Source organism: Buteo buteo, chromosome 2 (assembly GCF_964188355.1).
Source record: "Buteo buteo chromosome 2, bButBut1.hap1.1, whole genome shotgun sequence".
Taxonomy (NCBI): Eukaryota; Metazoa; Chordata; class Aves; order Accipitriformes; family Accipitridae; genus Buteo; species Buteo buteo.
In genome coordinates, this window is record NC_134172.1 from 39463576 (window position 1) to 39607406 (window position 143831).

General features: G+C 41.3%; 4 protein-coding genes across 9 annotated transcripts in view; 2 read left to right on the forward strand and 2 right to left on the reverse strand.

The window, feature by feature from the left end:
• The first annotated feature begins 5620 nt into the window (after positions 1 to 5620).
• WIPF3 (WAS/WASL interacting protein family member 3) lies at positions 5621 to 42181 on the forward strand. Of its 5 annotated transcripts, XM_075051611.1 has the most exons (8): positions 5630 to 6295; positions 20678 to 20807; positions 34966 to 35098; positions 35738 to 35866; positions 37381 to 38151; positions 39747 to 39893; positions 40582 to 40683; positions 41613 to 42181. In XM_075051611.1, the coding sequence occupies exons 2-8, from the start codon at positions 20733 to 20735 to the stop codon at positions 41651 to 41653; spliced, it is 1398 nt and encodes a 465-aa protein (XP_074907712.1). In that variant the 5' UTR covers positions 5630 to 6295; positions 20678 to 20732; the 3' UTR covers positions 41654 to 42181. The 5 variants fall into 5 exon arrangements, with proteins under 5 accessions (XP_074907686.1, XP_074907703.1, XP_074907712.1 ...); XM_075051585.1 differs by lacking the exon at positions 41613 to 42181 and having other exon boundaries at positions 5621 to 6295; positions 40582 to 41605; XM_075051602.1 differs by lacking the exon at positions 41613 to 42181 and having other exon boundaries at positions 5621 to 6295; positions 20685 to 20807; positions 40582 to 41605.
• Positions 42182 to 44805: 2624 nt separating this feature from the next.
• On the reverse strand, positions 44806 to 88107 carry SCRN1 (secernin 1). Its single transcript, XM_075051631.1, has 9 exons — positions 87997 to 88107; positions 77313 to 77472; positions 65319 to 65500; positions 58592 to 58794; positions 53657 to 53851; positions 51857 to 52022; positions 49756 to 49936; positions 47689 to 47848; positions 44806 to 47457 (listed from the first exon to the last, which is right to left on the reverse strand). The coding sequence occupies exons 2-8, from the start codon at positions 77469 to 77471 to the stop codon at positions 47690 to 47692; spliced, it is 1245 nt and encodes a 414-aa protein (XP_074907732.1). The 5' UTR covers position 77472; positions 87997 to 88107; the 3' UTR covers positions 44806 to 47457; position 47689.
• Positions 88108 to 97481: 9374 nt separating this feature from the next.
• FKBP14 (FKBP prolyl isomerase 14) lies at positions 97482 to 107397 on the reverse strand. The gene is made up of 4 exons (XM_075051641.1): positions 106980 to 107397; positions 105008 to 105159; positions 102120 to 102247; positions 97482 to 100254 (listed from the first exon to the last, which is right to left on the reverse strand). Exons 1-4 carry the CDS (start codon positions 107174 to 107176, stop codon positions 100096 to 100098), a joined length of 636 nt encoding a protein of 211 aa, XP_074907742.1. The 5' UTR covers positions 107177 to 107397; the 3' UTR covers positions 97482 to 100095.
• A 492-nt stretch (positions 107398 to 107889) lies between these two features.
• PLEKHA8 (pleckstrin homology domain containing A8) overlaps positions 107890 to 143831 on the forward strand; it is a 37958-nt gene continuing 2016 nt past the window's right edge. The window contains exons 1-15 of one of the 2 annotated variants that reach the window (XM_075051655.1): positions 107890 to 108056; positions 119909 to 120025; positions 120691 to 120846; positions 122801 to 122925; positions 124364 to 124522; positions 125460 to 125500; positions 126210 to 126367; positions 126987 to 127019; positions 128961 to 129120; positions 129523 to 129608; positions 130265 to 130323; positions 131657 to 131787; positions 132286 to 132356; positions 134557 to 134618; positions 135520 to 143831. The exon at positions 135520 to 143831 is cut by the window's right edge and continues 2016 nt beyond it. In XM_075051655.1, the coding sequence (XP_074907756.1) occupies positions 108017 to 108056; positions 119909 to 120025; positions 120691 to 120846; positions 122801 to 122925; positions 124364 to 124522; positions 125460 to 125500; positions 126210 to 126367; positions 126987 to 127019; positions 128961 to 129120; positions 129523 to 129608; positions 130265 to 130323; positions 131657 to 131787; positions 132286 to 132356; positions 134557 to 134618; positions 135520 to 135717 (1596 nt within the window). In that variant the 5' untranslated portion in view covers positions 107890 to 108016 and the 3' untranslated portion in view covers positions 135718 to 143831. The remainder of the gene's footprint in view (positions 108057 to 119908; positions 120026 to 120690; positions 120847 to 122800; positions 122926 to 124363; positions 124523 to 125459; positions 125501 to 126209; positions 126368 to 126986; positions 127020 to 128960; positions 129121 to 129522; positions 129609 to 130264; positions 130324 to 131656; positions 131788 to 132285; positions 132357 to 134556; positions 134619 to 135519) is intronic. The other variant, XM_075051664.1, reaches the window with a different exon arrangement.

The following is a 143831-nucleotide window of genomic DNA, read 5'->3' on the forward strand; positions in this document are numbered from 1 at the left end:
TAATCTTTTTCAGTCCTGCCCTATTGTGGCTAGTAATAGTACCTGAATGTCACACCATAACCTGTATCATTTGCTTCATATGTACTGAGAAGAAATTGTCTGCTTAGAAGTAGTCCATGATAATAAATTATTATTGAATTTTATCTCATTGAATGACTGAAAATAATAATGTCATTTTGGACAAAACCAGACAGTGATAGTATCTGTAACTGCTGCTGAGAATATTGACAGTGAATTTGATGACAGTCCTTCAAGTGTAATCTTTCCCCTTTAACAATTTGATTGAAACTCCTATCTGCATATAGCACAGCAGAGGGCATTCCCTTCTTCAGATCCCTACAATGAGTCTAAAGTACTTTAACTGCTCTCATGGGCTAGGAGAGATATCAACTATATTTCAAAGAGAAAATTGCCTTTAAACATCTATTAAAATGTTCATGCCACCCTTTGTAAAGCATTTGTGTGAGTCCATTTGTTCCAACGCGACTTAGGTAAATATTTTTCTTATGCAGCAGGCTGTAAAATATTTCAGATTTTGTTAAAGTGCTGAAAAGCCAAATAGGCATTTACTAACAGTATATTTAAACCTTGGTTTCAAATGAAGCTATACATTTCTTTAGATTAAAAAGGCCAAATTATTATTTCAAAGAAAAACTGAAGGACTTACAATAATATATCCACACGCTAAAGCCGCAAATTTGCTTATGCAAACAAATCATGAGACCTGCTGCCTGCCCATCTCCTTCTATCCAACAATGTAGACTGATCCCTCTATACAAGCTTGATTTTAAGGACTGTAGAGTTGAACAGTATTTCAGGTTTGACTGGTGGTAAACTAGATAGAGGAGTAGTATAAGGGCAGAGTATAAGGGAAGTACAATAATTTGCTGAGAATAGTCAGTTATGTCTGAGTTACCATCAGGAGCAGTAGGGACTACCTTGGCACTTGTACCCAAGATGAAGAGATGTAGACTCGCACCTCTTTTTGACTATGCTATTACCCAAGCTGCATGAGCAATGTTAATAGCTGTGTATGCCATGATGTAGGAGACAGTCATTTGCTGTTTAGTGTCCTGTTCTAGGTAAACTCTGAGCTAGATCTTGTACCTGACATCAATACTTAAAAAAAGAAGTGTTCAAAATATGTTCAAAGCCCAGGATGTAGAAAAACACTCATGCTGCTTCTTTGCCATAACATGATAGCTGAAGCAAAAGGAATTTCGGGCGGGGGTGGGGGGAAATTGCTTGCAAAGATCACAAAGTCCCTTTCTATTTCAAGAAAGTGGTAAAGGAAACCATCCTTTTCAAACACGCTGTTTGTGCCTGCTAATTATTATCTTCAAGTACACTCCCCCTGGTGGGGATGAAAAGGTTATACTCTGAAAGGTGAGATTCAAAAATGCTATTCTGATTCTTGCCGTATTTCGCTTTTCACCCTAATTGCAGACTAGCACCGGGCATGCTTTCAGCTCATTATTCTCTACAGAGGCCTGCTAATGGTATTTCATCTACTGCCTAATTCTACAGCTTTAACATGGAAAAATTCCTTTCAAATTCAATACTGATGGAAAGCAAACAGTAGGCCTGCCTCTCTGCTTTTTGTTTAGCTGTTCAGTAACTGGATAAACATTAACCAGCTGGATAGTGCAATTATAATTTTTTTAAGGTACTGTAAATGCTTGCAACAGCATACTATCTGGCACCCTCACAAATATTAATGAATGCATTCTTGTTCTACTCACGCTATTAAGCGCGATTAAGTACTTTCACAAAGGTCATGCAGAAAATGAATGGCAGAACCAAGCGCTGAAGAAAATCCAAAGCTTTTTTACGAAGAGATACTTTTTAAGACATCCCAGAGCACAAACAGAAATAAGCAGAAGAAATACAATTAGTGGAAGGAATTGACATTAGATACTAATTATTTACTATGAGCCTGAACATACTTAGACATCGTTTCCAATGAACTCAGCAAACAGCTTGCTCAACAAGATCAGGAGTAAGGGTTTAGGATTTGGATTAAAAACACAGGAAAAAAGTAAATGCTAATATTCGCCTCTAGGGAAATCATCTCTACTAATTATTTGTCTACAGCTTTCCTCAGTACTGCAGTCTAAACTGCATTTGTAAACATCACTCCATTGTTCTGTAACAAGCAACTCAGTCACTCTTAGAGATTTCTTACTAAAATGTATTAAAGCAAAATTGAAGTTTGGCGTTATTATTAACTCTCTACAGAAAGGATAGAATTTGTACAGATAACAAGGGAAAGATCAATATTTGGAGACAAATATATGGGAAAATCTCTGTTCATACATGGGAATGTCTCTGTTAATTGTAGAATTAGAGCTAACAGTCATCAAACACAATGGCTGAGACTATTATTGTAACAGAATTTTCAAGTGTTGAAAGCTATTCAGAAGTGTAATCAAATGGCATGCTAAAAGCAAGAAACTTTTTTATTTCTGCTCCTAAGCTTTTAAGTTTCATGCATTTTTATGCAAAACCTATTTTTTTTACATTATGCACAAATGCCTTGATCTATAGGTATTTTTGTTATGTCTTAAAAATGTGTGCATAAATAATGACAAATACAAACCAATTCATATTTTCTGACAGATGCATTTAGCGTTGACCAAAGTTTAAAGTATCTTTTTTTTACTTTAAATATTTTTTGCTTATGTTCAGTCATGACAAGAAAGCTTTACATGTGCTTCTTATTCAAAATACAAAGGTACAAATGCTGTAAGGGACTGAAGATTTTCAGCTTTTTCTTGTATTGTCTGGAGGGGAAAAAAGTACATGTACTTATGATAAGTATAAGTACTTTCTTTGGCAAGTATTTATATGTTGACACATGCTAGTGAAGCATCCCAGATTGTTTTACTCAAAATCAGTTAACAATATACCAAATAGGAGATCTGGTTCTTCCTCTGGGACACTCTTTATCTTTTCTTAAATTGTTTCATTTATTTCAGGTATTTTTCATTTTCTTGTGGAGTCTTGAAGATGACAGTGTCATAAACATGCTCTTAGTGTCAGTGATATATTTGCTAAGAATAATGATCATCTAGTATTAAGTTATAAATGGGAAGAATCTCTCCTACTAAGTAATATGCATTTTTTTCCTTTTGTTTGTAGTAAAACCAGCTGAATCAAAATGAAATTTCTCTCACTACAAAGCATCACTCACCCACCAGATACTATGGCAGGTCACCACAGGCCATTCACATCTCCCCTGTCTTTAACCCTCATGGCTTCTTGGTATAGATGACAGAGATTCTGCTTCCTCCTGTTTTAGGTTAGGTTCATCCTGCCATTCATTTGTACACTTGTTAGACTACCCATTTGTAATCTCTTAAAAACTGTAGGTTCATCATGAATTTGCATTTCCACAGAAGGGCTAGGACCGGAAGTGGAAGGGTGCAAAATCTCTCATTTAGGCTGTCAAGGCTGAAGGTATGAGCTGGGGTTCAGCTGTGCAAGATGCAGTGAGGGAAGGAAACGTAGGAGAAAAGTACCAGGTATAGCAGCTGTACTGGAATAAAAAGATGACAGACTGGGGCTGCTATGTGGCTTAGCACAGCCACTCAGAAAGTACTCCCCAGAGCTGAGAGACATGTTCCCAACCTGTGGCGAAACTCAAAATAAGCCTTGCAGTTGCTTGCAACGTGGTACCAAGGAACCACAGAGAACGTTGCACCAAGTAACCTGAGTCTAGGACAGATGCAGAGGTGCTCCTTTTCTGGAGAAATGGATATATTGTTTGATCCATGTTAAAATGTATTTGTTCAGTAAAAATATATTTCCAGTATACAAAATAATTGTTAATAGTTATGCAGATGGAATGCATGGAAAATAAACTTGTATTTACACCTATGTTTTGCAAAACATACCAGTGCTAGCTACAAATATGTTTGAAGCAAGTTTTCTGTATTAAAACACTTCAGATAATCTTAAATTGGTAGATAATAAAACCCAGGAACAGCACATCCTATATAATAATTTGGGGTCAGTTTTGTCCCTGCTGCATTGCCCTTTCTGTGGTCTTGGACACAGCTGTGAAGAGGAGGAGGATCTCAAGTGGGGAACCAGAAAAAATGCGGGGTTCAGTGCACTAGCCTTCACAAGGCTCATTGCAGTTTGTACGGAAGTCTTCGGGTTCTTCCACTACCACCGTGTGCTCCAGAAGTGCCTTCATTCCGATTCAGCATTGGAAAGGGAGCACTTCTTTCCTTTTCACCTACGTCTCTCAAAGACAAAACAGAAAGAGGAGAATTTATAATTCCTAGGCATGCAGCCCTGTAGGGCTCTTTTAATGAAATCTAACGTGCAACAGGTTTCTGTAACCAGCTACCACTAGCCAAGAGGCAAGTATTACATACTTCAGTGTACTAAATGTATGCAAACTATGTACCGCAGGTAAAGTTGATTGTTTCCGACTTAGACCGGTGCATAAACTTCATACCGGGTCAGTCCAGCTGCGTAGGTGGAAACGGTCACTGTTGCACCGTACAAATTCTGCTGTCATTATGTGGACCTCGTTGGGAAGTGAAAGAAAGTGAAAAAAAAGTCATAGGAACCAGACAAAACCAATTTTTTCCTGCACTCTTGCAGCTTGTTCTTCTGAAGTCCATTTTTGATCTAAATCAAAAGGTGGACAAAGCCCATTTCAGCATTAGCAATCTAAAATAAAATCTCAGCTGAGATTAATTTGCATGAATAATGAAAGCTATTTTCAAGTGGGACGTTATATATATTTTTTAAAGTAAATGCTTACCTTTTTATTTTTCTGGGGCACTACCTACAGCACTCTTGGCTTTGTTTTGTGCTTTGAAGTTCAGACTAGTGACCAGCTGGAAATGGGTTTAGAGCTCCCCAACTGCTCTGGAAGCAATGGGGCAGATACTTAGGATTGAGAACTATTTAGTCTGACAATCAACCAGAACAATATTTTCAGAATAGTAAATCAAACTCATACCCATGAGCAGACAGTACAGAGAGGTCTAGAGCAAGAATTTTCATGCACCTGCCCTGATAAGCTGAGGTGCCACAGCCCATTGGTGACTTTCCACCAGTCTCAGAGGCTGATATTGCCATTGTCCGGATCCAAGTGACACTGATTTCTCTGGACTGCTTTAAAATCAAGCAGGGCAATGAAAAACCCAATTTTACATTTCTACAACGAAACAGGTCTTCCAGAAAAATCCAGAGGAGATGGGCCTGCCTCTCAGCCACCTGAAAGCACCGTCTGAAGGCCGGCAGGCAGACAAGAACCCACACTATGATTTTTAAGTTATTCACCAGCATCCTCATTCCTGAGGCATTCGCTGCATGACAACACCGGGGTGCCTCGTTCCTCCAGCTGGCCAGGAGGCCGCTCGGCAGCAACTCCCTCGCCCTGACAGAAACAAAGAAGGCTCGCTAGAGCGAGGCCGTAACATTTCCATCTGCAAACTGCCTTGAAAAAAATCCGCAAGAAAACAAGGTGGGTTTGGGGTTTTTTTCCCCTAAATACTTCTAGTGCACAACGTGGGGCACAAAAAACGAGGGCACCCGGCCGGCCTCAAGTGCAGGCCCTCACGAGTCAGCTGGGCAGCAGCAGTTCAGCAGGTGGGCAGGGGGACAGGGTAGTGGCACCTCTCCTCCGTGCCGTGGGGCACCCTTCTGGCTTCCACGTGGGCTTTTAAAAATAACCAGCTCTGCCAAGGTGCCTGCCTGTGGGAGGGTGCGCCAGGCTGCAGCTGGACTTCACCCTCATGCAAAAGCTGCCGCGCTCCAAGGGTGGGGATGGCCAACGGGGCCCGCGGGTGAACGCCCGCTCAGGGCCTCCTCCCTGAGGAACGGCCTCCTCCCTGAGGCACAGCCCCGCGTAGGCAGGCGCCCGGCCCGGGGCCGAGGGCCGCGCTGCCGCCCGAGGCCGGTGTGGGGCGGCGGCGGCGGCACCAGCCCCGTCGGGCGGTTGGCGCCAGAACCGGCCAGATCCGGCCGGCGCTCAGCTGGCCCCGCGCTGCCGCTCCAGTTCGTCTCCCGCTCGGGGCGGCGTGTGTTAAACTACTACTTAAAAAAAAAAAAAAGAAAAATTATTCCCCCGCTGAGGACCGGGACGGGCTTTCTTCCCCTCGAGATCTTAAGATCTGCCCCCCCGCTCCTTCCCCCCGCCTCCCAGCCAGCTCCCACCTCCCCTGAGGGGAGGCGGGCGCCCGCCCGCCCGCCGTACCTGGCGCCCTCTGCCCGGGGAGGAGAGCGCCGCGCCGCCCCGGCCCCAACGGCACCGGCACCGGCCGCCGAGCAGGTGGGCGCGCAGGGGCGCAGCGCTGCGGCTGGTGGGGTCGGGGGGTGTCCGGTGCCTCCGACCCGCCGCGCCGCCCCCGTCAGCCGGAGGCGCCGGGGCCGGGGCCCCAGCGAGGCGGCCGCCTCCCCTCGGCGCTGGGTCCGGGGGGCGCGGTGGGCGAGGCGGCCCGAAGGCCGGAGCTCCCGCCGCGCCGCGGGAGCCGAGACAACTCGGCGGAGAAACTTGCTGCCGGGGCCGGGGCCGGGGCCGGGGCGGCCGGGCACCGCCGCGACCCGCTCCCCCGCGCCCCGCGGGGGGCTCCGCTACGCCGCCGGGCCAGGCCGGGCCGGGCCCCCGTTAGCGGCCGGCCAGGGAGGGCATGGGGGTCCCGGGGAGACCTAAGCCTTTGGGATGCGGTGACTCACAGCGGCGGAGGAAGCGTGGCTGCACGTTAGGTACAGGTTTTGCGTGGTGCTGCTCTTCTGTTTTGTCAAGTAAAGGGAAACGGGCTGTTTTCAGGCGGCGGTGGGTAGGAAGAACTTTTTTCCTAGTTCTCGCCCTTGAAATAGGTGTGCTGGCGTAGGTCAGCTGAGAAAACGCCGTTGACTAATTGTAAAAGCTACCATGTATTGAATGCTTATGTACCTGCTGCAGGGGGAATGCCGGAGAAGCGTTGGAAAGAAGCTCCTAAAGGTTTAATAATAATTAGCATGGGTAAAAATGACACTAAAATCTTGTCATTGATGCATCAGCCTGTTTGCACTAATACAGAGCGACAGGGAATGTGTTGGTAGTGGGTAGCGAAAGGAGGGGGGGGGTGTTATTATTCTTAGGATATGCTTGGAGTTTGCAAAGGCATAGCAGGGGTACGTGATGCCACAGCCCGCATCTCTGCCGGGGCAGGGGGGAGTGGAGGAAGGGTGTGTTTGCATTGTTCAAGAAGTTCGGGAGTTCTAGGAATAGGAAGGACATGTGAGGCCAGCATGCCTTTTTTTTCATTTGTTACTGAAAGTGGAATATTACTAAGTGAGATTTCTGAAAGGTAGGAAAATAAATCTGATTTAGGAGAGAAGACACTGAGATACTAAATGAAGATTGATGATTTCAACACAGGATGGTCTTGGGACAGTCTGGATTTATGGGCTAAAATTTGCAAGTGCTTCTGGTGTTTCAGGCAGTGAAATATTGCTGAAATTGTGATAACAGTGATACCTGTTATCCTGCATGCTGCATGAATCGAATTGTTGAACTGCTTCCTGATATGTTCAGTTTCTCCATCTGCACATCCAGCACAAACTCCTGCTTATTTAACAACATGTGTTTGTATAATCATTGTTAAAATCTTGAGTTCACATTCTTTGTACTGAAAGACTAGCCACAGGCAAAATGATCAAGGAAATGAATACAACTTCATTCCGTGATGGCAGTCCGAGCTGGGACGCTCGTTAGGTATGTGTGCGTGAGGATTATTCCCGTTCAGTGCGTGGACCTGTGACCCAAAACAGTGTCCCGGCTGGAATGTGCAGGCGGTGCAGACGCTGCTGCCACCCACGGCTCGTAAGGGACATTGCCCAACGTGAGGTGGAAAGATTGAGTCTGCTTTGCCGTCAGTTACTAGCTTCCATGTACAAGGTAACATACAAGAAGCTCAGTGTGGGACCCTTAAAGAGGATTGCGTAAGTGTGCTTTGTTTCACAGATAGAATGCTTTGGATGTTTTGCTGTAGATGATGATGACAAAATGTGGCTTAGACTCATAACCAGAAAGAAATTCTGTGGGAGTCGATTCTCTTCCTGTAGAAGATCCTGGTCAAGGAATGGGGCTTAACAACCAGCATGCAATCCCTCTTGATGTTACAGTGACACTGTTGTTAAACATTTTTAAGTGTTATCTACAATGTCTTATTAAGATTGAGACTCCAGTAGGCTAAGTGGCATACGAAATTGCACAAAAGTGCAGATGTCTGTACCAGCTTGCAATATAAGTATGAAACTCGATTTAAAAAAAAAAAAAAAAATCAAGAATATACATTCTGTGAAGATGTGTGTGTAAATAGTTTGATCAGCTTTGCATACAGACTTCAGTTGCTTAGGGGCAGATGCAAAGCTTAATTCATTAGCTGCAGTGTTCAAGTCATTGCTGGTTTGGATCTATTCCTGAAAATGACTGAGATGCACTTGAGTTTCTGATTCTGTGATTGTACTGCACTGGAAAGAGCAACATATGACTGTATTTATTAAATAATGTAGTGTAATACCAAGCAACTCCCTCGTTTTTTTCCCTCTCTCCAATGGCACCTCCAAAAGGAAATACAAATAAAGAGCCTGTAACATCACAATTTCTGTAACTGCAGTACATCAGGAAGGGCCATGCTAGGATTGCGTACATAATGACTACTAAATCTGAATTTGCAGAAAGTATTTAGGTAATTTTTGTTTTGAACAGTAAATCAAAACATAGCAGTGTCATGTCTCAGTAATTACACCATAAAGGTCAGCAGTGTTGAATGTCATAACAGAACATAGCATAGATCCTAATAGATGCTCTTTATACTTGAAAAGAATAATTTTCTTCGTTGATGAGGTTAGTATTTTGGGAAATTCATTATCCTCTGAAAAGAAGACCTTGAACTGAAAACAATATCTTAGTCATAACAAATACAAAAATATTTGCACATTTTAAGAGGTAGATGTTAAAAGCTTCAGAGTTGAATAACATGATTTACTATTTTGTATTATATTTAAAATAAATATTAACTGATATTAAATATTAAATAGTTTAATATTAATATTTAAAAATATTCTAGCTTCCAAGAGAAACAGAGCAGCGAAAGGATAGGTGTCAAATTTCTTTGTATGTTTGTTAGTCAGAACTCACCTATAAGAATTACATAATTTTTGAGAAGCATCTGCTTCTGTGGAAGCTTTTCTTCTCTGTGCTCAGTGACTGGGACAAGTTCTCTTCAGTTATCAAAAGTGAGACTGGACTAGCTCAGTTCGGGTCTCCTACCCTTGACTTCTGTAAGTTACTGATCCTGGATGTGTGTGAGCATCTGCTGCATTATTATGTGGGTATTTTGTGCCATTCATTATAAAGTCTAATAAATGAGATCACAAATGAAAAATTGAAGCAGATGATTGCTTTGGGAAAATGATACTGGGCTGTGTTGTGCCAGAATAAAGATTCCTAGCTTCTTCTTCAGAGTATATGTAAAATTAATATCTAAATAAACATAATAATCAACTATAATATCCAGTAAATTCTTTTATCTAAAAGTCCTCAGTACTCACAATGAATTAGTAGTGACTGCTATGCAGCTTTGAGGTATAGGTTTCTGGAATGCCTTTACTGCTTATTCTTACAGATCTTCCTCAATTAGTCTGTGCTCTTACACAAAGTAGTTACTCTCTTTGAAAGACTGAAGCTTTCTGAAAATTGGCTTATAGTAGCAAAACCTTAATGGGACTTCACAGTTGCTTTTTCATCTGTGGTTGTTCTGCATCAGGGTTGTCCAGTGGCTTTGTAGCCAGGATGAACAGTGATGCAAACAGTGCTATATTTGCAAACAGAAAAAATGTTCTTGGGCCTTCCAAATCAGAGAGAAAGAGTGTATTTTTAGACAAAATTGTATTCTTTTGAATATGCCCACCTTAATTTGACTTCTGAGTATTGTAGAGTGGACTCATTCGGTATTACGTGTAAGACAGCTGTAAAGCTGCCTTTGGATTGCTTTGAAAGTATGTGAAACAACTGAAGCATTTTCATAAGGTGTGAAAAGCATATTTTCATGCCTTGGTAATTCAGACAACAGCTGAAATGGATTTCCTTTAGACTACCAGACATCCTCCTCTCTCTCAAATGAGATAATGCATGGGGAGCCTGATTCTTCTTTGCATTGACCCTCTGTCATCTTTCGCCACTGTTAGGCATAGATCCATAACTGTCTGTGTAGAGAATGGTATCATTTTGTAGCCAGCCCAGGTAGAGGAGAGGAAGGTAACAGCTGTACTACAGCTACAGTATAAGTGAAAATACAAAGTGAAAAGCAGTGGAAAACTGGACCAAAGGTCTGTACAAGATAAAGTTCACTAAATGTAAGAACAGAAATTCAGTGTGAATGCACTTGCTCAGTCTTGACACTGCTCTTACAAATGTCTAAGAAAACTACCTCCTGTGTCTGCTCTGGAGCTTCAATGTAATGGATATGCTATATCCTTCATTTACACTGTTGGCAACTGCCATGTCTGCCTTGATAAATTAAAGCGTTGGCTAGAAATTACAGTGCTTCTCTTTGATTCATAAGATAGGGGTAAAATGCTTCCTTCTAGGTGAACAAAGTGAATGAATGGGTTTAGATATAGCAACCCTTTGTGTTGGTCCCTTCCACAAGCTATACGCAGGTCCGTAAATGACTATTGTACCATTTAACTTTTTCTCGTTGCTATATCATGTTTTACTCCCTTCATTAGAAGTAACAAAAAAAGAAAAAGAGGAGAGCAGAATGTGGTACTGGGTCACAAGGGAGGTCTTGGGATCTTTTGTTCCCCCTTTGTATCCTCTTGTTTGAAAGGTATTATGTTATTGATTTCCTAACTGGCATAGTTTTGTGCAGTGAAAAATGTACATGCACCAGTGCTACTGAATGCGTATAAAATAGTCCTGGCAGGTTTGGGGCTTTTGTCCAAGTCAGTTACACTTTTGTTGTATGCTAAAGAAGAAAAGAAATAACACTGTATCTATACAAAATCTATAGATCTGCTGTGTCGAATAGACACATGAAGAAAATCATGAGGCGCAGAAAAGGCAAGCCAGGCTTACATATCAGCAAAACAGAGCATTTTTTTTAGCAACTTATTTTCAGAGGGAATGTTTGCTCCTCTTGGGGATGCGTCAATCACTGCAAAAATATCTGTCAAATTCTGCCTAGGATTTGGACAGAAAGTTGCTTCAGTTGATCAGTGGTGCAAGTGCAAACAGCTTAACACACGTTAGTGATGTTATTTCTATCACCGCAGCTTGTATTTGCTTGAGTATTTTCAGTATTAAACCCAAAGAATTGACCTCACTTCTACTGAAAGCAAAGGAAAATTTAGCATAAAAATTAATAAGAGATGGTTTAGTCCCTAAATTAGTAAATTGACAGAGGGGGTGGAGACTGTCTCTGTGTTGAGCTGTGTGAGTGACAGATGTGGGGCCCAACAGGGCATTTAATGCAGAGTGAAAGCCTTTTTTAGCCTTGAAATGACTAAGTAGCAAGGAAATTATGCAAAAGCCGATTGTACAAAATATTCTTGGATCAAGTGATCATGAGTTTACATGACTTAACAGTAGGATAAATGATGCACTGCCGGGGCGGGGGGTGGTACTTGAGCTCGCTCTGAATGAGCTGTACCAGGAGCAGCAAAGGCCAGTATAGCTGCAGAACGGGTATACTCTGGTTGCTTTGCTGCTTTCCTGTGCCCAGACTGTTTTACCTAGTTGTTTTTCTCCAAAATTTCAGTCTTGTATCCAGTCTGTCAATGTGAGGCTTTGTATGTTGGCACTAATACTTACCAGCTCTAGTCAGGATATATCTCCTGGTACCTCCTAGAATCACATTTCATTTTTTCAGAGCCAAATCAGCCTAGTTCTGCATTTCCTTTGTTTTTCTTAGTACTAGCAACCTGTGCTGAACCTCTAGTATCATCATGGAGAATTACTTACTTTTGCACCATGCGCAGTGTTTCTTTCCCCAGGGCAGACAACTCTACCTTTTAAATGAATTGGCTCCGTTTGTCTTGCCTTGGGTCAGCAGCAGGCAACAGATGAGGTGAATGGTGAAAAGAGCAAAGACAAAGAAGAAAGTGGAGAGTGGGCATGGAGAGAGTGGTAAACCACTTAGCAAAGGAGAGAAATTGTCACAGAGGGAAGTAAAAAAAAAGAGAAGGGCCAGATCCAGACTGCTAAAAGTGAAAGCTGGAGTCCAAAACGAGCATAAAACTTGACACCAGAGTTGGTGGAAATGAGTGAGTCCTCATCATTACCCTGCCTGGTCTGAATGTAGCAGATACTGGCTGTACTGGAAGTATTCTTGGGAGCCGATTCTGGCAGCTGATTCTGATCTGCTTGTTCAAAGAAGGAAAATTGTAGAAAACCACTTTGCTCCTTTGTGTCTATGATAGACACAACTTCAAAGAAATCTTCTGTTGTCAGTTAATCGCTAGAATTACTTTCCTTCTTCAGCAGGCAGCAAAGTCAGTTGACTATTTTTGGATTCCTAGTGTTCATTGCTTATTCTGTCTGTACGGGTATGTATCCATCACATTGTCCTTTCTGAATATAATGACTTTCACAAAGAATTGCAATTCAAGTCCTTTAATAAGTAAAAGTGCTGCATCTTCAATTTAATAAAACTCATTGTTTTTTCTGAGAACTTTGTTTTACTAGCAATTCTGAACTAGGCCTACAAATAAAAACATCTTTTATCAGGGATTTTTTTTGTTACAGTTGCAAATGACTTTGCGATTTGTTGTTCATTGTACAAAGTTAAATTGTTGTCCTGAGTAAATGGATATAAGTTTGGAGCTAGATATTTTGTCTGCTGCCTTTAAAAACAGCTAACAATTTTTTGTACAAGAAAGCATATTTACACTTCTACACACATAGGAAGTTTTATAAATATAGCAGCTGTGACTCTTAAGGGGCAATAAGAACACTTTGCGTTTTAATTTTTTCAGAACAATTAATTAGTTAAAATACTAAAAATGCAATATTATGGTAGTGTAGCAAGGATTCCTAAATAATATAAGGGGTTATATACCTTTTACTTATAAGTATGGAAGCTTCACCCTGGTGTAAATATCATCTAAGATTAAGTTATCAACTGCATCATTGAAATGGAGCAGCAGTTTCAACAGGATTGACAGATAAGAGCATGAAAGTAAGAATGTATAAACATGTTCAGAAATTGTAGTTTAATTTGTCAGGATGTTAGGGTTAGCATTTTTACCATTGGAAATAGATTTTGAAGGGAAATTAAGTAATCACAACTTCACTGAAAACCATGATCAAAGCTTCCCATTCTTTCTTTGAGGTGAGGATTTCCGTAGCAACTTATTCCTGCAGGTGACCAGATCATCACGTTTTACATCCCTTATGAAAGACAATTCTCCTTACAGCATACAGTGACCACAGTCCATGCTGGGGCATGATACTGATACTGTGTTGTAGGGAAGAATGGCTCATGTTGAATTGCCAGATTTATTTTCCTTGCATTGGCAGTATTATACTGTGTTTCTTGAGCTGGTAGATGTCAGCCTGACGTGGCATGCATACAGGTTTCTATAAATTTATATTTTCAAGATGGAAAGCTGCAAAAATAGGATCTCTGATGAAACATCATGTGGTTGAAAGTGAAAATTTTAGAATTATTTGAGACATGGATTTTGAAAGTCCTGTAGTCTTCTGATACCCACATTTGCAAATTCTTTTCACTTGACTGGCATTTGAAAACAGACATTTGTTGAGCTGTGTATAGCGAATATGAAAAAGCAAGATGCTGAACACTGCCTTGTTTGGGTTTTCTATTTTGATGCTAGATGCTTTATTGGAAAGCAAAACTTTCTTCTGTTAGGGGAATCGATTAAACAACTTTAGGAATTTCTTTGGTGGAAAGCTTTCTGTGTACAGGTATACTTTTCAGATATCTATATTATATGAATGATAGTAAATAAATATAGGAATAACTATAAAGAAGTATATTATTAATAATTATGTGAAAACATACAATTTAATTCTCTGCAGAAACCGCAAAACTTGCAAGTGTTAACTTGAAGCATCAGATTGCCTCTACTAAGAGAGCTCAAGTGCTATTCACACTGAAACTCTAAGGCGTATAAAAGTAAACAGTCATCTTCAGAATGTGGCAGTGACCTTGAACTTCCACTGAGCTGTACTTTATTTAGCTTAGGCCAATGATTAACTTTGCTAATGATTGTATATCCAATTCGCCATTGTTTATATATCTGGCAGTGAAATATGCCATGGTTGTCTTTGGGTGGACGATACCGTATATTTCAAGGAAACCCTTTGTATAAATTGTTTCCTTTGCAAAGTTACCACTTTGTGCAAGTCCTAATTGCTTCTAATTTACCTCATTTGTCTTTGGACTCTTTAACTTGAGGTTAACACTACAGTTGGCATAATATATTTCTTCATCTTATGTGTCATTCTTTTCATCTGACTCCTTATTTAAAAGAGAATGACAAATTCTCTTATTCTGCTCCCTTACAGCAATTAGTCTTCTATGGCAGGTCCCCACGGAGCAGAGAAAGCTACACCCAGAAATACTCATGTATAGGGACGCGAAGTCATCTGTGCAGCTTTGTCTCTGAATGGAGGTTTGTCAAGGCATAGCACTTTAATTTCTAGTGTCAGCACTGTAGGGAACCCAGCAGAGATCTGCCCACAGCACACATGGAAGCAAAGTGTCTTCCAGTTCCTGTTATCTGTGCTAGGTCAGCCCTAGCCAGTTCGTTGCAGTGTTATCAGGCTCCTGACAGAATAACAGTCATGCTGTTTTTTCAGGCAGAAAGGGGATGCAGCCCTTAGCTGGATCAAGCCTGGTGGAAATAGTCCAAGCTGAGGAGAACTTACATTCCTTGGCTTAAATGCAGGATACTGTTACGTGCTGTCAGACAATCCCGCAGACTGTGTAGACAAATGCTGCTTAAGAGTGTTTCATTGGGTATTAAATGGAGGGAGAGCCCTCGAGGTTTGTACATTTCAATGGAATTGAAAAAGCCAGATTCTGCCTTTAGTTGCAGTGATGTAAATGTCAACTGAGAGCAGCAATTTCTCTCTTAGGTTGTATACAGTCCAGGTATTGTCTGTTAGGAAATGATGAAAGGTTAGAGTTTTCTTAGTCAGCTGTAGGAATGTACCTGTGAATGTCTTAAAATATATATAGTAAGGTGGTTATGTACGTGAGTGTTTGCCTTTCTTCTGTAAAAGAAGGTTGTAACAGTTTGACACTTCTGCACTGCTCTTAAATCTCTCAAATATGGCAGAGACTATCAATTTTTTTTGTGGACAGTTATTTTTGCAGAGGAGAAAGAAACTGTGAGGATACTCAGAGGCTCTACCTTGATTATTCCTTGTTCTGTTCTCTAAACACAAAATGGCATTCACACTGAAAGCAGTAGAAAGAAATGTAGCATCTGATGCTTAAAAATTACATGGTTTGATTCTGTTATAATTAAAATCTAAACTGGTTCATTCCAAACAGAAGCTTTTTCCAAGTCATTTCCAGTTGTGTGATAGTGACAGCAGAAAAATTGATCTGTATAACACATCTGCCCTTCTCTGTTTTTCTCTTCTCTGCCTCTACATGTGTTGTACTGTCTTTAAAAGATGCGTGGTATGCTTGTACCAGTGATTTCAGCTGTTCTTCAGTGATGTTTGACAGGAGCAAGTGGGGACACAATTAGGCTCATTGTCTACTTCTCAGATCGTGAAAGTTGAGCAGATGCTTATTGATGCTGTTTCTCCTGTGTAATTTTAAAATTCTTTTAGTTTTCTGTTACAATAGAAGGTTTTAAAAGTTATGACTCGGAACACTATAGCTAATGGGGAAATCATACTTGACTGTATAAAAGCTGATTAAAAGTTAAAAACAGAGTTTGTGGTCTACTTCTTTTCTTCACTTTTTAATCAAGAAAATAAGACCAATATTTTAGATAAGCTTTCCTGCACACCTTTGAAATAGTTACCCCAGCCTTCACTTTGAGGCGAAAAATTCTGTGAATTTCTCCAAAGCTGAATTACCTACCTCAGAATGCGCAGTTGCAGTGATTGCAAATCCAGTAATAATGAATCAGTTCTTTTGCAGTCCTTTCTCCAAACTGATTAAAAGGGTTGTATTTTCAGTTCCAACCATGTTGTTTCGTATTGATTATACCACCTAAAGACCTAAGGACAATAGCCATTTAAAAAAAAAAAAAGTGCTACTAGTTAAGTAATATTTTTGTGTATAAATGCATATCATGTGCATTTAAATAATTGTGATTTTTCCCCTCTGTCTTTTCCCCTTCTAGACATTGTTCTAAGTTGAAGGTACAGCTGTTTCATGCCTTTCCATGGTGGGTGAAGGTATTTTAGCATAGCCTTTGCAGACAGACCTGTGGTGGTCCTGCTGAGCATCAGTACAGCAGGAGACATGTCAGCTGCTGTCCAAAAACTGTGTTGTTTCTTAGTGTGGCTCTGTGCTCCCAGCAGGACTTTGTCTTAGTGTGAGCCCAGCACTGTGGCAGTGACAGTTTAGAAGGAGACCTTTGGGAAGTGCTTGGATCAGAGCTTGTGGGCAAGGTGAGACCAAATCTGCATAAAAGCTTAGGCAGAGATATTGAGTTTCCCACAGATGAGTCCAGCACGCGACTGAGAGAGCATTCCATGAAGAAGAAAGATCTGCATGTACTCTGTCTTCTCTGACACTTCAAAATTAAAGTCTGGGTGAAGATTTTATTTGGGCCTTCAGAAATTAGGAGCATGAGTTCTACATTGAGGACTGCACTGTAGTTCTTAAACCCAGCTGCTATTCAAGCAAGCACTGTGAGGAGAAGCAAGGAACAATCTGTGACACCTGAAATTACCAGTTTTAGAATTACCCTTACCAAGAGAACAAAAAAAGACCAATTGTTTTAAGATCAGAGAGCAGTAATAATGTTCACTGACTAATGGGATGACTTGTGAGAAGCAAAACAGCTCAAAAAGTATAACTAGTCCTTGTAAATGTACTTCTGAATTATAATTCTTATATTTCACAAAGCTGATGCTGAGGGGTAGGAGAAACTATTTTGCTTGGTACAAGGTAGTCATATGCAGTGGAGTGCAAATGGGATCAAACTAAGAAAAGGGGAAATTAGGCTGAGTGTCAGGCAGTCTGAACTATGAGAGTTATTTGACTGTGAAAGAGCTTCCCAAGGGAAATAATACAAGCCACATTATTTGGGACACCTAAAATTAGACTTCAGAAAGCACTAAAAAAAATGTACAACCTTGCTTCGGTAGGGAGGTGGACTAGAAAAGGCAGGGTTTGGGATTTTCCTATTTTTGCAATTCTGCAATTGTTGGGCCTGATTCTGTTCTGTGACGTGGAAGTCAAGGGAAGATTTACATTACTTTTTTGCCTGAGAAAACAGGCTAAACACACAGGCTTCTCCCCTCCACCTATTGCCAACTTTTTAAACTATCTCTTTATTTCTGTTCCTTGGGTAATTCAGACAGCTCTTCTAATTATAAAGATGTATATTTAGAGGAGAGGGGAAAGCATGCATGTGCCTTAAGGACCCTTCGTGGCATTTCCCTCATCTGGCTCTTAACAGACACTAGAACTGATCAACATGATACTACTTTTTTGTTTTTAATTCAGAATTTCTTTAGCTTATAATGTGCAAATCCATAATCCCAGCATGTTCTGAAGCTGTCTGAAATTACCAACCATATTTTAACTAGCAACTTAATGGGGGCCGGGTGGGAGGACAGATGAAATACAGCCTTTAACCAAGGAATAGGGGCCTCCAAATAACAGGTTGATACATTGAAAGTGCAGTCTTCTACATAATTTTCTTTAAATACAAACCATGTAAGTGAAATAGGTGCAGTAATACAAAACAGGTTCTCATAGCCAGTCCTACATATTAAAATGTTTAGATCATGCAGTTATGGCTAAATTTTAAGAGCCAATTTTTTTTTATTGTATGTTAGTTTGAAGATGTCTACCTTTATCTACATACAGTCCTTCTTTGCTATCAGTGTCTGCTTGTGTGAATGACAGCCCTCCTTTTTCCAAAGTCTGCTTGAACAAATAGAACCCCGTATGTGGAAAGTGGTTCTTCGCTGCGTAGGTATTAGATGTGACTACCTTCATGCTGTGATGGTATAAAAAAACATGAATTCTTCTGTGTGCACAAAAGCAAACCCGCGTCAGGACATTGAGCCTTTGAATTTGTGATAAGAGACAAAGGCAGGCACTTATGCAGAATTTTCTGAAAGATGGTTCATTTGTAGAGGATTTGAAACAGCGTGGGAGGAAAGTTATAGGGTATCTCCAATATTTCATCCAAGGGCTGTGTGTTATAGCCCCCTGAAATGCATTCTTCTCTTCTGTCACTGGACAAGAGGATTCAGGATAGGGGAGTGGGATACATGGTGAAGTGAACACTTCCTCTGCACTGAATTTTGGGTTGTAGATGGCCACACAGCTTCTGGTCCTGGAACTTAGGCTGCATCACTTGGAGGAATGGGTGCTGGGGCAGGGACTGGTGAGAGAGGCAGCTAGAAAAGTCATCTGATTGCATTTCAGATTGTGACTTCTAAATACCAAGAGCCGATTCCCATTTCCTTTCTCCCACTGCTGTTCGCCTCCAGTGTGCTTTACCTCCTGCTGCCATGCACATGGTCTGCCACAGAAGCGTGGGTTGTATTTTTTTTCTAATTTGACTAAGAGCATATTTCCCAATCTAAATCCTTAATGAAGACAAAAGGCCTGTATTGCAGGGTAGGAAGATACTAACCCAAAACATGTTATTAGCAGGGAAGACTCATTCTCCTTATGTCCGTGTTTTTGAATGACTTAATTGAGGAAAAGAGATATCTTCTGATAATAGCTTTTTGCATAGGGCAACAATGAGGGTGGCATGGAGGAGATGCTGCGATGTTGGCTTTCTTGGCAAGCTTCATTAAGCCATTATTAAAGTGATTGTAACCAATTCTGTTACAGATCCAGAGTGCTTTGATAACACTAGTCCTTTGCATAGCAATCTCTTAATGGAGAAAGCAAGTGTTGCAAAGGCTCTGCATATTTAATTTTCGATTGATCTACCATAAAGTATTTTACAAGATACAGCAGAAGGAAAATACTCAGATATTATCTGGATATTGTTCACATACACTAGGTAGGAAGTGGACAAGGCTGCATGTATGTTTTAACTTCATTGCCTCTCTAACAGAACAGCTAAGTATTCCCCTAAAGATTGTAACTTGCCTCATTTCTGTCTTGTTTTTTCTCCTGAAGTTCTCCAGATTTAGCTGTCTCATGCCTCCTGCTTACACAGGTGATTCTTAAATTACTTGACCAAAAGGTTTCAGACAGCTGGAAAAGCACAGAGTGCCTGCTTTTAAAAAAGAAGGGAAGGACAAGGGGAATAGGGCCTGGGAACTGTGGTCTTTTCAACATAACATCAATTTCTAGGAAAACATCAAAATGAGTAAAATGTTTCTAAATGCTTGGAGGAGACAGGAAAACAAATTATCATCTACAGAGATGTATAAAAAGCAAATGTGTCAAATCAATGTAATTTCCTGCTAAGATAAAGCCTTACAGAAAGGAAAGAAATAGCTGATGTCATATTTTGCGTTATTGTAGGGCTTTTGATGCTGTTTCACATGACATTGCGAAGAATCTCGGAAGACAGTCATGACACAATGGGCATAAAACTAGATGTAAAACCATATTCGGAGCATTTATCCAAGAGTCACTATCAAAATAGAAGTAGCTATCAAGTATGGCTTGCAGAGGGCTCTCTTTGGCACTGCCTAGTACTTTCATTTGCAATTTTACTGATGAAATACAGGGGTTGCTTGTTAACTTTACAGATAACTTCAGACTGAGAAGGAGTGCAGTCATGCTGGGGGCTGGGTTAGAGAGGAAAATCAGTGAGTGATGCACTGTCATTCTGCAAGAGATTAAAAAAACCCCAAACTTTTGTTCAAAGATATGTGTCTCTCTTCGTCAGTGTATTACTAAAGAATTGCGAAAAGTTAACATTTAAAAATGGCAGAAAAAACACATGACTTTAATACTTGAAATGTCTGGTTCTTATATGCTGTTATTTGGTAATAGAAGCTTTAAATTGTAGAATTATTTCTTCACTTACTATGCAATCATATCTTTTTTTTTTTTCTTCTTTCTTTTTAACATCGAAGCAAGTCCCATGAACCTTACAAAGTTCCTTACTCTGTCCTTAGAGCAGCAAACCTCTGGCTTAAAGTCAACAAAGTTTTTGTCCCAGCAGGAGTGTCTACATGTGGTTGACTGTGATTTGTTCTCTGCAGAACTGTGTTTCAGGGCTATGGGCTAGATTAAGGCAAGGCGTAATAGTTAAAGCTGGACAGGCTGGCATCTGTGCGTTTGGTATTCATGGCACTTGTCCAGATCTGTGAGCTTGCTCTTTAGATGAATGTTGTCATCAGATAACTGTAATGAGGCTGTTCGTACTGTAGTTTTGGAAGCGGTGCAGTATAAAAGTCTTCGGTCTGCTGAGAGCTAGAAATTTGGCTGATCTTCAGCTTACAGTGTATAAACACATTCGTCTTCTCCCCCCCCCCCCCCCCAATTCTCTTTCTCCTCCCTTCCTTCCCCTCAAGGACATAGACTTCGTCTATATTTTTCATAACTGCGTGAAGCTAGAAATCTTAACGGATGCCTGTGCCACCACCACCACCACCACCTCCTCCTCCACCACCTTCTGGAGGGCCCCCTCCACCACCGCCTCTGGTAAGATTGACTTTTCATCTCTATTAGCAAAAGCTTAGCTATAGCAGCCAGCTGAGAGCCCCCAGAATTTTGCCGTGGATATTCATAGCAAATATGTGGGGCAGATGCTTGTTTTGGTGGCTTTTGTTCTTCTGTTTATTCGACCAGTGGTCTCCAAAGTGGGGTGCACCAGATGAACCTACTTGGGGTGCGGGAAGAAAATATTGGAACTTCAGTCATTCATGTGTATAACTTATAAATAAATAAATATACATATACTGGGGTGCATGCTTAAAAATTTTTTTACTGCTAGGGGTGCAAGATCAGAAAGTTTGGAGATGATTGCATTAGAGTGCATGTGGTGAGAGTTTAGCATTTGTGAATACTTCTCCAGCCACGGGGAACTCATTTTTGTATTGGTAATGTGCAGGTGGTAAGTGTTAATTTCTTCATTCTCTTTCTTGCAGCTTCTATTAAGACTCACAGTGTTCAGCTGTAGGTGTTGCTCTTTCTAGCACAAGCTGTTTTCCTGGGGATACAGCACAATATGCTTTTATACATGTGCGGGAACAATTACTGCTTGTATCAGATCATTACCGTGTGTGTCATGAAGTAGAACATGTGCCCTGCTGGCATATTTGCAGTAAGAGGAGGATGCTCTGAGTGGAGTTTCAGGGTATTACATTTTCATACCTTCACAATCAATTATTGTACCTATGGTAAAACATGTTTAAGTCATTCCTTGTATTCTGCAATCATTTGTTCATAGCCTGTTTCTGCATTGAAATTCTTAGACCGTTTTTGAAGTAGTGAAACCTGGCATGGTTGTGTTCAAGACATAAAATCTCTCCTGACTTTTTTTCATGTTTTTCTGTCACTGCTTTACTTATTTGCAGTGTACGTTAGTCCCTGTAGCAAAACAGTATGTGGTACTTGAAATCCTTGTTATTTTTTTTTAAGAACTTTATTTCTCCCTTGCATTCTCTGGCATCTCTGCCTGTTTTGTTCCCATGAAGGTCTGTTGATTTTGTTTGATAATGTTCTTATGTTTTCTTCTTCCAGAAAGAGGTTTCCTTGCATATTTCTCTCTGCTACTTTGCAGGCTGAACCATTTCGTAAAGTTCTCCATGAATTGTGGAGATGAAGAGGAAGAAGATAAAGACAGCACATGAAATAAGCAGTGCTTTATTCCTTTTATCATTCTGTTTTAACTTTGGGCACCACAAGCAGTGTTTTCAATTAGCAGCTCTTCTGGGTTGGTACAGAACCTATAGTTAGATACTGAAATAAGTGAGCTGAATTTTGTGAGCAATTTCATGCCCACAACTGCAGTTAAAGTCAACAGAAGCTGCAAGTGTTCTTATCCTAATAAATTTAGCTCAGTAAAGTATCTAGAAATGTTTTTAGACTCCTCTAACATATGCCAATTGTAAATGACTTTGGAAAACTAAGAGGACCCCTAAGGACCAGTATGAACAAGTTTGTTTTTTTTAATTTCTCCTCATTTTCCGATGACTAAAACCACTACTGTGATAGGGTTTTGATATGAGAAGGCTTATACTGTATTTCCATATTTTAGTTAGATCGTTCTATTTCAAATGTGATCTTCTGTGCGTAAGACATACAGAATTTAGGGTCAATTTTATCTTGGTGATATGATACATACTAAATGTATTTCTAACTAATGTCTGATATTAAAGCCTTCCTTTTAATAAGCATTGACTCTAAGAAGAGCACATGAACCAACATAAAGAATTAGTAAAATAATGTGGCAGAACATTGTTTTTTCTGTAGCAGCAAAAGGATTTTTCCTGATCAAAACTGAATGAGAGAGACCTAACTTTGAGAGGACCTGTAGTCTGCTTGGTGAGTTCAGCAGAAGCGCAGTATAAGAGTCAGCTCTCCAGCTGGTGCTAAGTTGCAGAGTAAAATCTTATAATTGAGGAATCCATGAAAACTTGCTACAGACCCTATTTTCTTCTACTAGGAAGCTATTTTCTAGAAATTGGCATCTGTCTTTTACAGCTGCTAAATCTGCAGTTGGAGGATGGAAGAAGAAAAAAATTCTAACAGGCACGTAGCTTTAAGGAAACCCTTCAAAACAAATAAGTTTTATTTGGCCAACACCTGGAAAAGTTCCAAAGTAAACAACACTATGATTTTTATTATACTGATATAATTAAACCAGAATAACATTTACATGTTAGCAATTAAAAGTTAGGTTTTAATTTTGCTATTGATATGCAGGCAAGCCACTAGTTTAACTTGCTTGATTTATGTTAAAAGAGAAATGTCTGTGTGTAGGTTGAGATTTTAGAATCCTGTCATTTTGCATGATGCCATTGAATGGGTACCATAGACTTGTCTTGCTTTTCCAATTATATGGATAATAGCCGTACTTTCCTCTTGCTTTCATTATTAAGAGATTTATAGCAGAAGTAGTCATCACATTATCTTCTTTTTCCTGCACATTTTCTTAGTGAATATTATGAGCCATGGTCCCAAATGATTTTGGGGTCCTTACTTCAATGAAATCCTAAGCACTGTTGGCACTTGATGTTTTTGTACTGTTAACTCCCTCTTAAAGCAGAAGAAAGTTAGGTTCTTTCCTACCTTTTTCAAAGATTTTGAACTTGCAGATATTCTGTAAGTACTCGTACTGAATTCTGCTCACAAAAGTTGTTGCAAGGCAATGCTAAAGTGATTTGGAGATGGTATTTAAGACATGCTAGGAGCCACCTGTGCCCAACAGCTGAAAAGCTACTGGCTGTTAGAGCATACTTAAAAGGAAACAAAGTGGATTTTTCAGGAGGGAATGGTAGGGTATCTGCAGTAGCAGATGTAGGTGGCTGAGTCAAAATGTAAATATAGCTAATTGGATTAATTGAGCATGTCTTGAAATGCCTGCTTTCTGGGGGTCATAGATAAAGATGAGAGGGATGAGTAGGCAGAATAAAACTGTGCCCCAATATATTTTCTGGTACTGGCTTACAGAATTCAGATCTCTTCTCTTTCCCTTTTTCCCTCCACCCTAATAAAGGAAAGGAGGCATTAGGATGTGTGTTCTAAAGCTCTTTCAATTTTATAGACATGTGTGTCATATAAGGTGGTTTTTTCCATAGGTTTTTGTTGTTGTTTTGGGGGGGAGGGTGTTGGGTTTGGGGTTTTTTTAAAGCATTCTGCTCCTGAAAAACTTCTTTTTATTCCCCCTCTATTTCTTTTATGCCTTTTGCCTTTTAGTTTGGCATATGAGGCATTCTGGTTAGTTTTGGTTTGTCGTATTTCCCAGAGCAGATACCACCACTGTGGCTGATGAAAAATTTTCTCTGCTTAATCTCCCAAGAGAGGATCAAGAGAGAATTTTGCTTTGATAAACCACATTCACTTTTTACATGCAGTGGAGGCTGCTCACTGCTGTGCAGCCTTTGTCTGTACATTTGGATTCCTAATGTTATGATCAGTCATAACCTATTAAAATGTTAATATTGAAGGAAGTGTGGATGTGTAGCAGCCCTGCTGGGTTGTGCCTTATTCAGAGGAGATGTTTGTTTAATGAGTCATATATTTGTGGAATTTAAGAAAATAATTCTATTCTTTTTAGAATTGGTATTATTAAAGTCTTAATGTAGAAATTAACCCAAAAAATCACTATGGATCAGATGATTAAGCCAGTAAAGTAGCACCAGGAGTTTATTTGCCTTATTGGCATACTGAAAACTAGGAGAGAAGAAAGGAGTATGCTTACTTTGGTGATAGAAATGTGAAACTTGAAATAATGCTGAATGCCAGACTGCATGTAGATTAATCTTAGGGATTTCCTCACTCTTTTTTAGTTAAAAAAAGAAAGAATTAGAATTTCTGTTGTAGATAAACATACATCAGTGTTTACCAAGTTTGTTATTCTGACCTTATTTTCTACTCTTGTAATAAAAAACTCAGAAAAGCAATTCCTTGTGATATAACACTGTGATAAATGCATAATTTACAGAGGTAGAATTCCAAGGTTAAGAAAAACATCAGCTGATAGTTTTCCTTGGGGGGATGTTTTTTTCCCTCCTTCATGCAGTTGTCAGAGTGCAAACCTTGTTGAGCTGTTCCCTTCAACCTTCCCAAGAAACTCAGAGAGCTACAGTGCTTATCTGAAGTTGTGTGGGAGTTGGTTTTGCTCCTATGACATTTAGCATTACTGTTCTTTGGAAGGAGAAAAAACAACGTATGTCAAACAGCTTGGCTGAAGAGAATGATAATTTATGGTATTTTGATTTGGTCTTACCAAATATAATATGAGAGAACATGCGCATGTAAGTGTTTGTATGCATAAATGTGTGTGCATGCTTGCTAATTATTTATTGTAAAAGTTAAGGTAATTTCTCAAGTTTTCATTCAGACCCCTAAATGTGCAAGTGTAACACTGAAAGAACAGAGTCATCATAGTGCCAATTACAAAATATGTAGGAATGTGTTTATTAAAATTTTATGTCAGCTGTGAGTAAGATGATATTTAGTACTTTGTCATGAAGTCCCTAGGTCAGGAGATACTAAATCATAATATTTATTGCTGATAGGTAAAAAATACTGGAGCGAGAGAGAGTGCAGTCTTGGTAACCTTGTTGATGACTGGCCATTATACAGACTGTGGTAAGGGCTGGGCAAAGCGCAGCTGGAATTTTTGCAAATGCTTTGTTCCAGCCAAAATAAAGGAAATTGATTTATAGTGTTTTAATAATGTATCACATCTCACACCAGTCTGCTTTCATAAAGAAGTGAGAGGAAATTATGTAGAAAAAATGCTGTGTCTTTATGTGGTTTATGTGACTTAATTTTCAGATAGTGGAATATGTGGGATTGCATAGCTATGGTATCTCTTAGTGTTCCTGCTGTAGCCTTCTACTCTTGTAGTCAACAAATACAGAAAGGGTAAGTGAGAGCTGTGAAAGGTGGGGAAGATGTAAAAAATCCATAAATACTAGGTTGGCATTGCTCCGTGTATTTCATCTGGACAGGTACAGGGGCATATACTGCTTATATTTGTATATGCTAATCTTCTTGAATACTTTACTTGAGATCTCTTAGGTCACCACTTTAATATATTTAGGTGGTGAGTTCTGTTTTGCAGGTTTCTTCATAATATTGTGTGTTGTACATGTTGCCTGAATGGAATGGAAAGCATTTAAACATATTTTTCTTATTCTTGCTGTCTGTTTTTCATCTGTACAATTTTCCATATAAAAGTATGGAAATTGCAGCATGTCACAGAGGTACCAGCTGTAAATGATCAAGCCCAGGTACTAGAAGCAGCCTATCTGCAGTGAGCTAATAGGTTAATTTACGATTCTAATCACAAAGTAATATTGCCCTGAAAAATCAGTACCCCATCTGTAGTATACGCAGTGGCTACACATTAAATTCCATCTGTCAATTAATATTACACTTATAGCCTTTTAATTAAAAGAGAACCCAGAATTATAATGACACTTGAGTTGGACTTCTTTCTGTGGCTGGAAGGTGACATTGCAAGAAATATTAGTTTCTCACTGTTCTCCTATCTTGGACTAACCATAATTTTGCATGGATGCTAAAAGGCATTTCAGAACAATCAGTAGCTTCTACACAGGTAAGTGGGTAGGAGAAATGGCCTAGTGTTCTTAGAACAGAGTGAGATGAAATTGTGATACGTGTAGGTCATCATATGTTGAATATTTTGTTATCACTACTCATAGTAGCCCTTGCCATTCTGGGCACCCTGCTATGGTAAACAAAATAAACAGCGGTAGTGTCACCAGCTCCTGCAACAGTATTTTCAGCCTTGTGCTGTTTGACATTTTCATTACAATGCCAAGGCCTCAGGTTTTCTTGTTTATGTAAGAATTTTCACTTCTGTTTTCACTGATGCAGAGGAAATCTTGGGATTTTGAATCCCAAAAATTTAGAAATCAGAAGGTGAAGTTCAAAATTATTTTTTTAATTCATTCTGAGGGTATTTTTGGTATCTGACTTGCGGTCTTTCTGAACTGCTGGGAAGCACTTTTAGAATAGTTTGATTTTATAGTGCCTCCATTTTGGTGGCTTCTGTTAACTGTATATTTTCTTTTAGTGAACGAACAGCCGGGATTTATGTTTAAAATGTGGGTGTCACAAAGTTAAATACCCACGGAAAAGCTAAATGGCTCAGCAGGTATAAATCATCATATTGATTCTGTTGTATTTTTGCATTCAGGTACAGAAACTTAGCAACCCACACTGGAAAACTTTAAGTACACCCTTGTTAACAAGCCCACTGCTCCATTTGTAGCAGGAGCAACTGAACCTTTAAGTATACAAGATTTTACATTGTCTGATGGAGTGGTGCTAACATAAAATGAAGAGGGTTTTATTGGGTGCAGTGGCGTTGATTACTGGTGGTGTTTGAAATAAGCACTGGAATATAGATGTAGAAGAGAGTAACTCCTGCTATGCTATTTTTTTATCTTTTGGTCCCTGCCATTGTGTCTGCTGGTACACTTCAAGCAGGTAGATGCTAGCACAGAGCAGGCACTGGGCTCTGAAACGCCTCGTTATTTGGGACTAATGCCAGGACTAGGCGGTGGCTAAACGCGGGGAAGAGATCTGTAACAACTTTTGCACAGTACTTCCCTTGCTAGAAGTTGGGGAACAAGGCTGGTGTAGACACAGCCTATCTAAGTACACACATTGCTCAATGACCTTTTCAACCCAGCAGGTTCAGATTGCAGATCTTTGTGCAATGCAGACTGAGATCATGGTTAATCATTATTGAGTTGGGCGTAGATGGAGTCATGAAATGCTGGTCCTGTCATTCTCTTGAAACAATGACTTCATTAGCTGCCAGGAAGCTATTTGGCAGGTCCCCTTGTGTGGGTTCCCTCAGAAAAGTTGGCTGGAGTGTGACCCCTCACATGGGAAGCGTTTGAAGCTCAGCTTGCTAGAAGGCTGAGAGATTGCATTGTTTACCCAGGTAGACCAAGTGCCAAGAATTAATTAGTTTCATCCTATGCTACACAGCAGAAATACAAGAAGGGGCTCTGATCTTGCGATTGACTGTGCAGGTGAAGTCTTGCACCGTGGTGAGGTTTCCCATAATTAAAAAGCTTTAAATCAGAGGTTAGGGCTCTGTTGTGAATAGATGAACCAAAACTCACATGTACCAGATCGCACAAGCTTCTTTATAAATGAACAGTTTAAAATAAAAGAAGTCCTATGCTTTGTTGTTGAGACTTGTTGGATTTTTCCTTAAGCTGGAAGGCAGGATTGCTTTGATTATTTTATTTTGCATTTGGCAGTGCGTGAGTGAAACCACACCTGATGCATACTTAAAGTAAATGCAAGAAGGATGACAATGTTTTTCTCTACTGTACTTCTGTTTGTGACTTGCTGGAAACTGGGTTTATTTTATTATTTTAATAATGTCCTGGGTTTTGTTGCAGTTGCATTTCTTGGCATGTTCCCAGGGGAGACTTTAGCTGCTGGTTTGAGAATTCTTTGTAAAAGCAGTGCTCTTGCCTGCTGGGCAAACTGCTTCTGCTTGCAAATATAAAATCGTGAATTCTTGGTGTAATTCTAATCTAGTACTAGTGGACTGATCTTGGGAAAACAAGTTCCTCTGGCATTTCAGATTTCACGTTGGGCTACAAATGCAGAGATGGCTTTTATAATCCTATGCTGTGTCAAGGAAGCCATTCTGGCTAGCTTACACAGAGATTTCTGGTCATCTTCCATATTCTGCCTTGTTCCAAAACAACCTCATTCTTTTAATAAAAAGTTACGACATTGTAGTTTGTTAGAATATTCTGGCATCTTACCGTCAATATTTTTTTTCCTGTCAGTTCTGTTTTTGAAAAGGATGCAGTGTTTTAAGAGTTTAATTCATTTAAATACATTAGTCCTGATGATTACAGGGATCTCCTTGTGGAACACTTGTGGTCAGCAGCTTGTGGTTAAGTGGAAGGAAGTTATGGAGTAAGTTGCTCGCAAGCAGGTCTCCCCCGTTCTTAGTCCACTCTTTTTCATCATCAGTGTTCCCAGAAGGGTATTTTAGCAGGATGTTGCCTCTTAAGGCCCCTTACTCTATGTCTGTGCCCTTCAAAGACTGTTGTGAGCACCAACCCCATGCGTGGCTTTCCTTCAAAGGAGCAGGAGCTTTATGGATGGGTGTGGACCCACTCAACATCTCTTTCTTTGTGCTCTCCTACTTGGAGAGCCTTGCTATGCCATATGGGTGGTGAGAACACTCATCATCCTTCCTCAGATGATTTACCAACCCCAAACAAACCGTGTATTCCTCTCGATATTCTTAGCCATCTCTGACATGATGCATGTACAGCGTAACACAGCTAGCTTCACCTTTATTGTCCTCTTTCCTGAACAATCTGTATTTGTCAACACTAGAATTCCAGTTATTGTTAATACAGAAATCATATTGGGGGGGTTTGTTATATTTCCAGTTGTTCAGGCTCTTCCTTGATGCTTTGCAGGTCCTTCAATTAAAGAATCACTGTTGATGCATGGTTTCTTCGCCCAGATTTGGCACTGTCACATTAATGACTGCATAGCCTATGCAGCTATTGCTGGTTTTGCCCTGTCTGCTGTTCTACATGCTGGTTTTAATTGTCCATTGTCATGTTTGTATAGGTTTTCTTTTGCATTTCTTAGTTTAAGTTTGATCTCTGAATCACGTCAGATTGGATGCCAGAGAAGGCTGGGACTGGCCCAGGAACACTTGTTTTCATGAATGTGTGTCTCTGTGATCAAGTATCCCTTATCCGAGAGCTTTCTGTTCATCCTTCTTTATCTTGCTGCAACATCTTTCCCTTCCTTAAAAGCTAAACCTGTGGTGTTGCATGCTGCACTGGTGAAGATCCCTTGCCTCAGCCCATGTCTGTGCAGGTTTGGCTGAGCATGGCAAAGAAAAATAACGAGAAAGCAAAGGTTTGTTAAGGGGTCTCCTCAAACTCTTCTTTTACTAAAATATACGCTGCATATGCCTTCTGCCAGTATCTGTGCTTGATCTCTGCATTGAATCCTTTTTTTTGTCTAGGGGGAAAAAATTGGGCATAGGAGAGAGGAAGGGTGATTGACACCAGATTCACAGAAATAAATGAAATCATCAGCAAAAGAGAGAGCTCTCTTTTTGCCCATAATAAAATACTGCATGTCAAATTGATATATTGATTTTTAATTTTATTGGTATGTGTCTCACCAAATAGATACTTAGGGATTAGCTAAATGTATTTTGACTTCTTTTTTGGTTTAGGTTTTTTCTCTAGTTCAGATAAATAAATACATTTTCTACACAGCTGTATTTCCAGTATTTCCTACAAAAAGTGACCAGGAAAGGGAATCTACTGTGATGATACGATTCATTACACGTTAGGAGTATAAATACTCAATACTATAAGTTCTCTGAAATAAGAGAATGTAGTGCATTTGGATGGAATCATGCTTTATTTTACCTTACATATGGCACCTACCTATTACAGAGCTGGAGTACTGGATACTCTTTTCCTATCAGCTGATGGGTTTATTCTAAAACAAAGGTCCATGACTGCCTGGCTACTGGATTGTCCAGAAGGCTGGAGGTACATTTTTGCTGCAGCTGTCATGTTTATGAATATCTACGCTACCCTGAAATATTTTGCAAACTCAGTAAAGAGCATATTTAAAAATCAATGCAAATATAACCCATTACTGGGACAGTGTATGCATCCACTGTGACCTGAACTACCTGCCTGGAGTCCAGAGGATTTCCCCTTTTCTGTGTGCAGGTGTGCTCTTTATAATCTGAAAGATATAATTAGTACTACTATAAACTTTTTCAAATGCCTGGTGCCTTCTGCATTTACATCATATTAGTAACTGAGCACGTATCCCTCTTGAATATTTTAAGTATCATTGGAGCCCAGAGGGTAGGTCGATGCTCCCATCTGTCTTGCAAGATGTAAAGTGACTTTCCCAAGGTGGTGCAAGTATTGCAGCAGTAATGTACCCAGAAATGGAGCTCATTGCCATGGATTTCAGTGCATTTTCCTTAAAAAAGTCTCTCGGCTCTTAATTTGTCTGATACAACCCAGTCTAGGGTGTTAAGATTATCCAGGGCCAAACCTTGTGCGGTCCATATATACAGTCTAAACACTGTTCTCCTAAACAAAATGATTCACTTTCACAGAACTCCTGACTGGAAGGAACTGTTACTAACCCCTGGCTACCTCCCCACTGCAAGGTATTGCGTGTGGGCAAGTAGCTCTGTGTGGGGCCCAAGGACTTGTGCTTCACAAAAAGCACTTCTGCCAGAGAGGATCCAGCCTTGATCTGAAAACCAAGAAATTGATAGTCTGCTGCCATCCGCAGCCTTTTGCTGCTGGGAATGGTCAGTCTCGCTGCTTCCATACTTGCTGCTTTCTAATGGGAGCTTGTCTGGCTGTGTCTTATGTTAATTCACCAAACACCTGTCTCTGCTGCCCGAGTCCTCACTGTCATTTCCCTGTTAGGGTTTGTGTGTTGTGCAGGCAGACCACCCCTCAGATAGACTTCAGGGCTGACGGACCAGACTGAGCTGCTAAAATCTGAACTCTTTCCTCCAGCTTTTTGAATACCGCTTTGGCTCTTTCCTGTGTATCTCCATTTTTTCAACATAATTTTAAAGATCTGGAGACCAGAACTGAACTTGTAATTCCATTTTTGCTCACGTTATTTTTTCTGAAAGGACAGAATATATCGGAGGAGTGTGCTATCCCCCCTTGCCACAGCACTGTGCTAGAAGGTCAGGCAAGCTTGCTCATGCAGGCTCACTGCTGGAGTCCACTGCCAGGTTCAGGCTTGTGGCACTCTGGATGCAGGCTTTAATTTTAAAGGTATGGCCAGAACTTCTCATCCAGTCATTTTCAGTTTTACAATTGATGTTTGTATATTGTGCATCTTCTTTTTTTTCTTTTTTTTTTTTCCTCCCCCACCCCAGCGGTGGGGGAGCACGTTTTGGTTTGTTGTTCTTTTCAAATGGCCTCAAGTCACAGTGATTTGGATCTCTCTGTATAACCATGCTGTCCTCATTCATTTCTCTGCCAAAGTTATCACCTGCAAATTTTGAAATGTGTATTTCCCTCACTGATGATTTACACTCTGGAACATCACTCTAAATATTGTGATTTGATGGTATTTTCCTGTTTACAGGTACTTTGGAGACCTGTCAGGTAGCCCCAACATTGATCCTATACCTTACTGAATGGCATAGCTGAGGGTGTAGTTTAGGACGCTGAAGACAAAGGTAGTGGAGTTTGGTGGGATGAAAATGGAGTAGCTCTCTTACGTTCAGGCTATTTACATGTGTGGTTTGTTCCGTTCTGTTTCCAAGTATGTATTGAATGTGCCATTCTTTGTGTCTGAAATAATAGCAGAACAACCTAGTGGTTACTAAGGTAATGAGAATCCACCATTCCCTTACCAATTCATGTAAATAAAGTATGGAATTTAATTTCACTCTGTGTTACCTGAGGCAGCTCTGGCATCTGATAAAACAAATGATCTTCACATTCTTTTCTGCTTCCCTTCTGATTTTCATTGAAAGATTGAGATGTTTCCCTTTTTGTAAATAAATGAGGCTGCCCTGCAGATGGCGGCGTAGAAAGTAGCCTAAGAATTACATCTTTTGTCTTGCAGCTGTTTTTCCTCTGTAAAAAAAATATATTTGTCTTCCTGCTGAAATGCTTCTATTGCATGTGATTGGGATTGAAGATTTGACACCCATAAGAGTTCCTCTTTTTATTTTCTCTTGATATACAGTTTATATGTTTAGTATCTGTTCTTGTGCTATGGATTGCAGGCATAGCATGAGTGTGAATCCCAGGTTAATTTCTTAATCGAAGGGATGTTCCTTCTGATTGTGTATCAAAAAGCAATATGGTGAAAACACAAATTTGCAAATGCAGAACACCAGTAGATGAGCAGGTGAGATACATACCTGGAGAAATGATTCTTGGCAAGAATTGTCACTGGCCTTGGGAGTGCAGGCAGCAAACAAGAAATCCGAAGGAGCTCTGACCGCTGTGCAACCGGGCAACATTACACCCCAGACCATCTTGACTTTGTAATGGAAAAAGAGAATCCGTATCAAGCTACTCAGCAGCTAATCAATCACCCGAGTCCACCAGGCTGGGCATGGAAGATTGTATCTCTTACGTACATGAGGAGGAAGAAGAAACAGCTGGGGCACAGGATGGAGTTCTGCTTGAAGTAAGGGGATACATTGTAAGAGAAAGGCGACTTGTTATGCTGCATTATGGACCTGCAGAATCGTGTTCCTGCTTTTTTATGCTACAAATTGTGAACAAATTAATATCTTAGCCATGTTAAAGTCATATCAAGCCTTGGGTCACTCACAAATGTAAGTTGCCACAAGTGGGGTATTTTAGCCTAATAGCTATTTGGATATCAAGACTTTATATTCCAATAGCCTACCTGCTCAGACAAGTAGTTTGGGGAGATGAAGTGGACAGCTGGCATAATATACGGACACTTGAACCCGGAAACGAAAAGACAGCTGCTGGATCTAATTTTAAACACGGGTCTCGATCAGATCCCTCTAGATCCTGGTTGTCCTGCTACAGCAAAGTCATTAGTGGGAGTAGAGAGGCGTGAAGTTGAAGATACTGGTAAAAAGCTTTTGTGAGAAGGGGAATCACCCTTGTTCCAGTTATGGTATTTCCATTTTTCACAGTAAGTATTGTCAGCTTGTAGAAAATGTAAGTGGAAATAGTTTCTGGCTGGTATATGGTCTAACGCTGCTGCGTACACAGGCAGCTTTCCTGGGTTGTCTTAATGGGCCGTGGAACTCGCTGTCCTGAAAGCACAGGGGCAGGCAGTGCTGTTTCAAATTAGGAAACTGTGTGACACAGTGGGGTTTTTCTAATATTTTAAAATAATACATGGTTACAGTATCAGTCACAAGATTATAATTCCGAGTTTTTACATCAGGTGTGAGGAATGCAGCAGGCATTAGCAGTGATCTGGAGTGCCATCTAGTGGGGCTCTGCCAATCTAGCTTGCCTTTTTTTTTTTTCTTTTTTTTTTTTAGCAAGTACAGAAATAACCACAAGTAATATTATACCGGTATAACTCTTCATTTAGGATTAGTAAGTTAGACATTTTATTAATTCAGCAGCTGGCTAAGTATGTTCAAGTTTCTGATTTGCTTTCAGAATGCTATTACCAAGTTGGAGTTTTTGTTTTAAAGTGTGACAGTATTGTTCTGCTTTATTATGACTATGATGCTAAAATTAAGGGCTATGGAAACATTTCTGGTATTCATTCTCTTTAGGAAGTTAGCTAATCTACGGGAATTTGCCATAGCTGTGGACACATGCAGCACATTGCTCTTCTGACATGAAGATTCCCCTCTGTTAGACCACTCTGTTAACCACATGATAGGTTTAGAAATAACAGCTTTGCTGGCTTATGTCTGCTTCAGGAAAGTGAAACATCCAAACTTTTTAAAGATTCGATTATTTTTTTGTAACAGGAAACTTGATGAAATAAGAATAAATTTTTTTTGTTTTATTACAAAACTTTAAACTACAACCTGACTTTCCATTTACGGACCTTAGTTAGGCTAGAAAAGTTACTAAAATATAATTGTATTGTTCTAAAGACAGTCTACTTAACTGGTGTAAATCTCTGATACAGAGACAACCTAAATTAGTTAATGATCGCATTCAAATATAAGTGCAGTATTCATTTATCCATCTTTTTTCCTAAGGCAAAGTGGATAAAACAGAAAGGTGTTTATTCTAAGGTGGCATATAAAATTTTTGTTGTAAAACATCGTAAATAGCATGGAAAGAGCTAACAAGAGAGGCAGTCAGAGCTGGAGTTGTGGGGCAGAGACCATAAACGGCCAAGCAAGAGGTCACATTTCATTTAAGCATGTCCCCTAATTTCCTTTCAACAGTATTAGCACAGCTAGTATTAGATTCGTGTTATATTTAAACTTTCAGCTTTCCTGCCTCCTATACAACTGAATGCTGTTCTTGTCGATTTGACTCAAAGGCTTTGAAATGACAGCTGCCAAGGATGGTTTATTTCAAATCTTCTAACCCATGTTTGTTTATGATGTGTCCTTTCTAAGCATGCGTTTTTGTCTATACCTCCCATCTAATGCTCTTATTGTCAACAGGCAAGTTCAGAGGTACCAAAACTGCGAAAGGAAGACCAAAAAGCACGAAACGCACTCTTAGCTGATATCCAGCAGGGAACTCGCTTAAGGAAGGTGACTCAAATCAATGACCGCAGTGCACCACAGATTGAAAGTAAGTACGTGCTCCTGAGTAAGGCCGCTGGGTGAGCTTTGCTGAAGCCTCAGTTGTGGAGCTCAGCTGGACAGTTTTCAAATTGAAGGGCAGGTTGGAAGTTCAGCAAAGGTCTGCATCCTCATATGGCCTTAGGATGTGGAGAGGGGACACTTTCTAGATCTGCATCCTGCTCTAAGATCAATAACTATCAACACTTCATAATAAGTTTATAACTGGATATCACCTTAACAGGCATTCCTTGTCCAAAAAAAATCACTTGAAATGCTTGAGAGTTTTTCAATAAATTAATTCTTTAGGTGGGAATTACTGGTTCTGGCAGAAGAAGTGTTCTTTACTAGATAAAAAGAACAAAAATGCCAACAAATTCTAGAAGCATAAATTTAGTGTTTTCTAACATAACATAACTTCTTGTTGGTGTCGTTACTGATGTGAGATTAAAGAGCACCAGAGGGTTTTGTGCTCCAAGATGTGGGTCAGAGAGTAATGGTAGTTTCCTGTATTAACAGTAACTTTCCTTGCTGAGCCTGCTTAAAGAGGGGAAAGTCTGGTCTTGGCTACATTTGTTGGTGCCAAGTCTTAGCAGTCTGAGGGCAAGGAAAATGACTTTCTGATATACCCTGTCCTTCTTTTTAATAGAACCCAAAGGAACTAACAGAGATGGAGTTAATCCAGCCGTTAATAAAGGTGGCTCTCAGCAGCCTCTGGGAGGCTTATTTGCTGGTGGCTTTCCTGTTCTCAGACCAGCAGGCCAGAGGGACATGCCAGGTAAGGGCTTCATTTGTATGAAAGAACAGCTGGGGGAACTGTGATTTGGGATAAAAGTACTTTGGGGCTAGCTTTAGTGATTGATTTTTATGGGTTTTTTTTCTGAACGCTTAGTTCATCATGTGACCATGGAGGGCTCAATTAATAATGTGCTTGAAATCATCTTTCTAGATCTCAGGTGCCCTATTTTTTAAAATGTAAATAATTAGCTATCTCTACAGTAGGTAAGAAAGAGACTGAATAGATTCTACAGAGTTTTAATGGAGACTTTTTACATTAGTTTAATGAAAACATTTAATTGTGCCTTGAATAGAGTATTGAAATCTGAGCTTATCAACCAGCACAAATGGCAAAGAAGTCATATTTCCTTCCCTCCATGACTGTGTATCTCTATAATGTAACAGGCTTGTGTGCTACTTTAAAGATTCATATTTAAGATTTTTGCCCTCTGGATTTTATAAAGTACAGCTTTGATCCAGTGAAGTAGGTTATTGACCTGAAAAATAAGGTTATTGTTGCTTCACAAAGACAGGAGGAAGGCATGTGTGGGAGCCTTGCTGCTGCTTTCACCTCAAGAAGTGCCAGCATCCACGAGGAGTGACTTGCAGAGTCACAGCAGTGATCTCTGGCACTGTCGGGCAGCTTGTGCCTGCTCAGGCAGCACACAGCGAAGTAGGCATTTGCAGGGAAAGACAAAACTTGGCTCTACCTGCAGGGGTTTTTTGTCCTGGAAGGCAAGCCCAAGATGTGCATCACTGCTTGTGACTGGGCTTCCTCACACAGTTTCAGCTGCAGTAGCTACTTTGAGTTGTTCTTAGAATTATGACCGTGCCTATCAGACTGTGATTGTAGAAGGAGATGCCCTTTTTGCTTTGTGAAAAATCCTTGACATTTACTTGGGAAAATAAATTTCGTAAGGCTGAGTCTTTGGGCATTTGCTGTTGAAAGGGAAACATTTGAACCTGTGCCTTCTGGAAAGCCTTTGTGGCACTACTTTTAATAACTTGGCTTTTATCTATGACATAGAGATTTATGTAACGTTTGTGTGAATTTTTTTAATCTTAAGCAAGTACTTAACTTCAAGGATGTCAGTCTACCTGTGTTCTGTGAGGCCTTTTCACTAGGCCTCTCGATTCCTCCAAGCAGACGGCTCATCCGTGTTCAGTGGCTGTACTGGGCAGATGAGGCTGGTACGAAGGACCCTAGGCCACTGCAGAAAAGCACCTTCTCCTTAAGCTGTTTCATTTTGCAGAAACTGAGGAACAGGGAGGGGAGCCAGGGTGTCTCAGCAGGTTGTCGTATAACTAAGCAGAGTCCCTGGTGCCCACTGGAATACATTGCCTCCTAAGCCCTGTTACACCAGGGGCAACCTGTTGGATATGAGATGTTTTGGGAAATTTATCACTCGGAGTAACCACTGGGGAGGGGAGGATGAAGAGCTTGCTCCTTGCACTGTTTTATCCGGTGAGCGTGAACGAAATCCTAATGTATAAGGCGGGATACCTGTTTTTCAGCTGGGAGGCCTGGGCAGCTTCCTGGAGTCCGAGCAGCGGCTCCCAAGACCTCCGCCCCACCGACCAGCAGCGCTGCGAAGGCGAGCAGTAACCCCCCGCACCCCGCCGAAGGCCCAAGGGCGGCGGTCCCCCCCGAGCCTCCCAGCACCTCCCGAGCCGCAGCCGCAGCCGCAGCCGGAGCCGGCCCGGGGCGGCCCGGCCTGCCCGCCCCCCCTCCACCGCCTCCCGCTTCCAGCAAACCTTCCCTCACTTTCCCTCCGCCCCCCGCTCTCCCGCCTCCGGCCGAGCGCCCTCCCAAGGGGGTGTCCCCCAGCGCTGCTCCTCCGCCCCCGCTCCCTCCTCCTCAGGCTGACAAGCCCACCGCCAAGTTCCAAGCAGGCGCTGCGCACCCGCCCCCGCCGCCCCCTCCTCCTCCTCCTCCTCTCCCCCCCTCCCTGCCCCCCGTGCCCCCCTGCGGGTTTCCAGGCAGGACAGCCGACTTCTCTGCCGCCGCTTCCTCTCCGTCGGAGGGCAGGGATTGCCCGCCTCCCGCTCCGCCGCCCCCGCCGCCACACGCGCACTCCCCGGCCGCCAGCAGGCTCTCCTTTCCGCCCTCCCCGGCCTTCAGCGGTGCCGACGTGCCCCCCCCGCTGCCCCCCAAGTCTCCCCACCTGCTGTCGCAGTCCCACAAGCCAAGCAGCATCCAGTCGCTGCCGCTCCCTCCCACCCCCGGCCTCCCGCAGCCCGCCGCGGCGCCGGAGACCAGGAAGAAGAGACCCGGCCGAGGCGCAGGTGAGAGCGGCACCTTCGAGGAAGGGCGGCTTTTCTCCCCCTTTGGCTCGCGGGGGAAATGGCTCTGGAGGCTGGAGAGCGGGCGGGGGGTGAAGAGCACACGGAGCAGGAGGCCGAGGCCCATCGCCTGCGAGGAATACCTGCAGGTTGCACGGCGTGCCACGAGCACGCGAGACGTCAGGCTCTTCTTGGCGCTGGGCGCGCGCACCGCAGAGTTCAATCTGTGATTCTTGGGACCAAGGCGGTGATCAGTGACAGCAACGTTTGAGGACCTCTGGGCTGCTTCTCGCTCTTGTGTTGGCACTGGCGTGTCTGCGGCAGTGCAACGATGGCTCAGGAGAGTGGTCTCCTAGCAGTCTCGGGTCGGGCAGCGGAGCATCCACCACCGTGTCTGCCAGACCTGCAGCTGCTCGAGGGCCAGCCTACCCACGACATCCCTCTACTGCTGCACCCGTGCAGTCTGGAGCACTATTGGCATTGGCTGGGAAGCGTTACAGGAGAGAATAAAACAACGATGGTGTAGCTACAGCCGTAGATGAGCAAAGGCAAATATGGATGCAGCCCTCCGCTTTTCAACAAAGAGGAGCGGCCAGCGCATCCCGTGATCAAGGTGGTAGGGCCAAAGCTTTCTCCGACTACTTGCAAGTGGGGATATTAGCTAGTGTTCTGTCGAGCAGAGGGTAGAAGGAACTTTTATCAGACTTCTCCGATATAATGGAGATAATAAAAAAATGAGCCTAGATCTGTGTGGGTTTGAGAAATGGAGACAGCTACATAATGAGGAACACCTGAAGAGAACGTTCTGTACCCTGTATTTTAGCAGCTACATGTTGAGAGAAAGATTACTGGTTCCCTTTGACAACCATGGGAAGGGCCATGTAAGTACAGCAGATCAGGTGCTTCGTGGTGGTGATTAATGCTGCTCCAGTACTGTCTGATGAGCTGTTATTTTATCGAGATGCCTGTTTCTCATGGTGGTTCAACTTTTGAGGTTTCCATAAAATTAGCCTGCCTTTCCCTTGGTTATCTAGGGGGAGAAGCATTTTTAAGAGGCTGCTAACTTGGAGGCCTTAGGCTCCCTCCCCCTCACACAGTTCCTGTGGTAGGTCTGCCCAGTAGAGGTAAACTTTGACGGCTCTTGCAACTCCTCAGTGAAATGCACAAGCATAGTGGTAATTCCACTGCATAGCTGCTAAAGTGTCAGGAAATTATTTTCTTTTAGAGATATCATCTAGTGTGGTTGGGGTGGGGGGGGTGTTGTGGTTTTTTTTTTTTTTTTCTTAAAGAAACTGCTTGTTCTTGTGAAAAGAGGAAGGATAGTCTTCCCCTCCAGACTGGGACAAAACCATACTTGAGAATGTCAGACTTTTCCTAGAACTAGAAATAGCAAGCCCCAGCCAACTCCATTAGTGGCTTAAATGTAATACTTAATACTATAAATCCACGGTCAGGCTTGACAAACAGCAGCTCTGAAGCTGGGTAAGTTTGCCCCAAATATTGCATTCCTCCTATGCTCCCTCCACTTCTGTGCAAAGCTTACTGTTGGGTTTGTTAAGTCATGGTGTTTATGTGCTGGTCTGCTGCTTCTTTTTAAGGAACCGGTGCTGGGAAGCTAGTCACACCTCCACAGCCACCAGCAAGATCACCAACAACTGAACTTACAAGCAAGTCCGGAGTCTCAGCCTGGGCTACAGCTCATGACCTCTACCCACCACTTAAAAATGGAAATATGCACATCATTGGTAATATCATCTAAATTAGATCTCTTAGCCTTAGTTAATAACTTTAGTACAAAAGTCTGTGTGTGTTTCAGACCTTAAAAACTCATTCGAGACTTTCTCATGGCAATAACAGGGTAGTATAACTAGACCCATTAGAAACATTTTTGTACAACCTTATATAATGAGAGAAAATTAAGACTTTTTCACAAAGGTTTTGAATCATCCAGTAGACAAGTAATTTTGCAGGTAGTGCATGCTTTTCTTAAGATTGTGAAAAGTTGCTGTAGTGTGCTTATATTACTATTCTTAAAACCAGTTCATGGACATTTAGTAGCTTCAATCCCATAGAGCAAAGACTGCTAAGAATTATTTTTGTGGTCTGATGAATTGGCCATTCATTCTTGCTTATAGCTAAATGGCTTGAAAACCACCTAGGAATACCTCTATTACCACAATATCATCAATGCAGAAAACTGGATCGGCAGCCAGAAGCTTAACTTCAGTTAGTAGCAGGCAATGTTTGCAATTAAGCCAGAAAACTTGGATGGCTCACAGAAGTACTCATCAAGATTGTTTATATGGAATAAGCCACTATTAATTCCAGGGGAAAATGAGTCAGCATTTTTAATTGAAATTCCTTGTGGTATTTTTTTTTTTTTTAAGTATGTCACTAACAGTGACTAATGTTTATTTCCCTGAAACTTCCCAGATGACTTTGAATCTAAATTTACTTTCCATTCTGTGGAAGATTTCCCCCCACCTGATGAATTCAAGCCATTTCAGAAAATATATCCCAGCAAGATAGCTAGAGGTAAGTGTGTAAACATGAGAAGATCTGATAATTACCCAACAGGATTAAAACCAGGGAGTGAAAATAAAGAACAGAAACCAGCATTAACATGAAGAACTGGGCTGCTAGCATAGCCACAGAGAGGAATAGGATTTGTTACAGTGGTAACAGGAACCAAAGATATAATGAAAAGCACTTATTAATTATTTTAAAGTCTTAGTAGCTAAGAATAAAATGATGTGGGCTTGACATGTAGTCTGTGTTCTTTAGATTGTTGAATTTGCAGAGCCCTTGATGTTAAAAACAGTGATGTCACATAAACAGACTTAGGCAGCTACTGAGTTGGGTTTTTTTGTTCATAACTTATGAAATCACAAAAGAAACGTGACTTGATCCATGTCTTCCATCATGTGTTTTGATTTAAATCCTATGCATGGTGTTTCACACACCTGAATAACAAGGAGCTTGGTAACTGAACTTCGCTTCCCTGCCCCTCCCCTTAACTTAGACACTTACTATCAAGTCACTGTTGTAAGAGCAGAAGTTCACCTATCCAGCTTTGAAAACTGGTAGTTGAAGGTGCCATAAGATCTCATGCCCATATTTTATAAAATATGCCATTTTTTTATAAAACCCAGTCTTTTCTGTATTATTAGATCAACTATTTATCTCCAACTTTTAATTAAGTTTTTTTTTGTTCCCATGCCAAGGTGCTTTGCATGACTTTTCACAGCTGCCTCAGTCAGTCTGAACCATCTGCTGTATGATCTGATCAAAGACTTTTTTACTGAAGGGCTACAGAGCATAAGCAATATATATATATATACACACATATATCAGTTCAAGGGTAGGAGATAAATGCAGCATCCCTGCTGTAGAACTGCATCCAAAATACATATCCAAAAACTGTATCTATCTCCTCTGATTAAACCTGTCCTATCTATTTACAGATCCCTCTAAAAATCCTCCATTAAGAACACATGTGAGATGAGAAGAGTCTTCTGATGCTTTCTGGATTAATATTAAAAAAGAACAACGTCAAGAAAATGTATAAAACAGAAGGGGTCCCCATTACAGTGATAGAGATTATATTTGAATTGCAAGTGCTTGCAATGTTAACATTTCTATAAACAGGAAAAATGATGTAAATCATACTTTTTGAACTGACCTACATACCACAGGAATGTTAGTACAGGCTTTTAAATTATTGTATATAGATAGATATTTTTTAAGCAACACAGCATAAATTTTAAATTTTCTGTAGTCTTGAAACAATTCTTATTATCATGCTGACAGATGTTACCTCAGAAAACTTTTTTTGCATTACACACCTGTAGTTAATTTTTCCCCTTCCATCATCATTTTTAAGTATTTTGGAAATTCTCATTATTATTCGGACATTTTTCAATGAACTATCAGAAACTAACATGCTACCTTTAGTCTCTTTGTATATTTCTTCACTTCTTCTATTCTGCCTGTCCTCAGATTGCAGCTGAATGTCACTTTCATGAACAGATGGGCCCACAATCCTTTTCTCATCAAGCATGAAGAGGAAAGAGATGATGAGGAGCTGTGGCTGCTATTGAGCCTACCTCCTATTGATTATAGATCCTTATAGGATAGTGTCTGAAGAAGCCCAGCTGGATAGGGTGATCATGGACTTGACAAAGAAGACAGAACTTTTCCAAACTGGGGGAAAAGAAAGTTGTTCTACTGTAAGGAAAAAAAAAAAAAAAAACCAACCAACAAAACAAACAAAAACCAACAGTGTGTGTGAATACACATGCCATGAAGTATGTACGTGAAGGGTACATCTCCTGTCTTTTCCTGCTGGCAAAGTGGATGTTTACCATTTGTGTGACAGAGTGTCTTAACCCAGCAATCAGGAGGCCTTTGGATGAGGGGTCCAACACCTACACTTTAAACAGGCAACTAGAGCTCCTACTGTTCAGCCATAGCAGCAGCAAGGAGTCATTGTCCAAAATACACCACATGGAACAAGCAATCCCCAAAGGGGTTGTTGCCTTGGATAAAGCTGGTTGAAAAAAGTAACAACCTAGCAGCTGACAAGACTTGAGTTTCTGCTTTTAATATGCAGCCTGGGGTAAGATCTTTGGATCACAGATGTTCCAATCTGGTCATAAGATGTCTATTTCCAGCAAGAATTACCCTTACTCTTGTGCATTTCCCTGCACTAATAGGAGTGTTGCCAGCAAGTCGAGGGAGGTGGTCGATCCTTCCCCTCTATTCAGCACTGGTGAGGCCACACCTGGAATACTGTCTCCAGTGCTAGGCTCCGCAGTACAAGAGAGACATGGACATACTGGAGAGTCCTACAAAGGACCACTAAGATGATGAAGGGACTGGAGCATCTCTCCTCTGAGGAGAGGCTGAGAGAACTGGGACTGTTCAGCCTAGAAAAGAGAAGGCTCAGAGGGGATCTCATCAATGTGTATAAATATCTGAAGGGGGTATAAAGATGGAGTCAGGCTCTTTTCAGTGGTACCCAGTGACAGGACCAGTGGCAGTGGGCACCAGCTGAAACACAGGAGCCTCTGTCTGAACATCAGGAAACACTTTTTGACTGTGGGAGTGACTGAGCACTGGCCCAGGTTCCCCAGGGACATTGTGGAGTCTCACTCCTTAGAGAGATTCAAAAGCTGTCTGGACATGGTCCTGGGCAGCTGGCTCTAGGTGGCCCTGGTTGAGCAAGGGGGTTGGACCATATGGCCTCCAGCCATCCCTTTCAACCACAACCACTCTTTGATTCCCCTTCTTCAGCTTTCCTGGGTCCTGCACTTGGGTCACAACACCATGCAATGCTAAAGGCTTAGGGAAGAGTGGCTGGAAAGCTGCCCTGTGGAAAAGGACCTGGGGATGTTGGTCAACAGCCAGCTGAATACCAGCAGGCAGTGTGCCCAGGTGGCCAAGGCCAATAGCATCCTGGCTTGTATCAGAAATAGTGTGGCCAGCAAGACTAGGGAGGTGATCATCCCCCTGTACTGGGCACTGGTGAGGCTGTACCTTGAATACTGTGTTCAGTTTTGGGCCCCTCACTATAAGAAAGACAGGGAGGTGGTGGAGCGTGTCTAAAGAAGGGCAACAAAGCTGGTGAAGGGTCTAGAGAGCAAGTCTTATGAGGGGCGGCTGAAGGAACTGAGGCCATTTAGCCTGGAGAAAAGGAGGCTCAGGGGAGACCATAACTCTCCCAACAACTACCTGAAAGGAGGTTGTAGCGAGGTGGGTGTTGGTCTCTTCTGCCAGATAACAAGTGATAGGACAAGAGGAAACAGCCTCAAGTTGTGCCAGGGAAGGTTTAGATTGGATGTTAGGAAAAAATTCTTCACCAAAAGGGTTGACAAGCATTGGAACAGGCTGCCCAGGGAAGTGGTGGAGTCACCATCCCCCGGGATATTTATAAGATGAGTAATGTGGTGCTTAGGGACATGGTTTAGCAGTGGACTAAGCAGTGTCAGGTTTATGGTTGGATTTGATGATCTTAGAAGTCTTTTCCAACCTAAATGACTCTATGATTCACCAGCTTGAAGAAGGGCACTGCTGTTCCAGGGTGAACCTGGTGCTAACAGCCAGGCTGTTTACAGTTATGGCATTAATTTATATAATTGCCATAAACTCCCCTCAGCTGCAGCTGTAATACCATTATAGATCATAGGTGACTATCTTCCCCCATGGCCCTGCCTTTGAACAAAACTATTTGGAAAAGACAGGTAACTGCATCTTTACATATCTCTGCTTTTCTCTTAGTTCTTGCAACAACTCAGTTACACCGTAACTCCTGCTCCCACACACACGTGCTCATGGTATGGAGCTGGTGTAAGGGTAAGAAGCTCTTCACCTGTAGGACTCTTAAGAAAGCATCATTAGTCTTGTTCTAGCCTATGATGATACCTTGCTGCATTTCATGTGAAAAGAAAAAAAAATAGTGACACTTTGACATTATAGTTACTTGATAAATATGCATGAATATAGTAATAAGCAGGGGTCAGCATATACATTGCTTCTCAAACAACTGGAAAAGTTTAATACTGCTTTGAAGAATTTTTTGTTATAGTACTATTAAAGGTGATGTATTGTTGGTTCTCATTTGTTCTGGAACTTGTGTACTGCTCTGTAATAAATGCCTTCATAAGGATTTTAAAACTACTTAATACTAGACTACCCACCAGAAGATAGCTAAAAGAAAAAATTTTACTCCTGTTTTTATTATGATTAGGTGTATTTTAGAAGCAAACAACGTCTTTCAGGTATTAAATTAGAAAGCCTGGGCATATTTGCAAGTGTTGGTGAAATGTTATTTCCATGTATACTCTATTGTTGTTCAAGATCCATCTGAAACTTCTGACGTTGCTATTACCTGGAGATACAGAGATCACACTGGCTGTCACCCAGTGGCAGTTGGTCCCACTATGTCCTTCCACTGAGCCATAGCTGCATTCAAGACCACTGGAAGTTTTAAGGCCATGGGGGTGCTCTGATTTCTCAGAGTTGTAGGACTAGTGATTGCACTCAAGCATGTTGCTGTAGCACAGTATTATTATTTTTTTTTAAATGCACTACACAGCTGAAGCAAAAGCAACATACTATTAGAAAATTACTACCTGGATCACTGTGCTCAAAACAATTTATTAGTTCTGTCACATAAGCAGTTCCAAATAAGGACATAAATTCCCACAAGATAATTGCAAATGTTGGGTTTGTCTTTCTTAAGAAACAGGCAAGTAAGATATATTATGTTTTTAGCAGGAACACCCTCTTCTTTCATCTTGTCTCCCTCCCAAAGGTTAGAGATCAGAGTTGTGCAAAAGAGCTGTGTGAAGTGGTATATCCTAATTTTTGCCCTCTGGATGGGGCAGTCATTTTATCCCTGTTCTCCCCTTGTTCACAAATATCCAGGTACTCCTATCAGGATGCAAAGTGCTCAGCAAGCGACAGCTTACAGAAGCAGCTTTGAAGTTCAACATGATATGTCTTAAAGTGTACTCTGATTAGGAGCATTTTCATTCAAAGTACCCTTTCATTCCAAAAGTGGATTTCATGGGAAGTCCACTTACTTCAGCTGGGTGCAGTTGGCAAAAGCACACTGCTCTTTCAGCTGTCTGCATCCAGCACAATACCCTCTGAAATGAAGCGTGCTCCTTGCAGTCCCTATTCTGGCTACGTAGATAGAAGCTAAGTTTTAGGGTTTGCTTGCCTGTTTTCTCCTTTCCTTTTCTCCACTTTCAGAATACCTAGGCACAGGAGCTGTTCCTGTAATAGCATGGGAGGAGTGTATTGTGAATGGGAAGTTTATTAGGTAGGCCATAAGAGAAAATATCTTCATGCTTGTTTTCTGTAAGTGAAAGGGCCCAGTGTTTTCTTGTCCAATTGCCACTTGTCATATAAGGCAATATTGAAGTAATGAGTCTGAAGGGAACAATTTTAAAAAAAAAAAAATTCTGAGAATGCAGTGTGCCAATATGGCAATGACTATTTCCCTAATGCACAACTCTTACAGTTTCAAGTTGAGGCGTTGCTGCCTTCTAAGGAGTTTTTAATTCCTCAGTACAAAAATCCATGGTTCTTCACCATCCCCTTCCCTGAACAGTAAAGGATTTTAACTCCATATGCTAACTTCCACTTATTAAAGACATGGACTTCTTTTCTCAACCTCCTGTTAAAAAAAAACCAACCATCTTTGCATGACATAGGAAGCAGTGTTCACTGGTTTAATTCTTAAAGTGTTTGCCCTATCTCATTTCTACATGAAAAAAAATACGTGAAAAGCAGGTCTGTCCATAACACTGTCAAGGAAGGGAAGCATGCTGCAGAACTGCACTCTAATATAAGGAAGCATAAGACAGCCATTTCTAAGCCACTTGGATTGCCACACCCACCAGTAACTCAATGGTACTTAATGGATTCATCAGCCATGTATGGTCACCACAGAGATTACTAGGAACTGTTCAGCAGTACAGAGGCAGAAAGATGGAGGATAGTCAGGTATTGATCTATGTCCAGCATCTCTTCCCTTGAAAAATTCCTGATTTTTAGCTTCTGTATAAATATGACACCTTATTAATTGCATCTTAAGAGCCAATAGGTTATGTATAGATGTCTTAGGCATCCAGGCTGGCTCTGCATTTTAGTACTCAATATTAGAGCAGCAGCCAGGTGCATTACAAACACAAGCTTCCCTAAGTTGGGTGCAGGTGAAGGCAAAACTTAACCTGGGAGACCTAATTCTGATAGTTTGTACAGGAATAACATCAGCTGTTACTGTAACCAGATATGCCCATATGAGGCCAGTACAGCAAGGTCAAGAACCAGGACTTACCTTCCTGCTCCCTCAAAACTGGGATTTCAACTCTACCATCTTTGTGTGAATTAGCAAGAAGAGAAAAATGCAAGTCAGCTTTGCTGCAAGCCTAGTCCTGAGCAATAGAGGAAAAAACCAGATTGCTTTCAATGACAATATGGCAGTTAGCCTGATGAAGTTAATCTTTGCTTTAATTGGTTGCCCAACATACATATTTAAACATTCTGTACTAAGTTAGCCAGCATGCACACAGTAATTGGACCAGTCAGTGACTTTCTCCTTTCACTATATACATACACAAACAGGAACACCACGAGATTGGACAAAGGAAAGCAATTTGTTAACCAGATACAGCTAGCAAGTAACATTTTTTCCTCTAGAAATGTTTTTCCTGCAAATTCACAAGTGTGAAGACTTTCTTTCAAGGCTTGAAGAACTTTGCAGTCTTCCAGTGAAAAGGCTAACAATAGCCACCATAGCTGAAATGAAATAAAATTTGTTTAAAATCCATTCCAAGCAAGGGTGAAATAAATAAAAAAAAAAATTGCCTGCAATGTAGCGTAGGGAAAAGGGACTTTGGAGACAAACCAAGCAGATGCACTGAGGTAGAAAGGTGGCTTTGGACCCAATTGTGAACACCCTTAGCTTAGTGTAAAAGATACCTGGTACCAGAAACTCAGTATTTAAAGAATTATAAAGTGTTTGCTTACTTTATTTGAAGAACTTTAGTTCTGTGTCAACACAGTCATAGAAAAGATCCACTACTTCAGCAGGATCCAGAACCTCTGTACGAGTAAGGATATCTTCCATTGCTTCTAAGCCTTGTTTTTCAAGGTCTAACATAATTCTCATCAGTTTCTGGCCTTTATCCTAAAGGCATGAAACAACCAAACTCAATTAACCAGCAAACAGGCTCGTTAAAGCATTTTACTGTTCTCTTCTTTTATGGAGATCTTTTCAAGTATTTTTAAGTACAAACTATTTCTGTTAATAGTTTTTTTGATGGTCAAAAGCTGAAAGGAACTGTGCTGGACACTTCACACATTAAGAAAAATAACCAAGAAGGAGTTGGCTAAGTTTAAAACAGAGAAGGAAGATGGAGTGAAAGATGGATAGAGGAAAATGGTATAAGGCTTGTACACATGATAAAGAGGTAAAGCAACTTCTTAAGCCTGTAAACCCACAGACAGAACTATATGAGAAGACTAGAAGCACCAAGGATTGTACAGATCATGGTATGTACATGTGTATCCCTCAGATCATTACCTGCAAGATTATGATTAGATCTGAAATAATGTGTAATGTAACAGGGTCAAGACTCCAGATCCCAGGGAAGGCTTTGTGTGCCATTCTGACTTGCTGCTCTTTGTGTTTCTGGGCAGGAAAGTCACTCCTGAAGAAGTGTCATTTTGTTCTATCCAGATGTTATTTAAGTTTACTTTTTTTTTTTTTTTTGAAATGGGGAAGTGCTATTTGTTTTGCTTGCAGTTTTCAAAATTGAATACCAGAAAATAAGGCATTTAGAATAAGTGATGGTTCTGAGCTTTCCAGGATTTATACCAGCCTTTGTGCAGAAAGAGTAGAGCACCTAAGCTATGGTTTAGGCTCTCAAGGTAGGCAGTTTTTATAGGTCTTCCCTAAATCAGCATCTCACATAATGCTATGGGAGCTAGCTGCACATTGAGTCAATGTTACCACAGAGGCCACAGATTTTAAATTGAACCATTCTAAGGGATTAAAAACCACATCTAGCCAAAACTGCATTTAAATGGTGTTTGTATTAGCAGAGGTTACCGTGGTTTCTTTAATGACTAATAGATAAGCCTGAATGCTGTTATGATCTTAGCAAGACTCTGACCTATGCAAATATGCACAGAGGAAAATTGCAGAAAAGCAAGTCCTCTATGGAAGTTCAACATGACTATATAGGTCTTCCACAAATTGCCTGAAATATCAATACCAGCATGACTGGCATGCCCTGGTGATCTCTCGCTCTGTTTTACTTCCTTATAACCAGTTATCCAGTTTACTGCTGTAGCTGTAATTGCAAATACCAAAGAACAGTTATCGAACTACTTGCACTATGACAACAAAAGTTCTATCTCAATCAGTTGGAAAAGCTGTACAGAATAATCCCCCTCCTGCCTTTATTTATTGTGAAATTTATTCCCATAAGAGATTTTCAACACTTTAGGATTTTACACTGGAAGGTTTTGAGCCCTCAGGTACCTGTTGCATGGCACTGGAAAGTGTCCTTTCTTCTCACATGGCATTTTCAGTTAATTCTTACAAATTAACAGAAATGCATTAAATTGAGACATGCAAAACTGTCACATGCAAATTATTGCTTCAGGAAAAAAAACTCAAACTATGTCATTCTTAATCCAGCGTGTAATTTAAATTACAACATACCTGCCATCATTCTGTCATATAATTCTGATACCATGTTGCACTAGCATCCAGTGTTCAGTAATCACTTTAAAAGACCATATACACAATGGGGACTGAACAAGATAATCACCTTGTCAGTTTAACTTTTCACTTTGTAAAAGTAAGGGAACAGAGCAACACACTCAGGATAACAACAACAACAAAAAAACCCAAAAAACACAACCCTACGCAGAATAGTTTGTCCTTCACGGGCATCATTATTCAAGCTAAACTTGCAAGGATTCTAAGAATATTCAGAGAATGTTTTTCAGTGAATGACTTCGAAGTAAATGATGGAGTTAGGAATCTACCTTTAATTCTTTAATTCCAGGTCCCACAGCTCTTACCTGATCATTCTCAAGGAGAGATCGGGCCCATTCATGTGCCTTGTACAATTCATGCCTGCGATCAGGTTTCTCCTGGAATCGAGGTATCTTTTTAGCAGGATCATCATTGCCAAAAGAAGGAGACTGTACTTTTGGTACTAATTTTACATCATCAACAAAAATAAAGGGTTTAAATACGGACCTGAAAGAAATGAGAATTACTGCTTGCAGTAATAAGAGAGATTTTATATATGTTATTTATATGTTCACCAGGCTATTTTAAAACAACAGGTACAGAACAGCATAAGTAATTCATCTACACTAGGCACAGACTAGGTTAGAAAGTTGGTACTGGTCACAAGCAAAATAAGTCTCTGAGCTTTAAAAGAATTGGGTTTGTCTCAATTACTGTAAAACTTTATTACCCCTTTTTATGTATAGGCTTCTTTGGTCTCCTTCATGCCAGTTCTGCCACTTCTTTAGAAAAGTAGCACTGTATTTTCCTCTCCAAGTCTTTTTTAAACAAATCTCAGCATTCAGCCTTGCATCAGTTTTTCTCCTCTGTTCACACTGCCATCTCTCCTTCTCTTCCCAGATTTAATTTCCATTAAAATCACACGCACTTGTGTGGAGCAGGGAAGATTACATACCTTGCTCAGTATCAGAGGATTTGGCATATACCCAGCAGCACTTTAGAATTTTATGTCAAGGCGGGGAAAAAAGACATAGCTACCAATATTGTGACACTTCTCAAACAACTTCAGTGCTGAGTTTGGATCTAAACTTCAGAGACAGACAGAAAACAAAACCATAGCAATCCAGGATCTTAATTCCCAAGAATGTGAGAGAAGGTATTGCAAGTGCATAGAGAAACTGCCTTCCTTCCCTTTAGATACACAACAAAACAGCAACCTGCATTCTGCCGTAAAGAAGCTGCCAGAAGTGCAAGACTTCTGCAAAATATGATTAATAACCACTGCCTGCATACAATCAGCAGGTTCATTGCTACTACCCCTTTCATCACTGTCATGAAGCCTTGCTGACTAAGAGTTTGTGACTCACTAGCTGCACTTAAAATAATGCTTTTTTAATGCATTAGAGTGTAAAATAAAGCAAGAAAGGCCTCTAAACAGGGTATTTTTACAGTTAGACTCTCCACCTTCAAAAAGGATAGAAATCCCACCAAAACAATTTGAAGCCTTGCTCCTTTTTATCTCAATGTATTTGCATCAAGTAAAAAAAAAAAATTTGGTAAGCGAGCTCAAACTTCATACTTAAGCCTGAAAGTTTGAGTTGCATAATGCAAGGTGGGTGGAAAGTCCCTTTGGCATGGAGGACTTCTGTAGCCCTTGGTAGAACCTAATGCTTACTACCACTCTTTTTGTAGGAATGACTGTCAGCTGTTCGAGGGCACCATTTTCTTCTCCCCATAACCTCTTTACCTCAATGCAAGTGGCAGATCTCCTGAATAACTGCAAGTGGTTTAGTTTAATATCTATGAATCCCAGGTGGATTCTGTTTAAAACACAAGATAATTCATTAGTTCTTTGATGATCTGGCCCATGAGTTCCCTTACTGCCTTCAACTAGATAGGACATCATTTAAACCAACTGGAAATTGTCTCTCCAGTAAAAAAAATACTTGCGATACCTGGGAGTTGCAGATGTTTTGCTCTGTTAACATTTTGATGTCAAACAAGGCTACCTATACTACACACCCGCTCTTTGCTATTTAGACACATTATTTGTTTCAGTTTTGCACCCACTTGTTCAAGAGAAGTGACTAAAATGGTCCACAACCTCATCATCTCAACAAGAACTCAGTGGAAAGCAAATACGCTGGAGTAGTAATTCCTGGGTCCTCCCTAAACTGCATTTACTCTAGAAGCTCTGAATTTAGGCAAAGTTCCAGAACCGGCCTTTCAGCCCAGTGATGTCCTTTAGAAGTGCAGCAAGATGCAGTTCAGTAACACAGGACTGTCAGATTGCACACCAACTACTGATTCCATTTCTGGTTAGAACATGCTCTTGAAGCATGTTCCAATTCATGTAGCAGGGTTTGTTTACTATTTTTCAAGCCATCATCTGCTCTGCACCCAGGAAACCCCAATGCTGTGGCTTACCTTGAAGGGTCTGGCGTGCCAGTGAAGTAATGAACACAGGGAAAACTAGGGTCCTGAGGCAGAACAGACACTATGCTAGCTGTAGTAAGGAAAGATTCAGAGTCCACACAGACACCACTATCCTTGTCACGCAGGACATCAATCATAGCTTGTGCAGAAACGTCACCTATATGAAGGCAGAAAAAAATTCCTGAGCATTCAATGGCTTGGACCCCAGGTAAGGTTTTTAGGCTGAGTGGGCTTTGGCCTAATATGACCAGTGACACTCGACATAGGCATGTTACAAATCCCAGTTAATAGTTTCTACTTAAACAATGTAAACCAGAATGAACTTGCCTTGCTAGTAAAAGAGAACAGTAAGAAGCATTAATTAGGCATTACAATTGCTAGGTAGCAAGAAATGTCATTAAGAAGATATTTTTCAGGAAAAAGTCCATCACGTCTTTAATATTGCGTTAGCAATCACTATGAACAGACTACTTACATAAAACACCCATTTTCCTCTAAGAAGCTACCTCCACCCAAGTCCAGGCAGAATGGGAGTGCCCTGATGTCCCACTTCTCACCTATTTCCATTAGCACTCAGTCAAAATTTTGAAACATCATCTCGCATTCACAGGGTGTTACAGCAGCAGACCTAGACACTGAGATTTTTCTCCAAACCACTGTCTGCAAGAATCCCCTGTTCTCATTCTATCTCCTGCTTGTGTCTTATCACAGCTTTCTCCCCACGGCACCTCCGTATTTTCTTGCATTACCCCTTTGGCAGCTAGGGCTTCTTCCCCAGCAACTTCTCAAATCCTGCACTGACTTCACCCTTTTGTGCGCAGGTGCCTCAATACACCAGGACACATGGAATGACCCAGCAGTCTGCAAGATTTGCAGCCATAGCCATCTGGCTGGTGGGGCCCTGAGACTTTTTAGTGCTATAATCTGGGTTTATTGTTTTACCTATGGTCCTTCACAATTATTGTATCTGCCTCTCAAACACAAACCACTCTCCATGTAATTCTATAGCCTTAGCAGGAACTCTGCATTGCAACAAATATTTCACCACTACACTCTTCTTGACATTTGCCAACATGTGAAAATGCTAACAATCTAGTAAATTCTCATCTGTAGTAAAGGGCTTTTTATAAAAAGATAATTTGTACTGTTTTTCACACATGAAAGAGCAGATACACGTCAGCCATGCACTGCTGCAGGCTGGTCATTTCAGAGCTATTTTGGCCAGCTGCAGAGAACTTACATCGTTAATAAATTTTGGTCTGGAAAGAAACCCTTCCTTTGACTGAAAGTAATTGGCACATTGTCCATTCTGGTTGACAATGAAAAAGGGACTTCAGTTTGCAACTGGCTAGCATTGCTTTTCCTTCAACTATGATCTTGATTCCTTCCCCAAAAGCAAACCTTCCAATACGTAGAATCCATTGAGCTCAAACATTCATATGTGAGGCATATTTTATTTAATACTATAATTTTAGTATTAGGTAGGGCCACTATTATCATACCAAAGCACAAATGTAGTGGCACATCATGCACATCAGAACAACAGTGAAGAAAGTTATTTTATAATAGCAGTCCTGTTTTAAAACCTTAAACTTGAGCGGGACATTAAGAGCTTCATCCTAAATTATGGCAAGTTTAGGAGCCGTCATCAGTTCTGGTCTTCCTTTCCACATGGTTCACATGTAGAGGTATTCTCCTTAGTCACATGTAGTTCTGGACAGAATACCTAAAAGAAGGCAGCAGTGACTAAAATTCCCGCTGCACACACAGAAAAGACGGTTTAACACTTACCACCTTGCTTTTCTAGGCTCTCCCTGCCAGAACAGCAGGCTAAATGGTCATCAGAAAGAGAGAACACTTCAGAAAAATTGAAGTCTGAGTCTCCGTTCCACCAGCCTTGACTTCTCACATAATTCCTTAGTTCAGGATGCTCAGCATCAATTTTTGTAGTTAGTGAAAGCTGATTGCAAATGCATTTCACCCCCTCTGTAGAAAGAGCCACATATTAAGAGAGAGCATTAATACAGTTTTTGTGGGAGAAGCTGGAAGGACAATGTAATTTCAATTAGGAAACAAACCATTGGTTAGGATGTACAGTTGGCATGACTGCATAACTACACATACACAGAATTACCAGTCACTGCAGGCTGCAGAGCTCAATTCTCTGTGCCCTACTTAGGTATTTACACTGCCTTGTGATTAATAGTGCTATTTAGTCAGAATACCAGTTTCACAATCCATACCTCGTACATTCTGACCATGAAGTAACAGTGGTCTGCAAATGCCAAACTGCCTAATGTTTTCTCCAATGGTGCATTCCACTGCTACAACAAGGCTTGAGGTCTGACTTGATTTCAAAATATATTTCAGCAAAGCTGCATTTAGTTTAATGACCCTTCTTTGCCCCTCGAAACTGAAAATTTAATTTGAAAATGTTTTTAAATGCTTACCAATTGCTTTAAGCTTCCCAATTGCAAAACAATTTTATTATAAGCAGCAAGATAGGCTTAAATTTCATTTTTAATCTTAAATTTTAAAATGGCATGAAATAAAAAGAAAGTGTAAGTAATCTTCAAAGAATATTAAAGGGTTTTTAAATTTGCTTTTCTCAAAAATACTGCAGTGCTTATATCCACATACCTACAGCATGACTAACAGTGGCTGCTGCAGATACTCCTCAGAGAGAATAAAGCAAATGTGTTGGAAGCCTAGGGAAAAAGCTGATAAAGTAAATCTGTAAACTAAAATAAAACCAGATTCTGGAATTTGGCACAAACTTTTTCTTAAACAGAAACTAAAGCAGTATTTGTGAAAGTTATTAATACTGCCTTCCATAAAAGTAAGCTTGCTTTTGTAATGCCTCCTGCATGCAATTTAAATGAGTAACAACTTATAGTAGGAAGTTCTGTGCATCAGTCTGTAAAAAAGCCACTGTCATTCAGTTCTGACTTATACTAGGCCACTGACAGCTTGTTCTGATTCACACTTTCAAACAGCATACCTTTCAGGGAATTTTCTTGACTTGAGTAATAGGAATATTTGTGTTCATATCAAGCTAGGCAAGCCACTCCTTAAGAGCTCTTTAAATATTACATTTAGTAACTTGCTGTCGTGGTTTAACCTCAGCCAGCAACTAAGCACCACGCAGCTGCTCACTCACTCCTCCCCACCCAGTGGGATGGGGAGAAGAATTAGAAAAAAAGGTAAAACTTGTGGGTTGAGATAAGGACAATTTTATAACTGAAGTAAAATAAAATATAATACTAACAATAATAATAAAAAATATAATAATAATAGTAGTAATGAAAAGGAATATAGCAAACAAAAAAAAAAGAGAAAAAAACCAAACCAAACAAATATAACCAGCAAGACAAGTGATGCACGATGCAATCAATGCAATTGCTCACCACTTGCTGACTGATGCCTGAGCACCGATCCACACCTCCCGGCCAATTCGCCCCAGTTTATACACTGAGCATGACATTCTACAGTATGGAATATCCTTCTGGCTAGCTCAGGTCAGCTGTCCTGGCCCTGCTCTCTCTCAGCTTCTTCTATACCTGCTTGCTGGCAGAGCATGGGAAACTGAAAAATCCTTAACTAAGGAAAGTACACAAGTGCTACTTAGCAACAACTAAACATCAGTGTGTTATCAACATTATTCTCACACTAAATCCAAAATACACTGTACCAGCTACTAAGAAGAAAATTAACTCTATCCCAGCCAAAACCAGGACACTAGCATAAAATAGTATTTCATGGTTTTGATGCCCCTCAAAAAATGAAAATTTATCAAGCAAATAAATTTTTCCACTCAGACTGAAGAACAGTAATAGGAAGGATTTTACACTGTTTATCCTTAAATTACTGTCAAAGAGTCACTTGATAAACATTCACTATAAGCTTTACAGAACTGCAGCAGTAATACTAGAAACGGAACAATTCTGAGGACAGAGTCAGGAAAATAAATGCCTTCACACTGGGGAATGACACATTTTCCCTGTTTTAGCAGCATTTATGCATTCATTTGAAAGCTTAAGAGGCACGCTTATGGTTGCAAAAAAGAACCACCTGAACAAAGTATGAAATACAGAGTTCTTACATAGCCAGCAGCCTTTCCTCCTGGCCACCTCAGCAGGCTGCAGGAGATGGAAACTACTCTATCTGCGGCTCACAGGGACCTCCTGAAGAGAAATGCTCTGGTAAAAATCAGAACAGACCTGCAGTATCATTTCAAAAAGCTGCAAGCAGAAGATGAAGGCAACAGTTTATTTGCTGGGAAGAAGGACATGAAGGTTATGTATTGCTGAGGCAGCTAAAACGGCTAAGTAAAAACCACTGTTCTTCAAGTATCAGCCAGGTAGGTCAACAGAAGGCAGCAGGCTGTCGCTGCATAACCCCAGGAACCTCAGGAACCAGCTGCTTTCCAGAATTTGGATTTTATCAGGACAGCATTATCAGTCTTCCCTCCTCTATGTTTGGTATCTGTTTTGTGCTAGAAGACTTCCTCCATCTTGTAGGTATCCTTAAAATGCAAGCTTTGCTTGGGAAGATGCCATGCCTGCTAAGGTAAGCTGATTCATACTTGATGGCATGAACTCACAACAGGCCATCAGACAACATTACACAGCCTGGTGTTATTTCATTGCTTTGGTATTTTTAACAGAGTTAAACCTCCCTCCTCCCCCTATCTACTATCGCCTACCTTTCAGTGTGTATTGGCTTTGCGTGGCAAGGTTTTGGTAACAGGGGGCATTACAGGGGTGGCTTCTGTAAGAAGCTGTTGGAAGCTTCCCCAGTGTTCGAGAGAGTCCACACCAGCCGGCTCTAAGACGGACCCGCCGCCAGCCAAGGCCGAGCCCATCAGCGACAGTGGTAACGCCTCTGGGATAACATTTTTAAGAAGGGAAAAAAGTTGGGACAGATGGCAAATGGCAGCCAGAGAGAGGAGTGAGAACATGTAAGAGAAACAACCCTGCAGACACCAAGGTCAGTGAAGAAGGAGGGGGAGGAGATGCTCCAGGCGCCAGAGCAGAGATTCCCCTGCAGCCCGTGGGGAAGACCATGGTGAGGCAGGCTGTCCCCCCTCAGCCCATGGAGGTCCACGGTGGAGCAGATCTCCACCCGCAGCCCGGGGAGGACCCCACGCCGGAGCAGGTGGGTGCCCGAAGGAGGCTGTGACCCAGTGGGAACCCCACGCTGGAGCAGGCTCCTGCAGAACCTGCGGATCTGTGGAGAGAGGAGCCCACGGAGCAGGTTTTCTGGCAGGACTTGTGACCCCGTGGGGGACCCACGCTGGAGCAGTGTGCTCCTGAAGGACTGCATGCCGTGGAAAGGACCCACGCTGAAGCAGTTCGTGAAGAACTGCAGCCCGGGGGAAGGACCCACGGTGGAGAAGTTCGTGGAGGACTGTCTCCCATGGGAGAGACACCACGCTGGAGCAGGGGAAGAGTGTGAGGAGTCCTGCCCCTGAGGAGGATGAAGTGGCAGAAAATAATGTGTGATGAATTGACCGTAAACCCCATTCCCCGTCCCCCTGTGCCACTGGGGGGGGCTGGTAGAGAATCCGGGAGTGAAGTTGTGCCCGGGAAGAAGGGAGGGGTGGAGGGAAGGTGTTCTGAGATTTGGCTTTATTTCTCATTACCCTACTCTGGTTGATTTGTAATAAATTAAGTTAATTTTCCCCAAGCTGAGTCTGTTTTGCCCATGACGGTAATTGGTGAGTGATCTCTCCTGTCCTTATCTCAACCCACAAGCTCTTTGTTATATTTTCTCTCCTCTGTCCAGCTGAGGAGGGGGAGTGATAGAACGGCTTTGGTGGGTACCTGGCGTCCAGCCAGGGTCAACCCACCACACAGTGAGGGGCAAATGAAAAGATAATTGAATGGATCTGTCATAGCTCAAAGCGAGGATGATAAAAATCCTCTTAAATTAGCTGAATTTTTAATTTGTTCAAATGTGAGTAAATTTTAAAAAGCTCTACTCTTATGAAAATAAAAATCCCTTCAAAACTAAAAACAACAACTGAGAATAAATTAAATACACGCCTTAGACAATTGTATTATATAAAGGCAGCACCTATTTGCTGGCAAAGTTTTAAATAAGTTCAGCCACTAAGCCAATGAAATCTGGAAGTTAGTTTGGCAGCTCTGGCTTCACACATACAGAAAAAGAAACCACCTACAAGTTTAAAGAGCAGAAAAGTATTGTTCTGCAGTATCAAATAAGAAATGGGGATATGAGGGGATTATATCTATCACAGTAAAGCAACCAGCAAAAGCCCATTCAATTTACCACCTAACACAAGCCCTTTTCTCAAAGCTACCAATGCTTAGCCTTCCCTCTTAATGTTTTAGATTTGTGAGTAACAATTTGGGCATTAATGCCATTAGAAAGACACTTGACACATTCCAAACAGTCGATAAATCTGGAAAAATACAACACTTACCAAAGATAAAAATTTAAGCATGATGATTATTACATAGCTTATGTATACAGGTAACAATGTCCAGCTTCAGAGAAAATGCTAAGTTACATGAGCCAAAGCAAATCAACATTTAAAAAAATAATAGTACAAATATAGAAGGTTAAAATCAATGATTTAATCAAACACTTGCATAAATTAGTCACTTATTTAAACTCAGTGACTTTAAGACCAATTCTTCCAAGGCAATTCTTTACAGCTATTTATAATACAAGAGGTTTAGCTGTGAGTCATAAACTGACCTGTGATTTTTTCTGCTGCCCAGTACTTTCCAGAAGTCTCCAGTATCCAGGCTTCATTTCTGTCCACAATCAAAAATGCACTTTGGAAAGTATGGCATGAACTCCCATCTTCATAATAATTTCCACCTTGTCCATACTCTTCCAACAAAGCAACTATTACATCCAATGCTTCTTTAGCTGTTGCACCTCTTTCTAGGCCAAGTCTGTAAGAAAAGGGTAAAACAGAGATTCAGACAGACATGTAACAGTGAGGCCTCCATAAGTTATTCATCTTAAACATCAGCACTGATCTGGTTTTAAAATATCGAAGTGTCAGGTATGCCTAGCGTAAGAATTCTTGCTTTAATGGGTTACTAGAATTACAGGATGAGATATAAATTATTTAATTTGTTTCAAGTCTTTATTGTCTACACTGGTTCTTTATTCTAAAGCCTATCATAGCTGTTTTTTAGTTTTTTTTAAAAAAGAGTCCAATTACCAACCAACAGCCTCATCTGCACTCTAAACATGCAATGCTGTATTTATCTCCTCCCCTCAGGCAGAATAAATTTGAAGGACAATTTGCAAAAGTCTTTTTAAAGTAACAGCTGTATGCAAGTTTGCTTTTCTGTACAGAAGAGTGGGAAATTGCAAATTAATATTACCAGAGATCAAAAAAGGGAAGGAGTACTCAGTATTACAATCTCTCTACAACCTCTCTTTCTCAATGTTCCAACATTTAATTGGCCATGGAAGCTAGATATATGTTATCCTTTGATGCATACTGCACTTGTGCAGAGTCATGCTTCAGTGTTCCTGTTGAGGCTTCCCCCCAAAAAAGTTTAACAGTTAAACACCAGATATGGCTTTTGTCTGAACTAAGAGTAACCATATGTCTAAAAGAACATGATTTTAAAAGGAAGTTTGAGCAAAGCAAGGGTATTTTAGGGAAAAGTAAACTGAGGCATGAGAATAGGTTTTACAAAGCTATAGGGAATGACCGTATCCTGCCTTTAATAAATGGGATTAAATAATCCCTTGAGATAATTTACAGCCCTAAGTCAACAACAAAAGCAGTAACCAGAAGAGTCCAAATCAGACCTACAAATGATTCCACTGCTTCCAAAATGCAATTACTGGTAATGAAGAAATGCAGTATTTCCCCAAAAAAGTATATCCATGCCTCCAACCTTTGGGAGTTACCTGGATCAGTCCAAAATTTCTCTGTATTGGTTATGTCACCTTAGTATTTTCCTCTGTGTTTATCTTTCTCTAATAGCTCTATGGACAAAGTCATTTTGACTGACAAATAGTTCCAAGAAATTCACCTTTTTAAGTTTAAGTACTATGCTAGCCCCTTCCATTTCCCTGGAAATCACATGACAAGAAAACACTACTCTCCTAAAAAAATCACAGTACACAAATCACGTCCTGATAACTTGAATACAAATTTGTTGATCTAAATATTTTTCAACCTGATCTCTGCACTAGGCCTGCTTTGTTAAATAGTTGGCCACTATTAGCCTTATTTTAGGTTGAGTTATTGAAAGCAGTGTTTCTGTCTCTTTCAGCAGCATCTATTTATCACTTAGTGACAAAGGAGAGCCAACTAGAATTTTAGGTTCTAACTTACAGTGACAATTTCTCCCCCATCACCATCTTATTTTGCATTTATAGTCTTTCCCTCCTGTCTTGTTTTTCTTATTAGCTGAAACTTGTTTTGTATTGTTGTCTCCATTTTTAGTCCCTCTGCATTTATGTTATTCCTTCATTCTTTTCATTACTGGTGCAATTGCTTTTTCAGAGCAATACAGAGATGCCAGTCTTAACACATACCACAGACATAATTTAAAAGCTAGTCCAAAAACATATCTTATTTATTCCCTAAGAACAACTCCAAGAGCTGTCACTGCCACAGGTAAATGAATGGGCTGACAACTACCCTAGTGACCATATAAATCAGTAGATTCAGTGATAATCTGGTTCCCTTCTCCCCAGTTTATGACCGAAAGCATTGGTTTATAATTAGATAAAAACCAGCCAAAGAGACATAACATCACACTAAAACTTTTAATAATGTCTCCCTGAAATTTTCCTTCTGAGATGGTTATAGTCCAGCTTTCTCTGTCAAAAGTACATCAGAGATTCAGGCTGAAGAACCACTTTTTAGATAATTTTTTTGCAAATGGCTCCAATGTTACATTTACTTCCACTTAACAAAGGCCTGGGCTCTGCTTTTGTTTGGGTGCTCCTATCTGTCAGTCACAAGGGACAGCAAAAAAACAAAGAAAACAAAAAACTCACCCTACGCAACAACCACCCAGCTAATCTCCACAAAACTCTTAAGTCTTGCCAGTTATCTTGGCATCAGTGCACTGGGTAACTGCAGCATAACCCTTCCACTAACACACTTCAGAGTGCCGTTCAAGGCAAGCTGGAAGAAAAGTTTTAAGTAATTTCACTCCCAGGTGACAGCTTGAATTATTCACTAAGAAAATTTCAGACTTAGTACAATCCACTGTCTCAGTACCTCCAATATGCTATCACAGCATATTATGACCTTGTTGAAACAACATTATCTTAAGCTTTTCAACTTCACATATCAGTTACAGATGCAGACTTTCCAAATGAAGTATCTAACATACATGTTGATGACATTCTACTTTATTCAGTTTTGATGTCTCTAAGGAAAGAAATTAGTAAACAAATTAACACCATTTTAAAGAGCATTCTTGACTCCCTGCCAAGATTGGCATCTCTGTGTGGCTCTGAAAAAGCAATTGCACCAGTGATGAAAAGAACAAAGAAATAATACAAACACATAGGGATTAAAAATTAAGATGATGCAAAAATAAGGGTGTATTTTACAGGTTTCTTCATATATACCTTTTGTATGATAGTGTTGTCCTGCTCTAACTGTATCAGCATAAGTGAAACTGTACACCATCTCTTCATATGAATGTACTTGCCTACATAAACAGGTGCTTTATAGAGGCGACTGTGCCTCAAAAAACCCCGAAACTGCAGCCACACTAGGAAGAATATCTGAAGAAAATCCTGATAAGCTAACCAATGCAGCAATACTGGTGCAGCTTTCAAAGACCAGGTTTTGAATAAATCCCTAGAACAGAAAAGAAGCATTTCTTAAGAATTTGTGCTGGAACCTGTTTTCTCTCAATCTTTCTGTCTGTTGTGACTAGGTTCATGTTCCCCATTTAGACAAATTGTGAAGGGGACAAGCTGGCATGGAATAGGACCAACTTCTACCCTTCCAGTCAATTGCACAAACTTTAATAATTTCTTAAGAAACATTCATATGTTCTGACATGCTGTGATACACTATCAAGCTACAAATCTGTAGATATCTGTCTGTCCTGGTTTCAGCTGGGATAGAGTTAACTGTCTTCCTTGTAGCTGGTAGAGTGCTATGTTTTGAGTTCACTATGAGAAGAATGTTGATAACACACTGATGTTTTCAGTTGTTGCTAAGTAGTGTTTAGACTAAAGTCAAGGATTTTTCAGCTTCTCATGCCCAGCCAGCGAGAAAGCTGGAGGGGCACAAGAAGGTGGCACAGGACACAGCCAGGGCAGCTGACCCAAACTGGCCAACAGGGTATTCCATACCATGGGACGTCCCATCTAGTTTAGGAACTGGGAAGTGTGTGTGGGGGGGAATCGCTGCTCGGGGACTAGCTGGGTGTTGGTCAGCAGGTGGTGAGCAATTGCACTGCGCATCATTTGTACATTACAATCCTTTTATTACTACTGTTGCCATTTTATTAGCGTTATCATTATTAGTTTCTTCTTTTCTGTTCTATTAAACCGTTCTTATCTCAACCCACGAGTTTTACTTCTTTTCCTGATTTTCTCCCCCATCCCACTGGAGGGGGTGAAGTGAGTGAGCAGCTGCATGGTGCTTAATTGCTGGCTGGGGTTAAACCACAACACTGTCTTAATCCTCCAATACAGCAGTATACTAGGTAACACAGTTTTCAATCATCAAGCCAGCAGCCAACAAGCTGCTTTTAGCTAAACAAGCTAAAAACTTTGTGAAATACATCTTTACTGATGCCCATCATGATCTTTAGTGAAAAAAAAAAAAAAAAAAAAGCAGCTTTGTCTATGATGTTGCAGGATAAATTTTCAATTTCCTATTTCAACAACAAAACATGGTGACTTCATAATTATACCATGCTGCTGAAAGATGCCTCTGGCCTGTTTAATGCCATGTGCTCTCAACACCCACCTACAGCCTTTGCCCATGTTGGCTGGATTTTAAATCCTAACTGAAAAGTGACAATTCCAGATGAGTTCAAAGAGAGAGGAAGTCACCCCTACAGAAAAAGAATAATCACTTTAAGAGAATGTAGAAGCAAACTTCTAGAGGAGCCTTAACATTCAAGCCAAATTGGATTCTACTACCTGGATGGTGTTCCTGGATTGACAAGTCTTATGCCTGCTCTGAAGAACATGTTTCAGAGTATAAACTTCTTAGTTTCTTTTACAAGCCGCTAGTCATACAAGCACACACAGAGTGTCATCCTTCAGCTAAGATCTGACACTGATGCGGAAGTCCAACATATACATAGGTATGAGAAAAATTTGGCCAGCAGAGATGTGCATTTCTTAATTTGGCTTAAAATGCCTCAATTTATTTTTATTCCAATAAATCCTGAGTGATAGAATTAGTCTGTTCTGCAGATGGGTAAAAAGAGGCAGAGCTGGTGCCAGCTGCATCATTGCAGCCTGTATGACTGATTTCGTACCTGATGGCTCTTTATTCTATGAGGTGATCCAAAACAGGTAAGCTTAATGCAACTGGCCAAGTCTTCACAGTAGGAGGAAGAATCACTTTGGCTGGAACAAGAGGCAGATGGTAGTCTGCAACACATCTCTAGTTCTCCTTGCCTGAAACACTCTCCGCATTCAAGCTACAGACAAATTCTTCTACAGATAAGAAAGAAGGAGGAGAGGGAGGCTAATATCTACAGGTGATGATCACTCGTAGTTTATGGCCAGTTTCTCCTTATTTTGATATCTCCTGATTTGCTAGTGTGTAAATCTAGAGCTGCTGGATGACATATATATTTGAATGTTAAACAGTATTTTGAGACTGCCACAACTGTGACAAAAATGAGCAGAACTCTGCATCTAAACCAATGGTTTGTAAAAGTTTCAAAAGTATGGTAGTAGGAGGGAAAAAATAAAGGTGGAGCTTGGAAAGTCACCTAACATATCCCTTTTCTTGACAAAAGTTTGTCCTACATTTTCTTAAAAGAGCCCTAGAGTCTATTCAGTCTCCCTTGATGCAATGAAACTCACTAGTCCTCCTAGGTATAGCTTCCCCACAGATTCCTTCAGTAATACAGTGTTTAGAGAAAACACCAGAAGAGAAACATAACCCCAAATCCCTCATGATTTTTCTCATTGGTCAGAGTCTATAGACCTCTGATCATATTTCCCATTTCCACTGCATTTATCCAACTGGCTTGTATTCCTCTTCATTATGGCAGCTGGAACCAGATACTGTATTTCTGCAGAGACATCGTTAGACAACATTTACAATTACAGTTTCAGGCAGCTATACACCTAACAACAATTTCTTCTAATTCCTGCTTCCCAGCTTGCTTAGGAGAATACCTTCTAAGGTTTTAATGCCATCTTAAAAGCCAAGGTATCTATTTCCTATCCACTCTCCATAAAATTTGTTAACTTATTACAGGAGTAAAGTAGAATGGTTTGACAGGATTTTTCTTGACTAACAGTATTGCACATTTATCAAGTCCTTGATATTTAAGCGGGTTTTTTCCCCTTCAGGAACTGAGGGTAAGCTGGTCTATAACCACAACTCTCTTTAACTCTATTAAGTATAGCCACAACTTTTAACCTTTTCCAGTCATCCAGAACCTGTCCCATCTTTCACAAGTTCTCAACTAAAAAATAAGAATCCCCCTGAAATTGGTTCAGCCTGCTCATTAAGCATCCTAGGGCAAATTCCAGCAGGACCACTGGATCTAACATTGATTCACTTAAATAAGCAGTTATTGTCCTGTTCCATCTTTAACTAAATTGAGTCCATTTGCTCCTTTTCTCTTTGTAATAAGTTTGCACCATTTTCTCTTGTTCTTTCATTTTCAGCTTTCTTCCCCCCCCCAACACTCCTTTAAATTCTCTTCACTACAAGATCAGCATGCAGGCTGAGACTTACAGTGCAGCACAAGCCTTTTAGGCAGACAGCCTTCAATGAACAGACTTACAGGAGTTTGTTTGCCAGCATTTAAATAAGGGCAATGGTTTGCATTGGAATGCATGGGCTGAAATGAGGCATAGTAGTTTGTTTATGCCTACAGTTGGCTATAAGCCCAGGATAAGCTTTTTAGGTCAGAGTAGGATGTTGTAAAGTAGGGGAGAATGCAGGGCACACCAGCAATCTGACGTTACAAATTAGTTAGCAGTTCCTTACCAACAATGTGATCATTTCTCTTATCCTGTCAGAATAACCACTGCTAGAATGTAGGGTAGGTAGACAAGGTAGGTTTAGTGAACCCACATTAGACTGGTACATACCTGGTAGCCAAATCCAGATTCCAAGTGTTAACTCAGCTGTGTCTGCAGCTCTGCCTAGATAGGTCTCCTGCCTATATTGTTTTAAAATCTCCTAATGCCACCACCACAAAGCTGTTACCTGGTATCATCATCTAAACCTTTGTTGTTTGAAAGGCTGGTCACAGCTCAGCAAGCCACCTACCTGACAAGATCCATTCCAAGCAAGGCTTCAGATTCAGAAGCTGGTTCTCTGGTCACGATGGCTTCATTAGCTACACAGACTCCATGCTCATTAGCTCCCATTTCTGCCCCCCAAAGCCAGGAGGGCCTGCTCAGCACAACAGCATGAGTCTTCGGCACCTGCTCAATCTCAATATACGTGCACTGCAGAGAGAGCAGGAAGAGAAAAAGCAAAATAATTGCATGCACTTTATCTAATGCTGTGACTGAAGTAACACAAGACTTCAATGTACAGACAGGACGCACGTTATTTAAAAAAAGTCCATGTTTTGTATATGAGCGGGGAATTTTTTTAAACAACTTTTAACTGTCATGCTTTAACCTTTACAGCCTTACATTGCAAAAGTCTGGGAAAATGCATCTCTCTTGATAGTTGCAGGCTTCAAAGAGTCAAGTAGAACCCAAGTGCTAGAATAAGTGGAAAGCAGCAGTAGACAGACTGTACTGTTACATTAAAGAAACACAGATCATGTTTGTACATAGTAACAACATCGAACCATTCTACCATTTCAGCTAAGCACAATCTCCAGTACTTTATTAAGTAATAGTGTAACAATGGTAACTGGACAAAGTACATTAGAAGGCTTCCCTCTCTCCTGCAGCTGCCTCTCCTGCAGCTGCCCCCAGGACTGAGACTGCTGGTAGAAAGATTTAAAAAAAAAACAACAAAACCACAACAACAACAACAAAAAACAAAAACAAAAAAACCCCCACAAGACTTGAAAAGATTCAGTGGAATGCTTTGATAAACAGTCACAGGAAATAAAACACAGGCATTGTTTTTTGCTTAAAACTGATGTTTCTGCTATTTTAAATGGTCTACTGTAATCAGAGGTCTGTGGATGTATTCTGACAAGTCAAAAATACAAAGGAAGGCTGCAGAGAAGTCATTGAAACTGCAAGGAACAAAGAAACTATATGTTATCTTTCAAATATATTTACTTTTCCCTTGCTCTAGGACTTAAAAACAAGCACTGTTTTCCCAGACAGCATGGCAGAGAGCTTGATCCATCATTAGATCATTGGCTTGTACAAGCCATAGGAACAGGCTTTACATTTTTCTACTGAGGTCACATTAAGTTCTTCAAGGACCAAACTCCACAGACTTTTCTTTTGAGGAAACTGAAACTGTCTGTGGTATTTATGAGACAGTTCTCAGTGTCCAGCATTCCTGTCATAACATCTTCCTTGCAGGAAGTAATCTGCAACATTTTTCTGGAGGAACATTTGGTCAGACATATCAAAGTGAGCAGGATGAGCAGAATGGACTTGTGGACTGAAAGTTGTTTGCCATGAAAATGCATGCTGTGTCTATATTAAAACCTAAAGCCAAAGGAATCAGTCCAAGATTATTAGCAGATTAGATTATTATTTTTTTCTAACCTGTCTTTTCCCCTCTAAGCATTACACAGCATGATCATCTTCAGCCTCCAGTCTTGAGCAATGATTTTTACAGTAATAGTCTAGCATGCAATTAAAACATATAACAGACCATCTTTGATAAGAAATGGCATTTTTAAAGCCCTTCACTCTGACCATGCAAGAAGAACACAAGAAATGAGCTTGCGACCTTCATTAGAAATTTTGTGCAAACAAGTCAAACTCCCATCTTTCTATAAAACAAGGCAAATTATAGGTGAAATGAGAGGATGATTTCTCATGCAAGATACATGATTAAAAAAAAGGGGGAGGTATGGGGAACTTTTTCATTCTAAGGAATTAAAAATAGAGTAGGGACATGCTTCCTCTTTCCTTTCTGCTGTGTGCTTAATTTTTATTTTTGGCTTAGGCAATAAGACCCTGGCAGGGACCTATCTACTGTATTTGTTGAAGAAAATCCCTAATATTTGACTGAGCTGTTTGACCAAATTGCTTATATAGTAATACACTACGATTTTGTAGAGGCAGATTCCTCATCTACTGAAGTGCAACAACATCTGGCACCGGCCAAGAGCTAAGATCCAAGTAACAGAAACACTTTATACAGTTCACCCTTTGTTTCATTTTCTAAACAAACCATGCCAGAGCAGCTATTTCTTATCAAGACTGCCCCTTCTCCATTTGACCTGTCAGCAAGCAAATCTCATTTTTGCCATTCTGTGCAAATTTTTTTCAGAGCTTTAGCTCAGTGCTGTTTGGATAAGCACTTAATGCATGCGTGTGAGTGAACACACAATAACTGCATTTCCTGGATGTGCAAAGGAGGAGCTGCAGCTGCAGGAAAAGGGGTTGGGCCAAGTACCTTCCCACATTACATGTGAAGACATGACCCAAGCAGCTATCAGGAGACAAGTCTGCAGCCAGACTGACATCAACCCCTGCACAGCACAAGTCTTGGCTCCCTACATCTCTTAGGTGGTCAGCTAGCTGGAGCCATCCTGCAGAGCCATCCAGGACATGAACCTTCTCAACTCTGCAGCAGAAAGCAAAAACCTAGAGGCAGTGTGGAGGAGACTTCAGCACTCCATAAACCCCCACTTGCACAGCATTCTCGGGCTGAATAGCCCTATTATACAAGCTTGCTTACACTGACACTTTGATTTTCTAGAAGGAAAAACGATGAAAACACTCTGAAAAGCAATAGGCTAAAAAAATGCTGAACGTCTTTTCTCTGCAAAACATATTCTGGCTATCCTTGCTACCAAATGCTTATTACTTGAAGCCTCATCCCAAAATCAAGCATTTCCAAAGCTGCTATTCATTATAAAGATTTTATTGTCAATGGTAGCAGTCGAGAAAGGGGAAAGAGAAAATTGTTTGCTCCTACTTGAAGGATGCAGAGCATTCTGAAAAAAGTGCTTTTGTGCTTTGTAACTATGTAATCAGAGGCCAGAAAACATTCAGAGGCCTCTCTGCGCACCTCAGAATACAGCTGTCGCCTTCTATATTGCTTCTTTACATTCCCCAACTGAATGGCAAGTGAACATGGACCATATTTTCATGTTGTTATTTTCAGCTTCCATAGAATAACTCATGTACATAGACAATGTTCAAGCTTTATTTATATAAATTGCCTTAGAAGACCTAAATAACAGAAAATCATTCCAATCTGATAGTAGCTGACAGGCCTTGTAAAACTACCATTGACTCAAATTCTGTTCAACAGTCCTTTGCCATGGTTATTGACGATGAAAAAGCCTTGATGAGATTTTACCTTCTCATTAGAATTATTTACTCCAGTAAGCAGAAAAGTAGGCACTCAATAGGACTGATGCATTAAGGGAGGCATTTGGCTCATATTTGTTAATAATAGGTACGAGCTGCTCAAAAAACTAGGGTCCAGTTGTGACAATAGATTATTAATTTTTAATGTAAACCTCCCACTCTTCATAACTCCACCGCCCACCCCCCGCCCTTAAAATAACATCAGAAAACACTGTTCCAGATAAAAGAATACCTTCATGCAGGAAACAGAGGAACTGGGCTATCCACCTGTAGCCAAGACACATCCATTTTAAAGGTAGGTCAACTAAACCCAGTCACTGGATTTGCAGCACACCAAACCACTGCTACCTATTCCACAGAAATCAGAACACATGCTTATAACAGCTCAGACATGGAAGGAAATAGTGGGGGAAAGACAATAGTATCCACCAAAAAACCTCACTGGCCACTAGATCTCTAGAAAAGGGAGCTCAGATGACAAGATTTCAAAAGCAAGCACAAACCACAACCTCCCTGTCCCCTCTTCTACACCCTACCAATCTGGCAAATCCCTCCAGCACAACAGCATAGCAGCCTGTTCTACCGAGAACTGTGCCAAACTAGGCAATGACAAATAAAATAGACATAAGGTACTGCTGTGATTCTGCTTGCTACCAATCCTGTCTTTAAAATTCCTGAAGCATCCAGCCTCAGCATTTCCCAACACTAACATTTTTCTTTGAGTATGAATGCTAAAAACAGAAGAATACTGATACATTTGGTGGCAAAGGCTGTGAGTGAGTGGTGTCAGGCTCCATTGATTTGCTAGAACTCCAGCCCTGAAAGCAGCATAACTGGCATCATGCCCTGTGACAGTAAATTCCTATCAAGAAATATAAAAGTAAAGAACAGAGACTTCACATACAAGAGACGCAGCCAATAACTTTAAAGAGAATTTAGCAGGCTGGAAACTAATGATGTTTCTTTTATTTCACTTATGGTATCAAGAAAAGAATCTTACCAAGGCAGTTCTAATATAGTACAAGGCACAAATGTACCTCCCACCCTAGCTAGGGCATGCAGATATGTTGGAGGTATTCCAAAAACAGACATGACAGTCATAAGCACAAGAGATTTCTTCTTTCATTAATGAAAAGAAACTATTGTGCAGCTGCTACTGTACTCAGGCTGCAGAAGCCTGATTTGTAGCCCCATCAGTCAGGTCATTATGAAATATCAATGAAATCACATTGCCTTCAGCCCTAGATAACAAAGGCAATAGTCAGGGAATGTTTTAGAAAGAAATGATCTTTGAAGAAGGGCCGTAAGACTCTAGATTACACAAAGAGATTCCCCCACACCACCTCCTCATCAGATCCAGGCTCTAACTTGGCATTAACCTTTTCTTAACTACTTCAAGCACTGCTGTACCATAGCATGTATTTGAAAATAGGCAAAATATCTGTACTATTGCAGTAACTCAAGAAGTTGCACCACAGCTGCTTTTAACCCCTTCCAAAAGGGGGACGGCAAAAATGTGATGAGGCAGTCTCACAGACTGCTGCCTCTGTGGCCATCTAGACATCAAGACTGGCAGCCTGGTTGGAACTGCCTAGAGAGGTGATTCCACAGGTGACATGGGCTACCTGGGCCTTCCCATCATGGTGAAGTGGGGGACTGGAAAGCTAGAACATGGTTGTTCAAGAAAGCCCCGCAGACTATCTCCTGTGGACGTGCGTGATAGAATTTGTTTTACAGATAATTCTTTTGCTGCTTATTTACAGGAACAAACACAATAGAGCTCAAAGGAGTGGGAATAACCATCCTCTGAAAAGAGAAATATGCAAGCAGTAGCATGCAATACAGAAGATGTGGCTAGCTGATGCTGTTACCACTGATTGCTTATGCACCAAGCAGCACTAAGTATACAGTGAAAGACACCTGGATGACTTCACAACACCCATTAAGCTCGGCTGTGAGATTTCCTCCTAGCAGCACAACTGCTGTGCTGCAGTGGAGGGGACAGCCATACACCAGGATAAACCTAGCCTGGGTGCATCTCAAGTAGTCAGGCCTAGTTCTTAGCAGTCACATAGTCAAACCAGAATGGTTAACAAAATCTCTCCAGTGCCAGGATGAATCCTCAGGTAGCTAGCTTTCAAAAACATACTTTACTTGTATCCTCATGTGGTAGCCAGATATAAACAACAGCAGCATTTACTAAGTGCACAAATACAGAACAAAACCAATTTCTGCCACAGTAGAGTGCCCCTTACTTCTTCATATTAAGAACAGGTTTTTCCTTTTTATGAAGGCCCTAGTACACTTTACATAAGCTTCTGTATTTATGTATTGTTCCTAGCTGTTTCTATTCATTGCAACCAGTAACTGTAAAATTTGAATCTGTATGCCTCTGATCGCCAGCAATGTCTTTTACCTTGAAGACTAAGGATGATAGATTTTATTCTAGAAAAGAATTAGAGAAGCTAGAAAAAGCCAAACAGTTCCCTTGTCAAAAAGCAGAACTGCACACCCTCTGACCTACTCCAACATACTTTACGAAGCCACCAAGGAGCCTCAGGCATGTAAGCCACAGTATGGAAATGTGCTCAACAAAATGAAATATAAAAATCTTTAAACAAATAAAATACCACAAAGTGCAGCAAGGTACCTAAGGCTGAGAACACTCCTCTGGAGACACTATATGTCAGAGCTGATTTAGCAGTCAAGAATTTACTTCTTGTTTTTTAAGTTACAAATCTAGCAGTCTCCTGGGTGATTAGCAAAAGTAAAACTGAAATAGCGATGAAGCTTATTAATTTAATTTTTTTAAAACAGTAAGAAACAGATTTCAAAGAAGCCATAAAAAGCCCACAGAGATATCCTTGGAACTCTCAGATATCCTAGGACTGATTTCTTTGCTTGGCCACTTTGAAATACCTGCTCACACATCTGTTTTGCCACAAGTAAACAGTTTGGGTCAAGACAGGATGGTTGGCAGTTTTTTGCCCCACACAATTCCAGCACTCTCCCTTCTCTTCCTTTCTGTTCCAATTTAAAAAAAAAAATAAAAAAAATTACAGAGATTAAGAAAAAAAATAGTTCAAGCTAACCAGTTTTGCTTTGATAGCAGAAGGGAGCAAAGAAGCAGCACTCCTACAGTAAAAACAGAGGCTTTGAGAGGGCAGAAACATCCAAAGGATTATGGCTTCTACCTCTGAACTTCTGCCAGCTCGTGCATTGTGTTACAAGGCAAAGTCAAACACATTAGTTTAAAGGCCAGTGGCCTGCAATGGAGCAGAACAGAGAAAAAGCTCACATTAGCCAAGCAATAGACTCTGCTGTAGGCAGCAACCACTTTCTCTGTTTTATCAGTTGCTGTCTGCCTGCATAGGGCCTCTCCTCTATCTCTGTGCGAAGTCTAAAGGTTAGCTTAAACAAGGTGGCTTGAGGTAACCCATCTGACTGCAGGCTGCTTACAGAGCCAATTATCAGGTCTCAGCTGAGAGGCAAGAAAAAGCAAGTTCCTAAACTATCTCTGAATTGTAAGCTTTTAGATTACAACCTTTTTTATCTACATAGAGTAAATGAAAAGCTTCATCATGGGTACAAACACTGCTGTGTTTCATGAAGGTTTCCTGCAAGTCAGCATCTACCCATGGAGGTATCATAGTGGGGGTGCCCAGGTTCAAGTTCACAGCTGCAGTAACATGACTAAGTGTGACACTGTCAATCTAATCTGGAGGTTTCCCAAAGAGCAAATTCTCAGTAGATTCAGCTGCTGCTTGGCTTCTGTTACCAGACTCTGAACATCTTACCCCAAGATGTAATGCAGATAACACAAACAGCTGGCAAAAGAGGGAATCCAAGTATACCAGAACTAAACTATAGCACTGGCATGATGCCTGGTGATTATGTTACAAATACCAGAATTAAGATACCTACAGGAAATACAAAGCCAACTTTAATACAGTCAAAGTCTACTTTCCAAGCTTTATTATATCTATCTTACAACACCAGACAGAGACCCCTCAGTTAGTTTCAGGTGAGTTTTTATGTTTGCAGTGCTCAGATGAATGCACAGCAAAAAAATCTTACTGCTTCTCTGAAAACTCAGAGAAAGGGGAGGTAGGAAGGTAGCCTTAAAAAAAACAAAAAAAACCCCAAAAAACAAACTATTAAAAATACCCCCCAAAACAACTGAGGCATAACTGTGCCATGAAGTTTTAGAAAACACAAAATTCCTCCTACCCCACAGAGGGCTGGCTTTAAACCCAGAAGAGTGTTTAATATCAACGTATTAGAAAAATTTTGCATATTCCACAATTTGATAGACTTTGTTGTAGACTATCCTTTCTATTTTCTCCCTTCCACTCCTCCACAAGAAGTTGCATGACATTAAGATAAAAGAGCTTTTACAGATCCATACCAAAGCAAGCAACCATGACTATTTTCAAATCATGGATAAAAGTCAAATTAGAAGAAAAGGAGGTTGATCTAAAAGAAAAAAAAAAATCCACCTGGAAAATTCAGCTAAGAAAAAGTCATCCACCCAAGACTTCTCCAGGGGAAAGAAAACCACAGCAAGCAGCAGGTTATTAGAGAACAATAAAATTCTGGTCAGTAAAATCTACCTTAAAAATAAGACAGAGGGGCTTGCATCTTAAAACCCTTACAACATGAATTCTCACTAACACATGAAAAATTTTTAAAATCCATGTGTGGGGAAAAATGAACACACTTACTTTTAGTCGAAGAATTAAAAAAAGGACCCTATTTATGCTTAAGGAAGCAATATTTCACCTGCATGCACAAGTTTACTAGACTGACATTACAACAAGGAAGAGTGCTAATCAGCATCTGCCACTGCAAAATTGCAATGCAAGACAAGAACAAACTTTTGAGAAAGTTGTCACACACACACAGAACAGACCTTCATGAAAAGCCCCATTGTTCAGTGTCTTGGGAACCTGCTGACATGGAGGGAAGGAATTATGTTGATGAGTTAGCTGCAGGGTTACTTGTCTGGTAGATTGAGCCACAAAGATCAAGCTTAAAATGACTTGCAGTATTCACTGAATTCCCTTGTTTAAGGCCTTGCCACAAACTAGCTGATAGCTATATAGCATAGACTGCCGGATTCCTTTATGGCAATAATCTAGCTGAACTACTGTGCCATTTTTTGTTACATTGTGCATTATCACATTTGCAAACATGAGCAGCACAGAACATCAATAGGATACAGACTTCCTGAGAGTGTCTTATAAAAAAACCCATGTTGCTAGTGTGTTGAAAACCACCTCTTAACAGAAGTTCAGAATGTGAATGACAGTCATGGAGAAGTAATCAAAATTTGATACACTTTGGATTACATTACCTGCAAAGAATAGAATATAATGAAAAGCAAGTCCACTACCATTGCCCAGTGAAGGTAAAGGATCATATATCTAACATAAGAAATCAATGCAAATGTACAATCTGGAATGGAGAGAAAAGCTGTTCATTTGGGGGGAAAAAATGCTAGGATGGGAGGGAAAATTTAGTCAGAGGCACAAAGGATTACTGCCTTAGAAAAACAGTAGCATGAAATTGGTCAATCACATTTTTCCATTTGCAAAATCTCATACGTTTACTTTTCTCAGATATTTAATTTTCTCAGACCTGTTCAGTTAGTTTTAGAAAATGCAAGGGAAGGAAAGCTACAGCAAAAAACAAACAAACAAACAAAGAAAACCAACCCAAAAAAACACCCAATGATAATTGAACTGTTGGCAGTTTTCATGGGTTTTAAAAAAACAAAGTAATAATTCTGAATATGTCAACAGCTACATCTAGAAGCTCTGACACTCCTCTCCACTCCCCCTAGTAGCTAATTACCTCTGACAGCTCAATAAGTTTGCTTAAAAGTTGGATATAGCTTTGCATGCCTGCTACTTAAAAAATGTGAAGCAGCTGAATTCAAGCCCTTCCTTAAAGCTTTTCTTAACTTTTAGAGGTACCACTAACAGCACGCAAGGAATTAACAGGCTTTGTGCAAACTCTGCTTATAGGTAAGTATGCATTTGTCATAAGCCAAGAATAGTTTAGACACATATAACTCTCCCTATAACTGGAGAAATACATACATTTCAGCTAATTAGCAAAAACTGAACACCTTACTTCTGTTCTATCACAAAGAGTTAGCATGTTTGAAATTGCAATCTTCTCATTCACTAGTGTCCTTAAGTTCATAAACCAGCAAAAATCTAGAATCAAATCTAGCAGCCTAAAACTTGGATTGTAGAGCTTTAATTGATTCAGTCAATCTTTCACAATTCCTACAGCAAAGGGGATTATTATGATACTTTTTTAAAGACCTTTGAAGTGGCCAGTTTTAAAAGAAAATTTAAAAAAGGGATTATTTCTAAAGAGAATTACTCTACAACATTGATATTTGCTAGACTTGTTTGAGTGAATGCACTCTCTTTCTCTCTCTGAAGGTGGAAAAAAAAATCTTGAACTTTAAAGAAAAACTAACAACTAAATCTATGTTTAGGTCTGTCCAAAGGAGAGCAGTTAAAGGACTGTGCAAAGCTACCAAACAGCCTTTAGACCCAATAAAGCATTTAAAATCTGTATCTTGTGTTAACCAGCTTAGTCTACTCAAAATACCCATGAGGTTTTGTTTTTTTTTAAAAAAAAAAGACATTAACAATACTTTGTGCTGAGTGTGACAACAATGCAGAGATAAGTGATTACTTGCACTACTCCCAGAGCAACTGAAGATGTTTTATTCTGTGCTGGGAGGAAACAGGAAGAATTTTGGTAAACGTCTGGAGTCTGTATATTTCTGTACACCACTGTACTTGCAAAATCTCAGGCTAGCTAATGAAGAATTATGCAGTAGCATAGACTAGCAGAGGCCAAAGTAACCATCTAATTAGGGCTTAAGCCCCTAATCTAAAAAAAAAAAAAAAAAAAAAGTATTAGCCCACTCCAGACCCTTGTCTAAAAGTGCATCCTCACCACATTGCAACAAACTTTACCTTCATTAAAAAAAAAAAAAAAAAAAAAATCAACATTTGAAGGGGTACTAGGCAAAGGGATTGTGCTCCCCGCTTCCAAAAGGACTAGAAAAGAGGCTAGTTTATGACTAAATTCTATAAAATGCATTAAACTGGTTAATCGTGGGGTGGGAGAGAGATCATAATAGATTATATATGGCTTAATTATACCCTTCAGCGAATTATGACAATCTCAAAGAGTAAGATATGAGGCAAAGAGACTAAAAGAATCAAGTACTCTAACATTAAATTCTTGCAAAGTATTCTCCTTTAAGGATACAAACACTCCAGAGCAGCTTTTGGAAGTTCTTCTTCCACAATAACAGACTTTTTTTCATTTCCAGTTCTCTGAAGAGAAGCTTTAAAAAGACTGCTCTGAAGTTTTCTCCTTGTCTTATTGTCACACTTGTGTTCTCTATACTAGCACAGGTCTAGAACTGTGCTACCAATACAGCACTGCAATTAACAGCAGTTAGTGCTTTTGGACAGGGGGAGGAGATTTCTTTATATCCAAGATTAAACCATTTAATAATGCATGAGTTGTACTAGATGTTGTCAGCAAACAGAATGAAGAGAACATTAACTGTTAGAAAGAACCGCACCAAATCCTCTGACATTTGGAAGTTGTCCCACTTGAAAGAGAATTAAAACTGGCACTGGCCTTAGGACCTCTTCTGGGGAAGTGATGATTATATCCATAAAGGACCTGTAGGAATGAGAGACGCCAGCCTGGTGCAGAACACCTAGTGTCCTCAGCTTTCTGCACAGCCACAGGGACAGCAGGAAGCTAAACGCAGGGAACCTCACAGCTCCTGTTTTCCCAGTTGCCAGCCAGAGCAAGAACCTGTGGACTCCAAAAGCTCCTGACAGTGCAGATCAGGCTGTGTCCTTTGCTAAAATGGTTATCCACACCAATCTTTGTCTTTCATTTGGCTGCCTCAGTCTCTTCATTCCACCTTCACTTCACAGTTTTCCCCCTTCCTGTTGTCTTGTTCCATTTGTCCCCTTGCTTCACTCTTCCACATCTGCTTATCCTTTCCTTTCTCCTGTCATTAAAAAGTGAGGTTGCAGTAACAGACTATAATTAAAATTACTTCCAGCAGGGTCCCTTTCAACCTGCATCAGTGTCCAGCTTCAGGACTCCACATCCAGCTTGGATTTGGAGAGAAGCCACAACACTGAAAATTGACCGTGATGCAGGTGCCTCAACTGCAGAACAGGTCATCAAAACCAACTGTATGTACAAGAGTTATGTTTGGCTTACAAAGCTTATGCTCTTGTTTTCCTCCTCTCACATTCCCTCACCAGAGTGCAAGTTCTTTGAGGCAGAGATTTCTGGCTACCTGTTTTGCAACATGCCTAGCATAGTCAGGCCCCATTACAGCTGTCAAACAACCACCATGAATCAGAACAATTCAAGTGGCAAGTGACAAACTTTGAAAATTTGCTTCTAGTTCCAGTTAGCCAGGATATTTTTCCCTTAAAAGGAAAAGGCAAGCGATAGGGTACACAGTCCAGGAATCAGAGAAGTGAACAATTCAGCCTGTCTGCTGGAGAAAGTACAGATCATGGATTTTTCCTCAATTGAACAAAAAGTTACATTCTGAGTTTCACTTTCAGGACTTGCAAAAATCTTGTCTCTTCTCTACTCAAGAGAGGCTTGAGTGAAGGGAACAAGGACTCCACAGTCTGACAAGAGAACAAGACAGCAATCATTTCTTCCAATAATAGTAATTTCTCACAGTTTGAATGTAACAGTTCACCCTTACCTCAACTTTGCTTCCTGGCTCATGAGCTGCGGCAGCAAAGTAGACCACCTCCTGTACTTCATCCCTAGGCCGTGCAGAGTTCTTTCCAAACACCACCAGCCCATCTTTAGAACATGGGGGAAAGGCTACAAAACAGTAACTTGGGGGAGCTGCAGCCATCCTGGAAAGGAAAGGAGGAATAAACAAACAAAACTAGTGTTTGCTGAATTCATAATTGCATGCATTAGAGAATTATTCCGTCTACTGCTACTTGTTGTAGCTAAGAGACAATACATTCCCTCTAACTGTCATTTGGCTGTCCAATGATAATGGAAGAACAGGACAGCTCAAAGGAAGCTTATCTTGATTTAGTAAAAAGAATTACAGTAATTTTCAGACATTTTTCACTGAAGCCTTGTGAAGGCATAAAGGAGAGAAAAAAAGGCAAGATAACCGCACCTTAATGACTCTACTTAGTCCCCACAGAAAGAGGATATTCTGCACCGGAGCTGTTTGGGAACATATGACCTAGATGTATTCTGCTGACTCAGACAAGTGCAGAGACACAGAATAATTTTAAATAATTTATTCTCTCTGCTTCCATGCAGTTTAATATTTTAAAAAAGAAAAGATGAAATATGTTTGAGGGATTCCTGAGGGAAGACAATGGTGTAACTGGAAACAGAACAACAATACAGCACAATTATATAAAAAACTGTCTGTCAATTTATCTAGTCAGATCAGAGAGAGACTGAAGCACTAATTGCACTTTATTTTCACTGTGGTTTGTCTGCATTGCTGCTCTTACCTAAAGTTAATTGATTGCAGTTTAATTGTTTATGGAGGCTAACGTGAATATTCTTTAAAATGCTTACAGGATAGTACAGGTATTTTAAGATTTTAAGTGTTTGCAATGACAATATATTAATAAAAAATGTCAACTGCTTCAGGACTATGACACTACTATAGCTGGTCTTGTGCACATTGCCATATCCCACATTTTTTCCACTATTCAGGGAAACTTCTGGCACATATGCCTACAGAAGAAAAAGGTGGGGTGTTTACTGCTAAAATAGCAGTTAAACAGTTTACTGTTAAAATAGCATTCAACACAGATGTCTGAGATTTCTTCATTGATCTTATCATTGCATCAGAAATTCCAGCCCCAAAATGAACAAATATATTTCTCTTCTCCCTCCATGATATCCTGAACAAGTAAAAATATCAGCACACATTTGGACTCCTTAGAAACAACAAATACAATCAAAAGTTTCCTCTTGAAGGCTGCCAATTTATTTGAAAGACAACGCTGGGGGTAACGGTGTGTGCAAATCTGGGTTTGATCATTAACTTTTACATCTTTCAAACCATTCAAATGTGACTTTTTATTTTTCTAAAGCAGTACCATTTGAGCACACACTTCTCACAGTATAGCAGGCTTCCAATATTAAATCAAAGAAAGAATACCTTTCGGATAAAGGCTATAATCCATAAAGTGGTAATTGTGAAGAAAACACTTAAGAGTTTGGCTGTAGACTATGAACAGGTCACACAGGTGCTCAACCTTGCAAAAAAACTTCAAGACAAGATGTGTGTTAAAGGTGTCCTCTACCAACACAATGTGGGGTGATGAATTGTCTAGGGACCTCACACAACCTTTTAATTTAGGTGAGATTATATACAAGAATAATCAGCCAGTTGAGTTGAAAATGCATTAGGAAAAAAACAAACCCCTTTTTACAAGCAGAGTTTTGACCAGTGTGAAAGGACAAGGTACTATAAGCTGGAATGACTTCAACTGATAAAATACATCCAGCAGAGGACACCTACTTGCAGGCTTGCATATGAGCCACTAAGTTTCAGTACATTATTGGTTCTAGAGGAGTGTCTTGCAGGTAGACATGAAGACAAAACCCCACTTTAATTGCCACTCTTATCACTTTCAAGTCATTAAAGCATTTGTGATTAAACTGAAATGCAACTTGTATAGCATTGCCCAAGCTTCACCATTAATGAAACCATTTAGTATTTTGCTATGAATTATTCCAAATATATACATTTATTTCACTGTGTTGGTAATATCAATGTAACTACTTTCCAGCACCCTAAGAGTTCACATATACCTTCAGGTAAATCAGCATTTAGTGCTCTAAATTTGTTTTCTGATGCCTTGCCAGACCAGCCAAAATCTTGAATAACTTGCAGGCTTACTGTGGATCTCAGTATTCAAGAGAAATATTTTCTTTATTCTAAACAAACTAAGTGGATTTATCTGAAATACATAAGGCAGCTGAAAGACATTAGACATCCAACAGCCTAGAAAGAAGGGTTAAAGTGATACACAGTACTAATTTTTATTACATTAAGTTCTTCAACTTAGATACTGAACATATTGCCAGGTAGGTCTACAAAGATGAGAAGGAATGCTTCAGTACTGTGTTACTGAACAAATTGGAAGGTATCCAAGGCAGACTTTTACATACCTACAGACTGAGTAGGCAGGAGAAAGAATTAAAAACCTGTAGGTATCTAATGTTCAACAGACTCCTGAAGTCCTCCTTGGAATAAAGCAGGCTCAATAGTATTTGTGAGGTTTTTGATTTTTTCCCTTAAGTGTACCAACAGTTACTGAACCAAAACCAAATTGCTATTTTGGTAACACTTTTTAAGTATGAAAGTATTAGTAAGCTTCACTTCAACACACAGTGTATTTCATACAGGGGGGAATATAACAGTTAAACACTGCAAGCTGAATGTTACAACCTTATACTGAAAACATGATTGTGGTAAGAGTTGGTACTGGGATCTTAAATTATGTTTCTAGAGAAGGAAGCTAGCTAGCAGTCTACTACAGTTTAAATCTACTCAGTTTGCTAGGTAGCAGTTTTTCCTAGAACCTCATTTGGTTCATTTTAAATGTGACAAGGATGGCAATTTCTCAGATACACCCACAACCTGTGTTTGTTCAGAACACTACTGAACTTCATCTTCCTCCACCATGTAACTGAAGTAGTCTGTTAGCAGCTACCTATCTAAGCCGGACATTTCTAGTTGCCTACTTCATTTTCCTTTTTTCTTAGTTCAACTTCAGGTTGTCCTCATTCTCATTTTCATGCATTTGCCATCTCTTTGCTCTCTCACAAGGTACCATCCTGACTCAATACTAAACAAGCATCTTTCATCTACAGGAGGAACAGAATGCTCCTCCTTTACAGAACCTCTAATAAATCAGACTAACTCACAAAACCACCTACTGTTAATCCCTACTCTTTTTTCACAGATTATTTGCTCCTCCAACAAAAGGCAATCCTGAAAACCTTAGAAAACACTGGGAATTACTGCAAACAAATCTCAAAGAACACCTTGTTGCCCATTCACATAATTCTTTACCACAGAGCATGTTAGCATACAGGCCTGATTCTCTCAACAGAGCATACCTCAGAGCTACATTTCGGTGTAGACAGAGGTAAACCTACGCTTTATATCAACAGGCCCTAGATTTGATTGCAGACCCTTACACTCATGGATGGGCCACTGCAAGTTAAGAGAAACAGGGAGCATACAGTCTATTATAGGCTGTATCCAAACCCATTCTGCATATGAAAGCACTAGAAATAGACAGAGCTGTACATTATGCTATGTCACTACATAATAACTGCTGCAGTCTCAGGTATTTAACAGGCATCACACTTGATTGACCTAGAATTACAGTGGGGATAAAGGTTGGAAAACCACTTCTGAGCAACAGCCACAAGGTAATACACTCCACTTGCTATCTTCTTATTTGACAAAAATATACTACAGCAGGGATGCAATATTGCACGTGATTGTATTTTTTCCCCTGAGTCACCTGGTCACTATGGACTTAGCTTAGTTTGTGTTCACTACGAAGAAGTTTCATTTAACAAGTTCCCTTACTAAGATCTTCTCTCATTGTAATAAATCTCATTTACAGACTGCCAAGCCAAATTAATTCTATGAACAAATCACCATTACTGTCAATGGTAAAACTGATGAGCTCGTAAGTACTCTTGATGCAGAAAGAAAGGAGTAACATCCACTGGGCAATGTTTCACATTGTAATGTTTGGAGCCAGACAACAGGTACAACTATTATCAGGGTTTTATAAACATACCTGAACATCACTATACTCCTGAAATAGGGTGAACGTGGAAGTGCTATTGCCTAGCACCACCTCAAGAAAACTAACCCATAAATCTTCATAGACAAAATACTAATCTTCAGGTTGAAAATAGCAAGAATAGGAACATTTCACTCTAGAGTATTTTCCATTTCACAGTATGAGGATCTTACAAATGCTAACAGGTATTGAGGGGTCAAAAATTCTAAGTGGAACAACTTGCACTATCAGTGTCAAAATTTGTCAACAACTGGACTTCTAGAGTGGCCAACAAGGAATAAAATTGTTATTCTTTAAGTCTGTACATAAAGGTTGTGACATAATCTAATGAAAGCTTCATTTAGATGTCATTTTTCACTTATAAAAAAAGGAACAGACAAATAATGCTGTTATAGCAACGGACAAGGAGGACAGATTGCAGTATCCCATCCTCCCCTCACAAACACGTGACTGTCAGAGACTGAAGCCACGCTCCTAGGAGAATAGGGAAGGGCATAAATTATTCAGTGTATTTTGGAGCCTTCCCCCCAACCCAGGAAAATTGAAATAGCTATGTATCCACAACAAAGCACTCTGAGCTTAGCAAGTCAGAGTCCAAACTGGACAAAGGAAGATTTTCATACTAACTTGCTCAAGACTTTTTGGTTTTGGTTTTTTTGGGGGGTTGGTGGTTTTTTTTTCTCTCCCAGAATAACAAACACTGTGTACTGCTTCACTGAAAGCTGCAATTTGGTACTGAAATAATCTCTTATAAAGTTCAAGAATTTGACTGCTACAATAGAATTACTTCTCAGAAAAATAACTTTATCCTCTCATATCAAATAGATACCAACTCTTTTCAAGCCAAATTATTTTCCTTGTTTGCCAAAATACCCTGAAGGCATTAAGCATGAAGTAATTACTAGTTTTACAAAGTTACAAATTATGTGAAAACTCACTTGCCAACAGTAGCTTTCATAGTTGCATGTCTTATTAAAAAAAAAATACTAAAAATAAAAATTCAATAGTATGAACTATTAAGTTTTGAAGCTCTTCTAATAACTTATTGTTCAAGCGATTCCAAAGCTTATTTCTAAAACAGTAAAACTGCTTTTGCCAACAGCAAGGTCTTTTCTCTGTCTTTTATTTCAATTGGAAAACAAAACAATAGGCTTATAATGAAAGTGCAGCACTCACTAAGAAGCAGTGGGCAATAAAAAGAATTAGTGTGAGAAAACAAGGTCAAAAAATTTAACTTGAAATTTAACTCATGCTTATTGAGATGAGCCAATATTTGGTCTTCACACTTTTTTAAGTGCTGCTAACTTAATGCCCTGCAACTTTATCTCAAGAAAAGCTAAAGATGCCCCTAAAGTCACATATAAAAACCTTTTGGTTTTAATACAACTTAGGTTAGCTGGGGTTTCTGAAATGTTAATTAAGATTTACACCAAATGAAAAAATTCTGAAGTAGCCTGACAAGGCACCATTTAGGACATGTTAAGTGATGCACAGGTACACAGTTCTGCCCTTAATACACTATGCAAAAGTTTTGCTTTCTACACCAATATAGACTCTTGCCTAGAAATTTACTAATACCCAGTCACCGTCATGTAGAGCAATACCAGACCAGTAAAAGATATTACGTGAGAAGTCAGCTACTGCCATTACAGCTCCTCTGCACAAGAAATCAAAACAACACTCAAGTAGATATTAAGAAAAGTTCAGTGAGATCAAGCAGCCAGCACTGACAATAGAAAAGCATTCACCTCATGTTACTATGAGTAGAATTTAACTGTAAAATTTGCCTTGTATTGATATGATTTGACTCACAAGCTGGCAAAAACTTGGCTTGATCAAGCCAAACCTTCACCTAGGAGCATAATTGCTGCATTCATTACTCAGCACAGCTACGCTAGGCAAGTCTTCCAGCACGGATTGAACCACGAACAATACACTTTGCCTTCATTCAGCTTAGTGAGGTTGCATATGTACATCACACAAAGTCATCTTTCAAAGATTTTCTAAGTTTGTCTTCAAGAGTTTTGTTGGCGTAACTGTTGAGCTTTCTGAAGCACAGACATAACCAAAGTGTTGTACAGGGTAAAGTCTAAACTTCTCCTAACCTCCAGTTTTTCAAGCACACCTGTGACTGTCCTAGATAACCCATTGTTAATGCTGGTGATAATCAACATCATGTTTTCTAGACAGTGCGGGTGTCCACAAAAACAAGGATAGGAGGGTTAACACTGGGGTTGCATCTCAGACCTCCACAGCAGTTTTGTCAGAACACCAGTTTTACTGATCGTATAGCCTAATTTTCCACCCTCACTTCTAGTTTCTTCAAATTAATGCTTGTCTGGAACAGGTGCTTTAGATACCAGAAATACAGAGACTGCTTAACTTTCTTCTTGTAAGTTCTGAGTGCATTCTGGTGATGACAGCATTTTCTTTAACATTTATATTGCAAAAGAGGTTTGAGCTGCTTTTAAAGCCCAGAGAGCACATTAAACCTTTTACAAAGGCATACAACTTTTTTCTGTGTATTAAAGGATGACTTTTCCTCACTATATTTTGGGGTTTTATAAAACAAAAACCCAGCTGTGCTAATACTTCTGAACTATTTCAGTAATGTTTAAAGATTTCAATAAATTTGTTTTCATGGCTACCAGAAAGGGTAAGTGACCTAACCTGCAAGAAACATTTACAATGAAAAACTGAAAGGCAGCATCTGAACAAGGGTCCTCAGATTTGCATCAAGGCTGTCTCGTTAGGAAGGGAAGAATATATCGGAGAGGCCACACATTATTTATTCTCAACTGTTCCATATTTTTAACAGCATGGCAGGAGAAAGGTCAATTACAACTGTGAAAACTTTGTTCAGCGTTTAGTTGTTGGTTTTGTACCTCCATTTTAACTTTCAAATTAAGATGTTTCCTGAGCCTGAGACAAGCTTGTATTTCCATTTACAAATCAAGCCTAGTGTCTTACGCACAGAGACATGTGATCTCTGCATCCTGCAGAAAAGCAATGTTTCCAAAAACAGAAATGAAAAGCAAAATTCATTCAGCGCAGGCACAAAACAAAGACAGCAAACTGAAAGGCACAATAATAATATTGTTCTTATCTTAGGAAACACTGAAAGGTTATTTTTTTAATTGACAATTTGGACAGTTTTAATGCATGACTTATCAGGAGAGAGGAAGGTTGCATTTATTAAGAAATTAGAAAGCAGAGACTGTTCCTGAACATAAAGCACAAAACCATGCCAGATCTCTGTGTCCCTCTGGTTTGGACATTTCATTATTTAGACCTTAGTCAAACTGTTTGACTCTTTCCTTACCACCAATGGATGATGATACCAATTTACCACTTGTAGGTGCCATGCTCAACTTTGATTGTCCCTCTAAGCTGTGTCTGAGAAGATATCTAAGAGGAGTTACCAGCAGCTGAAACTAAGCAAGCCATGCTCAACTTTTCTCTCTCTCTCTCTTTTTTTTTTTTTTTACATTAACTACATGCTGAAAATTTCTCAAGAATTTTCTCAGAATGAGGAACATCTCAAACTTCTAGTCAGAGATTTAGGATGGACATCTTCTCCAGTAAGTTTACTTTTATTTTTGAATTACAAGAAGTAGCAATTCCCTACAGAGGCATAAAATCAAGTTGCACTTCAAAGCTTTCCTAAGTAGTATGCCCCCTTCAGTCATTTAACTGAGCAAATGCATAATAGGCCTGGAAGGAACTGAAAATATTTCTCTTGCTGTATGTGGGAAAATTTGGAATATTCTTGGCAACAGCTGCCAGATTGCTTAAAACTGTCTAACAAATTAGACACTGGCCATCAAATGAGCATGGTAAAACTCTTCAGCATTTCAAGTCCTAACAAATGGTAGGATTTCAGCTGTTACAAAAGTTTACAGTCCCTTGACCAACCAGTTCCATTTTAATTGTCTAATGCATGCTCACCCAACCTTTCAAAGTAGGCATCTTTCAAAAGAAGATAGAATCTTATTTTTTGCCTCAAGTAATCTGAATTATGTTAATGAAAACGTAGTTCTATTTAAAAACAAATCAGGGTCAGTCATCCAGAAGACAACAGATTTCAGACTCATTTCCATCACAGGCTATGCATACAGGGAAAATTCATTATTTATACAGACTTTTCACTGAGAGGATGTCAGTGCACTTAATTAAGTCTCCAAGCAGTCACAGAACTCTATTCCTTTTGTAGCTGCTGTTCCAGCCTGCAGTCTAAGGTCATATTTGTAACACTCTCCATTTCATAGAGAATCACCTGTTTTCCTGCTTCTGTCACTAGGGCAGAGACCCTTGTTAGGAGCTGCTGGCATCTAAAGCATCTTTGTACAACACACAACTTCATAATGAGAAGCTGCTAACTGCTGCATAATACTTAGCCATGTAGCTTTCCCTCTTTGTAAAGGGCCAGCATAACCCAGTTCTGCAGTTCAGTTAGGTCTTCATCACTGCACGGGTGAGACTGTCCACCTCCACACACAACTGGCTAATGCATACTGACTGGTGTCATTTCAAATTAGCAACATTGTTATGTTAACAAGGGATAAATTAAAAAGCATAGAAGTATCTTGTTGGAAGTCTCAGTTTAGTTTAAAATATAACCTAAAACAACAGCAAGTGTTGCAAAGCTAGCAACAGAGTTTGCAAATGTTAGGATGTAACGCAACACAGAAACCAGCCATTCGGGTACCTTACAGAGAGGCTGGTATAGATAGCAATTCTGTGCAATTTCTCAATCTGCTGAATTTACAGAAAGAGAAGGCCAATACACTACAGGGACAACGTCCAGCTTCACAACTCTTCAAGTCCATAATAAAGAAAGAAATTCTTACTAGAAGCTTCTAGCATAAACTAGCATACTTTTCCACACGTGAACTGCGTAAAGCATCCATGGTTGATGACTTTTGAAGGGGAGGGTGGAGAGCCAAACTCAGTACCCTTTACCAAAAATACCAAACTGAGCAAGAGTAAACAAATGGAGCTTAAGCCATGCCCTACTTTACCAGGGAAAAAAGTTACAAATGCCTTCCAAAAAAAGAAGTTACCATAAAAATCTCAAACTCTAAGCATCAGAAATACTTTTCTGGCGAGGACAAAATCTACTCATATCAAAAAAGGATTGCCATCCACCACATTTGCCTCAATATAACACCTGTCTTTTTAGACTCTGTGTGTAAGCTCTGGGATCTAAACCGCTTAGAACAGTTCACAGCACTACGAATGGTTTGTTAACTTCAGACTTGAATTCATCTCAAATCAGCAGAAATCCTGTGTTCACAGAGATCAACTTCCTGAATACATGTGATTGAGGATTTGTTTTGAGATTTCTTTTTGTCTGGCTGGAAGGTTTGGCATACATGTTATGAACAAGCCAGCATGCTTAGTGGTGCTTTAATTCCCCAATTCTAAAACAGTTTTTAGACCAATAGTTGAAATGGTAATAGTCTATAACCAAATGAGTCAGTCACTCCACTTCCCACAGGTTCATGTTTTTATTATCTTCTAAATTAATGAGGAAATTTAGCATACACAGTTTGCATCACAGAATTTGCCAAGTGTACTGCAGCACAACCACTTCTCTGGGATTACTAAAGTTTCATATCTTACAGGTATGGAAGGCTTTCGCTTTCGAAGAGATAGATCTATACATATGTGCACTGGTAGGATCAGGGCCCTAACAAAGCTGTCTTCTGCTTGAGATGCTGATTTAATATGATCCCCCCCCCCCCAATTATCAGTACTGGAGAAAATGTCTTTTTAAGGCAGGTTAATCATAGCCTCTAGTATTATTATAGCAGCACAAACAGAGATCTCAGTTTTGTAGACTCTTGCAGGAAGGTATGTCTGCTCATCAGCCTGCGCAAGTGAATGAGACCATTGCATACCTACCTGAGCATTAACAGTATGCTTAGAAATGCACATGAAGGCATCTAGATTTCAAGGTGACTATATGAAAAGGCACCTTCAAAAAAAAAAAAAAAAAGAAAAAAAAAAGGCGGACGCGCAACCCACGCCGGGTCCGTAAAGAGCAGAAGGGAAAGCTGCAGCTAGCAGAGACCGGAGAGCCTTGCTTCAAGCCGGAAGGCAAGGGACAGCCGGGGACGGCGTCTGCCGATGCCAGCCCCAGACACCAAGTGCTCCCCCCGCCCCCGACCCACCACCCGCACCGCCGGCGCCGCCGCCCCCGCGGGCCGGGGGAGGCCTGCGGGGCAGCCATGTTACGCGGTGCCCGCAGCCCCCGCCCAGGGCGGCGCGGTGCCTCCCGCCGCCGCGGGAGCAGGTGCGCGGAGGCCCGAAGGACGTCGCCCGCACCGGCTCTGCGCCATTCTTCCCCGACGGCCCCCTCCCTCACCACCGCCCGGCGCTGACGGGGCGAGCCCCGCCGGACAGGTCGCTGCCCGCAGACCCCGCGCCCTCCCTCCTCGCCGAGCAGTAAGGCACCGGCCCGGCCCCGCCGCTCAGAGGAGGGAGGGAGGGAGGGAGGGAGGGGAAGGGGACGGGGAGATGCCGCCCTGCCCCGCAGCGCTACCGGCACCGTTACCGTACCTCAGCGCGCCTCACGCTCCGCTCCGCACCGCTCCGCTCCCCTCAGCCTGGCGGCGGCGGCGGCCCCTGCCGGTGGGAGAAGGCGCGGCGCGCGGCCCCCTCCCCCCTGCGCGCGCAGCCGCCGCCGAACCGCTCCGCGCGGCGAGTCCCGGCGGGTGCTGCGGCACGGCCCCGCGTGGGTCGGCGCCGCTCGGCCGGCCCCCCGCGCCCCCCGCCGGCGTCGCCTGGGCGGGGGTTGCCCCACGGCCACCGCGGGCCTCGGGGACCGCCCGTTGGGCGCTTCACCGCGGAGCTGGCCGGCTGCCCTGTTGGCACCAAGCCTTCCCTCGGAGCGCTTCCTGCCCTTGCCCGCGGTCTTCCCGACGCCCCCCGTGAGGGAGAGCGCCGGTCCCGGCTCCCGGCGGCCCCTCAGGGCGAGGGGCGGTGGCCGCCGGTCCCTCGCGTGGGTGGGTGCACCCTCAAACGCCACGCCGAGGCGCGGGCCGCCAAAGCGGGAGGACGTGAAAAGCGCCAGGAGGCGGCAGCCGCCTTCCACATCCCTTCACGTTAGGGGTTGGAAGAGAAGGGGCTCGTTTATTCAGTTTTAGTCATGTAATTGGATGGGTAACTTGTGTTCCTCTGTGTCGCGCACGGGCTGAGTCTAGAAAGTAAAGCAGGTAATCCAAAATGCGGTTGCTATCTCATTAACCAGTCAAACCGCCGGATAAGGGGTCCGCCAAACGGCACAACGCTGAGGGGATGACCTCACGACCGGGGACTTCGCTGCTGGCTGCGTGTGAGGCGTCACGGCAGGTCCTGCCCCTCCAACGGCTGAGCCCTTGGGGCCCTCTCAGCCCTTTGGGCGCACCAGCAGCAGCACCAGCAGGCCCAGAGCAGGAGGGCACTGACCGTCCCTCGGAGGCCCCCGTGGAGAGCACAGCATGACTGGTCCGCAGCACGTCGAGCGGGTGGCCTGCTCTGTTTGCCAACCCCCCCCAAATGGGGCTTTCCCATGTGCTCCATCCTCAGCACACAACCTGTGCCTCCACACAGAGGTGAAAATAGTTTCACTGCTAGGTATAATCACACAGGTCCCTGGCTACCCAGTTAAACTGCTCTGGTTTAGGGAAACAAACATGGTTTGCTAGTGCGAGGTAGCACCTTTACGTTTCTATCTCTGTCTTCAAGGAGAGGAACCTTGCTGGACGCTCCACCAGCACCTGCCTCAGACCAGACTCTTAGTGTGGGGCAGAGACTGCCAAGTATGTTTGATGGGAAGACGGGAAGGTTGAAATGAAGCTGGGGAGGAGGTCAGAAAGGCAAGGATGAGCCGGCAGACAGAACAAAGAGCATTAAAAGCTAGAGCGTTTCAGCGTAAGAGCAGGAAGAAGCAATTACGTTAGGTCGGTGCAGCAGTGTGGAACCTAGGGAAGGCACAGAAAATATAGAAATCTATAAAAAAGCTTTGTGCCTAAGTCCACAAGGTTTATTCTCACCTATTGCTATTTCACAGGTTTTAATGCTTTTTGCCAGCAGAACTAATTACCTGAAACTGCCCCATCTACATGTCCTCCATAGTGCTGCACAAATTGTTGGTCAGAGTTGGGTTCCTCCAGGTATTTGCTTTTCTTCCTATTTCTTTTCAGGAACCTAACTTATTAACATAGGCCAAGCCAGCCTAACATGTCTGCAGAATCAGTTGCCACAAAAAGCACAGGACTGATAGTCCAAATTCCAGTTAGTACTACACGTCATCCACTCCTACAATGTAGGAATCAAGACACTTAAATATCACACTGCTTATTAGGTCAGTAGATCTAGTTTAGTAATCTGACAAAAGAAAAACAAAGTGCCAAGCAGAATCTGCATATGGGTCCCTACATGAAAAGAAAATTTAGAAGGAAAAATCCTGGAACCATATGCAACAAAAAGAATTTCCTCTCATCAGCACAAGCAGCAGAAGGATCCATGGGTCTGCATGTGTTCAGAAATTATGGATAAGCTTTGGACACTGTTGCTGTCAAACTTAATTGCAAACCAGAAGTTGCAACTTCATTATATAACCAAAAGAGAAAGTAATTTGCTGTTCCCAGTCTAAATCTCAGTGAATGTGAAATATTGTGGCATCTGCACCTTTTGGGGGTATATTAGTAACCTGAATAGGAACTAATTCAGAAGTCATTACTTGGGCTCAATGCTTTTGATTAAAAAGCAGGGCTGATCATTAGCAACACAGAGCCCTTCATACTCTAAGATCTTCCATTATTTATTTATTTTAAGCCAGACCTTTGTTTTCTTCTGCTATCAGTTTGCTGTCATCAGAATTACAGTTCAATATGTTTTGCAATAGAAAAAAGGCTGGATATCTCTTGCTTAAAATATCTAACTGAAAGGTGATTTGAATCACTGAAAAGCTGAGGAGTTTATACCAATTTAATTGTAACAACTTCAGTTGAACATAACAACCCAAATTCCTTGCTCTGGAGTTACATCAAGGATGAACTGCGTCACAGGCAGCTTGCTTCTTAGAATCAGAAAGATAGTCGATGAAAAGAGCAGGTGCAATTTAAAAGGGGTTTTAAATTATATCCTATAACACACCACTTACATTACCCATATTGTGCTCACTTAGATGACTAAGTCTATTCTCTAATTACACTGGAGATGATTATGGCTGAGTATAATCTACCTAAGAATTATTAGACTGTCTACAGAATGATTACATACCAGCGACACAGAAATCTTTGATGCTTCCCTTCTGTGTAAGCTGTCATGAACTGCATAAACCAGCAAGGATGAGTGGTTAGAGCATGGTCCTGGGAATCAAGAGAGCCTGGGGTATATGTCGTTCTGCCATAAGCTTGCTGCTCGGCTTTGGATAATTCTTGTAACCTCATGGCAATTAAGTTACCTCATACATGAAATGGGGAGTGCATTTACTCACAGCTGCATCTTTGAAATCTTTGCATGGAGACTGCTGCATAAACAGCAAATACAAAATTATAATAATTAGGACAAAGTCACAATGCTTATCTATTGATTATTTGCTGTTTGTCTTTAATAACATAACAACAGAATTTATGGATATTTTAAAAATGTTTTTTTCTCCTGGAAAAGATGAGTTTCCAACAGGATGAAACATCAAAGAAGGAGAGCGGGAAGGACACATCGTTTAGAAAAGAGAATTTCAAAGAACCTTTGTTCCTTGTTTTATCTGTGAAAGAGACCAAAAGGCAAACACAGCAACATAGAGCTTAAGTTACAGTTTATTTTTGTTCTTCTTTAAACACCTCCTTAGTTGGAGATCAAAGCCTATTCAGCAGAACTAGTACCCAAAAATCCTCAGGACACTGCAGCACTAATCTTTGATTCATCATTTCCAAAATACTTTCCTCTGCAAGTTCAAGACAGCAGCCATGCAGGCATACAACCGATGGAACTAGTTTTCTCAGCAAACAGCGTTTAGAAGGAGAGAAGTTGGCTTAATGCAGACAGTAAAAAAGTCCATCTAAGTGTTGAAATTATATTTAAAAAATGTACTGTGATAGATTTGGTGAAAGGGTAGTGCAGCCAAGAAACCCCTTTTGTTAGTATTCATTTTTGTTATTTCAAGCCACCATCTTATTCTTGTTCTCTCTGGTGGAGCACTGATTTGGAGTACCTAAAAATCGGATGAACTCAGGTTGTACGGAACAAATGTACCTGGTCACTGCTAAGTCAGAATTTTAAGCCTGTACCCATAAAGGCATCCCACTAAACATAGATGATTCCTCTTGAGTTATAGGAACAAAAAAACTTCTTACAGAAGAGTTAGTAACATTGAAAAACCCTGCGAGACCCTAAGATAATAGTTACACCATAGGCCAGTAAATTCAACTGATGTCGTGGAACAAATCTAAAGAGCAAAAAGTATCAATGGTACTTGGGTGTTTGGGGTTTTTTCTATAGTCAGGAGACTGCAGCAGAGTTGGGAGTACTTCTCCCACACTAAAGGTGGCTCTGCCCATAACAAAGAACGAGGGTGGCAGGTACAATATTTTGAGGTGAAGTAAAGGTGTTACCTGCTGGACTCAGTGAATGTTCAAAATGAAAAAGTTATGAGAAATCCTGGCTGCAGCCCCTTTATCCAATTATACCATTGAAGATTAACCTATGGAAATGGTTGCAGCTGTACGTAAGATGTCACTGTAGGCACAATGGCAGGCTCAGATGCCGAGCTCTTACTCATGTGCCACAGAAGGTGACTAATTTCTCCATTGCACAAGTGACAGAACAGAACACAACTGCTTAGCCTGCGTCACAGGGACAGAAGACTGTGTGCTGCAAGCACTCTGGGCATGTTGCAGTAACCCTCAGTGCCTAGAAGCCTATCAGGCACCAATAGTGCTGAACCACACAAATAAGCTGCTCCATTGCCCATTTAGAAAGGTTGCCTTCTTCTGGAGTAATGATTTGTCAAAAAAGCATCAGTCTCTTGCTTTGTTTTCATAAATTTTGTAGTTTTCCTTGTTTTACTTTAACCTGTGACAGCACACTTATTTTCATAACTCTAAAAGGTATCACAAGACATGTTTATTATCATCGGCTTATAAATTCTGTGAGCCTGGAGCTTTTTTAGTGTGTTAGAACAGCACCTGTAACAATGAGGCTAAAACACTTGACAATAGCTTAAGACTCATAATCATTAACAGTCAAGGCAGGTGGAAGAAGGAACTCAGTCATCCTGAGAAGATAAGCCAGTAATGACAACAAAGAAGCAGAAAATACAGAGACAACAGCATTACTTTCTTATGCAATGATCCTCTTTAATCTTCATGTATGCTTCCATTGTTGTGATGCTGCCTGTACAGAAATGCTTGTAGCAGACCGATGAACTAGAAAAGGCATGTCACTTCCCTCTGCAAGAAATGTGCTATAGTAACTATGTGCTATATTGTTACCCTTATATTAAAATTCAAGCATAGTTTTTCTCAGCTTAGCATTTTTCATAAAATTGCAACAGCTTGAACATCAATATGTAAGACAAAAACCAGTTCTGGTGTTATATAGGTGATACCGGAGTTCATTAAAATGACTGCATATCTGAAGCAGCTTTGTATTTTATATTAGTGTGTCATGTCTGAATAATCTACGTGTAAATTGCTGCAAATTAAATCACGGCACTTAGACAAAAGATTGGACAGTAACACAAGGGACAGAAAATGCCACTATGTGATTTATCAGCCATCTGGTGCAGTGCAAATAGTACTCATTCAGGGGAGGTTACAGTCTTCTGATTAGTTACCACAGCAACAGGTCTGCTGAGTACGCTTAAAAAGTTATGCATGTGTCAGCAACCTTTTTTCTCCTCTCATACACATCATACACTGGGAGCTGTGAGCAATGGCATGTCCTTCCTAGGCTACAGATGTTTTTGCTGCAGCATTTTCCATTATTCTGCTTTTCAGGAGACTTAAAACTTGGCCAGTTTTTGTTTTGGTTTTTTTGGGGTGATTTTTTTTTGTTGGGGTTTTTTTTTTGTTTTGTTTTGTTTTAAATATGAGTCCCGACTCCAAAAAACCCCTTCAATGATTAAGTCGTTTTCCTTATTCATGGAAGTGGTAGGTAGCTGCAGTGACCTCTGATGACAGAAACACTTCAAACTAAAATAAAATAAAGAAGTCCTTTTGGCTCCTGTACTTCCAAAAGGATAGGAAAAATGTATTTTAAAAAAATGTCCACAACTGAGTATCTCTGCCATAGAGCCCTCATTTACATAAATGGCCTTGTCCACCATGTACAAATAGAAAATATTAGTTAACAGGAGATGGGAAAACAACAAACCTCAAACTGTATTGTATGTTTCATGTTGGTTGCATGTTATTCCTTATGTACATATTTGAATAAAGAAATCTCAACAAAAAATTACCCAGGAGTTTTTAAACTTCCTTATATTTGTTGTGGATATCAGCCGAGAAAAACGGGATGGTTTGGAGAGCTATCCCCCTGTCTATTTTCTCTGCTATTTCCCCCGTGCAAGGGCCCCTGGTGTTTTCTCCACGCCTGCGTTACCCCCAGGCAGTGGTGTGACAGCAGGAGCCTGGCTGGTGCAGCTCTCCTCCCTCCGGAGGCACCGACACAGGCCGGGGCTGCCCTCGGGCAGTTTCCTGCTCCAGAAACAAGGTGTGAAGGTTCAGAGCCAGCGGAGGTCTGACAGACCATATTAACTGGTGTCCTAGAGCCCACCTCACCAGCCTGCCCTCGCACAGCCCCACCACTGCGTGAATGGCTGGTTCTGGCTGTTTCGAAAGGGTGCCATGGCGAGCTGGACTTGGCTCAGGTTAGCAACATCGGGATCTGGTACCAAATGAATAGCAGCATTGGCCATTTCTGCTCCATACCTGCTCCCGCTGCAGTTCGTGCTCATTTGTCAGCTGCAAGATGAGTGCCGCGTGTCTGGGAGCTTTGCTTCAGGCTCAGTTTTGCAAAGGCAGAGCACTGAATTATTTCAGAGTGCAAGTCTACATCGCGATGTCCGTGTGACCACGTTAAGCCCAGGTTTTCATCCAACTAATAATAGTGACAACAGCAGCAAGGACATGACAGCATGTAAGGGCTGAAATACTGGATGCAAATGAAATTCTTACCTTCTGTTAAAAGGAAGGAACATTGCCAGTCTTACCTCTCTTAGTATTGTGGTCAGTGTTACTAAGAGTCAAATCCAACAGATCACACTTTTCTTGAAGCAGCAGTTAGTCCATTAGCTATAGCCCTGTAGATTCCATACCCAGACATGGACACAAGGTCACAAAAAACATTTTGCATTGTATTTATGGAATGAAACCCCATTCTCTAAAGGCATATCCCAGTGGATTAGAGAGACCAGAGCTAAGCTGTGCTGTTTACTCCCAGAGAGACAGCAGACCAAACACACAAAAGAAATAGGTATTACCTAGTTCACTATTCAGGGAAAGAGACAGAAGAGGCAACAGCTTTAAAGAAATTTCAATGGCAATAAATGTAAGAGGACAGGATTGATTTAATGCTTTCAGTCTTGACTCCCAGATGAGGAATCAATTATCCTGTCATTTAATCTCCTTAAGCAGGTCATGACACAAACTAGAAATCAGAAGCATTGTATCTAATATGAAGAGCAGCTCTTAATGGCAGTTAGCATCAGCCTCAGATTTTTTAGAGGAAAACATACCTGGGATTTGGGGAGCTCTGAAGAGTTGGCTCCACTAGATTTCTGCAGTCAGATCCTAGTATTTTATAAGTAGGTTTGTTCATTGTTTACCTAATGGAGATGCAGAGTGTTTATAAGCAAAAAAAAAAAAAACCAAACCAAAACCCAAACCAAAAAACCAAAAAAACCCAATCCCTGTGGACAAACTCCAGCCCTCCATCAGGAACATGACCTTCAGAAACCTTGCACAAAATTCCTTACCTGACATGTTTCAAACTATCCTCTATCTTCATGGTAAATTTCTCAGCTAAACCAAGCTCCTACTTTTTTTACATCAAAGAGAACAGAAATACCACACAGCTCCTAACCGGTGCAACCCCTAGCTAAACCAGCCTGGTTTTGGAACAGAACCTCCTAGAAGGAAGAAATGTGATGCAGGAGAAGGCTTCATCTAAATCCCCTCCAGGCTGGGAGAGCTCATAGTGAAGGTCCTTGTCCCTGTATATACAGATATATAGCTTCCTACTGAGCTTTTCGATTAAATTTCTTGTCTGAAACTATCGACATAATCAAGCACAAGCATGAAAACAGAAGCAGGATAGCTAAAGAAAGATCTTTATTTTGTCAGAGAGTTGTTTTTCCTATGTACCAGGAGAAAACTAGGGCACAGAATGTAAGCATTATGATTAACTTTCAAGAGAAGCTAAAATTATCCAGGATTATACAAATATAAGCAGTTTTTGTTTGGCTTATTTCCTGTTACCAAAACCAATTCAGTGTTGAAGACAAATGAAGGGTTTTGGGGTGGTGGGGTTTGGGGATTTTGTGGGTCTTTTTGCAAAAGCTCTATGATGAGGCTGATGTATTTTTCAGAAGCAAACTCAACATACCTATTCTGAATATTCTTTAATGGACCTTGGAAGTGTAAATTTAAACTTTGTCATAAGAGTAAAAATCCATATAGAAACTGGCCGAAGCAGTGATTCCTAATTAAAGTCAGCTCAGGAGCCAGCCTTATTATTTGCAGTACCTACATCAGTGGCTGTCAGTGTTCTCTCTTCCAAGTTAGCAGATGCCAAAGGATCTAGGAAACACATTTTTTTGCATTTCTTGCATCACCCTGCGTACTTCCACTCCCTCTTACCACATTTCCCCTCACTTTGCTCCTTTTCCTGTAATGTCCCAAAGCAATGAGCTCTCCCCATCCTGCCATCTGAATCTGGGATTTCTGGATCAAGGGATACACCACCTTGTATCTAAAAGCAGAAGCGATGGGGTGTGGGGAGCACATACGACAAAGACAATTGTAATTTAAAGGCTGACCTCTACCACCTATTATTACACTGAAGTACTTGGGAAACATGCTGTGGATCATTTTCATTCTAAATGTCATGAAGAAGAAACTATGGTAGCAGTTTCTTCAATATGTACTTAACACTGCAATTTTATGTCTCTGTCACATATAGCACTCACAAAACACCTCTATATCAGGGATGTTGCTGACAGCACAGACATACAGTACTGAAAAGCAAAGACTTAAGACCTGATAAAGTGATTCCTTCATTTTCAACACTGTTTGCCTTGTCAGTTGATCTCAAAGAAGAAACCTTTAAAAACCATTTCAGACTATAAGCACCATTCCTGAAGCTCTGCCAGAAGCCTTCTTGTGTCATTGCATTGCATATCGAGAATTTTCAAATAAAATGTGCTCTGAAGGCTGCTTCTGTACCTACAGAAGGCAGCAACCCCCACTGTAATTGCTAGGTAGTGGCTGCGAATGACAGGCTGCAGTTCTAAAAACCATCAGTACATATTTTCCTATATAACCACAAACCAACAAGAAATGTGTGAAGGCTATAACCTGCAGGAGGAAAGTGGTCTGTTTTGAGCCCTCTCCACTTGAGGAAGTGCTGTGTTTTACAGACATGCAGCAAGGGTTTGCTTCTTCAGGGGAAATAGACCTTGCACTTCACATGCAAGCCCACCAGAACGTTGCCGAGAGCCACTCAAGTTCCAATATTCCTCCTCCCCTCGGGGGACAGGCAGCTGCCTGCCTCTGCTCTCCTGCAGGTAGCTAGCTGGCTCCTGCTGGCACTGCAGCAGTATGCCCTGTGGATTAACAAGCAGATGCAACTGAGGTTAAGACAGGCGGTGCTATTTCTACCTAAGAAATCCCTTCATCTTCACAGAAGGAATTTAACGATAGCAAACGGTAATAAGGTTGAAATGGCTTCTCAGATCTGCTGCTGATTCTGCACTTTTGAAAATTTTTTTTCAGTTCAATTTCAGAAATTTAACAGAGCTACCAAGAAAAGCACTAAGAACAAAAACCATCCACTCATCTGGCATAAACCTACACACAGAACCAAATAAAGCATCTTGGTCCTGCAGCTTTAATACTCTGCTGGCATTAACAAGTTAAATACATGTTCACTGGAAGTTATTTTTATGAAATGCTTTAAAAATCCAAGCAGAAGATAACGCATATGTACATTTCACAGCATTCGCTGACTCCAAGCTCCTCTTTAATACAAAGGAAACAACATTTGGCCATTACTGAAGGCACATATTGGCACCCCATTATTTAAGCTTAACGTTTTATATATTTGGTCAGTAATCTGGGCAAAGTTTTATTTCATGCTTTCATTCCCCAGCCAGATGTTTGGAGAGAACATGTTAAACACTGCAAACAATCATCTAAAACCCTGACAGACCCAAAGCAAGTCTCAGTTCTGCTCTTGCCAGCAGTGCACATGCAGTATTTTCCCCTTGGTTGGTTGGGTATCTGTCAGTTTCCACATGCTAGGCAAGACTGCCTTAAGGTCAATTTCATATCCCATTAGCTGTCCTCAAGCTATGCTAACTGCCTAGGCTCCCCATGTAGTCAGTGGAGAAAGACAGGAAACTCTATTCGATAAGGCATCTATCCCAATACAACATGAACAATATACGTGTGATGAGTTGCCCCCAGGTGCCTAGTGCTCTGGTGACTGCAGGGGAAATCAAGACACCCAGCACAGAACACGCAAGCAACCTTGGGAGAGCTGAAGTTGGGCAAGCTTAATTTTCATAAGCTATGAGAAAAAAATACCAATATGCAAAATCATGACTGGTAAGAGGAGCTAAATAGGTAATGATTATTCATTATTTCCTCACCATACAAGAGCTGGGACAGGCAAGAAACCTAAAAACAAAAAGGGAAATATTTTCCTACACTGTTCTACTGTGAAACTCACTGCCATAGAACATTATGGAAGCAAAAGTATAAATAGGTTCAAGAGAACTAGATGGCGTCGTTGAGGAAAAAGACCTAAAGGTTACTGAAAACAAAGTATGTGGCCACAATTCTGTATCACGTAGGCTATCACCCACAAAATGCCAGATGCTGGAAGAAAAAAAACAAAACAAAAACCCCACCACTGCATACCTTCACTTATTTTCCCCGAAACAGTCACTATTGACAGCAATCTGAAATGTCCATATGCAGCTGAACTCTGTTTAATAGTCTTATAATACTGACTTGCAACACTAGGTGGCAGGGAAAACAGCTAGCTCATCTACGGCATCGAGAACCTTGAATGTAGTCTCACTTGGCAATAGTTAAGAATTGTGCGATGCAGCAATTTTGATTTCATACAACTGGATTTCCTTTGTATCCCTACATAGCCTTGAGCAACATTTTTCAAGTAAAATACTGTGTTCGGAGACGCATATGTTAGTGGTGCCAGAACACAGGCTAATTCCTTCCCTGAGATACCTTGCCCTCTCATTTAAGAAACCATGGACAACTGCAAAATGTTTCTTCCGCTCCAGAAACAGTTCAAACAAACACAAAAAGGAGTCGAAATCCTCATGGTCTCCACCTCTGTAAAGACACAGCACCATAACACTTACCTTATGCCTCTATTTTTCTAAAAAGTCACTTTATTATTTAAAATTCACATCACTTGTGTGCTACTTGTGAAAATACTCTAAAGGGGCAATGACAAAACAAGTTCTGCAACTCAGGCAGTTGCAAAGCAGGCAAGCCAATGCATATTGCTGTTCAGGCCATACTGATCATCCTGTCAGAATGCTCTTCCCCTTCTGCAAATGGGAAAAACTTCAGACTTGTAACATTTTGCTCAAGATGTCCCTCAAAACTTGAGAGGAGAAAGGTATGATTTTTCTTCATAAATGCAAACTCCAAGTTTCAAAACAAATTAAGTATATGTAAAGGACACCACCTCTGCACTGCAGCATAACTTGCTATTTTCCACATTACAGACATTGCCTAGAATGCTGCTGACATTAAAAGTGAAAGTCTGACATTTAACTCCTCCTTTGTTGACATAATTTAAAGAAAAATGCAGACAGTTATTGGCATGATTGGTAATACTCTCCCTTTAAAAGAGCAAAATCAGCACAGGATAGTCATTATTCTCATTCAGCTTTGTATCAGTTTCTCAGCTGTATAAAGAGATGCTGATGCCTTCTAGTAAATCTTTTAAAAATCTGTGGGAAAAAAAGCAAGGTCAGCACACTGCTTTTTATGCAGTGACACACAAGAAGGAAGGTCAAGTAATTAAAACACAGACTAGAAGTTATACACAAAGGAGTCACTGAAAGGGATCTTAACACAAACAAGTCACAGAATGGCACTGAACTGGATTATGATTTTCACAATGTTTGATAACTGGAAAGTTTGTTTCACTTCTGGAAAAATAAGTTAATACAAAATTTAAAAAACACTCATGTGCAAGTCTTCACTGCATAAAAGGAGGTACATTTTCATACTTCAAAATTGTTTAAAACATTTTTACATAATGAACAGAAATTATCTTTTATATAAACAAAGAGCATTTCATTGCCAACACCAGGTGTCAACTCCAAAACACAGAATTAAGAGAACAAGAGAACCAGACAGTCTAACTCACTGCCATTTGTGTCAAAAAAAAAATTTACGCCACCCTTTTCTACAGCTCATCATGCTTGTATGTAAATTCCCTTGCAGATATAAACCCATCACTGTCTTCATCCTCTTTATCAAATATATCTTCAACCAAAGCATCATGCTGGGTGTCATTTACCACTGCTCCATGCTTTTCAAATTCTTTCTTCAAGTAAATTTTCACCTGTTAGACAAAAGGTGAGAGTTAATGTTTTTAGGTTTATGAAAGAATTGATTACTGTAGCCTAAGAGAGGGCCACTCTGTCCAGGATGGTAGTATTAGACAATAGATACCTTCCTCCCTATGCCACTGCCAGAATAATACTTGTCTGACTGATTCTGTAGCCCCGTTCAGTGATGAAAGACTCTTTAGTCATATAAGTGACAGTAAAACTAGCAAATCAGTTGCCATACCTTTATGGTATCTGACTGAAAAATGAGCCAGGAAAACCTGTCATCTGATGTCTATACAGTAAAGTATAAATAGCCAGGCAGAAGTTATTAGCTACCAACTGGTCAGAGACCCAAACAGCTTTTTCACATCCTAGCACTTTGACAAACCAGTAGATGTAACCCCCCACCCCAGATATATACAGAAATCTGTCCACAATCTCAGCGTTTGCTGCTCTAATGGGAACTACATTAATAGAGATTTATTTCTAGACATCTCAAAATTTTGAAGGACAAAGACTCAACGTGGTTTTTAAACAGACTACTGGAACAGTTATTTACACTAAGCTAGTTACTAATGGTGAGCAGTGGTTTGAACATCAGATTATTTTTACTGAGTTTAAGGTTTAACTATTAAGATCCCAAGTGTTCTAAACTGCAGAGCCTTCTACAAGAATATCAACACCAACATACCCACCTGGTGAACAGATACCACCTGTATAACAAGAACTGTAACAGCAGACTGTTAACAGCAAGATAAGTGGGCCATGTTTCAGGCCTGTTTTATTCATTCCACATTGTGGTATTTGTTAGGGTCATTGTTTACATTTCTAATACACAGACATTGGACACACTGACAGTCTGCCTGATGCACAGTACAAAAGATTAGTCTTTTGGGTCTAGCAAACTGTACCAGCCCCAAATCAAAAAGAACTAAGTGGTTTATCCTAACTTCTTATGGATAACTTTTGCACATTGGTAAAGCAGAATACTGAAAATAAGAGACAAACAGAAGGTGAATAATGCTGAATACATGTCCTTCAGACAGTGAATGCTATGAAACAGGACTGCCCTACAGCAGAATAATTTCTAAATCCAGTTTATTAGTAAAACCGTAACTGACTCAAAAGCTCTGAAGTCTGGTTTTAGCTTCTAAGTTGTTTTACTTCATCCAAGTCTCCCATAAGCATGGCGCACAATGGGTCTCATGCCTACGCCTCAGCTTACTGAGGCCGCTTTGGCACCCCCAGTCCAGCAATTCCACTGGGATCCAAGGCTCAACATGGTGCAGCATAGATGTACATCCTTGGCTTAGTTTTACCAAGAAAAAAAATTTTAAAAATCTATTGTTAAGGTGTAAGAAAGTATGACAGCTGAAGCCACACAAGAAAGGCGAAGCACAGACAGGAGCTTAATTGTTGACCCAGGAATAGTAGTTCAAGAGCATTCAGCAGGAAAGATACCAACACAAAAAGGCATAAAACACCACAGGCAAAAAAAGCAGAGCATCAAAGGCAGCAACATTGAAAGTCATCTCCAGCGAAGAACAGAGACTCACCCGTCCCCACATGACTAACAGCCACCTGGCCAGCAATGGCTTCTTGGGTGTCTTACCAAGAGTGATGAGCTTATCAGTTCAGTAGTTGTGCTAACAATTCATTAGACCTAGTTACCCATACCGTACATTGCCCAATAAATAATTGCCTTAAGCACTCTTAAATAGTGTGTATTCTGCTTGCAGAATTGCTTTGTGCACAGTAGTAGCTAAAATCTAATTTGAGTTTAGATACTTCCCTAAGAGGATCAAGTTAAGCTTATCTTTCCCTTTCCACTATCCCACCTTGTTAGGTTTGTTCACAAGAAGGGTAACTCACTCACCTCTTGCTTGGACAGTTTCCAGTCATCATTAAGATCCATCTCTTGGAATGATTCATGAGACCTTGGTCCATTCCTAATTTCTAGAAGGTCAATGTTGAAAATCAGTGTGCTCTCAGGTGGAATTTTTCCTGCCCAAAACAGTAAACATGAAGAAAAGTTAAAAACTACATATTTCGTGCCATACAAAAGCTGTATGCATCAGAGCAATGTTCCAGTAATCCTACTACTTTCAAAGCATTCTGCAATTTGAACTAACAAGGATAAGTATCTGTAACAGTGATAACCAACTATTTCAGACGGTAGCCTGGACCCTGAGCACCCCTTACAGCACATATGCAATTTTAGATGCAACTAGTTTTGTTGGAGACTAGTACATGTTGGTATGAGCTCACATTCAGCCATCCTCAAAGGTTTACCAGACAACATTCTTGAATCTTTTTTTCATGGCCAGAGCCAGATAAAAGTGGAAAATGGTGAAGGAGACTGTACAGCCAGCCAGGTGGCAGCTACCGCAACATACAGCCAAGACTGATGGACAGGGTAGCAAGAAGGGAGAGTTCAGTCCTTCTGATACACCATAACCCCACCAGTCTCCAGATACCTCTCCACTGTCAACTGACACCTTGTACCTGCTATTCTGCCACTGGAAAAACTCTTCTTGCAGAGAACGACAGAAGTGAAGCAATGCTGTCAGTATCCCATAGCTGCCTCTGGACTGCTGCACAAGGCACTGAGCTATTTCCAAACACAGAGCAGAAACTACATAAACCTGCTCAAAAGACATGTGTTGACATCATGCCATTTTTGATGCAGGTGAACAGACTGATAATTTCCTAATAATGCCAGAGACCACCACCCCCATGCCACCATGCCTCAAGGATTTCAGTTTATCAGGCATTGGCTTTTACAGTGATGCAATATGCCTTCATGCTGATGGCTGAAGCTACTGTCAAAGACATTTTAGCACATCACTTTGGTCCTTTATATACAGAGAGGTTGAACAGGACCAAATATATTTCTATATTGGATGGCAGCACCCCAGAAAAATACTCCTCTGCCTTGAGAAGATACAGGGAAAAAAACTAATCCACATCTACTATTTTGGAGCTATGGTGTTAAATATACCCTGAGCTGCAGCAACAAACAGGCTTGTAGATTTCTGGGATAAATAAATGTGCAGAAACTTCTAGAAATACAGGGCATGGTGACCTGCTTAGAGTTTGGAACACAGGTAATTTTTCTGAGTGCTACAGAAAAAGGCTTCTGACTCATCATTCAAGTCAGACAGCAAGCAAGGTGGGAGGCTAGTGAAATTATGTGCATTCAGAGGAAAGCATGAAGAAAATTGAATAATTCTGTCTTCAAGGGCATAATTTGAAAAAAGCAAAATAATTATGTTCAAACACTTCAAAGTTTCCCTAAAGCAAGTCACTTCTTACAGCAGTTAGTGTTTACTTGTTCAACCTTTTGCACTAAACACAGAGGTGAGGCTTGCAAATCTTTGAAGAACAACTGTAGTGCTTCACATACTAATCAAGGCAATTAGGCCTGTGACGACTATGTGAGCACTGCAGCATTTAATTATCTTTTTGTGGAAAAATTTACAGTTGTGCCCCACATACAGTCAATTAACTGACCACCACAAGTTTCCTGCTCTCTACTAGAAATGTGATTTCTTCTAATACTACCTCTTGAAGCCCAAACTAAGGCTTCTAGAAAAATACATTTTAAAAGGATACTTTCAAGAAAAGAGGGTATGGAGTATGCTGTATGTGTAGAGTACTACTTAGCATGGAGTAATATGGAGTACTATTTAGCCTACATTCAGCCCTACTTGCCAGAAGATACAGACATGAAAACACTCATAATTCCTAAAACAGTCTCAGATTAATGGGAGAGGACAGTAGCAGGAAGGACTATATGCTCCAAGACATTCATCCTTTCTGCTTTGAAACGCTGCATTACTTTAGGTCATTTGTGATAACTGTTGTTATGACAAAAATATTCATAATAATTGCTCCAAAAAAGTCAATTAAAACAAACCCCATAAAGCAGAAAAGTAACCTTCCTGCATCATTCAAGCTGTCACTCAGTTAACTTCAAATTCCAGATCTGGCCCTCCCATTAAAATAGAAATCTGGAATGTTTGAAAGGAAAACCCCCAAACACCATCAGTAGTAGTCAGGTTGAGAAAACACTACAAAAAATGCTTTTATCTGTCTGTACACCATTCAACACATTTGCATTAGGTGCCAACATGACTGCCCATGTACCTGCATATCTTACTGTGGATAACAGGGACCACCTCCCGAATCAAAAATAACCAAAAGAGAGAAACAATTAAGTGTCCCTGTATGGAGAAATAAACAGTGACTTTTCACTCTATCAGCTTCAAACTGGTTGGGTAGCAGTACAGGTTGTTTCTTAGGGTTCTAAAAGAAACCTGCAAGCAAGAATGGGGCTTGCACATGCACATTCATGAAGTATTGCCACAAACACAGATGCGACAGCCAAAAAGCCAACTGTTACCTAAGCAACCACTTCCAGCTTGACTGTAAAAAGAAGGGAGGGGGAAGGAAAAAAAAAAAAAAAAAAAAAAAAAAGCAGGGCACTGTTGAGCACAGCGCTAACAGAAAAGACAAGACACTCGGAACATACAGCACAGCAGCTACCATCAATTCCTGGTTTTTTCCTGCATTCACCACACAACCACTTAATGGTTATTTCTGCAGAAAACAAATTTGTGAGAAAAGAGCGCCTGGCTCCATAAATTTTTCTTATTTAATGGAATCAGCCTGGAAAGCTTGCTAAACTCTTAGGCCAAGAGTAACAGTAAAATACAGAGATTAAAAACAATTAAAGTAAGGGAAGGACTTCAGGTGTTTTACCTTTCCCTTCTTTTCCATAAGCAAGGGCTGGTGGAATAGTTAGCTTCCGCTTCTCTCCCACACACATGTCCTTCAAACCTTTGTCCCAGCCTTTGATAGCTTCCCTTATGCCAAGTGTAAACCACATAGGTTGACCATTGTTATGCTTGTGACTGGAAAAGAATGGAATAAAACACTTAGTCTTTAGACAGCAAGTTCCGTAAGAGGCACGTGGAATAGATGGAATATGCTCACAGCATAGATATATAATTAAAAACACACCACTATTTGGCACCTTGGCATTTCTTAAATGCAAGGCCTAGACTTTGGAAATCTTTAAAACTTATGTCTTGCATGACAAGGTTCCTTAAGAAGTAAGAAGCAGAAAGGAATAGAACAGCTACATGGTGTGTTTATGACAACACTGAGCAACCTGTATCTCCACCTTCGCTTCCCTGATCATCTATTTCCACCTTGAAACTGAACAGACTAGAAAGGCATTTCTACTTAAAAATCTACGATCAAGGCCATGCATATTTTTTGGTAAATTGCAAATCAAAAACCAGCTTGGTCATGATTACAATATACCTTATAACATGCTTAGAAGAATCAGCCACGTCTCTTCCAAAAAAGCCATTGGGAAAAACCCCAAACAACTACACAACAGATAGTCTGGAAAAACAGAAACAAACGCATGCAAAACATTCAAGTTTAAAATAGGCAGGCAAGTCCCTTTCCCAATTTAACCAGGTGGTATACCAGGACTACTTTCACTCCACTGACAGACACAGAATTTTACAAGCTCGATTTACTAGTCATGCAGGAAAGGTGCTTAACAAGAAAACAGAGCACTTACAGAAGTTAGTCAGCAGCAAAAACTCAAGAGTTTCACTAGAACTCCTTTTAGAGAGGCAGGTTAACTACAAGAGAAAATTAGCGAGATTTTAGTTTAAATCATCTGCAAGAGTATAAACATGCAAGACATTGTATTTAAAAAAAAAAAAACTTCCACAAACGTAGACTTCAGACATAGCCTACGGATACTTGAGCATTTTGCTGTCTCCCACTATTAACACCTCGTTGATGTTTTACAGGAAAGACAACATTAGCAAGTCGTTGCAGGCTCTCAGCAGGACTCCCTCGAATTTCTGGCTCTTCCTCCTACTTGCATTACTGTGGCTCTGGTATGTTGATTTGTCTGGTCGGGGGCAGGTGAAGAATATGCTGTTTCAGTAATGAAAAGCTGTCATTGTGCTGCCAGTAGTGGAAGGATATATATAATTATTTTTTTTTTAGATTAGAGGCAGGCTTCTCCCCTAGAAACCAGACAGAAATTCGTGCATAGCAGAAGACCTGTTAAACTGCTGAGATCACATACCCGTGTTTAAATCGGAGAAGAGGATGCGCAACTTCCCCATCTTTTAACAAACGCCACATGGCTCTGCTTTCTACAGACTAACCAGAAAACAAAAGCTAAATAAGGTTTATTTTATAGCCTCGATCTGGCAAAAGGAAAAGAGACAAGCTTTACTGTTGGCGTTCATCTTAAATAGCATTACGAGTCAGTGCTCCCTAAACTGTCAAAGTATAAAGGTAAACCAAACTTTCTGAAAATAGGTGTCAGTGGAAAGGGTCCCACTGACATATTTGTGCAGCGTTATTTAAGTTATTTTAATTCAATAAAAAATAAAATCTAGGGCATGCTATGACCATGCATGCATTGCTTTTGTTTCCTTGCACACAAGTAAACGCAAGTTCTGGGCGTTTTGGGAAGAAGGGGCAATTGTAAAAATAAAATAAAAAAACGCCCGTCCTCAACAAAACATCCCTCACAGAGCTATTTCGCAGCTGGATTACGGGCCACTGCGAGGGGTTCGGATTCAGGAAAGCACAGCCAGAAGAGATCACCTCCACTGAAATACATAAAAAGATACATAGAGAACGATATAGCGATTTCCCCTCGAAGGCGAGCCGCCCGGGGCGAGCTACTTACGTGGAGTGAAACATGGAGCCGTCCCTCTCCAAGTAGCCCTCGTAGTGAACCAGCATCATGTCCCCCCACTTAGTCCTCCTGTGGCAGAGGAACGGCTTCTGCAGCACCTCCACCTTCACGTCAGCCGCGGGGATCAGCGCCGCGGCCGCGCAGCCCAGCGCCGCGCCCAGCAGGGCGGCCCGCAGCAGCGCCGCCATCGCCGCCCCACAGCCAGGGCCCCGCGGCGCCCACCTCACCGCCGCCGGGCCACCATCCCGCACCCCTCGCCTACGAGCCTAGCGGCGCGGCTCCCCGCGGCGGCAGCGGCAGCAGCGGCGGCCAGGGCAGAGCCCAGCCCGCTGCGCGGCCCCGCTCGCCCGCCCAGCAGACGTGGCAACGGCCCTCACAGCTGGCAGACCCCGGGTTCCGACGGTCCGGGCCCGGGGGCGCGACCTCTGATTGGCTCGCCTCAGAGCGAGCCCAGAAGAAGCAGCCGCCCATTGGGACACGCCCATGTCCGTCCTTCAGCACGCCCAATCGGCAGCAGAGCTCCCTGGGAGGGGCGCTGAGTGATGGGGGTGGGCGGGCCTCGGCGCTCCGGGAAGCGAACGTTAGCGAGAGGGAGAGCCCCGCGGAGCGCTCACACAATAGAGCCGGCTCCTGCCGGCCGCCGATTGGGCGGCGCTCTCACGGAAGGCGCATTTCGATTGGCTGCGGAAGGCCACCTGCTTTGGGCGCTCTGCGCCTTATCCCCCCCTCCTGTCTCCTGCCGATCACGTGGGTTGCGATTCCTAGAACCGCTTGCGCTTCCGTAGCGCTGCGGGGCCGTTCTTCGGGTGCCCGGCAGCGGCGCGGTCTGCGTTAGGAGCGTGGCGGCGGTGGGCAGGCGCGGCGGTGGGGGCCGGGCCGGGCAGGGCCGGGCCGGGCGGGCGGCGCCCCGCTATGGCCCTGGGTGCCGGCGGCGCGGCGGGGCGCGGGGGGCGGCGGCGGCGGCGGCGGGCGGCGTGACTCCTCCGCCGGGAGGCGGCCGCGCTGCATGGGGGCGGGGGCCGGCCGCCATGGAGGGTGTGCTGTACAAGTGGACCAACTACCTGAGTGGTGAGTTGCTGCCAGTCCTCAGCCTCTGCGCGGAGCGGGCTTCCCTAGCGGGGCGGGTCCTATTATCGTCTTCTGTACAGAGATAGAGATATATATGTATAGATATATATGTATTCGCTGAGTCTGGGTCAGCGCTGCCCCCTGACCCTGCCGTGCAGGGGACCAGCTCCGGCTCACCCTGGTTTTCCAGCTGTGCTGTCACACCTTGGCACCCGTCCAGCGCTGGAGGAGGCGTTTAACCCACTTGTGGGTGCCAGCGCTCGTCTGGGGTGTCCCTTGCCCTCCCTGGGGTTGTGGGTCGGAGTTTGGGATTATTTTGGGTGTGTTAGGTCCTACTCGCCAGTGAACTTCCCCGTTCCGTACGGCCCTGTGAAACTTTTACTGAGTCGCTTTGTGGAGTCAGGGAAATCCCGGGCCTGAAGAGGTGTCAGCATTAAATGACACTCGGGGTAGTTGGATGAAAATGCATGCAAAAAAAAGAAGGAAAAAAAAAGGGGGGGGGGGGACGGACAGGGACAGGGGACAACAGTGACTGTCCTGCTAGCGCTAGGCCCAGAATTTAACTTTTTGGTGTTCCCGTGCTGTGGGAGGTTTGACTTTTGTAGCAGACTAGGAGCAGCCGTGCTTGGCCAGGGTTTGCTCAGCGGAGGTTAAAGGTGGTGGGGTCAGAAACTCTGCGGGGGCGAGGACCCGGTGTTCCTGGGGGTGTTCCTGGGGGGTGACCACTGCCTGACACGTTGGAGCCGGGGGTGGCTTGTCATTTGGGGTGCGTGGATGGGGTCTTGCCTGGGGCAAACCTCTCCCTCGTTTGTTGAAACAATTTGAAAATTTGATGGTCAGAGAAAAACAAGCACGACCTTGACATTGCCAGGTGCAAGTTTCGCTGGGGAGTGCAGGCAGGAGGGCTGCCTTCCTGCTTGAATTTTTTTCAGAGAGGCTGGAACAGCTGCACCTCTCTGGTTACTTGGGAAAGTGTGGGAAATCAAAATTAAACAAAGAAAAAGCTGAAGCACAAGCAAGTAATGAATTCATGTGGCAGGGGGATGGGGGGGAGTGGTGCATGAAGCTGGCTTTATTTGTGTGCAGGAAGATTGCTGCGGCTTTTCCCCTTTAGGCAATAGGTGTTCTGAGAGGGGAATCAAAAATTGTCAGGTCTCAGTGAATAGGCATGGATTTATTTATTACGTTTTTTTAATTACTTGTGAATGCTCTTGGATTATGGAGTGTGTGGCAGTAGGAGCAGCCATGCTTGGCTTTTGCATTTGCGTACCAAAACTCGGGCAGTGTTATTAGTCCTTTCCCCATAATAAAAATATACATGGTTCAGTCAATCTAAAGTTTTCTGTGTTTGTTTTTCTTTGCATTGCTTAAATGCCGGGGTGTATTTGGAACCCTTGTGCTTGCTTTTGTGCCGTGAGATGCGGGGAGAGAGTGTCTGTGGGAACCAGTGTGTGTGTAGATGACTGACTGGCGTTTGGCATTGTAGCATTTGTGCCTGAGTGTGCATGTGGTAGGATCAGCTGGACTTGTCTTCTGTTTTGATGGTAAAATGACGACTAAGAACCAGAAATATTCCAGTTCCATCAAAATTAATTAATTTTTTTTTCTATCCACACTGATGTGCACTTTCAACCAAATGACCCTTCATGAAGAAGGATGACACTTTGCAAACCTCAGTCTAAGTGAATGCAGACTGAAGGAATCTCTTTTCCTTGGATGTGTGAGATCGGCCCCAGCTGAAAATTAGATGACTTTTTGTTCTCAATAGAGAGAAAATCAGTGATGGAGGATTGAAGCATCTCTCTGATTTCTTTGCTGAAACTTGAGTCTGCTAGTAAGTGTGGTAGTCAAGGTCACTCCATGCCTTTTCTTAGGTTGTAGAAGGCCTGCCTGGTGTGTGTTTCCTAACAGTAAATTTCCTGTTCTGCAAGCTAACTAGGCTTACATGTGCTTTCTTTTGGCATACAATGAAGACTTCCTACCCTGAAGCCATTAAGTTATAAATTTATGTGATGCAAAAAAAAAAAAATCATGCTGGAATGTGGCATTTATGGTAGCAGTAGCACAGACAGGAAAGCCTCCTTTCGCAGATTAAGGGAAGCAAGAGGATTCAACCAGTCATCCGGAAGTGTTTCTGTCAGTATTTTGCCACCAGTATGCTTTTCCTCTTGCTGAAGGTTAACTGCTCTGGTGTTGCATAGTGTAAATGATGTATGCAAAAAGTAGGGAAAGTGTATGTCATCTCTGTATGTCGGTTTATGCCTGTGTTAGTAACACAGTGTTGATGGAAACATACACTGCAGGTATCTTACGCCCTTTCCTCCTCGGATTGAGGAACACACCTTTGCTTCACACAGTCAGAGAGGAGGTAAGGCATTCACCAAAGAACAAGCTTAAAACTAGAAAAGGAGAACTGCTTTCCCTTCTTGCTGTGAGAGGAGCTGATGGAGTTTGTTGGTAATCGAGCCTTTTCTGGGAATTTTGGTTTTATAATGTCTTCTGTCATCGCCATCATGAGAGGTCAAGTCCACATCAACCCATTTCCTCCTGGCCCTTGGGCAGGGAGCTAGATCTGTGTTGCAAATTGCATAGTTATTGACAGCAAGAACATTTCAGAAGTAGGAAACAAGTTTGGCTTTCTGCAGGCAAAGGTCAGAAAGCACAGCATGATTGCCAGCAACTGAAAGATTAGCTTGCCTTACTGCTCAAACAAGTCATCTTGTTTTGTAATAAATGCACTTGTTTGCTTTATATAGATTAGGATAAATTGAATTAGTGTTACTTCATTTCTGCTTGGAGATAGGGTTTTTCCTCTGGTGTGAAGTGTGCCAACTTTGGATCTGATACACATGCACACAGGTCTAGCTGATGAAACTCTGTTTGGGATCTTGTGTTTGCAATAAGCGTGTCCTGAGATTGCTCTTGTCTATGCTCCTCCCACTAAACTGGTTAAAACCTTAAGGGAGCAGGGAACTTTGCAAGCAGAACTATCGCTGACATATAAAGCATGATAGCACTTTTTCACTTGGGCAAATATATGACACCTCTGCAAACTTCAAATTCTTAATCCTCAAAACCCAGAGCTAGGTGACTTAAATCATGCAGGTGTGTATGTTGGCCTCAGTTGAGCCTACTGTGAAAGTGTGTAACTTGATTTGAAAAAATTTCTAGATTTCATCCTTTGCCAAAACTCTCTATCTGATGTTAGCCTTACTTGGTAAAGGTTGTGGAGGCTAGGGATGGCCTTACAGTGTGGATAAAGGGAGCGTAACTCTTTTTTTTTTCAGTACTGCTTATTGTAGTAAGCAGTAGTGGTGATAAATGTGTCACCCTCTACCTTCCCTATAGCTCCTTGGTCTGTTGTCCTGCTGCTGCCTGTGGTCCTGGCTGAGCATAAAGCATTCTGGTGTGGACAGTGTCAAAGCCAGATCCTGGCTGCAGTGTTGTAGCAGGACTGGTCTCAAACTGGGGGCTACTGCTTGCAGGATAGAGAAAGGAGAGAGCAGAGGTGAACTGCACATGACGACTGATCTTTGCTGTTTGGAAACTGCCTCCCGCAGGACTCTCCGACTGAACTCAAGCTCCAATTTACACTCTTTGTTAAGCATACCTTCTGATTAGTAAAAGAAATTTCTTTAGTCTTTGGAGACTGCCTTGTAAAAATCATCTGTGATTTTGATTTCTCACCAGGTTTATAGAATGAGTAAGCTATTGCTTACCCACAGGGAAACAGAACATGGATTTGGGGAATACCTTCCTTCAGTGGTGTGTGTGAGAGCTTGGTGCTTTCAAGTTGATTTTTTTTTTTTTCCTGCTGAAATTCAATTCAGTTCAGATCTTCAGTGTAGGCACGCCTTACCTGGGATCACTGGCCACAGCCAGGAATGCCGCTAACTCTGGAAGAGGTGGTATGTATCAGCTCTTGGCTTGGGGATCAAAGGCAGCTTCATCATTAGAAAGAAAAATGACGACTGCCTCCACTGACTTGCCTGGTATTAGTTATGTGCTTCGTGAAATGGCTTTGATCACGTTTCTTCACAAAGCTAAGCTTTTCCTGGTATTTAAATATTCACTTCCTTAATTGTACTGAGTAACTGTAACCCTAACTGATTAATCTTCCTCGAGGCATGTCAGCCTCACATTCATGCCATCACTAATGACGCCACATCATACCACGTACCATAGTTAGCTCTCCCCATCCTCCTGTATGTAATCATCCACTCCCATTTTATTGTTGTGCTCTGAATTCTTTTCGATTTATCCCGAGATGCCAAGAGCCAGCAACGAGCAGTAACTTTCAGCTTTCACATAAAACTTTAAATTACTCTTGTCTCTAATGATTCAGAATTCCTTGACAAACTTGGGGGAGAGCTCAAGAAAATGTGAAAGAGCATTAGCTTTTATAGCTTGAATCCAGATGCACATGGTACTGCTTAGAGTGAGTCTTTGTTTTGGGAGTTTAACTGAAGAAATCTGACCTTTTAGGATGGGAGACATGTAAGCTTCCAGTTGATATCAAGCTCTGGAAATAAGGTCCTCTGTTTCCATAGGTGGAGGAAGTAATTGAAAACTTCATACTTAAATAAACATTTGGTTCTAAAAAGCTTTTTTTTTAATCATTTTTTCCCTTTTTAACCTCTGGGTATGGTCCAAGTTCTATGTGTAAGATTAGAAGTCTGACTTTTGTGGTGGTGGACCTAGACAGCTGAGGTTTCTGTTGCCTGCAGGGCAATGGTCTGCCCAGTATTACTGACTGTAGCTGCTCGCAGAGACCAGGTGTTGGTTTAGATGGATGACTGAATCTCACCCAGTTCTGGCTACACTTTTGACCCAGGATGCTTCAGGGAGTAGTAAGTTAATTCTTGTTGGATGTTGCATAATTATGTTTGTGTGGTTTGACCTTCTTTCTCATGTCTCTCCCCCCCCATTTTATTTCACACAGCAATCTTGCTTTTGTCATACCTTTTTGGAATTGAGTAATGTGCTCACAGCAGAAGAGTTTGATAAGGCTGCAGGAATGGAAATCAGTGTCCCCTCTCTCCTCTGTAGGTGTTAGAGCAATGCTGCAGAGCCTACGCGGTGCAGCGTTCCCTGCCAGGTATGCTGCAGTACCGGTGCCTCTGCATACAGTCCTTTGGCACTGAAGTAAATAAGTGATCACAGGGAACTGCTGGGTAGGACAGAAGTGGAAGGTGTGGCAGAATGGCGGTGAAGAGATACCACCATGTGGTCAAACATAAATACATTGTGTTGGCTCCGTCTGGCCTGATAACCACCTCAGGGGTCAGAGAGAGGAGCTGCTAGTTTGCTGAGGCTGAGAAGTATATAAACGGAGGAGGAAAACTCCCGGGAGCTTTGAATGACTTGAATTAGTGTGTCTGAGCAGTGGCCTGGAATACTGAACTTTTGCCTCTCTGCCCTTCATCCTTTCACTGTGTCCCCTTCAAAAATGCCTGACTGCTGGTACATTGTACTCTCCATGCCTTGGTTGGTCACTGGCATAAAATCGTTTGGAAACAAACCCACTTGCCCTGTGACAGCAGGTTGCTTTTTCAATGCTACTAGCACTGCATTAACAGTTGTGATTGTAATGAGGGTGGATTTTTTTGGGACCCCTGTCAGAAAAATAATTTGGGAGAGGGTCACTGTGTTAAAGGTGGTTCCAGCTGTTGCTTGCTTCACTTGAACCTCTAGTGTCCCTCAAATGAGTGCTTTAAAATGTGATACCATTGTTGAAGTGCTAAATCTGTTAACTTCATTACCTTTAGGGGATTTTGGTATTGATTCCTGCTGTTAATGTGCACATAATCAGAGTAAAATTGCAATATGGGCATTCCTAGAAGCTGCTCTCTAGGTGAGAGGATAGTAGCTCAGAGGAGAGGCGTGAATTGTCACGCACTCTTGTCTGCCTTTCCGCTGTCCCTCATGGATACAGGCTGGATTTTTATCCTGTCAAGTTGTTTCACTACAGAATTAAGGCTGCAAAATGTGTTCCAGTGCCTGAGATTGCTCTTCCCAAATTACTGGGTAGCCTTAGGAGGCTGGAAAAAGCAGGCAGCAGTTTTGGGTACAAATTCCTTATGTCAAGATAACCCTTTAACTGTATTACTTCTGTTTGTTGTATGAGTAAAAAGGGGGAAAGTTTCAAGTTTGGTCTCTGTAAGATACTCTTTTGCTAAATGCTTTTCCTGACTAGAAACCTGGCAGTGACTGACAGCATGAAACATGCAGCCGCCTGAACTGAACTTGGTCACGCAATCAGTTGTTAAGAACTGGATTTAAGACTTAGTTTGGGTCCCCGATAGTTGAGATTTCAAGTGCTCTGTGATCTTGAAAACAAGTGTTTCATCTGTTTGTGACATGGAGATTTCCATAGCCTTAGTTTCCCCAGGAAATCCTCGTCCATCGGACATTAGTGCATTAAGACCAGCAGTGGGCCAGTATGAAACACGTGTGTTTTATGGGTGAGAAGATGCAGGGAGCTTAATGCAGAAGGCAGGGGTTTTTTCAGCACGGTCCGTGGCAGCTCAGCAGTCTTCTTTCTAAACTGGAAATAAGATCTCTTGACTCGGTCCTGTGTTTTGGCTGTTAGATGCATCCTCTAACTGAAGAATAAGACTTCCCGTGTAACTGGGAGGCAGGTGTTTTGCGGTCACCGTTGCACGAGGGGAAGGTGCTGTCTTCTGGCCAACAGCTGCTACATCAACAACCAGGAGCGGGCTGGGTTTTAGCAAAGGTGCGAACCTGATGGCATTCATAGACTTTCATCAGCACTGGCAACTGAGGAAGGACATATATTGGATTTTCTCTTGTGTTTTGCAAGACACCAGCGCTGTCTTGGTCCCATCTGAGCTGAGTTTTCAGCAGCTCTCATCCAGCTATCAGTCATTGACACAGCACTGGGCAGAAGCTGTGGTTCTTCTGCCCTTGGGTGCTGGGAGGTAAAGTGGTAGGTGGTGGTATGGTGAACACATGGCATGGCTTTGCTCACGGTTGGGTAAAAAGGTGGATATTGCTTGTTCTTGCTGCAAGATGTCTCTGACTGTCAGAGCAGCCACTCTGGGACTCTCTTGCAACCCTGCGCAGAAAAGCAGGGATCTGCCCCTGGTCTGCCGCCTGCAACTAAGTCTTGGGTCTTGCCCGTGGTATTAGCAGTAGGGATGTGATGAAGGCTTTAATTCCTCCTATTAGAAGGGTGTTACCATAACATGGAAATTTCAGAATTATCTCCTATCCGCACTCAAAATCTGAATTAAGGTCAAAGAAGTCCAAGGACTATCTATTGCATAAGTTTTTGTAAAGACCTGTATTGAAGCTCAAGAAATTAATAAGCATAAAGTATTACATAATTCTAGTGGAAAGCAAGCAATAATAAAACTTGGGTGTCTGGCCTTTGTGCCTTTTAGAAATGCAACTGGAACTGGCATCTCTTAATTGCAGCTTGTTTTCCAGGTCATCAGTTTGACTCTTTGAATATGTAATTCTCCCAGATGGTTTGGCTTTGTGGATGTCTGACATGATCTACATGTCTTCAAATGTTTTTTTTTGTGTTTTTTTTTTTTTCTTCTTCAGGCTTGGCACTTTGGAATGAATGCTGTCTGGAGTCTGAGTTGTGTAACATTAAAGTTTGAATTATGTCCAAATTTCAACTCTGATAACTCAAGAAATGTCAAGTTTGCTCAGTGACAGCTGCATCCAGACTTCCTGAAGTGTAATGGTGGAAGTAGGCAGATCTTTCAGGCTGTGGAAGCTTCTGGAGAAATACTGAATCCTTAACAGGCACAGACTGCTTAAATATCTGTTTCTTTAGTGGACAGTATCAGATCTTCCAGGTACTGCAGGTACAAACTTTTAAGTTTCATGCGGGAGTGCAATATGTATTAGGACCTTAACCAGTGCCTGTGAAGTTGTCTGGAATCTCTTCACTTAATTCTATCTGAGACCTTAAGCTACTACTCACTTTTATTGTGCTTTGCATTTTATTGCCTTTTTTTTAATATATATATATATATATATCTTTCCCCAGCAAGGTCAATTTTTACTGTTAATGGCTCTGTGCCTCTAAAATGAGCTGTGGAACTATAAACTATGTTTTGTCCTGCCTGTGCATCACCAGTATAAATGGGCTTAGTAAATTCTTCTTCAAAGTTGTGTTAGTGCTGGCACCAGTAAGACCTCAAAAGGTTCAGCTTTAATCTTTTGTATCAGGTGAAGTCTGAATGCTCAGTTCCAAAAATTGCAATATTCCTAGGACATTTTGTGGGGAGAGAATAAAACTGAATAAACCCAAGACTTGTGTTCATGGAAGTGTCTTAAGTGTCTTTTTGCTGCTTTGGTTTTTGTTGTGGTTGGTTTTTTTTTTCCTCTGCTTTTTGCTTGTCTCCAAATGTGAAGATCCTGTAATTAAAGATTGTATCCCTGTTGCACTGCCCATGATTTGTCAGCCACGTGCTATTTTTAGCTGGTTGTTTAGGTTAACCTTCCCATGGCTGCTGACTCAGTGAGTACCAGGTGGTTAGTGCATCTTCTGAGAGAACCTTGCTGTGATTTTTTTTTTACTGGTTTCCTTTTACAAAAATGTGTTTTTATTAGTGTAACAATTCTGTTCTGAAAGTATATGCTGTCCTAGTTAACGATTGCCTATCATAGTCTTTTTAATACATGTCTAATAAAGAAGAGTTAGGTTCTGCAAAGGAAGACAGATAATTGCTGCTTCCCCCTCAAAAAAAAAAAAAAAGAAAGGACCCAGAACCAAAAAACCTAACCAAACAAAAACCTCAACAAAATGTATTGACTCGTATTTTTAACCAGCCTCCAAAGTGATGGAGGCAGAGTGCTTTGTATGTTGGCTAATTGATTGCACAGCCTTTGATTGATGGGATGCAATTTGGTTGAGCATCAGCTGCAATTGTAAGCTCTAGGACCATGGCTGAAATGATTCATGTGTAGCAGCAGGATCTCCAGACTGAATTAGAGGCTTGTATTGACTGTGGCACTGTGCATTATTTAAAGGATTGGTTCTGTGCCATTGAGTGTCTGAAGCAATTAACTGCTTCTCTCTGCTGAACAATCACCTCCTTTTTTGTGAGTTCGTCCATATCAATAGTGACTTTTAGCATAGTTTCTTTATTTTGGTAGCAAGACAAATAAAAATGAGTCTTGCTGTTTTCTTTTTTTTTTTATTCTCATTCTTGTGATTTTTTTTCCCTTCACATAAAATAAAGAGGTATTGAGAATACTTTTGACGTGCGGAAACAGACTCCACCGTCAGTGAGATTGTAAAGTAGGTATGCTCATTCAGCTCTGGGCAGCACGGGGGGTTAGTCCCACCAAAGTCGTGCACGCCTGACTTGGCAGTTCGCTTCAAATTTATACAGTTAAGTGTTACATATACATAGAGTTTTGCAATACGCCTATACATAGGCATGACCTATCCCCGCTTCATATTAAAATTAGTTCCAAGAAGTCATTTCCCTAAGTTCTTCCCAACTGTGCCTTGCACAGTGCCTCCTCTTGGTGGTCGCTGGGGGTCGTGAAGATGAAGGCTGTATGTCTTCTTCATAGTGAACCCTTAACCTTATGTCCTTGTGTAGACTCAGTCGCTCCTTGGCATTTATCCAAATCACAAGGCTGGTTCTTGGGGTTGACTTCTGCTTCTTATCAGGGACTATCTCTTGCCCCAGCCGGCCTCAACAATGCAAACTTAAAACATCACCTCTCATCCCCTTGGGCCATGTCTACCTCTATTGAAATTTCTTTAACTTCATTATAAGCTAGATAATTATTAAACAGTTCCTATCCACATCCATATATCTACTATATCTACTAAGGTTCCTTTGGCTCCCTGTCTCACTTTGGCACTTATAATGTTTTTATATTCTTCTAGGAAATAATGGAAGAGCTCTGTAAGAGTGTGAAAAAGGGTTTATGTTTAAATTGTTTTCCAGGCACCCCAAAGGTTCAGCAACCTATAGACCAGGTTGGCCCAGATGCTGTGATATTGCTTGTTTAAAAAAACAACTAAACAAAAAAACCCAAACCATACTCCTACTATTAGCCTGTGGCTTTAGGGCTTTCTAACCTTAAACTGGGTTGCGCTTGGCTTCAGCAGTAGCCTAAGGAATCAGTCCCTAGCTGGTAAGGAGCAGTCATTCCTCCAACGTGGTATCAGTCCAAGCCCAACCTGGGCTTCTGCAGCTCTGTGCTGGTTGGCAGAGCCCTGGTGCAGAGGACAGCAGAAGTGAGGGCCCTCTGCAAAAGTGCGTAGGAGCCACGTGGCCCACATAGTCTTGTCAAAGTGTTTTACCCAGAGACGGTTTGCTGGCCCAGTGTGGGAGCGTCAGTATCTCACTCCCTTGGTCCTGGCTAGGGAAGCTTGTTGCAGCTCAGTAATGAAAGCTGATTTCCTCCAGTGACATTGCTGCCTCATTTTTTCTTAAGTTAATGAGCTTGTAGTTTTTAATTAGACATAAATGGTGGCTGTCATGTCTTGCTTGTTTGTATCTTTTCATCCTGCTGTAGTACTTCCAAAAGAAGAAAACTGTCCTGGTTTTGACTGGGATAGAGTTAATTTTCTTCCTAGTAGCTGGTATAGTGTTATGTCTTGCATTCAGTATGAGAAGAATGTTGAGAACACACTGATGTTTTCAGTTGTTGCTAAGTAGTGTTTAGACTAAAGTCAAGGATTTTCAGCTTCTCATGCTCAGCCAGCGAGAAGGCTGGAGGGGCACAAGAAGTTGGGAGGGGACACAGCCAGGGCAGCTGACCCAAACTGGCCAAAGGGGTATTCCATACCATGGGACATCATGCCCAGTATATAAACTGGGGGGAGTTGGCCTGGGGGGCGGGGGGGGAATCGCTGCTCAGGAACTAACTGGGCATCAGTGGGCAAGTGGTGAGCAATTGCATTGTGCATCACTTGTTTTGTATATTCCAATCCTTTTATTAATATTGTCATTTTATTATTATTATCATTATTAGTTTCTTCCTTTCTGTTTTATTAACCTGTTCTTATCTCAACCCATGAGTTTTACCTTTTTCCTTCTGATTCTCTCCCCCATCCCACTGTGGGGTGGGGGGGGAGAAAGTGAGCAGTTGCGTGGTGCTTAGTTGCTGGCTGGGGTTAAACCATCACAAATACAAAAGGGGTAATTTACTTCTGAAATCAGGCAGCAGGGTGGGCAAAAGTGTACCCAGAACTACTGGTTTTGGCCTAGCCTGGTGTTTTGGTTATTCTCTGTGAAGGTATCCAGAAGTGCAGTTCCTTCATTCGAGACTACTTTTTATGTGGGCAGCATGGGAGTTTCAAGAGCTATTGAGAACGCCTTCATTGAAAGATGGTGTTCAGAAATCAACACATCCACCTCTGTCCCCTCCTTCCCTTGATTTTTAGGAGTTTCTTGCCCATCCCTTTTCAAGACAATTTGGCTAGCCCTTCCCGCGAGGGAGGGAGACATGTAAAGCAAGACAGCTGGGGTGGCTTTTGGAAAGAGTGGAGAGGTGGGTTGAGGAGTTATGGAAGGAATTGAGGGGTGGCGAACTGAAAAGGTGGTTTTGGAAGAGAAAGTGAGTCAGTGACGCCGTGTTAGCAAAACTACTGAAAATGACATATGGCATCTCAGGAACCTACTGCTGTGGTCCAGCTACCTGCAGAAAGGACATGTAGCTGCCAGCAAGCAGGGGTTGTGGTGTACAACATCCAGGGCTGTCCACAAATCTTACTACTTCAGAGGGTTTAATTTTCCAGGGGGAACTGAGAATCTTTGGGGCCTTATTTGCAGTGAGTCCCAGATGAGAGAGGTGGTGGAAGTGCAGGCTGAGAAATAACTGAGAAATGCAGTTTTGTTTTTCAGGCTGGCAGCCTCGATGGTTTCTTCTCTGTGGTGGCATCCTGTCCTATTATGACTCTCAGGAAGATGCCTGGAAGGGTTGTAAGGGAAGCATCCAAATGGCCGTGTGTGAAATTCAAGGTAACTAAGATACCATAACACTCAGCTGCACAAAGTTTGTCCATTAATGTTACATTCAAGATGAGCTATTAGGCAGCTTGATTTCTTTGGTATGTATTTGTAGTAACTCAGTAACTTGATCTATATGCCAGTTTTTATTCTACAGTATTTTGAAAATGCAAGAGAGCTGCAAGCCTCTAATGTAATGGGTATTCTACATGCAGGTGGGTCACTGTTTTTCATGAGCCACGGTGGAACATCACACAGCTTCAAATGACTCTTCATAAGCACAAAGCTGAAGCTAGAAATATGAATAATAAACTTCAGCACTAGGTCTGCTCACTCATATTGGATTACTTGCCACATCTCTGAGGTTCAGTTATGGGCTGGAAACCTGAAAGAGAGGCTTGCCAGAAGAGGATGCCCTGTCCATAAAGACTCCCAGATGATACTGTACTGATAACAAAACTGCCTTTCATAACCTTTTGTCCCACAGCTGTACACATGTGTGTCCTGTCTATTCCCTAACTCAGAAGAGAAGTCAGAAAATGGCAACAGGGCAAGTCTGGGGCTGTAGATTCCTCCTCTTTCATTACTGCTTGACCTGCCACCTAACATATCTGTTGGGATATGTATTTGGGCTGGGAAGGGCTGAGGGACTGGTCTGAAATCTATGTTGCTTCTAGTTCATCCTGCAGATAATACACGAATGGACCTGATCATCCCAGGGGAACAATACTTCTATCTGAAAGCAAGAAATGCAGTTGAAAGGCAAAAGTGGCTGGTTGCACTAGGAACTGCCAAAGCCTGTCTGACCGACAGCAGGACACAAAAGGAAAAAGGCAAGAACACCCTTTTGCTGGCACATATTGTTTGCTTTTTATTTCCTCATCCTTACCCTAGCAGATGTACACACAAAGATGACAAAATCCATACCTGAACTCTGTGTCCAACCTGTGTTTCATGTCTTTGGTGCCTCTAAAAGCCAAGCCATGTGGAAACTCTAGCTAGAAATCTCAGGTGTTAACTCTCAGTGCAGGGATTTGAAAACTTTGGCTTTTCTTTAAAATATACTGTGTGTAAATAATTTGAAAGCCATGTTCTGATGGGTTCTGCAAATACAAGGAGTGAGTAGCTCCTGGCTGCGGCTCACTGGGATGCAGACTGTGCATGAAGGTAAGACCCCCACCTTGTGCAGCCGTCTTAGTATGATGACCCAGCCTCTCATACCAGTGGTTCTTGAGCTCTGGAGTTCCTCAGACCCTTTCCTTCCATGTTCTAACTGGGCTGTGCACTTGTGTTAGTGGCAATTAAAATAAAGGTTTGCAATTGGTTTTAAATGTGCATACTAGTATTCAGAAACTGAAATCTGATCATGGTCAGGCTATGAAAATTAATTCACTTACCTCTTTGCTTTCACCAGCAATCTCACTTTCACCCCAGTGAAAACCCCTCTTGCTTACAAGCATGGTGTTATTTGTGAGTCAGTGTGAGACCTCATGCCTTAACCTTGCTTAACCTCAGCACGATGACTATGCAGAAGATGGGAAAACAGCAAATTATTGTTAATATGTCAGTGATCCTGAGCAAATGCAGGGGAGCAGGCACTTCCTTTCCCTCAGGTGAGGAATCGCATCTCCTCTTAGCCTTATGTGCCTCTTCACCAGGCTTTGCATCTACTGGTTCAAACCAAGTCAGAACTGAGCAGCAGATGCTGCTGTAGGGTCCTACACAAAGTGGGGATCTGATGTGCAGTGCAGAAACAGAACAAAGTTATATCTATAAACTGACATACAGTAGCACAGGGTGGAAAAGCTACTCGTGTATTTGCAGAACTAAGTCATGTTAGTCTTACTAACAGACAAATTAATTTATTTTGTATTTCTAGGACTGTAATGTCAAAAAATTACTTCTGAAAAATCTCAGGGTGACTGTTAGTCGTATCTGGATTAGTCTGCTCAGTTCTGCACTCTCCAGTACAAGAAACATATGGACGTACTGGAGTGAGTCCAGCAAAGGGCCACTAAGATGATTAAAGGAAATATCTGATGGGAGAGCATAAAAAAGATGGAGCCAGACTCTTCTCAGTGAATGGACAAGAGGAAACAGGCATAAATTTAAATACAAGCAACTCCATTGAGACATAAGCAAAAATGTTTATATTATGAGGATGAGGGAGCACTGAAATAGGTTGCACAGAAAGGTCGTGGAGTCTCCATCCTTGACAATGTTCAAAACCTGACTAGACATGGCCCTGAATAACATGCTTTGTCTGACCCTGCTTTGAACAGGGGAGTAGGACTAGCTGGTCTCCAGAGGTCCCTTCCAATCTCAATCATTCTATGATTCAAGGATATATATTAAATTAATCCCTTTGTGTTGGACAGGATGTGTCTTTTCCCTCCAGTGTTTTCTACTCAGAACCCTGATCTTTTAATTCACAGTGTAATTGTTTGCACCTTAAACTACTTAGTGGGGGAAAAAAAATATGGTATGTAGGGGTTTCCTCCTATTTAAAAGGCCTGTTAAGGTCAAGTGTTGTGTACTTGCTTTTTTTCTGTGTCCTAAGTCTAGGAACATACTGTTCCTGTCTATGATGGTAAATAACAGTATTTTACCTGTCAGGAGCATAATTTATGGCCAATCCAGCTCATCTTTTTGAGTTGATAGAAAATGTTTTGAAATAAGGAAGTACTGATTGAATTAGGTTGGATATTACTATTTCAGCAACTTTCCAAAATCATATATAGCAAGATGGATACAATAAAATTAAGTCTTCTTTCATTTCACTTTTAGAGTTCACTGAAAACACAGAAGCCTTGAAGACTAAAATGTCTGAACTTAGACTGTACTGTAACCTCCTTGTTCAGCAAGTGCATAAAACGAAGGAAGCCAGCATTTCTGGTGTATCAGAACCAGAGGTACAGCTTTATTTTTGGTGTAGACCATGTCTGTAAAGTCATGAGCATTGTGAACTTTTCTGGTCAGCCAATGTAGTATTCACTTACAGTTACTTAATATTGCACCCTCTTTCTGCAGAGAACCAGTAGGAAATAACGTACCCACACAACAGTTCTTGTTTAAATGGAGTAATACTGTATTGTGGCAAATAACTTCCCTGTGTTGGGGTAGCAAGTAGTGAGATGAGATATGGTATCTGTGATGTAGATATTCACATCGCTGTAGGTGATCATGAGTATATAATGGATCAAAAAAGCGAAAGATTTTTTATAAAAAGATAACTTGCAAGAAGCACACACTTGTCTGATCCTGAGTCATTAATATCCTGCTCAGCAAAACACTTCTCAACCAAAACCCTTGAAAGGTCAAGAGACAATGCAGACCACAAAAAAAGCAAAATTACTAGAAAGAACTGCCTGATTAACCTCACTTAAGTTAAAGTTTCAAACTTTGCAAATCTTCTTGACCAAAGAAGCCTCATTTAAGAGGGGTCTTCTAATGACAGTGATCTGCCCCTTGCTTTTAGAGAGAAATGCGTGAAAAGGGATGCATGTCACTTGCTAGAGAGGCTGGTGTGGAGCTCCAGGATGTTTCCCACTGGAGAGATGGGTCTCCAGGTGCAGGACAGGCAGGCAAAACACCTGAAGTTAATCATTTGTATGTCCAAATCATCTCTGTAAACATACCTGATAAACTGTTTATGGTGAATTAACAGACAATGCAGAAGCATGATGTAGTGTGTAAATGACTAAAAGGCACTGTTAGAACTTGCAGCTCACAGGTGCTGAGAACAAACAAGTAATGTGGTGTTTATCCAGTTCATAGTTCATGCTTCTGGGGGAAAACTCACTTTCCCTGATCTTACTGGTATTTGACTGGAAAGATTTATTGCTAAAAGCATTTCAGCATCAATAACTGCACTTTGCAGAGATGAAGGGTATTGTGGCAATGTGATATTTCATTCTGCCTGTTTTTCAGCAATTTTTTGTTCATGGGATTTTTGAAATTATTACCTGCAGATCATTCTGTATCTATTTATTTTGTTTACTTTTCATTTCTCCTGTCGGTGGTGTCTTCTGGAATGGCGTTGTTGAATACATCAAGGCTTAGTATTTAATACACTTTTAACACCAGAGATAAGTGACTAAAAGGCATTGCTTTTAAAACCCAAGCGTACTGAGCTTGTTGCAGTGAGAAGCTGACAAGAGTGGTAATGCTGTGAGGGGGCATAGCCCCAGTAATATGTGATGCTAGTTCTCTGAGCAGCTGACACATTGCATTTTAATTAATGTTAAACAGAAATCATGGCTGTAGCAGTTGTGGACTTTGTAGACATCAGTTGCTCCAAACTGATCTTCTGTGGTGAGTCCATTTCTTCCAATTGGTTTCTCCCCACAGAAAGAGATTGATATGGGAGCTCTGTTAAAATCAACATGTGACACCTTCCTGAAGACTCTTGAAGAATGTATGCAGATTGCAAATACTGCCTTCACTTCTGAGTTATTGCATCAGACCCCACCTGGATCCCCACATTTACCGGTCCTCAGAACAAACAAGGTAATGGCCAGTATCCTCTTCTCTCAGTCTTGGCATGGATGCTAAGGAGCCCTTTTGTAAAGTAGCATTTGTAGAAGTAGGGAATGCATTTTTACCCGTATTATAACGAGTAGTCCCCTACTGGACATACTCTGCTATTTCTTGTGGTTTGCAAGTGAGGTAGGGCCATCTTTTAATAAGCAGTGACCAGTCTTTTAACTTTTAATTACAGGTGAAAGTTATTAAGCATTAACTTTCAGGGCCTGCTCCAGCTGCAGACAGTGGTGTTTCAAAATACGTTGACTGTATGGCAAGTTGTGGGAGCTCACAGCAATTTTTACTCTTCTAAGCTACTGCAGCATCGGAACTCTGGTAATAGGCCAACACTAGCTGATGAGCTTATCTTTTTAATGACAAGGGCGTTTTCTTGAATCTTGGGTCCACAACTACTTAAGCAAAACCGGAGCATCTCTGGCAAACAGCAATTTAAGGTGTATGTAGGAAGGCAGATACGTCACTGCATCTGGGAAGTGAGATTACCTCACCATACCTGGTATCTGGCCTCACGTTTCTTCTGTTTTCTCATAATTTTTTTCTTAAGTAAAGAAAACATCATTGCAAAGAAAACTCACTGCCTTGTTTCTTTTCCACATGCTGTATGGTGTCTCACTTGGCACTTGCTAGCTAGCTTCTGAAAGAAGTCTCCTGGTTTTCTTTTTTTTTTTTTTTTTTTGTTTCTTTTCAGTATTTTAATGGTGTAATGTAATGGTGTAATAATGTAGCACCTTTTTCACGTTTGTCTGTATACAGCCTCCAGGTCAGAGAATTAGTGAGCGTATGCGTAGCTTTTCAGCTTTTTTGCTGACTCCAACTTGTGTTTAATAAAATGTCAAGTGTGAGAAGCATGATACGGTCTTCTTGCTTTAAAGAATATTCTCCCTCTCCACTTATCTTACAGATAAAGCACTCTGTCTTGTCCAGTCACACCTCAATGGAAAGGTATAATAAAAGTCTTTACTGTAAATCTATTTCTAATCTGGTTTTGGTAGTGTCTGTTCTTTCCGTTTTTTTTACTCTAATGTTACTAGTACTGGATGGAGGCAGAATTATATTGCTCTGAGCTGTGTACTTGGAAGCAGACACAACAAAAGGGAGCTAGCACACCCCACTTCATCTCACTTCTTTATCAGCCCTTTCCCTTTTCTTTTTCTCAGCCACCCACTTGGTGACTTACTGGTCAGTCACCAGCTAGCTCTTTCCACTTCAGTTCTCTTTCCTGCATCTTAGGTTCCACTCCATAAGCTCATAAAATCATTGATGGAGAGCAGGCTATGATTTGTGGAGTAGGTGGCAAGGGTATATATTTTAAAGTACTAATGAGGGGATATTCTTTTAGCTACAATACCTGTCTGTGATTTTCTTTTTTTGTAATCAATTGTATTTTTTTTATTATGTCTCTCTTTAAAAAAGGTAATTGTAAATATATTCAAACTCTGTAAACTGAGGTTGAATTGTTAATCCTACTTGCTGCAAAGAGCTGCCTGGTTCCTTTTATTATTTTAGACCAGTTCTTTTGCTCAGAGCAGCCTGTGACAGCCTATAATTTCTGTCGACTATCTTTCTGTTATTTTTATTTGTGTGTTTTCACAGGAAAAAGCTTACCAAGCAATGTTTTATACACTAACCATTATTCTTTCCCTTTCTTCAGGCAGATGGAATTAAACCCCTGTGAAAATGGCTCTGTAAAAGCAGAAATCAACCATCAAGAGCAAACCCTTATTAAAAGTCTGGAATGTTTAAACCTGGAAACAAATGAGGGGAGCAGTGATGTTTCTGTTGAAGATCACATAACAGAGGATTTGGCAGGTAAATATATACACTGTCTTTTATCCAGAATCATTACTCTTTAAGTGTAAATGGAGGGAAGTGTAGTCTGCCTGTGAGAACGCTGATACCTTGCTTCCCAGGAGAGGGAATGTCAGTGTATTTTAGTCTGATATCTGCCCATTGCCAAGCCTTGCCAGCATAGCTCCTGCCCTTGTTGGTAGCTAACTTGGGACTGAAAGGGGAAGGAAATTAAAAATTCTTTTTTGGACAAGCAGAGGCTCCTCTAGGTGCTGATTGACATGCGTAACAATACAGCCTGGCAGAGCTTGGGCTCTTCTTGCACTGTGGACAGGCATATTTATTCCCAGAGGGTCCCCTCTGCTGGGAATGCTGGCACCTCTGCTAGTATGTAGGGCTGCATTGTCAGAAGGGGGACATTGAAGCTTTGTGTACTGTCTGGGAGGGGTTGACCTTGTAGTCCCTCTTGATTGCTCTGACAAATCTTTACGGAAAATTAACCCTTTTTCTGCAATTAAGAGTATACTAGAAAACACCTTATTTCTTCCATTACCTTAGCAATAGCATGAAACTTAGGTTTGTGTGTGACTTCAGTAAAACACTGTTGAACTAATTCAGTATAAAATTCCATCCAACCTAGCTATATTGTTAAGGGCTGCTGAACTTAATTTTGGTAAGTCTGTCCAGATAACGTATGATTTCCGCTTGACCTGTTGAATGGACTGTATCGTTCTTGAACAGTAGCTTTCTCTGCCTGGCTGTTATTCCAAAACATACATATGCAGTCAGTGAATCAGCTGAAGATTTTAACCCCAAGTTAATGAACATGGTGATTTTGCTTTTACTTGGGTTTTCTTGGGAGTTTTTCCCATTTCTGGTGTTGTGTTGTGTAGCATGGCAAGTCCCTGCAGAATAACATGCATCTGTCACCATTTAGCATAATACCTCAAGAACACAGTGCTAAAGAAAGGAGAGCAAACCAAGTCAGGTTGTTGGTATCATTTAGCTACTGAGGTTGTTCCTATGCAAAAAAGAGAAAAGCCTATTCCCTCTTGGGTACACATATTTTTGTTGTAGAGTTTTCCTGGCAGTATGGGATGGAGTAGGATGTGCAGTGCCATCTGTATGGGGTGGGCTGACCCAGCCAGCCTGGGGCTCCGTCTTGCCAATGGCTGTATTTGGCTGCTCCCTGTGAGCCCAGGAGCTCTGCCCTGTCTCAGATACTCTTCCCTCCCTCTCCCCTTTATTAAGAGCAGTCAATCTTTAAAAACACTCAAGCACTCAAGTCCCATAAGAAATTTCTGTTTGCCATTTAGGGCTTGCAGTGTTTGAGTTTGAAATTTCAGAGGACCCCAGGCTTTCTGCATAGCACTCCTGGGGAGTCACTGCAGACTTGGGCTGTTTCTCTACTCACCAGCCCATGTGTCTTGGTAAAGGACAGAGCAGTGACATCCCTCAAACTCTAGTTCCTTAGCAGAGTCCCTTTGCTTGTGAACGAGGCATGGTCAGTGATGGCTGAGGCCATTTTTTGCTGTGCTGAGGAGAATGGCTGAAGTCTCATTGCTGTTACTGGGCGCGAGTGGTTCTTTTTTTCACCTGGCACCAGGCTTATGCAGTGGTTCTGCAAGTAATAGGGACTGCTGCAAGCTTGCTTTCAGACTTCATTTGGAGGAATAGAGTTCCTTGCAGCTTGATCCCTTCAGACAGAAGCTCAGTTCCACTTCAGGTCTATAATCCTCACTGGCTCTTGAAAGTATTCCTTTCCTGGAGAGACAGGTTCCCTGGGAAATATTGGATGCTAGTTTGACAGTCTGGCAGCAAACTGTGTTGTAGCCATGGCTTGTACACTGCAGATGCTGTGAATATATCATTTTTGCTTCCTGACTTGTTCTCTGCAGTTCTCCATGAGGTCAGAAGGTCTTACCATGCATGGGATCTATAAGACACTGTCTTCCTTTGGAGGTGCTCGTGTAGCGCTCTGTTTATTTGAAACAGATGTGCTTGATCCCAAAGAAGAAATGAAGTAGACTACAGCAGGGAAGAGGCACCTGGATCTTCTTCTGGGAAACTTTAAAGATATTCCTACAAATCAGGGAGAACATAGCAGCCTTTGATATCATAGCAGTATCCATCTAAGTAGCCAGTTTACTTACTTATCAGAAGGAGCAAACAAGTCGCTATTATTCTTTTGCTTTTGAAAATGCACTATGCCACTTTATCAGCACTGAGGAAGTTACAGCCATCTGACAAGTAATCTTTCTTTCAAGGAGATGAGTCTACTCCCTGCTGCACCCAATCGTTTCTTCAATGCTCTCCTCTCGTAAGGCTGTCCTCGCTGAGGATGTGTGGGCTCACCTGCATTGGAGCCTGGTGCTTGGTCTGTCTGATTAAAAGAAATGGGGAGGGGACTGGTTGCAATGTGGTCTGAGCACCCAACAGACCTGTGGTGTGAGAGTCATGGTGCTGGCAGGGAAGCTTTCAAACTTGCATGATCCAGATATCCAAGTGCCTTCCTTCAAATAGAAAGCATCTTGATGAACAGGAATAACAATATGGGTATGTGGCTGTTTTCTTTTTCTATTTTTGTTTTTCTTCTGTTTCCTATAAATGTAAGGCATTAAAGAAGATGGAGAGAACAAGCTGCAAGCTGTAGAAAGCTGTGGTGCCCACAAGTTGCTGCAGTCCGAAACGAATTCTTTAAGTGGATTGTCTCTGTGTGAGGAAGACAGAAATGAAAATGATTCTCCTACCTTCTTCAGTGTCATGAGCAATAGGTAGTACAGATTTCAATTAAAAGGATTATTGAAACTTTGTTAAGCCTTTAATTGACTCATTTTTAAGACTTTTCTGTCTGCAAAGCTATATTTGCTGAGATTATTTAATAAGACTGCATACAGCACAGTAATTGAAGAAGATATCCTTTGTAGAATTAGCTGTACAGAGTGGAAGGTTTTTTCCTTGTTTGTAATTGCAGGCCTTGCTTGCAGACCCTCAAATGTGTATTTTCTGCAGTCATTTACTTTAACCTAGTGAAACAAAAGCCATGTTGGTGGTTCCATGTCTATAGATTTTACTTCTATGCAAGTGAAGTGGGCATGAAATGTAATTTTGCCTTTAGAAGTTGCACAAAAGCAGTTGTTAAGGTAACAATCTCTTCTGCTTGTCCTGGACACCAGGTTCAGTGATATTGAACTTCGGGAGGAGGAGGGCATACCAACAGAAGAGTTTCTGGAGTCATGTTATGCAATTGTGCCCGTTCTGGGTAAGCAGCTCCTTCTTTTCTTCTGGCTCCTTTTGACTGCTGCCAGCTATGAGAAAAGGTGGAGCCATTGGTTTGGAGAATTCATTTCTTTGCTAAAGTGATACAGTAGAAACAGTCCCTATCAGCAGAACCAACTTCACTGGTAGTGAAAGATGTTTCTTATTCCTTCGCTTTATAGAGGATCCACTCTCATTCAGATGGGACCCATGTATAAGCTGTCTAGAAATCTATGGGTCTATCTGGAACAGTGATTTCTTCCCCTCAAAAGAGCAGCATGGATGCCCTACGCATCCAGTACAGCTGACAGCACACCATCAGCTGTACTATCTATTTGATTTTTCCAGACTTCTACCTCCAGCCAGTGCAGCCCCCCACCTGCTTGACCTCTGCATCTAACAGTGGATGTGAGGTCCCTGTGAGCATGCACCCTTTTGAAGAGTTCCAAATTGTAGGTCGGTGTGTTTTAACACTTGTGCCAGCTGGGGTGGATTGGTTCTACACCAAAGACAGACTTCAGTTTATGTTGTTCATATAGTATTCTCCTGCCATTTAGAAGGGTTATTAAGAAAGTAAATGAAACTAATTGTTTCTAAGACATGAGGACTAGAAAAAGACACAAATTAAAAATATGGCCTTTTTTTTTTTTTTTGTTCTAGACAAGCTGGGACCAACTGTTTTTGCTCCTGTTAAAATGGATTTTGTAGGTAACATCAAGGTAACAGCTTATTTTTAGCACTGATTTTTTTTTTTTTTTTTTACTAAATATCTATTTTAGGCACTAAAGCTCATGAATCGTTGTTGTAGGAGTCAATACTGGAAGGCTATTTAATATTTGGTAATGTTACCATCTGTCAGATCAGAATTCTGAAATGTCCCTAATTCTGTTCCTACAGTATATGCTGTGTTTAAATCCAGTTGTTGTGTGCAAACTTATAAAATACTTGATTGACTGCCAGGTAAAACATCTGTTACACCTAATGAATATGACTTTGATTCTAAGCTGGATAGGTTGTACATCATGATGTGATGGTAGCAATATTGACTTTAGATGGTAAAACAAACGGAGGGGGAAAAAACCCCCACCCTTTCCTCAACCAAGTAGGAGGAAGTTACTGCATTCAGAAGCAGCTTCTCAGCAGGTCGGGGCAGACCCTGCAGCCTCAGTTCTTGTTCTGGAAGTTCTTCCAGCTCAAAGTCTGAAAAGGTTTGAAGTGCTGCTTGTGAGATAAGATGTATTCATAGTGAGACTTTTCATAGCTTTTCTTTCAAAAAAAAAAAAAAAAGAAAAGAAAAAGAAGAAAGAAAAGCAAAACCTATCTTCTGAGCGTGTGACAAGGAACATTGCATACATTCAGATTTGTTTGGTGCAAAGTAAGACAGGTATCCGCTTATCTTACTGAAGGTAGCCACTAAAAGACTGAAAATAGCAAGAGAGAAGAATGTTATTTAAAAAAGTAAAACCTTGAATGTTTATTGTCAAGTGATAGGCAACTGCTCCTTTAATGTAGAAGAAGAATCGGTTTATCTGCCCCTTATATATTTTCTCTCTTGTTTTTGTGAGGAGTTGTGTATAACAAATTTGGAAATACATTAAAAAGCTTAAGCATGCTGATGACTGCTAAGTGTAATTGAAAATTTGCAGCTTAGCAGTTGTCAGAAGGTAATCTTGCTTGTACTTGAAGTTCGAAGCAAATGGGACTTTGCTTGGAGAGCAGGGTGAGTTAGCTCCTTTCCACCAGTGTGGAGGATGCCATGTGAATCTAAAGCATTTTGTAAGACAGAAATGGTAGGTTCCATGTAAATCTTTGGCTGAGGTGCCTTTTTTCGGTTGTGTTAGCCAGATGGCTAGGCAGATGTGTCTGGGTTGGTGTCCGGGAAAGGCATGCCCCGTGTGGCAGGGCAGCGGTGCCATGGGGAGTGTGGGACTTGGTTGGGGATCTGTGGTATGCCTTTGCAGGGAAGAGTCCTGGCAAATAGGTGGTATTTACAGGATGGGTCACTGTTTGTTTTTAAAAGCCTAAAGCTTCGCCTCTTGGTTTTTTCTCCAGAAAATAAACCAGAAATTTATAACCAACAAAGAAGAGTTTGATACCCTTCAGAAGATAGTGCTCCATGAAGTGAATGCCGGTGTAGCACAAGTTAGAAACTCTGCTACGGAGGCTCTCCTGTGGCTGAAAAGGTAACGGCCTTGCTTCTACTTAAACTATGAACTGCTGAGGTGGATTGAGGGGCCTCTCACCAGTGCAAGCTTAGGTACATGGAGCAAACTGGTTATTTTCCACAGGCTCCATCAATCCAAACTGGCTAGTTTCAAGTTTAATGTGTCGTCTGTGGCTGTATCACTGCAACTTCGCCAAAACACCTAAAAAAGTGATCGCAGGCAACCTTTTTTCCCCATAAAAGTGAAATTACACTGGGTGACTGATCCTGCTGGGCCAGAACGTCAAGCAGGTGATTTCAAGCTGCAGCAGAAATGTTTTAGCAAAGTGTTTTTTCTTGGGCTAGGAGAGAGGTTGGAGGAGGTGGCTGCATTTTTTTAATTCAGGTTGAAAATGTCGCCTTAATTCTGAGTTTATGGCACTTCTGAATTGTATTACAACTTTGGGGGCTTTGTTATGCTTTGGGTTACTTTGTTATAAACATGGTTTCTTTTTATTTCGTGGGTTCATCCTGACAGAGGCTTAAAGTTCTTGAAAGGGTTTTTAACAGAAGTGAAGAATGGGGAAAAGAATATCCAAACAGCTCTGAGTAAGTGCCAGTTGCTTTATTCTTCATGTACTTCTGAATTTACATGCTTGGCTATTTTCCTCCTCCTTTAGAACCTGCTTTTTCTTTTCTTCAGTGACTAATGATGCAAGTAATCTCCAAGACATAACTTTTTTGAAAACTGCAGTTTTTGAAAATGGCCGTCTTCAGGCACATTACTAGATAACTGGTCAATGTTGATTTAATAGCAGATAAAGATTCCTTTAATTGGCATTTTTTCGGCAAGGAAGACAGTCACATCTTAGGGAAAAAAGTGCTTTGTCTCATTCCATTTTCTCTACTGGTTTGCAGCGAGAGTGCTCTCAAATTTATAGATGCTGTTGTGTTATTTTTTTAGTTCCTTGTGATATTGGCCATCACTCTTTGAAGTCACCTCTTTGCCAGTATGGCGGTGAATTGCTTGTATCAGGAAAGAAGGGTTTTTTTCCAAGTACACAATTTCTGACAGTCAGGCTGGTGCCCACAGCAAGCATAAAACAAAATACAAACCCCTCTTAGACTTAGGTTATTCTTGAGTAAGACCTTCTCTATGTCCATGCAGTCTAATGTTATGATAATCCTTCAAAACAGGTTTTTTTAAAGCTTTTTTTTTTTTTTTTAGTTTCTTTTAAATAGCTAAGCAGTCGTCCAATAGGATTAGTAAAAAGAAGTACTACACTGAAGTATGTAAGCAGGTCTTGGAAGTGAGACTGTAAATACACTGCTACCAGATGTGGATGTTAAACACCCCAGAAAGTCAAGGCACATATTTGACCTTCTGAGCGTGAAGGCTTCAGCACTGAATTACTTCTTGAATTGCTCTGCTTCCACAGCAGAGCCATGCTGCTGGTTTTTTTTTCTCACTTCTTCCTTCCCTTTCTCCCCCTGAAAAGCTCTTCCATATCTCTATCACCAGTGCAGCTTTGGTTTACTGTTACAGTTTCTTATTTAGGAGTTACTGTGCTATTTGAATCTCAAGTAAAGATGGGGTATACATTCTCTTTCTACAACCTCAAATATCAAGCTAATGAAATGAAAATAAAAAATGGAATATCCACCAGTTCTTATGATCTTCTGAGTAGCAAACAGCTTTCTAAAGGGATTTGTCTTTACTTGGGATTTAAATCTAAGCAAACTTTTCAACTTCTGGTGTTTTTAGTGTCCCCTATATTTGCTGACAAGGCAGAGAATAGACTTGTCAGTCCTGTTTGCTACACAATACTCTTTTTTTCTCCTTATTTTATTGCTCTTATTACTGTATGCTTTTCTCACAGATTCTCACTCCTACTGTAAAGTAGAAAAGCTGCATTTCCCAGTCATTAGACTGATAGATGAGGAGTACTTCATATTACAGCAAAACTTGTGGCTGTGTTTTACTGACTTTTTATACTCTTCCAATAATAACTGTCTGCAGTCTTTTGAGCAAATATCCTAAAGCAGCAAAACATAGAGGTTCTCTTTCTTCAAGGTGAACAGCTCAGGGAAAGTATAATACAATGTCAGATACTTAAAAATTCAGCTGAAGGATGAGGATATGAAATGATGACAAAGACTGGGAAAATATGGCTCAAAGATGTTTGGCTTTGTATATAGAAAGCTTTGTATATGAAAGTGGAGCTGTCTAGGAATGTAACAAGGGCCTTCATCAAAGGCTACACTCAGGGGCACTCACAATAGAGATCCTGAGGATTATTTTAATAAGGGGCCTGTGCTTTCTGTTCCAATGACCCTCGAAACTTGACCCTTAGATGTAAAGACAGAGTTCTTGGTCAATGCCTGAACTAACCACCTTGATTGAGGCTGACTAACGATCACTTTGCAGGATTGTTTGACCCTGTATATTATTTTCTCAGACTTGCACTGAACTGAGAACTAGATAGTAGAAGTGTTAGTCGCGAAGCACAGCTAGTCAAATAAAAATTATATTTGCCTTCCTGTCTGTTAGAACACTTACTTGCTGCCAGTGAGTTGAAGGAGATTTGACAGCAGAGCTGAAATGCCAGTGCAAAAATCCCAAATCTGTCATCTCGTTTCAGTCATAACTTTGGTCAGAAACAGTCATTATTTGCATCCAGTGGCAAGAATATATCCTTAAATAGTTGTTTCTAAGCTCTCTGTGTTCTCTAAGTTCTCTTTGTGATGCAGACTTAAAACTGCCATACATCTATCTCTTGATGAATTTTTGTTTTTTTCTTCCTTTAAGACAACGCTTATGGAAAGACATTACGGCAGCACCATGGCTGGGTTGTCCGCGGGGTCTTTGCAGTAAGTATTTATCTTGGTTGCTGATAGAGCTGGGAGTCTTGTTAATGTGGTCTTATGTTGTGTGTAATTAATAAACCATGTTAAAATTATAAGCATTAAAATGAATAGAATCCCTTGTCAAACCTTATTTTCTGGCTGAGGATTGTGGCTATCACTATATTCAGTATTGGGCTTTCAGGGTAGAACCTGCTTTCTGGAGCCAAAACAGACAGATCATGCTTGAATGCACATTTTTTTTTCATTGTGCGTTTTTAAGCATAGTCTTGCAGGACTATTAATTGAAGAAATGAGGGTTTGATGTTGCTTTTTTGAGGACTGCTCTCTCTTTGGATGTGAGCATCCAAGAAAGGTTAGTGCAGAGTGTGTCAGGGAGTTGAAGTAGAATATATTGGCTAGAGGAAATGGTTTATTTTTGTCCAGTCTGGCAGCTCCCCCTCGTGTCTGTCACTGGAAATTATCACTGAAATTGAAAAAAGAAGAGCCTCATAGAGGCGATCGTGACAGACTTTGACTGGGAGAAACAGAAATGTTGGGGAAGGCTTTCTAAGGACTGTCTTGAGAATGGGACTTCAATGTTGAAGTGTGTGACACTAGGGTTGGGAGCTCCCCTAACAAACTGTACTTTATTTGGGGTTTGTATTTAATTCACTTCCTAAAAATCAGACCTCTCTGAAGATGTCTCAAACTGGGGATCTACATAGAGATAATAAATATATATATATATTAGTCTCCCTGTCAGTTAAAAATCTTAACATATGCACATACGCATAAATACGTTAAAGCTATGCAATCTAAGTGCAAAGAGGGATGTCTTAGAATGTCTTAGAAGTTTTCATGGCTTTACTTTGATTTCTTTTCCTGTTCTGTTTTGCAAATCTAAAAGCTTTGGTTCCTCTCCCAGTTAGCTTTAAGGGCAGCTCCAACGTACGAAGACTTTGTGGCAGCTCTGTCTGTAGAGGAGTGTGATCCTCAGGAAGAAACATTTTACAAAGGAATGCAGAGGGACCTCAACATTTACTTGCCAGCCATGGAAAAGCAGCTAAATATCTTGGACACTCTCTATGAAGTACATGGTTTGGAGTCAGATGAGGTGGTATGACTACAGCAAGACCGTGTCTTAAAACTTCAGGGACTGTGTCTGTTAACAAAGATTTCTTTTGTTTTGGGTTTTTTTGGACATTGTTTCTGTTCATTGTATCTTTTCAGGTGGGAAGGGTGTTGTGACTGTTTTGGGGGAAGGGTATGTATGATTTTTTTTTTTTTTGTTTATTTTTTTTTGTTAATGCTTGTTTTGTGTTTAAATGCAGAGGTACTGTTTCTCTTTGGGTCATAACTATGTCGGTGATGAATGTTTTTGACTGTTTCCCTCCTGCCTGTGCATGTCCTCTTCTCTTCACCTTATAAAAGTAACAGAGCAGAATTTGGCCTTTGCTGCCGTACCTTAGGAGAGAGCCGCGTGTGGAGTGGAGCCGTTGGGACGTCAGCACGGTGCCCAGGCTGGTGCTGCTGGCTGTGGCTCTCCCATGCCCTGTGCCCACTCCCTGCGGTGGCATAGGAGGACAGAGGTAGTGAGAGTTATTGTTACCCTGGTAGCAGAAGAGAAGGGCAGCTAAATGCCAGCTTATAAGGTACATGGTGAGTTTGTCCCTTAATTTGGGTTGAAGCTTTTTAATGCAGCAGCTCTCCAAATATTACAGCGATCTTCAGCACAGGCGTATGTGGCTGGTGGTCTGCGCTTCCCCAGGAATCAGCCTTTGAAACTAGGTGTCATGTTCCCTGACCAGCTCCCAGTATGTACCATGTTCCTCCCTCTCAGCTCCTGCCAGTAGATCACAAGAAATTTGCTGGCACAGACTGGCAGAGCCCAGCCAATTTCAACAGTGCTTTACACAAGTAATCGAAAATCATGTCCATCATCCTCGTTTATGAAGGTTTTGGTGGGTTTTTCTATTTTGGGTTTAGGGTTTTCTTAAATTCACACAAAAACGTAATACTTGCTTTTAAATTGAATACAGGTAGCAGTTTAAAAAGCAGATTTCATTAAAATCCTTCCTAGGCTGCCATTATGGGCAGAGACTTCATGAATGTGGACATGAAATGAGTAGAGCATAGGGGAAGCTAGAATTTGTCACGGAGCCATTACACATCAGGCTAATTACAAACCTTAAAATCTAAAATTATGTAAGAAGTGACTGGAAATTAAGAAAGTAAGATTTGCCCTCTTTCCCATCTTGCTGATACAGATAAAAATGTGCTCCTTAACACTGCTGCTGTTAAAAATAATAAAGAAGTCCTTTTAGCTAGCGATACAGTTAAGGACAAAATTCCTAGTTGTGTCGATGACTAGGAGGCTGTCTGTGAATTATTGACTGCCCATTCAAGGCATAAGCGGGTCTCTCAGTGGTGACTTAGGGCTTCAGATGGCTTTGTGCAAAGAGCTGAGTTTAAATCACGTGCAGGAGGAGAGAAGACTGTGCTAATGAGGCACTTAGAATTAGTAAATCTTCATAAATATAGAAGTCAGTGTTGCCATACTCACAAAAGCAGTACTGGCTTTTGCTAGGCTAAAAACCATGCTGTCGATAAAGTGAATGTACTGCAGGCCTGCTGCCCCGCATCGCTCTGTGATGGGAGCCTCTCTGCACACCGAATACTTGATCCTTTCTAAAGAGCCTAGCATTGTGAGCTTTAAGAAAAGCATATGATGCTTGAAGAAAAGACCAAATGTCACACTTCGTGTATACAGCAAGGTACCAGGACTCTAATTAGGCATTTAAACAGTTGTCCTGTCATCTTCTCTGAGTTGTGCCTATCAGTAGTTCCTGCACACTCCAAGAGGAATGAGAAGGTTGTGGGGGTTTTAGTTTTTTGGGGTTTCTTAATTTAAGTAGTATATATTTATGTTTGAGTACAAAGTCAAAACTTTTGACCAAAGCTCCATTCAATAATTTCACTACTTGCAGTGCTAAGAATGAAGCAGAGAGCCTTTGGGATTTGGCTGTCTGCTTCTTGTAAGCATGAACGCAAAGAAACCACCCCTGTAGTAGAACAACCAACTCTCAACCCTGACTTGGTTTCCTCAAGGTTTTCAGCTGTTATGTGGGAAACTGCTGTAATAGTTTTTAGCTGAATGCTCTGGGAAGGCAATGGAGACCACATTTCCACAGAATATCAGCTGGGGTATGGGGAGAGCAGGAAGAGATCCCTCTTCTCTAGAAATTAACTGTCCGATCATGAAGAAAATTGACTTCCCTTTTTGCTCTAAGGTTTTCCAGTAGCAGGAAAGTGTATTCAGCACTTAGTCTTGGAGGTATTTGGGGGTTTTCCATTTGTTTTGTTAGGTTTTGTTTTGTTTTTTAACTAGCAGAGAACCACTGGTTTGTTAGTAGTGCATCAGATCCAATGTTTGATAGAGTAAGTCAGGAAGCTTTATTTCGTAGGCAGAGAACTTAACAGCTTCATTGGGCCATTAGCTTCAGCAATTATTAACTTCTACCACTCTTCTTTCTTCTAACAAAGAGAGAGTGGTCCACATTGCATATCCTCTAATCAGCATGACATCCTGCCTTGGAGCGGGCTTTCTTGTCTTGCTCTTCTGTGTAAAGTTGGTCTTTCTGAACTCTGGAATTGGTGCTTGAGAACATTCTTAGGAGACTGTGGCTTCAGGGGACCCCTTTGTGCTTGTTGTTAAACAGGGTACTTGTAGAGAAGGAATTGAGCAAAGTCTCCTTGCCTTCAAAACTTGTATTTCACCATGCACTGCTCTTGCAGGGCATTGAGCACTTCTAAGACTTAGGAATGCCGTATTTCCAGTCAAACCACCACTGAGGAAGAAACCCATGCAGCATGTTGCAGAGCTGAACTCCAAGTTATACCCCTAAGGATGCAATAGACCAGATGACAAAGTGGAAGCAAACACGCTGTGGGACAATTCACTTCTTTCTTTTCCTGTGATGTCAGTGTGGCAAGCAGAGAGGATTGCTTTTGATTTTAATAGTTGTAGAGAGCAAGCAACTAACTTTTGGCCTTCAAATTTAGAATTGGAGAGAAGAAGGTCAGTGTTTTCTGTTTGATTTGTTTGGTTTGTTGATTGGTTAGGGTTGTTTGGGGTTTTGAAAACACCTGGTATTTATGAACAACTGACCTGCATACTGATAGAGGTCCATGTGACTCTCAGATAACAGCACCCTTGCTCTGTATACTTTACATGAACTGCTTTGGTTTCTTAAACTGCACTAGTCTAAAGTTTTTGCGTCCCTTTCCTTTAGAAATGCTTTTGGCTGTTTCCTTCAATGTCTAACAGTTGCATATTCTCAGGGATTTTACTTAGCCATGGCAAAATAAGAGTAATCGCAGCCTTACCCTAGGGCAGTAAGGCTGCTTTTTGTGAAATTAGTATAGCTGAGCGTAGAACTCTGATACAGCATATGACACTGACAGTGTCTATCCAGTGTGCATCCTTGCTGAGACATGGTAAATCCCAAAGCAATCTGATAGAAGTGCTATCTAGTACTAAATAATGGCAGTCAGCATATTTGAATAGAGATTATACCCACATCTTTGTAATATAGTGCCATTGGCATTAGAGCAGAGCTCTCAAATAATTTCAGTCGAGTTCTGCTTAGCAATGGGAGGCTTTTATTTATTTTATTTATTTTTTTGTTATTTTTTAAAAATAAACTATGTTCTGGAGCCCCCTCTGCTATTTTAAGACACCATACTCAGTTGCATATTGAAGTTCTGTGACATTACAAATGTAGAATATGAACTGGATACTCAAGTGCTTTAGTGTAAACTTAAGGAGTCATTGAAACATCCCATCTTGACACTGTTGTAATATGGGTCTCCCTTTAACAGATGCACTTAAAGTTAAGGGCCATATACCTTCACTTACAAGCTTTATGTAAAGCGTCATCAAGATTTAGGTTACAGCTGTTTGTTTTAAAAATGTTTCATAGTGCGAAAAGTGTCACTTGGTTGGCTGAATGTATAAAAAGTATGCCCAAAATGTGCTCCAGTTGTTTGCAGCATGCTTTGGCAAAGGGGTGCGGACCATTACAGAAAACAGTGTTACTATGTCCATATGTTGGACCTTCTTTTCATTATCACTTCACATTTTGTGAAAAACTTTAGGGGACCTTAAACTGCCTTTCAGACACCAAAAAAGATCAGTAGCCTGTCCCTACCTGGCTATCTTTCCCTCTTCCCCCATCTGGTCACCACCCCTTCCTGTCCTTCCATTGTCATCTGCTTTGCTACCAGAGCTGTTGCTGTCAGGTGGAAGCATCTCTCCATAAGAGCAAAGCAAGAAGTTTTGTAAGTGATACAAATGTAAATGTGGAAAATCAGGCCTGAATTCTTTGGCAGACAGTCAGATGGAGGATGTGCTGCTTTTCTCTGAAGTTTCTCCCTGGTTTGGCGTATTTTGCCAGGAAAAGCACACTGCTTTGAACTTTTAATTTCACCAATGAAATTTAAATTGGGACACTTCAGACTTGGCAGTTCTACCTATTACAAGTGAAAGCACAGGGATTTTTTTTTTTTTAATTGACTTATTTCTTTTCTCTTGCCTGTGTAGTACAGATAAAACAAAAGGAGAACAGGGTGGAAATGACTGAATTCGTGCCTCTTTGCTACATTCTGTAGCCCCTTGGTGAACAAACCCTGCAAACTACTGCATGCTCCAAGCAATATAAAATCACCCTTGTTGCGGAAGGGGTATCATAGCGCACTTACTGGTTCTGAGCAAGCCCAGGCAGTAGCTGATCCTGCTCACAATTCATACGAGGATTTAAGCACTTGCTTTGAAGTTAGAACATAGGCGTATGCTTCACTTAAACACACGTGCACTCTCCCACTGGCATGCAGTTCTTCAAAATGTGGTCTTTGACTATCATTTTTAATATCCCTTTCTTGGTATAGGATTTCTCCCCTCAGATACTCCAAATGTGCTAGAGGTGGATTTTATTTTTCTTTTAATATATTAAACTTCCTTGGTTTTATATCCTGATTTCTGCTTAACACTAAGTTTGTTAACTTTATTTTGCATTGCAGCATTTAGGGGGTCCAAAACTTATCAATTCCTTTATTTAAAGCCATCTTGAAAGTTTGAGATTTATGTCTACTTGAAGCTAAACAAGTAAATTGCATTCCAGAATATGGTGACTAAACTGAAAACCAAAGCAGCTTGCTTTTGTGGTTTCCTTTCCTATTTTCTTTTTTCAAGCCAATTTTGGGCATACATTTTACCAATGTCAAGCTGAACTTGCTGCAAGCCTTGCTTATACGTGCTAAAATACATTACATACATACCGAAATACATTTAAAGATGAAGAGAAGGTATATTGCCTCACACTTTAAATTTACTTAATTCTAAGGGCTTGTTCATGCCCCCCAAATCACCTCTTCCAGTGTAAGCATTGCACAGATTGTGCTATCATAAGCAGTTCAGTCCAAAATACTTTGGAGTTTCCAGTCTGCACCATCTCTCAAATCATACAGCATCTGTCTCTTCTTTTGGAGCATTGTTAAGACCTTTGTCAGACTTTTATATTATTTCATTATAATTAACTTATTTAAAATAAGCATGTTTTAAAATCTTGCTTTCTCCTTGCATGGATTTTGTTCCTTTTATTATGATAGAGGTCCTAAAGTGCTCTTCAGGACTGCATCTGTTCTAGGTACTGTGTGAACAGTCAAAAACAGTGTGTTTTTGGTTCACAGAAACTACCTGTATGTATCTTTGTACGAAGAATGTTAACACACATGGAGCCTGTTTTGATTACGAGAATAAAAGCTGTGTCTGGCATATGGTTGTGGGTCCTTGGCCAGTGTAAATATGTGAAGGCTGTAGTTACGAAAGCCAGTGTGAGAGGAATTAGAATTTTAAAATTGCATGTATTAATTGACCTTCTTTTGCCTGGACTTGAATCTCTTCTGTAGAGATTTCAAAGACTTCAGAAACTCCTCCTTGGTCATCTGGAGATGCAGATGAAGACTAGTGCTCCGTAATGAATGTGAGTGTAACATCTCCCTTGCCCTCTCCCCGCCTTTTCTTTCTCTCTTTCTCTCTGTGTATAAACACAGCATGGACCTGAGAGCAAGTCTGTGATACCCAAATGTCAATCTCTAGCAAGGGCAAGTCCCTCTGTTAAATGGCAACATCCAGGCAGAGATCGGTGAAGTGGCGGAGGCATTTTCTCAGCTGGAGAAGAGAGACGAGACTGAGCCCCTGCCTGTGCCTAACCAGCCCTGTGGCAGGGGGAGGATGCACGTATCCTGTTGCAGCACCAGCAGCACTGCTCAGCTAAAGCTGGTTGTCTCCTGTGCGATACAGGAGACTCTGAACCCTTCCAATTGCAGCAGGCCCCAGAGCATCAGCTCTGCAAAGGCTGAGAGCTGCATTTCCTTCAGCAAGGGCTGAGCTCTGGCAGGAGCCCCGAACTCGGCATCCTCTGTCTCACCTGCTGGGGCTGAGCTGGTGGATAGCTGGCACCTCAGTGAGGGACGAATAGTTTAGAAGGCCTTCCAGGGCAGAGATCACATCCCTCTTTCACTGCTTCAGGGTTTTGTTCATCCTTTCTCCTTCCTAAGGAAATGAGCAGGTTATCAGTGGTGAGACCCTGGCAGTTCCAGCTAAATAACAACAGTCGTGTCACTAATGCTTTCAGCAGTCTCCCTAAGACACTGTCTTGGCTCTGTTCCATGGGCATGTGGAAATAACTTGGCACATGGGTGAGCCTGGGTGCCACTGGCATGAGCTGTCATTGCAGCCATGGCGCAGGTGGCTTTGGTGGCTCTCCTGAGGCGTCAGCTGTGCCACAACAAGCCACTGCGCCCAGTCCACTGCGTTACCTGGCAGCTCGTCCGAAGCCATGCTGTTACATGGCACGGTTAGATGGGGCTGCTGCTGGGGCAGAGCTCGGTGCTACACAGAGCTGGCACCTCTGGTGCTGCTGTCTATACTGTGTTATGCTGTGCTAGACAACTGTAGCTCTGCGCACCAAAACGAAGGGGATGTATGCAGACAGACATTGAAAGCAGTACAGAGTCTATCAAAACTTCACTCGTGTGCAGCATTATAATGAACTGTTTTCCTTTTCTTGTTTGAAATCACATGGTGCTGTTGTAGCAGAAAGATGAGGTTTCAGCTTTCCATCCAGGCACGCAATAAACAAATTGAACAGATGTCCATTGTCAACAGAGAAGTAGTGACTTGCAACTTGCTATAGCCATGCAGACCAACTTCTTTCCATTGGTATTTTTGGACCAGAGGAGGACAAGGGAAGTGATGGGCTCCATCATGCATCATAGTATCTGCAGACCTTCCCCATAGCTGTCAGTACTTTGGCAAAACCCACAATCTAATGCCTTGAAGCCCAGCTTCTCACCATGAGCTGCAGTATCGATTTGCCAGCCAGTACTGCAGTGTCCTATTTTACAGCTGAAACGTGTCCACAGGTAAAGGAGAGCAGAACGTGGTGGCTGTGCCCAGGAGGTCTGCAGCTGTGCAGAAGGACCGTCTGCCAGTGTCAGTCATTAGTCAGCTCTGTAAAATGCTCTGCTCTCCTCAACAGCTGAACACGGACCAGCAGCGCTGCACAGACTAAGAGAAATCCTGTGCACAAAAAGATACCTCCCAGGCAAGTGTCTCCTCACTACAACATCCACTAGTTAAAAAACCCAGATCTGTTGCCATTACAGGATCCCAGATGAACTGCAGAAAGAACCCCAGCTAAAGCTTTGACAGAGTTTGTGATGTTTCTTAGTAAAGGTCACGGGCTGTGATAGTGGCTGCTAAATTCCTGTCCCCACAGGAAGCTAGATCCATGGTTCAAAATAAAAAATGGTGTGCTGAACGTGTAGGGTTCATAGGAACACACAGGTGCTGCTGTTAAAACAGGAGGCTCAAAGAGGACACATTAAAGACTCAGCAATGACCAAAATATCAGTAAATATTTTTTCTTAGGGTTCCTGAACATGGAAAAAGACTATGTTTTCTGAATTTAAGGGGAAAAGGCAATGCAAGCTCACAGCACCAAAGCTTTGACGAATGCAACCAGGCAGAGTGAAACCTTTACTGGGCTGGTTTCTTTTTAGTCCAGCTGGAAACCCTGTTATGCTGGGGACAGCGTGGGGCTGCCGTGCAGTTTTGCTGCCCTATAGGAAATATAAAGCTATTGAGATGCAGAATATGGGACCATAATTCAGTGC

Coding starts and splice junctions, on each gene's coding strand:
- WIPF3 (XM_075051585.1), top strand. CDS start 20,733: ATGCCTGTGCCACCACCACCACCACCACCTCCTCCTCCACCACCTTCT. Junction 38,152..39,746: donor GAGACCCGGCCGAGGCGCAG/GTGAGAGCGGCA, acceptor CTTCTTTTTAAG/GAACCGGTGCTGGGAAGCTA. Junction 39,894..40,581: donor TGGAAATATGCACATCATTG/GTAATATCATCT, acceptor GAAACTTCCCAG/ATGACTTTGAATCTAAATTT.
- SCRN1 (XM_075051631.1), bottom strand. CDS start 77,471: ATGGCTGCAGCTCCCCCAAGTTACTGTTTTGTAGCCTTTCCCCCATGT. Junction 58,795..65,318: donor CTTGGAATGGATCTTGTCAG/GTAGGTGGCTTG, acceptor CTTTTCTTACAG/ACTTGGCCTAGAAAGAGGTG. Junction 52,023..53,656: donor GAGCCTAGAAAAGCAAGGTG/GTAAGTGTTAAA, acceptor GCCTTCATATAG/GTGACGTTTCTGCACAAGCT.
- FKBP14 (XM_075051641.1), bottom strand. CDS start 107,176: ATGGCGGCGCTGCTGCGGGCCGCCCTGCTGGGCGCGGCGCTGGGCTGC. Junction 105,160..106,979: donor GGCTCCATGTTTCACTCCAC/GTAAGTAGCTCG, acceptor ATTCTTTTCCAG/TCACAAGCATAACAATGGTC. Junction 102,248..105,007: donor TTATGGAAAAGAAGGGAAAG/GTAAAACACCTG, acceptor TGTTTTGGGCAG/GAAAAATTCCACCTGAGAGC.